Genomic DNA, 144,179 nt, shown 5'->3' with positions numbered 1-144,179 from the left:
TAGCTGTCACAAAACACAACATACTGTCTGTACAGCAGGGCTGCTGCTGCAAGGGAGGGAGAGGATTGAGAAGGAGATTTTATCAGGGGGCGGGTGAATCAAGTCTGGGAAGGTGACTCCCCCCCCCCTTCTTGGCCTCTGTCCATCTTCCCAGGTTCACTCAGATTTGTGCCAGCTTTCTGTGCCAGTACATGCATTCAGGCTGTGAAGGCCTACCCAGAGGTGACCTTTGGGCTTGCTCCTCTGCAGAATAGAGTGCGCACTTCAGTGGCATGCCTGTGTTTGCTGGGCGGGGCATTTGATAGGATTGGGTGGTCAGTCTCATAATTTTCCCTATGGTATCAAGCTTCCCCCTTCCTTTTAGAATACAAAAGACAATGGGTATACTTCAGATCATACTTACAAGAGCTTGAAGACTGCTTCCAGTAACACCTGGATCCAGTGGTAACTTGAAACTATGGCTTATGCCACAATGAAGAACCTAGACCATGGTTTGAGTTTCCAGATGTACAGTAGGCCAACCATCATTTAAAGCTCCTTCTCTGCTTTTGCTTCTCACCTGGTCAGGACTCAGCATCCTAAGTTCAGAAGTTCACACTTCTTGAGGAAGAACAATGGCCCAGTGTGTTGAAACATAGCTAAAGCCACAGTTAGCAGAAACTGTTGTTTGAAAACAGCTTTGAACCATGCTTTCAGATACTGGTAAATGAACCCAAAACATGTCGCATGACTCAGAAAGCAGGTGAAATGTGTGCGCAGTCACAGGAGAGGCTGCAGCTATTTTCTGTGGAACATGATAGGACTGTTCTGTCTCACCTGCCCCCACACTGCACATAACATGTAGCCATGTTTTAACTAAACAAACGATAGTTTTACATTATGGCTGAATCCAGTCAATAATATCTAATTCCTCAAATCTTAAAAGATCCATAGAGGCTGGATTGTATCTAATGACTGCTTTCCTACAATACAAGCAAAAGCAGCAAACTTGGGACTTGAACATACTGATTTTTTTGTTTGTTTGGCAGTTAGGTAAGAAATTGTTATTGATGGCACAGAATTTACTAATTAGCCGGGGGTTAAGTACAGAGGCTTGGTGCTGTTGCATCACCTTCGCCAGTTTGCCTCTTTCTGTGACTTGCTTTGGCTGCTATCTAACTGCGTAAGAATGAGTAATTAGTACTGAAAGGTGTTTGTGACATCGGTGTGGAATTTTTTTTATTTGCGCCCAAACTATTATTAGGTACAGTGCATGCATTTCTTTGAAAGGCAATGGGAATGAGCATATGACTCTTCTGAAAATTACTGCCAGCAGGTGGCTTCCAGAGGTTCCACTCTGTACAGTAATTTACGTTATTGCTTTAATTGTTGTGTTGTAATTAATTATCAGTCATCTGAACAATGTATACCAGGCACACACTAAGCCTTTCGTAACATGTGAGGTTGCCAAATCTTTAAACCCTGACAAACTGCAAGAGAGTCATACACTTCCTTGGTGACACTTGACGTACTTAGGAAATCATACACAGATGTAAGAATTTAGACTAAGAAATGGCACAGTTGGATGTTTTCAGGCACTTCTGATAAATGGCAATATTTTTAACATTTGGTAGAAAATTTTATGCTGCATATCATAGAACATCAGCAAAATGAAGTTTTGGCTTCCTTAGATAATATGGATGTCTCTTGTGTTAATGTAAGTTTATGATAGTAAGAAACAGATTACCATTAGGTCAAGGCTGTCCCCAATGGTATAGAGCACATGCTTTTCATGTAGAAGGCTCCAGATTCCATCCGTGGCACCTCCTATAGTCTGTCACAGTTTATTGTTCAGGTGGAGGAGATGCGAGGCAGTTCATAAAACTATGTTCTCAGGTTCTGGGCAATGTGGTCAAAATATGATATTTTTCTTTGTTTTTATGTGGTAAAATGGTCTTCTGAGCGCCTGTACAGTATGACTGAAGATGACCAAGCTTTTAAAACTGCTGCTTTGACACCAAAACAATGGCTATATGAGAGACACCGTATCAGCCATTATAGCTTTGGGCCAGTGGTGTCGCTAGGATGGTGCGGGGGGGGGGCGGGCTGCACCGGGTGATGCGCCAGGGGGTGATGCACTAAAATCGCGGCTTTAGGAGCTACTGTGTCATGCCATACACTGTTGGATGTGGAATTCCCAGCAGAATGCAATGCCAAAAACAGAATTGAAATAGCTCCTTTCCTTCAAAAGTTATAGCCAAAAAGCCAGAAAGAAAAAATGAATGGATCTCTATGGAAAGTGAAAGTGAGCTGTATCGCATGTTTACTCATGAGTAGGCATACTTGCCACAGTCCGTCAGAAAGGGCATACTGAGAGGACTCCAAGGACATCTGAATGGTCCTGATCCAATGAATGCAGCCCCCCAAAACACCCGAGAAGTAGGTCCCCCCTCCCAGCTGCAGTCTTTTGAGCCCTATGAAAAGTGAAGCAGCCTCACGGTCATGTTTACTCACGAGTAGGAATACATGCCTTGGCTGGTGGTCAGGCCAGGCAAAGGGGAATGTGAGGAAACCAGAATGGTCCCAATCCGATGGAGCTGGAGTGCAACAAATGCTCCAGAAGGCAGCCTCTCCCCCCACTAAAAAGGACAAAAAAAGAGGCTTGAGCTGGTAAGGAGAAGTTTTCTATTTTGCACTTGCAAAGCCAGGTGGGTCTTTATCTGGATGTGCCTGAAATAGAAGAACTTGAAACTGGGCACTGGGGAGGGCTGGAAATCTCACTGATTCTTTTTTTTGGGGGGGGGGGGGTGTTATTGCAGGCAGACTACAGAGTAAGTCCATTTACCACTATGGGACTTACTTCAGAGTAGACATGTATAGGATTGGGCTCACAGGCTGCAATCCTACCCACGCTTTCCTGAGAGTAAGCTCCATTGACCACAATAGGACTTACTTCAGATTCACTTAATGGAACAGGACTGGTTCCCCCTTATTTAATTATTTCTTTTATTTTAATTTAATTATTTATAATTATTTTAATTTGCTTGATGATGTCACTTATGGCCATGAAATCACTTCCAATGGGTCCTGGACAGATTGTCATTCTAAAGAGTGGGTCCCAGTGCTAAAAGTTTGAGAACTGCTGCAATAATGTGCTAGTAAGTTGACACGGGTGTGTGTGTGTGTGTGTGAAACTCTACAAGTTTTCAAAATCACTAAAATTAGAATTTGGAGGAATAAGACCATCATGTTATATATCAATCAATGCGTAATTTCATGCAGAATGCAATGAAACAAACCACATTGAAATATCTGTGTTCTAACAAAAGATGCAACAAAAAAAACAGTGGGGGTGGGGCGATGGTACATCACCACACCCACCACCTGGGGTGTTGCCCCACCCACTGCATGGGGGGATGTGCAGGCCTCCCCCCACCGGGTGACACGAATCCTAGTGATGTCACTGCTTTGGGCTCCCACCAACAGGTCTGCAACATCTTGACTTCATAACAACCATCTTTATTCAGCCTTCTAGTGCCTTCTTACACCACCTCAGCAACATGCCTGAGAACACTGCATCGTCACATCCCTAAACTTTTTCAGCCAGGCATATCCACTGCCCTCACACCATATAGTTTTAAGGGATGCCTCCCTTTGTCTGTTCATTTTTCATCCCCATCTGCTAACTTTTAAAATTAATTTAGAAGCAAACAAACAGGCCTTTCCAGTTCCCTAACAGCACTATGAAAGCAGGGAAGCAGACAAAATTTACACTTCCCTGAGACAAACTGAGAGGAAAGGAAGATGCCCTCATACTCTGCTGCTGCTGTTCCTCATTGAGCAGGGTTTGTGTGACTGCAGTTCTCCTTTACACAGTAAACCACTCCTGAGGGGAAAACAATCACACAGAAAAACAGAAAAAGCTCGCCCCCTCTCCAGCCACCTGTGGGTTGTGCATCCAGAAGTGCTCTACATCTACAGAAAATGCTGATTTCCCCTCATGTACTTGGGCCCAGAACAAATGCGCAAAAACCAAATTGGAAAGCAGTATTTTTCATAGACGTAGAGCACTTTTGGACTTTGGACTTTGCTCTCAGTCTGGAGAGGTTGAAGAGCTTTCCATCTGATCTGGTCCGGAGATAGATGCCTTCTGTTGTAGTTCCAAAGGCCTGCTTCAGCAGGACAGCGAAGAAGATCCCAAACAAGGTTGGCGCAAGAACACAGCCCTGCTTCACGCCGCTTCGGATGTCAAAGGGGTCTCATGTGGAGCCATCAAAGACAACAGTGCCCTTCATGTCCTTGTGGAAGGATCTGATAATGCTGAGGAGCCTGGGTGGACATCCGATCTTGGGGAGAATCTTGAAGAGGCCGTCTCTGCTGACCAGGTCGAAAGCCTTTGTGAGATCTATGAAGGCTATAAAGAGTGGCTGTCGTTGTTCCCTGCATTTCTCCTGCAGTTGTCTAAGAGAGAATACCATATCAGTGGTGGACCTGTTGGCTCGGACGCCACACAAAGTTCCTAACAACACAGTCCTGGAACGAGCTGAAATCCCTAGCATGTATGCACTGCTGAAACAGAGACGCCTGCATTGGCTCGGTCATGTTGTGAGAATGGATGATGGCCGGATCCCAAAGGAACTCCTCTATGGAGAACTCGTGCAAGGAAAGCGCCCTACAGGTAGACCACAGCTGCGATACAAGGACATCTGCAAGAGGGATCTGAAGGCCTTAGGAGTGGACCTCAACAGGTGGGAAACCCTGGCCTCTGAGCGGCCCGCTTGGAGGCAGGCTGTGCAGCATGGCCTTTCCCAGTTTGAAGAGACATTTGGCCAACAGTCTGAGGCAAAGAGGCAAAGAAGGAAGGCCCATAGCCAGGGAGACAGACCAGGGACAGACTGCACTTGCTCCCGGTGTGGAAGGCACTCCCGAATCGGCCTTTTCAGCCACACTAGATGCTGTTCCAGAACCACCATTCAGAGCGCGATACCATAGTCTTTCGAGACTGAAGGTTGCCAACACATAGAGCACTTCTGGATGCAAAACCCACAAGGGTTTCCTTATCCTTGACTTTCCCACCACAAAATAAGCCAAGCACCCTTTTCACTTCTAAATCCATGAATTCAGAATTGTCCATATGGGTTCTGAACATATGGTGGAAATCTGATGTGGTTGTCTGATATTTGTGGGTTTTGAGTCCTCAGGGGAGAGATAGCCAGAGGATGCTATTGAGAATGAGAGTCGAGAGTCAGGAAGTCAGCATCATGCGGTAGTTGTCAAAGCTGATTCCTGAAACAGTTTCGTGAACATAGCCTTTTCAAATTCTACTGAGGGAGCTACTTTGGATGCTGGGTGGGATGCATGGGTCATGCCTACAGGCTAGTTTTAAGCTAAATTACAAATTGCACTAAATGTAAAACAAACAAACAAAAACAAATTGTGCTAAATGTGCAATGCTTATTTATTTCAAAAAATTATGCCCCACTCCTCTGCCCCCACAGCGAGTGGCTTAGAACCATTATAAAACAAGTAAATCAAATTGTTAAAAGCATATTAAAAATATGAAACAATTACAGATAAAAATCAAAGGATAGAAAACATAACAGATTAGCAAAAGGAAAAAAGCCAGTGGCCAGCTGTAATAAGTGGGTTTTCACCAGGCATTTAAAAGTGCCTAGTCTGAGTTTGGGCCTCCGGAGGTGGGGAGTTCCAAAGCTTGAGGCTGCTGTTAAGAATGACATGCTCCTCATTCCTAAAAACTGAACTTCACCAAGAAGCAGGCTCTGGAGCAAGTCAGCTGATGAAGAACAAAATGCATGGACAAATACTAGTGAGAATAGACCCAGTGGCTACTTTCTGTAACCTATCTGAGAGGTATGAGCAGAACTCTATGACACCATGTCTTTTAAGCCCACTTCTACCAGGTGATCCAGAAGGATATGGTGGTCAGTGGTGTCAGAAGCTGCTGTGAGGTCCAACAGGACCAACTGGATGTACTCTCAAGATGTCTCAGAGTTGTGCCATGCTGTGCCTGCCTCAATGATTCAATGATGCAATTGCAGTCACTTCAGAAAATTTCTACATGGCTTCTCCAATCAAAGAAGAAAAGGGCAGGGAATAGTGCAAAGGAAAAAATATACAGGTTAAGTCTTATTGTTCACAAGGGTTCCATTCCCAGAACTCACAAGGATGGCAAAAATTGCATTAAAGCAAATCCATTTTAAAAAATGTCCCTTTGCTAGGTGATTTCAAAACGGCCTTGTTTGACTTTGTGATGTAAGACAGAGTCATTAGGCAGACAATCCATCAATCAGTCTCTCTCCAGGTGCTTAGAGAGACTTCACTTCCAGCAGAGTGCAGTGCTTCAGAGTGCAGTGCCTCCCTTCATCCAGAGTGCAGTGCTGGGAAAGAATGCAAAGTGATTATCATTCTTTCACATGTTCAGTGGGAAGGGAGGGGTCACTTGGAGTGAAGTTGGAGTGCCTGGAGAGATAATGAATGATGGATTGTCAGCCTGCTGAGCTCTCTTGCATTAATTGGGCTATTGTTAAATGACTTTTTAAACTTTAATTTAAAGGGCCCTTCTCATTGTGTTGAGATAAAACCGCAGGTTAAAAATTTGTGGATAATTAGGTTATACCTGCATGTTCTTTTAAATCTGGATTAGATCTGAGGCATTTCTTGCATTGCCCTTGGACATAAATGTGGTACATAAATATGGTTTGGGTTAGCAGTGACTGTTGACCAAGGGCACATGTCTGGGACACCTCAATGCAGAAGTGCTGGGTAACATTACTGTGTTTGTAGAGATTGTTGATAACCTAATGCCAGGTAGAATTTATAGAATCTGTACTCCAAGATGAGACGAAAGTGCACGTGCCACGAACACCTAACATGGCACTCTTGTTTGTATCCATTAAGGGCTCATCTTTACCTGGGAGTAAGCCCACTGAAATAAATGGGACTTACTTCTGAGTAAACACGCATAGGCTTGCACTGTGAATAATACTAATTGTTGCAGTGTTGGAAGACTGCAAATTATAATTTGTCTTCTTATTCTACAGTTACTGAGTCCGATTGCTATGTGAGGGTATCCCTCCCAACTGCTTCAAGTGAAACAGTCCGGACCAAAACTGTTCCCAACTCTAAAGATCCAGTGTGGAATGAAGCCTTCTGTTACAGGATTGACAGCCGTGTAAAGGTGAGACCGTAGATAACTTCTTGTGGCAAGAAGTATGAGACATTCCTGTCTGGTTCTGTCAACAAATGGAACACATGAATAAAATGAATATATAAATAAATGAAATAGAAATTTATGTTGCATTAGAATGATTAGTCCCAAACCATCAGAGAATATTTTTTTTCATTTGGTGCTTAATAAAATATATATTGAAGGAAGAATCAACAAACTGGTTCATCTTTTTGTGGGGTCTGGGTTCAATTACAAGGCCAAGATCCCTAGTTATTTATGTGGATCACATGCAGCCCAATCCTAATGAAGGAATATGCTGGTGGAATGTGTGTTCTGCTGGCATAACTTCCTTTACACCCACTGCAGATACAACTAGGCCAATGTGTGTGGGCTGGCCACTGCCGCAAGCAATGACCAGCCAGCTCCGTGCAAGAACACCGGGCACCTCCTGGAGGAGGTGAGTCAACGCAGGGGGTTAGAGGGAGCTGGGAAGGGGTTTGAATGGGGCAGGGGATGGGCAGAATAGAACAGTGACAGGGATGGGGAGGAGGGAGAATCAGGCCCGGAAAGAGGGCGAGATAGGTGGAAATGCATAATGGATCCTAACTCCCTTCATGGGCTTGATCTACCTTCATGAATCAACGCGGACTTGCGCCAGCAATTGAGAGGGTACAGGTCCAAATTCATTCATTCATTCACCTTTATTGGCATATGAGGTCCAAATTCAACCATAGCGGCTGCCAGGGCTTACCCCAGGGCAAGGACACAAATATCCCCCAGGAGACTTCCAGCAACCACAAATCCCCCACTGGCTGTAGCAGAAGCCGGACTGCCGCTGTTGCATTGCCACATGGGGAGTTAGGTAGGATTGCCCATGGTCTTGGACACATACCATTCTCAACCTGAGCTTTCTGAGAGGACTTCTGTGAAGCTTTCTGTGATGATAAATTAGATACTTTGTTCACTGTGAAATGCCATGGAAAGGTGTCAAGCGCAACAAATGTGGTGTGGTGGTTAGAGCGATGAACTGAAAGCAACGTTCAAATCCCTACTTGGCTGCAGCTCTGTGGGGCCAAGAACACAGCTGGAGGTCTTCTTGGGGTAAGGGAACATTAGTTCCCTTACCTCTTTTTAGGCCTCAGCAGACCCAATGGTCTCCTTGGATCTGCACCAGTTATTTAGCATGTGTAGAACTGAGGAGTTCCATTTAGGAACCTGAAGCCCAGGAGGGGAGATAGGATGTAGTGGCAGCCTTGTCCCCTCCCAGATTGCTCTCCCCCTGCTGCCCTCCCACTGCCCAGAACCCCCCCTTCCACTTCCCCAACACCCTCCCCACGCTGTGGAATGCTCCCCAGCCGTTCAGTGGGAAATGTACCAGGGCTGGTTCCCAGCAAACACCCGACCGGTGCACAGGCCCAGTGCGAACTGGTGCTGGCCTCCCTACTGGCACTTGCCACAATGTGCCTTATGGCGCATTTGCGACAGCTGTTGCCAGGGCAATGCACAGGAGACTGGTGCTACCCAGCAATAAGATCAGGTCCCTCATGAACTTAAGTTTTTCCATTCATGTGAAAGTGGTTTGTCTGACCCAGCAGGGAAAATCCATATTCTGCATAGTCAAAGAAAACTCTTGGGGCCTCTGAACCTTAAAGTATATACTATCAAATAATGCTGTTACTGGATTATGGTTTTGTTACTAGAATGTTGTACACCTGGGAGTCTACGATGAAGACACACTTACCAAAGATGATGAGCTTTACACAGTTCTCTTTGATACTGCTAAACTGCATGTTGGACACACTAGTCGTGTGAGCTTCAAGTTGAATCCAGAAGTAAGTGATAAAAGTTAATCTGGGAACTATAAAGTGAAATAAATATGTGTCCGTATTTGCCATTTATTGTATTACACGAGCAATTTTCAACCACTGTCCCACGGCACGTGGTGTGCCACTAATGGTTCACAGGTGTGCTTTGGCACTCTGCTCAGTAGTATTTTGTCCACTGTGGGCTGAATTGCAGCCTGTTCTCACTGATGAAAACATACCCATGCTCAGGAGGCAGAGAACATGCTCAGGAGGCAGACCTCTTGCTTTAAACAAGAAAACTCAGCAACCTGGAAGTTTTGGTAGCTCTGAGCAGCATTCTGTGAGCCACCAGAAATCAAGTTGCAACCCACAGTTTGAGAAATGCTGGTATACTGTTTAGTCAAACATACAATTTTAGAAGTGAAGGCAGTACTAAGCAAAGTGTATTTTAATGCACAATTCTGCATCCCAAATGATTTCCTCCCTGCATTACAATCTCTGCACATGAACTGGAGGTTGTCCATGACTTTGTGTACCTTGGCTCAACGATCTCCGACACTCTTTCTCTCGATACCGAGCTAAACAAGCGCATCGGTAAAGCAGCTACCACGTTTTCCAGACTCACAAAGAGAGTCTGGTCCAACAAGAAGCTGATGGAACATACCAAGATCCAGGTCTACAGAGCTTGCGTCCTGAGTACACTTCTGTACTGCAGCGAGTCATTGACTCTTCACTCACAACAGGAGAGGAAACTGAATGCTTTCCACATGCGCTGCCTCCGACGCATCCTCGGCATCACCTGGCAGGACAAAGTTCCAAACAACACAGTCCTGGAACGTGCTGAAATCCCTAGCATGTATGCACTGCTGAAACAGAGACGCCTGCGTTGGCTCAGTCATGTCGTGAGAATGGATGATGACCGGATCCCAAAGGATCTCCTCTATGGAGAAAAAGGAAATGCAAGGAAAGCGCCCTACAGGTAGACCACAGCTGCGATACAAGGACATCTGCAAGTGGGATCTGAAGGCCTTAGGGATGGACCTCAACAAGTGGGAAACCCTGGCCTCTGAGCGGTCCGCTTGGAGGCAGGCTGTGCAGCATGGCCTGTCTGTCTGAAACCTTTATTGGCATATCAACACAACACAATTAAGACATATTTTACAATTGTCACAACAACTTGCATACCGACCCAACAACTTAAAAACAAGATACCAGAATTATTTAAATTCTGACAACGTTATTTTAAGAATCTCAGATAAATAACCAGCAACAGCTGTGGTTAAAGAGTCACAAACATCACTCATGAACCTAGAGAGGGTAATATCAGAAGGGGTTAGGTCAGGAGAAATCCAAGAATTTAAATAATGATTACGAATGTCAAGATGAACTGGACAAAAAAAGAGTATATGAAACAAAAAATCAGGTGACTCATGACAAAAGAGACAGAGCCTTTTCTCCCGTGGAATGTTAAAAAAACGGCCAGAATGAACTGCCGAGGGGAAGATGTTAAAACGAGCTAACATAAAGGCTCGCCTATGTAATGGATTGATTAATGTATAAAAATAATTTGATACATGATTAAAGGATGGGGCCAAGCCAAAAGAAAGAGGAGAACAAATAGGGTTAAGATTAATACTTAAATAATTAAATTCAAATGCTAAAAGCTTGTCTTTTATCAATGAGTATGCTCTTGTAAGACTCAAATCTGCCAAGGATTCTAAAGAGAGATCAAGAGAAACAAGTTTATTTTCAATCAACCGAAACCAAGGAGAAGAATAAGAATCGCTTAACAAATCATATAAAAAAGAACCTGAATGAGAATTTAAAAACAATTTAAGCCAATATTTAAAGGTAAGTAACCAGGCTGTAGTTGATGGTAAATGAATACCTAATTCTAGGATAATTGTGGATACCCGAATTAAATTTGGGATCCCTAGAATTCTGCGAAAAAAAGATGTTGCAATCTGGTCAATATCCTTGTTAATTGCTTTAATCCAAATTGGAACACCATAAAACAAATGGGAGAGAATTTTGGACTGAAAGATCTGGATAGCAGCTGGAACATATTGATTACCTTCATTGTAAAAAAATTTTAATATTGCTTTAAGTTGAGGGGAAAGGTGCAGCATGGCCTTTCCCAGTTTGAAGAGACACTTGGCCAACAGTCCGAGGCTAAGAGGCAAAGAAGGAAGGCCCATAGCCAGGGGGACAGACCAGGGACAGACTGCACTTGCTCCCGGTGTGGAAGGGATTGTCACTCCCGGATTGGCCTTTTCAGCCACACTAGACGCTGTTCCAGAACCACCTCTCAGAGCGCGATACCATAGTCTTTCGAGACTGAAGGTTGCCAAGGTAAGGGTATACATGTAATAAAAAGCAAAAAGTGGGTAGTTTCCATAATAAGCTTTCCATGCATTATGGATGGAGATTTGCAAAATGAAGGACACATAACAATGATGTTATCTTTGCATCTAAGCAGTGGTGTTCGGCACTGATACAAAAATGGAAAACTGTAGCTGTAAACATTAAAATTACTCTTATGCATCCAGTGGTAGCAATGGTAAAAAAATGGAGGATTTGGTGCCATGTTGCCCATCTTATACACTGGGAGGTGGGAAGCAGGTAAATGTGAAGAAATAAAATATTATTAATGCATATATGGGATGGGAAAGTGGGTTTGCATGGGCATGGGGATAATTCTTTATCCCACTTGTATTTCCAGGCATTTGAAGAGCTGGATGTTGAGTTCACGTTACAGAGCATGTGAGTACAACTCTTGATTATACAGAGAATCTAGAATTATGGAAAAAGTAATGGGTACACACATCAGTGTTTAATTAACTTTTGTATGGATGCAACTGTAGCATTTGTGGAACCTAGTGCAAGACAGAGGGAGAATAAATTGCGTAGTTTGAGATTTAAATGGGAGGTTGTGGAATGCTTGGTGTCTTCTACTGAGCTCTTGGCTGGTGTGTGTGGAATACAGTCTACTTATCAGTAGACTGATGCTGCTGCTGATTGATGCTTATCAGTAGACTGATTGATGATCAGTAGACTGATCAGTAGTTTGATGCTGATTGATGCTTATCAGTAGACTGATGCTGCTGCTGATTGATGGGTCTGCTCAAAATTCTGTTCTTGTTGAATTGCTGGAGGATCTTGCAACTGCAGTTGAATTGTTGAACAAGCATAAACAGCCAGGATATGCAAGTTTACTCTTGCATAATGAGTTCTTTAGCTAAATAATGGGTGCATGATGGATTGGAGAAGGAGTGAGGCCTATTATCATATCTGGAAAAAAGTCCACATGCAAAACCGAGCAATGATTATACTCCCCATAATTGGAGGGCAAGCAATGTGAGTGTAGAGTTGCAGCAAGGCTCTGTGCCAGTTGTGGCTGGTACACAACTATACACAGCTGTGTGTTTGTATAGCTGTAACTAGAATATGTACTGTATTCACTATGGGGCTTCGTCCTGTTGAATAAGAAGGTGGTGGGTAAACCAACTGCATAGTATAGCCCTTGCAATGATTTCGGATTGTGATGAAAACGGGAGTTTAGGAGAATGTAAGTCTGAAGTTTGGTAAGCAAATGCAAATTAGAAGTATTTGTATGAAAGCTTTCCCACAAATGTATTTTATCTGTACCTAGAATTAGAAGAAACACTGGAATTCATTTTATAATGTAATATTGTATTGGGGAAGGGAAAATTGTTCTTCAGCATTTTTATGTGTGAAGATTTGCCATTTCCATTTCCTGTTCTACATGCCTCTCTCTCTCTCTCTCTCTCTCTCTCTCTCTCTCTCTGCACGCATGCATCTTTCACATTCATTATATAGCTAACTTTGGAAATTATGTGAATTTTCTGTAGCTACGTATAAAATGACAACACAAAGTCTCACAAATGAAATAGTTAAAGTTAAGTTTGGTTTAATAGGCTTTGGCATTATCATAAAGGCTTTTTTTGTTCTTCGTAATGCGATTCATCAGTACTGCTGCATTGTTTCTACACTGGGTGCTTAAGATTTAATGAGCTGCTGTATCTAGGATGATGCAATGTTTCATTTACTTTGATGCAAATATATGTTAAAAAGGAAAACAACTTGGGTTTAACAGCAAGAACATTCTCACTCTGGCAGTTTGGTTGTCCATTCTGTATGTGTACTGACATGCATCAGAATCTTCTCCAGAATTCTTTCTGTGAATATCAAACCTGAGTCTTTGCTGTCACAAATACGTCCGCACGGTCTACAATCCAGCTTAGTGATGGGTGAATTTCATTCACCCAATTTCAAAATTGATCTTGTCTGACTGAGCCATTTTCCACTAAACTGGAAAACAGAATTTTTTTCCTTAGGCCAGTTCCATAATATAGAAATGTTTTTGCATTCCCAATAAAACCATTGGGAGTTGAATGGGGACCAAATGTCTCCAGTGAGCCTCCTCAATGTTGCTATGAACTTGATAACTCCCCCACAGCTCCTGAGTCCTGCTCCTTCCCTTTAATCAAACATTATTTGGTGGCAACAGGTATAATGACCTCTCTGTAAGGCCTCCATCCTTCCATGGTGTCTGGAACACTGAAAACTCTGCATGCGAAAGAACCCTGGGACATGTATCCCTGGGACTAGGAACCCTGGAACATGTATTTCCTAGCTGAATACCAAAGGAAGGATGTCATGTACCATGGAAACTATATTCTCAAGGCTCATTGCACCAGAAATATTGCTGCAATTTTGTTCAACAGCATCTCAGGTGCAAGACCCCTGCAGCTGGTCATTTCTGGGGTATCCAATGCTCCTATTGAGTGCCTCATGCTTATCTGTGCATGCTCAGAAGCTTGATTTATTTCTGAGCTGGAGAAGAACTGGGTTGAGACATTCTGCTTGATTCATAATGCAGCCAGTTGTTTAGACACTGGAGAAGTTCGTATTCCAAACCAGGTAAATACGAACTTTGACAGCACCACTGAGCCAGACACATTGGTCCTGATCAGGTGAAGCATTTGTACCCAGACTGGTCCGCAGAAAGCTTTTGCAACATCAACACACATAGGCCAATTCTGCCTAAGGGCGACAACCGATGCCCCAGCAGGCAGTGGTTAAGGAGGTGAGTTCCATTTTTTATTTAGGTAGTCAATTGGCATTTTTGTGTTTTCAAGTGTTACCTTGTTGCGTTTCATGGATAACAATGTTTTTTCTCTGTATCTCTGTTCTCATAGGGTCCAAAGATATACAGCGGCTCCTGTACGTGGTCGTGGTCGTGCTCGCGGTCGTGCTTCAGCTCCTTCTCCTGGTATCATTGCAACGGGATCTAGATGGATCGGATGGCTTCGCAGTATCCATATCCCCAAACCTCCTGGCTTCTAATGGAATGCAAACTCTAATATTAAAAGTTTCTTGTGGATCAAGTGAAATGGTACTTCACCTTTCTAGATAATCTGAATATGAAGTAAGGATATCAGGAGCCATGGATTCTACATTCCTAGGGCTCCTTGCACCAGAAATGATATTGTAACCCTGTTCAGCAACATCTCATGTGCAAGAACCCCTCAGACGTGTAGTTCCCTGGGTATCCGATTTCCTTACTGAGTGCTTCTTGCTTATCTGCACATGCTCAGAAACTTGGTTTATTTGCTGAGCTGGAGAAGAACTTCATGGAAACATTTTGCTTGATTTATAATGCAGCCAGTCATTATAAGTTGGATTTATTTTTATTACATCAATGGCCTTGTGTGATGGTGCGCAAGAAGCTGTCTGCCCACCGTTTGGAGCCTTTGAATCAAAGAATTTCATTGGAAAATGCAGAGAACGAAGCATGGAAGATTGATGTCTCATTTTGTGAGCATTATAGCCCCTCCTGTGCTCTCTTTGTGCAGATGGATGGGTACCCAGTATGGATCTAACTGGTGTTAGAAAATGGATAAGGCAAGACACCATTTGGGTTCAGGCACTAGTGGAGATTGGATGTTGCCTTCTACTAAATGCGATCATTGGTTCGTCCAGGTCCATATTGTCTATATATGCCATATAGACTGGCAGCATCTTTGGGTTTCAGGGATTATCTTTCCTGGTCTTACCTGGAGAGGCCAGCATAGAATCTGTGAATGCTGACATACAAAGCATATGCTCTATCAGTAAGTGCTAAGCTTCTCCCCTTAAAGTTCCCAAAGAAAGCCCCATATGTATACTATGTCCAATGTACAATGTACAATGAAAGTTAACAATAAAGAAAAAAATACAGAAACATGTAAATAAATGTAAAAAAGATGTATAAAATATTTATTAAAACACGGCTATAAAGAAAAGTTAAAATATTGTTATATGTGATTTTGTTTTTATTGAATAAATGGTCTATAGTTTTTTAAATTCTGTTTTAATGCAGGCATTATTTTCCTTTCAAGTCTACAATCCTATACACATTTTTCTGTGAGTAAGTCCTGCCAAACACAGTGGGACTTACTTCTGAGTACACATGGACAAGATTGTGCTGTAAATGCCCATTCTCATTGTCAGATGTTGGTAAATTATTTAGTGAATTCCTCAAAGGAGGCTTTCTAGCAGGATCAGGCTAAGCTTCCCCCCTTCATGCCTTAGGCTTTGAGGTATCACTGTCATACCAGCTCTTCTTTCCCTCCTATATTCCATGGTGCACATAGCATACTGCTCTTCCTTCTTCCCACCCCATTTTCTAGTGGTTCCCAGGAAGGCCCTCTTCCTTCCTTCCTTCCTTCCTTCCTTCCTTCTGATTCCTATGAAGAAAAGCCTGGATGAAGTACAGGCAGGAAGAGTAGAAACACTTTTAAGCACTGTTTTGAGAAGCTGTAGACATGCCTCAAACTCAGCGGCGGACCTCCGCAGCCCCATGCCTGGGGCAAAGGACCACGATGGTGCCCCCTGTGACCTATTGCTGCCCCCCCCACAAAAATTCATCCCCCCTACTAACCTGAGGCTCATGGAGCATCGTGCAACCCGGGACTATACTGGGGAAGCCTCTTTAAGGTTCCCTGACACAATAAACTGTGCTTCTGGGAAACCGGAACCCATTGGGAGTCTCAGAGAGGCTTCCACGGGGTCCTAGTGAATCACGCCCTGGGCTTTTGCCCTGTAGAAGTCTATGGCAGGTCTGCAACTGCTCAAACTGCTCTGGGCAAATTCACAGTGGGCGTAAAGAGAACATCTTGTTACTTTATTGCTCACCATTGACCAAGCCTTGCTTATCAATACCTTGATGCAAGAGATTCAGTACCATCCCTATAACATGAATGTGGAACATTCCCACTGAAATGAATCCATTCACATTTATACAATCATGTTCATGTCAGGCTAAGGCTTGGGACTCTCTTTTCTCCTTTTTTTTGGTTATCCTAGCATTGATTGAGAAAATATTCATTTTAATTGCCCTCAGTTCAATTGCTCTCAAATGCCTTCAATTGTCCTCTGTGATGTCATATACTCTGATTGGATACACATATAACCTTCTCCGACTTAGCCAGGGTAAATGTTAAAAGAGCAATAGCAAAGTAGCCTTAGAATCAAACACTTCACAAACAAGCTGCACACATGTTTACATGGACAACAATTACAAAAACAAAAAGCAAAACAGAAAACAAGACATCTTGACTAGATGCCTTTAAGAGGGGATTGGACAAATTTCTGGAGGAAAAGTTCATTACAGGTTACAAATCATAGTAGGTATGTGCAAGCTCTTGGTTTTAGAGGCAGGCTACCTCTGATTGCCAGATGCAGGGAAGGGCACCGGGACGCAGGTTGTGTCTTGTGTGCTCCCTGGGACATCTGGAGGGCCACTGTGAGATATAGGAAGCTGGACTAGATGGGCCTTTGGCCTGATCCAGCAGGGCTCTTCTTATGTTCTTACAAGTGATCTTTTGAGTAAACTGTCTCCTGATAATCTTGCTGGCATCTTCAAAATCTCAATATTTGATCCATCCTCTTTTTTTTGGCACCAGTACAAGGTCTCCTTACAGCCATCTGGAAAGACATCAGTCCTTGGCAGTATCTCTCAAAGTCTCAGAAACACAGCCACCCTCACACATCCTCTGTGTGTGGGCAGTAGTCCAAGAAAATAGAAAGCAGGACAAAACATAAGGTGGAAAAAAAACACTGCAAAAGTAACAAAACATTATTGGACAGCATGTGCCTGCTCAAACAGCCAGTGGCAGACCTCCCCAGCCCCGTACCCTCGGGCAAAGCTCCGCAATGGCGCCTCCTGCAGGATGCCACCACTCCCACGTGCAAATCCACCCCACCCCCAGTGCCTTGTGTGACTCCAGGACTTGTCAGGGAAGCCTCCTGAAGGTTCTCTGACGCTTCAAACTGTGCTTCTGGAAAACTGGAAGCACAGTTTCTGACTCCGTCAGGAGACTCAGAGAAGCTTCTGCAGGGTCCTAAATGCACACAGGGGTCTATGCCCTGGGCATTTGCCCCATCAACTGAATGGCAGGTCCACCACTGAAAACAGCCAAACTATAGTAATGCCTCTGGCTTTTATTTCAAAATCTTTATCCTACCCAATCCAATTTGTTCAAAACTAATTAGACAAAAACCAGGCCTGCAGCATCACTGCAATGTATGCAGACATGAAAGCAAGAAAACATGAAATGAAAACTGCATGAAGTGCAGCCCTTTCTTTCTTTAAATTAAGAAACCATACACCAAAGTTACACATAGCATTGTGTTGCTTTGTTCAGTGCATGATTTTTGTTTGGGCAGGCTCATCCATGTGACTAACCCAGGAAACATCAACCCAAATCACAAGTACCTTAATTTGTCTGTAACGTCATCATCCTGAAACCAACAAGTTGCTCCAGGCAGTGGATAGGAATGTGTATTCTCACCCCCAATGTGAAAGGGCACCATCCATGTGATGGTTGTGTAGAGGCAGATCATATTGGATGATCTCAGAAACCAATTACAATGCTCAAGCATATGTTGTTCAGGATTCTTTCCTATGGCAACGTTGTGTGTGTGCGCGTGTGGTAGTTTCCTGTTCACTTTTGGAATCTGTGTATGGAATGATCATCATATGTGTATGGAAACTTACTTTTGTGTGCATTAGGGACAAACTTTTCAAGGTACATTCTCACTGATCTGTGATTTTTTAATAGAAACTCAATGATACTCCAGATCATAACACTTTAGGCAGATTAACTCTAACCCATGACAAAATATTTGAGGCTAGGATGAAACTATGTTACCGCCAGCACCCTGGATTCCATAATGTAACATCCAAAGCTATAGAATTCATGTGTCCTCTCAAATCGCCCTCTGGTGTTTAATGTTGCAGAAATGGAATTTCTCTCCAGGTTTCTCTCCATCTTAGTTTCTCATCTGCTAAATAGGACAGTTGACTATAATGACCTATCACACGAAGCTAGAAAAGATTATGATGTTTTAATTTTTTTTGTTTTGCTTTTCAGTCCACACCGTCCAGAACACATTGTTACAAATGGCGTACTAGTGGTAATTATTCATTTTCAGACTTCTTTCCTGAAATGATTCTCATTTTCAAGTCATCTTGTCCTGTGGTTACTAAGGGAACCTATCTGCTACTGCTGTATTGTGGGACTAGGTGAAAGGTGCATGACTGACTGAACTAATGCTACTATGCTACTATTATTCTTGCAAAAGTGGCAAAAAGTTCAATCAAGCTGTTATTTCTTCCAATCAGTGGCGTCACTAGGGTTTGTGTCACCTGGTACTGGTGGCCAGCATGTCATCCCTTATGATGGACCTCCTCCCATGCAGTGGGTGAGGCATCGGTCAGGGCAGTGGGCATGGTGATGTACAATTATCCCACCCCTACTGGTTTTTTGGCTATAACGTTTGCTAGAATAAAGATATTTCACCGTGTTTTATTTCATTGCATTCTGCATGAAATTATACATCGCTTGATATATAACATGATGGTATTACTTGAAAATACCAAGATTTTAAAATTTTTGGTGAGTAGTGGTGTCACCCCTACATGTGTGTCACCAGGTGTAGCCTGCAGCCCTCTAACGATGCCACTGTTTCCAGTGTCGACTTTGACTATTCATCCCCATCCCCAACCTGAACCAATATGTTATTCCTCTGCAGTATTCCTCTACTGTAAGCATCTTTTAGATGGAGCTCTTGATATGCTCCCTTTTGCCTTCTGTTACCCAACTGTGGTAGGAATCTCTGATACATAAGAAGGTCACTGTTACAAGTAATTCTCTTTGTGGTGTTGATTAGAAATAAACAGACTCACCAGAGAAGTGACTTTTAGAATGGTGCAGATCACTTAACCACATCTGGATCACACTTTAGTATGCTTTGGAGATTTATAGTCATGTGAAAAGTAGAAAAAGAGTTATTATTAATCAACTGAATTAATCTAAACTGGTCAGCGAGCTGAATGCGAACAACAGGCTGGAAGCCTCTGCAATCATCGTCCCATGGCTTGTCCTGAAACTTTTAGCATTAGCCATGGTCAAAGACATTTTATATAAGCTAAATGAATGGATATCATTATGGGTCTATTCATATATGAGGCAACCCTGTATGATTACTTTGGAAGTTTGAAAGAGGTCACAGCTGGGCTGGGGTTCTGTGGAGATTCCATTTGTGGTGCTGAGTGAATACTGTGAGTGCAGTCAGCCTGGGTCCATGATGGGTCAGCACTTCTTCTGAGAGGTGTCAGCACATCATTTGAGAAGTTAGTTGAACATTAAAGTTCAATAAAGATGTTTATATATGCCAGTCATGAGGAGGAAAGTTTCATGTAAGCAAAATCTCCACACAGACATGGTTGGTTGGCAACCTTCAGTCTCGAAAGACTATGGTATAAGCCTACAGCACCCAGTATTCCCAGGCGGTCTCCCATCCAAGTACTAACCAGGCCTGACCTTGCTTAGCTTCTGAGATCAGACAAGATTGGGCATGTGCAGGGTAACAGTTGCTGGCGGAGGAAAAAATGTGGCAAAAGAAATGTAAGAAGGTGATACGGGAGGCTAAGTGAGACTATGAGGAATGCATGGCCGGCAACATTAAGGGGAATAATAAAAGCTTCTTCAAATATGTTAGAAGCAGGAAACCCACCAGAGAAGCAGTTGGTCCTCTGGATGGTGAGGGAGGGAAAGGGGAGATAAAAGGAAATTTAGAGATGGCAGAGAAATTAAATGAGTTCTTTGCATCTGTCTTCACGGCAGAAGACCTTGGACAGATACCGCTGCTTGAACGGCCCCTCCTGACCAAGGAATTATGTCAGATGGAGGTTGAAAGAGGTTGTTTCAGACCTCATTAATAAACTAAAGATCAATAAGTCACCGGGCCCAGATGGCATCAACCCAAGAGTTATTAAGGAATTGAAGAATGAAGTTGCTGATCTCTTGACTAAAATATGCAACTTGTCCCTCAAAACGGCCATGGTGCCAGAGTATTGGAGGACAGCAAATGTCATACCAATCTTTAAAAAGGGAAAGAGTGGGAACCCGGGAAACTATAGGCCGGTCAGCCTAACATCTATACCGGGTAAGATGGTGGAATGCCTCATCAAAGAATCTCAAAACACATAGACGAACAGGCCTTGCTGAGGGAGAATCAGCATGGCTTCTGTAAGGGTGAGTCTTGCCTCACAAACCTTATAGAATTCTTTGAAAAGGTCAACAGGCATGTGGATGTGGGAGAACCCGTAGACATTATATATCTGGACTTTCCGAAGGTGTTCGACACGGTCCCTCACCAAAGACTACTGAAAAACTCCACAGTCAGGGAATTAGAGGGCAGGTCCTCTCCTGATTTGAGACCTGGTTGAAGACCAGGAAACAGAGAGTGGGTGTCAATGGACAATTTTCACAATGGAGAGAGTTGAAAAGCGGTGTGCCCCAAGGATCTTTCCTGGGACCGGTGCTTTTCAACCTCTTCATAAATGATCTGGAGACAGGTGAGCAGTGAGGTGGCTAAGTTTGCAGATGACACCAAACTTTACCGAGTGGTGAAGACCAGATGTGAGTGTGAGGAGCTCCAGAAGGATATCTCCAGACTGGCAGAATGGGCAGCAAAATGGCAGATGCGTTTCAGTGTAAGTAAGTGTATAGTCATGTACATTGGGGCAAAAAATCAAAACTTCACATATAGGCTAATGGATTCTGAGCTGTCTGTGACAGATCAGGAGAGGGATCTTGGGGTGGTGGTGGACAGTTCGATGAAAGTGTCGACCCAACGTGTGGCGGCAGTGAAGAAGTCCAATTCTCTGCTTGGGATCATTAGAAAAGGTATTGAGAACAAAACGGCTAATATTATAATGCCGTTGTACAAATCGATTGTAAGGCCACACCTGGAGTATTGTGTCCAGTTCTGATTGCCCCATCTCAAAAAGGACATGGAAAAGGTGCAAAATGTGGAAATGGAAAAGGTGCAAAAGAGAGCGACTAAGATGATTACTGGGCTGGGGCACCTTCCTTATGAGGAAAGGCTACAGCGTTTAGGCCTCTTCAGCCTAGAAAAGAGACATGAGCGGGGACTTGCCTGAGGGGGGACATGACTGAGACACAAAATTATGCATGGGAAGGATAAAGTGGATAGAGAGATGCTCTTTACACTCTCACATAACACCAGAACCAGGGGACATCCACTAAAATTGAATGTTGGGAGGGTTAGGACAGACGAAAGAAAATATTTCTTTATTCAGCGTGTGGTCAGTCTGTGGAACTCCTTGCCGCAGGATGTGGTGACGGCATCTGACCTGGATGTCTTTAAGTGGGGATTGGACAAGTTTCTGGAGGAAAAATCCATTTTGGGTTACAAGCCATGATGAGTATGTGCAACCTCCTGATTTTAGAAATGGGCTATGTCAGAATGCCAATGCAAGGGAGGGTACCAGGATGCAGGTCTCTTACTGTCTTGCGTGCTCCCTGGGGCATTTGGTGGGCTGCTGTGAGATACAGGAAGCTGGACTAGATGGGCCTATGGCCTGATCCAGTGGGGCTGTTCAACCGAAGAGGAGACAGCTAATCTGCCCAGACCCCCTTGGGTGAAACCCCTTGGGTGATTCCAACCCAGGATTGCCTCTTGGTGACCACAGCTTTTCACTGGAAAGGGGGTCAAGGAAGGTAAATTGTTCTGCCTACCAAACCAGACAGTTTTTAAGGTAGACATTGTAAATCAAGCCCAAGGGATCATCAGCCTTCATTGATGAACCCAATAGCTTCTTGAGATTGGTTCTGGTTTTCCTTCAGATTTTCACTTAGACACAGGATAGAGAGTAGACAAGGGTAGATACCAGATCCCTACTCCTGCTTCCTATCCCAAGTATTTCTATCAGTTGTGACCATCCTAGCTAGCACCCACCTTAAGGACAGCCCAGGGTAGGAAAAAACAAAACAAAACCATTTCAAGGCAAATAAAGAGTGGAGCAAAAATTCCTTCCTGACCCCTGAAAGACAACCAACTAATCTTGGATTATGCTAATGAACAGGTGGGTTGGGTCAAGTGCTCCCCCCCCCAGGCTCAAGTGATGATGGAGATGGCTGCACACTGAAACAAGTGCTCCCAACCTCTCCCTCTGTCAACCAGCCAATTGGTTGAAGGCCAATCCCTGTCTTGTGCAGGGGAGAACCAGGGACAAATATTCCCACTCATTGTTGGGAGGAGGACAACAGCATCTTAATTTATGTCTCACTCTTCTTACAGGCACGTGAAACTTCAGTTCTGGAGATCAAAGTGGATATTGAGAAGCTGAAGCAACAATACACAGGTGAGGTCATTTCATTAGTTGGCTGTGTGAATGTAACTCTGAACAGGTATCTCAGCAACACATAATGGACCCAGTGCTCTAGTCCCTTGCTGGTTTTTGCTTTTTTGTATTGTAATGGGTTACGCATTTGCTTTTCACACTTGAAAACACTTTTCACACTTATCCCCTGGGGGCTGGGGATAAGAATAGGCCCTCAGTTTGGCTGTACTTGTCGTAAGAGGTGACTAAACAGCCACTGGGTCGATGGGACTCGTCAGCCTGGGAAGGCAGCTCATCTGAGAGAAGGAAAACTCTGATCCCAAACCTCCACTGCCTTGTGGCTACATCCAGTTATGGAAAAGGCTTCAGGAGTCAACCTCGAGGCAAAATCCGGAGCCGGAGTCCCTGAGGCAGTTCATGGCTGAACACAGTCACGTTCTGGCAACTCCTGCGACGCCGCTGGAACCAACCGTATTGGCTTCTGCCTTTCCATTGGACCATTTCAGCGACGTGGAGAGGGGGGATTTGCTGCATGGGTATCAGCCTAGCGTCCATACCTACTTTACCCAGGCTTTGCATACTGGAGAGGACACTCTGTTCCAGAACCACCGTTCAGAGCGTGACACCATAGTCTTCCGAGACTGAAGGATGCCAACACACATTTCACACTTGAAAGGACATGCATTTATTCTGTAGCTGAAACAAAAACAACAAAGAATCTTGTAGCTCCTGAAAGACTAAAGAAATGGATTCCTCTTTAAATTCTTCAAGATTCTTTGCTGCTTTTGCTGCAAAGACTGACATGGCTACCCGTCTGGAAACTGCATTTGGGCATCCCTGCCCGAGTACAAACTGTAGATCCTGAAGCTGCTCTGAAGAGTGTATTTTTGTGCTACAATAAAATCAACTCACATTCTTTGTTGAATTAAATGGTTTCAAACAGCACCAACAAGACGATCAACATCTTTACGTTAAAGTAATTAGAATTAATTTGGGTGTGAGGTGTGTCTTCATGGCAGTTTTTAAGGCGATTCACTCCCGAAATGGCCTTTTCAGCCACACTAGACGATGTTCCAAAACCACCTTTCAGAGCGCGATACCAGAGTCTCTCGAGACTGAAGGTTGCCAACAACAATTAAGGCGATGAATGAGAAAACATCTAGAGCAGTATTTCTCAAACTGTGGGTTGGGACCCACTAGGTGGGTTGTGAGCCCATTTTGAGTGGGTCCCCATTCATTTCCATATTTTATTTTTAATATATTAGACTTGATGCTCCCGTGGTATGTGACTGCATTTGGGTAAATGTTAAGATCTGTACTTTTAACAAGTTACTATGTATATTCCTTTAACAATGATAGTCAATGGGATTTACTCCTGGGTAAGTGTGGGTAGGATTGCAGCCTAGGATTGTTAAAATTTTTTCCTGCTTTATGATGTTATTTCCAGACATGACATCACTTCTGGTGGGCCCTGACAGATTCTCATTCTAAAAAGTGGGTCCCAATGCTAGATGTGTGAGAACCACTCATCTAGAGAATGTACTACTTTTATTGACCAAATGCAACTTCTGTTTCACGTGGTGACTCCTTTTTATAACTCCATCCATCCATACTGTATGTGGTGGTTTTTGAAGACCTATGCAAGGCCGTGCAGTCAGTTTTGTAGGATTGGTGCCTGGTTGTCACACAAATTGTCTAGTTTTTCGTGTCTCCTTTCCCCCTGCTTCCCTTACCTCTGACCTAATATGCAAGCAACAGACTGAGAGTGGGGGAAGCTGCCACCAGGGTGTGCCGTATCCTAGAGAAACTTCTGAAACTTCCTCCCTCCATTTTAATTTTTCCCTGAATTTTGGTGACCTGGATTACTTTTTACTTGATCAGAAATGTCACCAACACGATGGTTATCTTTCATTTTTGGGGCTTAGTTTTGTGAATTTTACAAAGCGTATGAATGCAGTTTGCCAATGCATGGCAATTTTGATGGGAATCTATGATGGGAAGTGAAAGGTGAACCCCCCTGGGATCAATTTGGGCTTGGGTTTGGTTAACTGACCTATTGGAACAATTAACTTGTAGTTCTTGAGTTCATTTCTGTATTTGCAAATCCTATTGTACTTCTGATAACATAATCAGGAGTGCAACAGTCTTTCTGAATGCTCTCAACAAGCTTTAGATCTTCATGAGCCCCTGAACACTACTTCTTTCCCCCTTCATTCACCGGACTGGCAGCTGCTACAACAAAAAGAATGCTGGGAAGAGCCCTCCTTCCTTTCACCTAGAGTGTTGACAAGCACCACAAGCAGCGGAGAACCTGAGATGTGTAAGAGGGGAAGGACGTAGGGATACCAGATAGGGTGCCTATACCTTTAACCATTGTATAGAAGTGGGAATTTTGGCAGGTGCAGCTCAACATGGAAGGGTTTAAAAAGCAGTACCTGAAAAAAATTCCCTCTTCTATACAATGTTTAAAGGTATAGGCACCCTGTCCCAGTTTGTGTGTGGTAATCCTAGGAAGGAGGGCCTTTCAGGACTTCCAATTTCCTATTCTGCTGTCACTACCAGAACTGGCCACGTCAGTGAGAAAGAGGTGCTTTGCTAAGCCAAGGAATTCTTTTCCAGCTCAGGTTATGCTCCAAAATAGAAGGGTAATAATATATGAGTGCTGTTTTCAACATCCCCACTCACATGCGTAGTTCTACTCTGTGTAATTGGATTGCAGAGTAGGTTCCCCATTGAATAAATTGCCCATTGCTTTTTTTGAAGCAGGGGTTAATGTTCCTTTGGTGCTTTATTTTCTGTATTTAGGTGGTGATCTGATTCTTACAATCAAGGGTTCCTATGAGGAGACACAAAAGATTCCGTTGGCTCCTGATTCCAACCTGAGTAATAGCGGTGTCGAGTTTCACTGTATCAAGAATTATGAATCAAATCTGGAGATCACACTGCCAAAGAATATGGAATGGTCAAATGTATGTTACTTTCAACCACTTTGCAACAGTGGTTTATTTGGGGAAACAGAAACAAATTTGGGGGAAAATTCTCAAGCAAATTCTTCCATCTCAGACTTGCTTGTACTGTATTAGCTTTTTCTTCATTTGATTTTACTGACATATCTAGCAATTAGATATGCTTTGGGTTGAATTATGACAGCATTTTTGCCAAATCGTTTTTTTAAAAAATCTGCTTCAAAGTTCCACATTCCAATATGGAATATTTCAGAATTCACAATTATTTTCACTATCCTGCTTTTGCTAAATTTCACATTCTCACAAACTGTCATTTCAGGTTTCTTTTACTGAAATGTACTGCAGATTACTGAATATTCCGTAATATTACTGAATCTTTGCATAATGTAGGAAAAGTTGTTCTGGAATAAATCTGGGTTACCTTTTTTTTTCTTTTATAAAAATATTTAGCTCTCAGAAAGTCCTGTGTCTGTGACTGTACCTTTGACTCAGCTTCCTCTGCAACGAAAAATACCAATAGGGGAGGTGAGACTTTGAAAATTTTTTTTTATTTTGGAAGTTCCTTCATCCCTTAGCCTAGATGATGTGGAGCTACTGCTATTGTACTCACAGAACCACCCATCTTGAGTTTTGGAATTGTTCCTTTCCATCCTTGTAGAAGAGTCTACTGCCCTTGCGTGGAGAGCTTTCCCTCTTACTTCTGTGCTGCTTTGAGAGGGGAGTGAGTTCTACAGCATCTGCTTCCCTCCGCAGTAGTTTCCTTGGGTTGCAGTCTCTTCAGTGGCTGTATAAACACAGACCTCAGCCTTGCACCCTGTCATTACAGCCTTATCACTGACTGAAGCTGTTGTATTGGAGCCTGACTTATAGGCATGTGTGACGCGGTCCCCTTTCCAACCCAGAACCTGCATTCTGACGCTTTTGTTTCCAAAGCAACAAGTATCCTGCATTAGAAGCTTTGGAGGGGTGTAGGTAGTTGCAGGATCTGGTTGCAGTGTTGGCCATGGGGTTAGAGAGAGGCTTGGTGATCAAGGTTGTAGTTGAGTAGGTTTGTAAGGATGTTGTATGGGTGTTGATTCCCCATCATGTCATGACACCTTTGCAGCCCCACTCACTCATTGTGCAGAGAAGGACCTAAATCCTACCAGGTCCACTGGTGGGATCAGTTGGCTTCAGGAGACCATAAACTGGCAAAACTTAGCCCAATTGTAGTCTGCCACCTCGTTACTGCCAGTTCTTAAACCTGGGGAAGATTAAAGGCCACTAGGAATTCAAAGCACTTAGTGGAACAGAAGAACTCAAGTCTCAGAACTCCACCTTCTCTTGAGTATTGGCAAAAGTTTCAGCTGTGTGACTTCATGATCAGTACTGGATTTAGTTGAACCAAGATTTGCCCATCAAGAATCACACACTGCTGTAAAGATGAAGAATTTATTAAAGAATGAGACATAAAACAACATTAAGACTTTTGAAATATAGATATTGGAATTATACAAAAGCAGAACAGGAAACAGTAAAGCTAAGGTCCTAACCTAACACAGGGTAACCTCACTTGGGAACATAGCTTCTGAGCATGTTCAGAAAGCTGAGACCATCTCACAGCAAGGTAGAATAGAACTGAGCTACTTGTAAAGTAGAAGGCATGGAATAGTTAATGATATGTCCGAAGTTTTGCTTATTCTCATGATTTTCAGGATGAAACATTTGATTTGCAAGTGAACGCAAGAGACTGGTAAAGTATTATTTTCCTCTTCACTGTGTGACCTATGGCTAGCTGGGATAATCTAATCTGATTGATATAGAAAGTCTATGCCAAATGAACTCTCTTTCACCTCAGTAATGTCTTCACCTAGCCAAGTTTGACTGGCTCCATCATCTTGTTCACTAATGACTTGTTGATGGGGATTGCTTGTGTGACTAATCTGGGAAAAAGAAAGAAGCAATAATTTTAAAATACAATTGTGCCAGAGTAGTGGTAGATAAAGACAACAAGCAGGTCTGAAAAATGGTGAGAATTGTGCTAATTCAAGGGGCTTTTTGAGAAATAGTCCCACACCCTCTAAAAAGCACTATTTTTTCCACACAAATTAAAACAGGAGGTTATTTAGTGAGGCCTTCTCATGACTGACTTGTCTTATTCATTTCATGAGAACTTAAGTGCGGTTAATTTTCTCTAGATTGGGGCCACACAGTTGCATGCCTGCCATAGACCTCCCTGGGGCAAATGCCCCAGGTGCTGGTTGCTAGGACCTTGAGGAAGCCTCTCTGAGCCTTCTGGCGGGGGTGGAAACTGTGCTTCCAGTTTGCCAGAAGCACCGTTTATAGTGCTTATGAACCTCGCAGAGGTTTCCCCGGTGTGGGAGGAGGTTGCACGAGGCTTAGTGAGCCTCTGGTGAGTGGGAGGGGGTGGATTTCTGTGCAGGGAGGCGGCGGCGATAGCTGGCGGGAGGGGTGCCATCACAGAGTTTTGCCCCAGGCGCGGGGCTGTGGAGGTCCACGGCTGGGGCCACAGACTTTGCATGAAAAAACCTAAAAGCCCAGAGTTATACCCTGAAATACTTCATAAGATAGCTAATATAATTATTATGAAATATGTCCACCCGCAGCCTCAGTGAGGCTCTGAATGGCTGTTTTTGGCCGAAAAACATCACTTCCAATTTTTGGCTGAGAAATGATATTTTTTTTAACCAAAAACAGCCATTGTGAAGCTCACCAAGGCCTGGGGCATTTGGTGGGCAGCTGTGGATACAGGAAGCTGGACTAGATGGGCCTATGGCCTGATCCAGTGGGGCTGTTCTTAAGTTCTTATGTACTTAAGGCTGCAGGTGGACGTTTGCGGCCTCGGTGCGGCTCAGAAGCCCCTCTGGAGGGGAGGTGAGCCAAGCTCCTCTTGCCTCCAGTGGGTTCAGTCCACGGGGATGGGTATTTGCCCTTATTCGCAGTTTAGCCTATCCACAGGGGGTTTTGGAATAGAACCTGCCTGTTTTTGTAAATTTGAGTAAAATTAGCATGACACAAATAATTGCGGCAATCAATCATGCAATATTGATGCTCCTGTGATAGTGGGTCTTTGGAAAATGAGCATATCAGGAAAACTACCAGCAGAAGATAATCAGTTCACCAGGAAATTGTGACATTAGGATAAAGCAGTAATCACAAAGGTTTATACATGTGTTTCTTGTTGGCCTTTGTAAGGATCTTGATCCCACTGAGGTTGACGGTTGGAATTGGTTCTTTTACATGAATAGTATATTACTCACAGATGGACATTCACAGCTTAGCTGCATTATGCTGACAGCTAATACAACTCTTTCAAGTGCCAGCAGTTGACACCAGCAGTTAGACACCAGCAAACACCAGAAGTCTTGGTATGTCATATGTCATGCCACCGTCGCTGGTTCTGTTGGTGAGTAATTCAGAGATCCTACAAAAACTGGGTACCACAACCTTGTAAGTCCTGGATGAAAGTGGTTGAAAGTTGGCAGATCAAATCAAAGGCTGTTGTTGGATGTTTCAAACCATGTGAAACATGCAGTGTCTCCATCTTGAAAACTCCTGAAGTTTGCTCTCAAGAGCTAAGTGGGTTAAGTGACAGCACAGTACATTGAAGGTTCAGCCACTGGGTAGATCACCCTAACTGCAGGGAAGAATTGAAGGCATTATAAGACTCTTCTCAAACAGGCAATGTTGTCCCCCAAAGATAGGCTCAAGGCATTTCTATGTCCATTTCCCTCTAATGGGAGATTATCAAAGACTTATGATTTATTTCATCAGTGTATTTACACATTTACAGATTGTGAAGCAATGGCTTGTTGTCAGCATTCAGCCAAAGTAGTGCTATTCTCAAGCCGGTTCAGGACGAAACAGTTCAAAGAACCAAGAAATCACCAGCCTCTTCCTCTCCAGCCTCTGTATGCAAGCCAGTTTACAACTGCTCTCCCATCACAGGTCCACACCTGTTTTTACTGTGTTTCACTGTACATTCTACACAGTATGATTGGCCAATAAGCAACAAGGAGGATTCCTTGCTTTCATAAAGGTGCCACTTAATTTGCTCGTTACTTCCAATCCCGTTTAACTTGGGTGTCTAATTAGGACTGCCTTGCCATCAAGTAACATGAAGCGCTTGTTTGGGAAGCAGTCAGTGGTGTAGCATTTCCCTATCTCTAGCCTCTTTTTGGTAATTGTAATTATAGCTGTAAAATTTGTAATTTTTTCCTGAAAAAACCCTGCACCAGTTCAAAGTGTGGACTGCCGTTTTGATTTTTTGTTGCAGGTGCAAAAATGATTAAGGCCAAGACTGAATCCAAATAGAATGTAGAAGGCATAATCATCAGTTTTTTTTAATCTCTGGGCAAATGCCTGACATTAGCACACAGGAAGTTATAGAGCTTAGATCTGGTTGGGTGAATTTTTGGTAGACAATAAACTGCACTACTGTACATGGGCCAGGCTAGGTTTTGGAACACTCAGGAAAGACCAATTTTAGTAGATACATAATAGAAAAAAGGTTTTCTCTCTTTTTAAAATCAGGTAACTGGCAGTTCCAGTTTACCTGCAAACCCTTCAGTGCTATAATCTGGGCAAAAGCCAGTGCTTCCTAGCCATTGTGAAATGCTACTCAGTTAAGCTGGCTAGAAAAATGATGTTGCTGCAAAATCTGAAGCACACTAAAGTACTGTCTTGCAGGAAAAAAGAACTAGATGTACGCTTGGCATATGACCTGTGTGCAGAAGAACAGAATTTCCTAAGAAAGAGAAGAAAATATGTTGCTGCTGCTCTCAAGAAGATCCTCCAGCTTGATGAGGATCTGCAGGATGATGAGGTAGGTGAAACAAGATCCTTTTTGACCCTTCCCTCTTTCCACTGTAAGTCTAGAAGGGTCTGATAGTTGCATTTGATGCACCAGTGTAATATGTTAAATCCCTCTTACTCAAGAGAAGTCAGACAACTGACGGGCAGCCCAATCCTATACTCACCAAAGTGCCAAAATGGCAATTGCTGTATCCTATGGATGCTGGGCTAGCACTGGGAGGATAAGGGAGCATTTGCTGCCACAGTGCCAATGGGTCTCCTTGGATCTGCACCTACTTTTGAGAGGTGTGCAGGAGGCCTGTGTCCTTGGCCTTGGCCAGGAGGGAGCAAAGGATATGGAGGTAGAGCCCAGAGGTAGGGCCTCTTGGGCCCAATCCTGCCCTTTTCTCCCCATATCTGCTCTCCCAGACCCTCCCCTACCCAAAAAACTGCACTGCTGCCCAGCAGCGTAACTTACCAGCGGTGGCTGCATGGAGTCCTCTTCCAGGCAATGAGGCCCAGAGCTGACACTCCTTACACACATCATCTCATGGGCTGATGTTTCTAGGTTACTTTTCCACCTACAAGTTGAAATTGTTTAATGTACTTATCAGTACCAGTAATGCAGAGCATCAATCATTTCCTTTCATAACATTGTTTTCTTGAGATAATTTCTATCAGATAATGCCCATCAGGTAGTTTAGCTTTCTGCCTTTGTGTGCTAAACAGCTACCTGTGGTGGCAATCATGACAACAGGTGGTGGAACCAGATCCTTCACAGCAATGTATGGTAGCCTATTGGGACTACAGAAGATGAATCTATTAGACTGCATCACCTACATCTCAGGTTTATCTGGAACAACATGGTAAGGAGAGAGAGAGAGAGAGAGAGAGAGAGAGAGAGTGTATGCAGTGCATGCATGTGTAAGTGCATATATATATTTATATTTATGTATATATTTATATAAATAAAGTGGTTATATATATAGTATATCGTATATGATATATTATCATATATCATAGTATATCATAAAGTATATCATATATCATATACTATATCATATCATAGCATATGGTAATACCATATCAGTAGTGTGTATATGTGTGTGTGTGTGTGTGTGTGTGTGTGTGTGTGTGTATAAGTGGTTATATATAGTATATATCAGTGATTATACTATATTAGTAGTGTGTGTGTGTGTGTGTATCTATGTCTATATCTATCTATATATAACGGTTTTGTAAACCACCAAAAATTGGGTCCCAACCCACTGATAGGTCCCAAACTCACAGTTTGGGAACTGCTGGTATATATTACCCATCAAAATAACATGTAAGACTTCCCAGGATGTCAGGACTTCTTCTATAGTGAGGTATAAATCTCATTTTAATAAATAAGATGTGACTGCTATTCACTCTCACTTTTGTGTTTTCTAGAAAAAGTTATATCATGACTTTCATGGAATTCAAAGGGTTTTTTTTGTTGCTTGAGATATGGCACTTGTCACATATCACTTTTATCACCCCCCCTCCGCCCCCCCTCCCAGGACTATGGCAAAATTGTATAAAGATGCTGACTGGTCACATAAGTACCTGGAGGAAGCCATTGATATAGCCCGGAAGGAAGTGACCAAATGCAAGTTAAACTGTTTTTCCATGGACTATCTGAAGTATTATCATAATGAACTGAAAGCAAGAACCGAAGAAGGACATGACACTTCATTTATAGACCTGTGGGGGCTTGTCATAGAAGCCATGATACATGATGAGGTAATGCGTCATTTGAAACAAGATGATGACTGAGCTTATCAAGAGATAGAAATACCTAGCACAGCCAAGTGGTGGTTTGAACAGAGATGGATTGACACAGCATGTAATTATTGCATTGCGTTTATGGAATTGGCAGCCACAAGATTTGGTAATGGCCACTAGCTTGTATGATTTAAAGAAGGCTTGGGCAAAGTCATGAAGGATGAATCTAGAAATGGAGATTAGGCATGATGGCTGTATGGATTTTCAGAGGCAGTATGTCATTTGTTGGGGAGTAACACTGGGAGAGGGCTAGTGCCTTCAAGTTCTATTCGTTAGTTTCCCAGATGCATCCAGTTGGTCACTGTGAGAAGCAGGATGTTGGAACAAGATGAACCTTTGATCTGATATACCTCAGTGAACACACACAAGTAACTCTGCCCTCTTCTGCCTGTTCCCATCCCATGAGCACAGGACAGGCCTGGTTCTTGTAACTCATACACTTAATGTTCACCTAAAGCAAAATTCATCATGAATTTGAGGGCCCTTTCTAATAACACTTCAGCCTAGATAGCCATTCACGCAGATGTGGCTGCCACTGTATCCACAGGCAGACACAACACGCAAATATACCCAGATCAGACCGTAAATGCGTGAACCTGTAATACTGACCATAATTGTTCTTGTCTCAACTTGGCAGAAAGATAATCATACAGTCTCAGATCAGCAAATGGCTGTGAATGAGGGCCAGAACCCCTTGCCCATTTATGTGGCAATCAGCCTCAAAGAAGACTACAGTGCTCAAGATTTTAAAGGTAAAGTTGCTATTATTAATGTGGCTGTTGTGTATCTACTGGGACATCTATATCTGTTAATAATAATTTTGAGTTTTTATCTTTTACTAATGAAAGGTTCCAAACATGTTTGAAAATTCAAACCATGCAGTTTCAAACATGTATTTTGAATATCTCTAAATCATCTGAGATAGAAGGAGAAGGCTGTGCAATAACATTATCTGATGATAAGTTGCAAACAACCACCAGTAGCCTCATTTTGGAAATTCAGGATTCTAGACCAAGTACTTTTTTTTTTTCTCCAGTGTATGGCAACCTTTATTAACCTTTAGTGAGATTTATTTTACTATGTAAACTGCTTTGTGAACTATTCCTGTTGAAAAGCAGTATGTAAATATTCATAACAATGCCAACAATATCAACAACCTGGGTCCCTTTAGCTTTGTAGCTGTTAAAAGTTGTACACAAGTCCAGGGCTGGACTTTCCAACCTCAGAGTAGCCTGCCCAGCAAGCTCAGGGTGAGGTACGTGTGGGAGGGGCTGGAAAAACCTCAGCTGCCCAAACTCAAGTATCCACAGGAGCCATCCCATCCTGTGGCAAGTACCAGCAGAAGCCTTCCTGTTCCTGACAAGTTAATGTAATAGAAATGATGTCAGACAGACATTAAGCAGGTGTCCATGACCAGTATCCGAGGCTGAAGATCCTAGACACTTATCAGGGAATAAGTCAGTGGGATTTATGTCAGAATAGACTTGCCTAGGATTGTGTAAAGGAGTGTCAGACCTCAAATCAGTCATGGGCCAGGATTTAAGCTAATTAATTACAATGTTGGGTTCAGTTCCATTTCAGGTTCATCATGATTTTTCAACTCTGGTTTGTTCCAGTTGCAAACTGTAAGTGTGGTTTAATAGCAGGTCAGAAGACACTTTGAACTGGAGTAGATGTCTTTCATGCAGAATAATATCAAACTTAGGCTACAATCCTATACACCTGGGTATCCAATGGGTATAAGTCCCACTGAGATAAATGCAACTTACTTCGGAATAGGGTTGCGCTCTTAGTTTCTCTCAGTGTAACTAGAAAATGAATATAATATTAAATATTTAATTTAAGAAAGGTCCCTTATTTTTCAAAGTACTTTTGATTTTTTAAAAAGATTTTTACAAACCAAATATAAACAACAGGGTACATAAAGGATACATAAAACATTAACCATTCAACTGAAACACGAGTGCCTGATTATTGGACCAGGTATTTTGAACTGGTCACCACATTTGGTGACCACTATGTCTCAAAAAAGACATAGTGGAAATGGAAAAGGTGCAAAAGAGAGCGACTAAGATGATTACGGGGCTGGGGCACCTTCCTTATGAGGAAAGGCTACGGCGTTTGGGCCTCTTCAGCCTAGAAAAGAGACGCCTGAGGGGGGACATGATTGAGACATACAAAATTATGCAAGGGATGGACAGAGTGGATAGGGAGATGCTCTTTACACTCTCACATAATACCAGAACCAGGGGACATCCACTAAAATTGAGTGTTGGGCGGGTTAGGACAGACAAAAGAAAATATTTCTTTACTCAGTGTGTGGTCGGTCTGTGGAACTCCTTGCCACAGGATGTGGTGATGGCGTCTAGCCTAGACGCCTTTAAAAGGGGATTGGACAAGTTTCTGGAGGAAAAATCTATTATGGGGTACAAGCCATGATGTGTATGCGCAACCTCCTGATTTTAGAAATGGGTTAAGTCAGAATGCCAGATGCAAGGGAGGGCACCAGGATGAGGTCTCTTGTTATCTGGTGTGCTCCCTGGGGCATTTGGTGGGCCACTGTGAGATACAGGAAGCTGGACTAGATGGGCCTATGGCCTGATCCAGTGGGGCTGTTCTTATGTTGTGTTTAGAGGTTTGGTTCCGGGTCAAGGCAACCAAGAGGGTTTTGCTTTCATTTCAGATCTAGTTCACAGACCAAAAATCCTCTCCAAAGGAATCGTTGGGTTTGACTTTACCTTGAGTTTCACTTTGTCTCCCTAGGCTAAACAGCAATATTTTTAAATAGTAGGCACAAGTCTAAGAGGTCCCGTGTAATGCTGGCAGGCCCAGGAAGGGGGATAGGTTACAGCGGAGGCCTGCTCTACTGATCCCACCCCCTCCCAGGCCTGATTCACCCGCTGTTCTGCCCTCCCCTCTCCTGGAACACGCCCTCCTTGCCTCTGAACCCCCTATGTCCACCTACTGGCCTGACCATACCTGCACCTTCTAGCAGAAGGGCTGGATGCAGCTTCGATGGGGTAGCACAGGCCTCCCCACTGCACTGCGTACTCTCTGCTGGTGCAGAAACCACTGTGCTGGTGAATTTGCTCCTTTGGCTTGCACCTTCAGTGTGTTCATAGCTCAGTTCATAATGAAAGAATGTGTGCATGGAAAGATATGTGTAAAATTCTGAGGAAGGGATGCTGGTCTGTTCCGCTGGATATCAGAACAGTCAGCAGGTGAAGGAGAGACATGAGCAACCAGCTTAACATCACCTCTCTGAATGGAAATGTGTATATCACTGTTGCCTCAGACCAGCCCATCTTCCTCAGCAGCTATGGTCATGTATTTAAAAGCAACAGTTCTTATCTACCCATTTAAAGGAGCAGCTGATCTCCTTTAACTCGTAGGTAAAGAAGACTACAGTATAGCCAGGGCCAATAAAGAAGCTGCGTTCTGCATGTTTTAGTCAGTTTCAAAATTAAGAATTTAAATTGTAAACTCCATTGTGTTGCACTGATTTACAGAATGGCTGGAGTTCACGCCTTACGAGGTAGGAAACTTCAGATACGGAGCATATGTTCGTGCAGAAGATTTTGGTAGTAAGTATTTCATGGGACGACTGGTGCAGAAGCTTCCAGAAACTCGGATCACCTTCTTGATAGGTAAATTTATATCTATTGTTTAACAAAATAAACTAGTACAATTGTAGTTGGAACAAAGTAGGATTATGTGTCAGAATCCCCATTACAAAATAACTGATTGTTCTCTAATTGTCTAAATACTTTTATTTATTTATTTATTTATTTATTTATTTATTTATTTATTTATTTATTTATTTATTTTAAAAACAGTGATTTTCATTTCACCAGCATAATTATTACAGGGATAGTTAGTTCATTCACAGCCCAACCCTAATTAAATTCCCCTACACTGATGCAGAATTTCAACTGCTGGAGGTCTCCTCGAAGTAAGGGGACATTTCTCCCCTTGCCCCAGGGTAAACCCCAGCAGCTGCAGTGGGTCAACTTGGATGAAGTCCAAGTTGACCTGTGTTGGCAGTTCATACCTGGAAAAGGGGATAGGATACAGCGCATTCCAGCCCCACTGATCCCGCCCCCCTCCCAGTCCCAATACACCCATCTAACTAGGAAGAATGTTTATTAAATCCACATGTACATCTAGCTGGTGGATAATTGAGTTTTAAACAAAGGAATAATGCTGCTGTAGAAGGATGTTCTACCCAATTTTAGCTGCTGAACCTGCAGGATCTTGTGGAGAGTTAAAAGTGTCCAAAAATAAGGAAAAAAAATCGGCAAACAAAATAGGGATAAAACAGGGCATCCATCACATTAGTGGTGGAAAAACTAAGAGCCCAATCCTGAACTCAGCGCTCCAGCTTTGCGCTGGAGCGCACTGTCGCAAACATGCCGTAAGGCATGTCTGTGAGGCTTACCGCCAGGCCAGCACCTGTGATAGCCCAGTGCTGACTGGTGCTGGGCTAGCACTGGGCGGGCACCCATCCTCCGCTGCTTGGCGGTCTCACGGACCGCCGAGCCACGGCATGGTAAGCGGGGGTGGGGGGCAGGGAGGAGGTGTTCCGGGGAGGGGGGAGGCAGTTGGAGGGCGGAGAGAGAGCAGGGAGGAGGCATGATGGGGAGGCAGGAGATGGAGAAAGGGCGGCGGGAGGTGTGCCAGGGGTGGGAGGGAAGCGGGTCCTGTTAAGCTCTGGTCTGCCAGAACCAAAGTGTTCGTGTGGGACTCGGCACCCTACATGAACGCCTTTACCTTACCACCAACCTTTTGATCGGCAGTAAAGTGAATAGCCCCATTGCGGGGCTACTCCCCTTATCTGGGAGAAGGACAAAAGTTCCCTTCTTCTGATTTGCCGTCTGCGGCAGGCTGAGGCACACAGAATGCGGCGAGAGCCGTTCTCGGCGCCACTGCAGCCGTGCGCCCCGGGCAGCTCAGGATTGGGTTGCCCATCATCAATTCAAATTTAGCTTGAAAATTGCAAACTTTTCTGAGGATTCTCTCATGGTTCTTTATGCTTCTAGCCATATGCAGGTAAGTGCTGCATGCATGTACTATATTGTATTGTAACCGGGGAATTGTATTTCCAGCACTAGCTATTGTGAAGAGTCACTTGGAAACTCAATAACCTTCCCCGAACAATACAGCTATGAAGAAAGTAATGGCTTTTGAGTTAACAAAGCATACTGTAACTACAGAAGACATTTGCAAGATCTGGCTGATACCATTGATCCCGAGAAATAAGGGCTAAAGAAATTCTGTGCTGCATCTACAGAGCAGTTATCTTTGTCACCGATACAGTTCCATAGCAGTTGATTAATTTCAGCTGGATTAAAGCTGGAGCCAGGATGGTGTAGTGGCTTGAGAGCTGAACTTATACCTGGAAGGTTCAGGTTCAGATTGCTGCTCTGCCATGAAGCTTCCTGACCTTGGGCCAGTTACTCTCTCTCAGCCTCACCTACCTCACAGGGTTGTTGTGAGGACAAAATATAGGGAAGAACTATGTACAACACTCTGAGCTCCTAGGAGGAATGGTGGTAGAAAAATGCGACAGACAGATATTTGTGCATTTCCAAAAAAAACAGATAGCTTAGCTTTCAGTGTCCTACCTGCCGAATTAGCAGGTATACAGTCCCAGAAATTGTCAATCAGTTTTCATTACAAGCTGGAAACATTCATATTCAAAATCAGGTAGCTATGAACTTTGGTGGCATCACTAACACTCATTAAAACTACAGGACTTGTATCCACCTTTACATCTGTCCATCCTAGTTATGCCTTCCTACCAGAATTGGGGCAGAAATAAATATTATAGAGATGAGATTTTTTCAGGAATAACAAAATAAAAACACATAACACTGCTTTTCTGCACTTCCTATTTTTGTACAAAAACAAAAAAGCATCCTGAAATCTGCAAAAAAATAGAACTGATCTCTAACACTGCTACATATTCTGTAACACCTCTACACGTATGTGGCTGCATCTGCTGACACTATACCACTGTTTTCACCTACCTAGTACACTTTTAAAGCAATTATAATTTATATAAATGCACCCGTGGAATAAAAACACATAACGGCACTTTCTGCATTTCTCATTTTTGTCAAAAAAACCAAAATTTGCAAAAACATAAAACTGAAAAAGCACACCTACACAAATAAAGGTTGTGCTGCAACATCCCATAGTTTAGGGAAAATGGGACCATAATGCAAAAATTATGCATTCTTAAGACCATAAGACTGGCAAAGTCTGTATTTTACATAACTAGATGTTTCAGTGTACTTTTAATATTTTAAAAGATGCAGTGAGTTCCAGCAGAATGAGAAAAAAACTGTTTCCTTCTAAGATCTCACTTGTTTTATACTTTTACATTTCTGATATTTCATAGGGATGTGGAGCAGTATCTTTTCAATGGATTTCATGTTTTTCTGGAACATGGCCAAGGACTCAGAAGATTTCTGGCACAGGTGGACAAGAGACAAAATATGTGACATTGGTAAAGCAATTCTCCCCTGCCTTACTTCTCTTTTAAAGAACTATTTATTGTCGTCTTGCCCCTGTTGCGTAGATAAACTTGCTCCAGTAGGAAGAGACAGCATGTAATCTAGTATTGACTGTATGGATATTTCTTTCCCTTATTTCAGTGGTTCCCAAACTCTCAGGAAGAGAGAGTTTGGAAACCCAGGAAGAGTTTGGGAACCAGTTAAGTATTTGCAAGGGAGGGGAGCAGAGGAATGTGATCGGTATAATCGTGCTGCAGCCATTGAGGGAAGGGTTTTTAAAACATACCCCGGAGACACTATGGCTCTCTGGGGTGCAGGGAGTCTTTGACCCCCTCTGTAGTCCTCCCGCAGCTCCAAACTGCTGTGAAAAGGAAAAGAAAAAAAAACCCACTTCCTGTTTTTGTTGTGAAACCAGAAATGGGTTTTTTTCTTTCCCTTTTCACAGCAGGCTTTGGAGCTCCTTGGAGGACTGCAGAGGGAGTTGCAGGCTCCCTGAACCCTCCAGAGAGCCATAGTGACCCCCAGGTAAGTTTAAAAAACTCTTCCCTTCCTGGCAGCAGTGCGATCGCCCCAACTGCATTATTGCCATCGTGGTCACCCTGCCCCTTAAGGGGCAGTGACAGAACTTTTCCTAAATAGTACATTGTGATATCCCAGTTTGGGAACCTTGGCCCTATTCAGTAAGTTATCAGATGTAGGATTGGACAGTGACACAAGATATTGCAAGTCATGAAAGAAAAAAATCCTTCATTGATTACACAAGAGACAAAATCCTCTTCATGCCAAGTTCATGACAATGCACAGTTCACTGTGTATTCTGATTACTTGTGAGAAAGTCACAATTGCTTGTGAAAACAAACTTTAGATGCTTTTGTTTGATATCTGTTGTTATATATTTGTAGCAGCGGTTGTAGTAAAAAGCTGGCTTTTTTATTCCCTCTGTGATTAAACTTCAGGTATGTGTTTTTTGACTGAAATGCGATTTTGGTTGGCAACCTTCAGTCTCGAAAGACTATGGTATAAGCCTACAGCACCCGGTATTCCCAGGCGGTCTCCCATCCAAGTACTAACCAGGTCCATGTGAATAAAGGAAGGCATAGAGTTAACAGCTCAATATGTTTATTCCATCTTCAGAACAGAACCTGGCAATGAATCTGAATGAATCTGACACAAGGCAAACACCCCTGGCTTTTATACCCTTTAGCTCCACCCAGACTCCCCATGACTGTTGCAACTGAAACATTAACTAGAGGGCCAATTGGATGGTAGGATTTCGATCTGTCACCCGATTGGCCAACCATAAGTCTGGGCCAATCAGTTATGCAGGATTTCGATCACTTTTGAAGCTGCCTTTTATCACTTTTGAAGCTGCCTTTTATTGAATCAGACTATTAGTCCATCTAACTCAGTATTTTCTCTGATTTGCTGTGGGTTTCCAAAGCCTTGGACAAGCCTCTCCAAACCTTGCTTCCTCAGATCCTTTAACTGGAGATACCAGAGAGAGGAACAGGAACTTTCTGCATGCAAAGCAAATGTTCAAGCATCATTTCTGAGATTCTGTAAATTTACTCTCAGCAGACAATACCAGCTATGGGTTCCCAAAGTGTGTGTTATGATGCCTTAGGGCAGCAATTTTCAACCTTTTTCATCTCATGGCGCACTGACAAGTTGCTAAAATTGTCAAGGCACACCATCAACTTTTTGATAATTGACAAGGCATACCATGCTGCTGGTGGAAGCTAACATCCCCCAATGGCCCTAATAATAAATTACCCTCCCCCAAATTCACATGGCACACCTGCGGACCATTTGCCGCACACCAGTGTTGAGAATTGCTGCCTTAGGGCATTGAGGCACACTCACAGGGGTGTTGTGGGTTGTCCCTGGTGACTCCTCCTACCTGTTCCCATTTGCTGCCATCATGGAGCTCGTGAAATCTTGCAAGATCCAAGATGGCAGCATCCAAATCTTACAAATTTTAGGAGCTGCCTTCTTGGGTCTCATGAAATCGTGTGAGATTTGGGTGCCATCATCTTGGATCTTTCAAGATCTTGCAAGATCCGAGATAGCAGCACCTGACTGAGCAGGGAAGAAGAGGCTGTGAGGGAGTCATGATCCAGGTAAGTTTGGGAACCAATGATATCAGCTTCCAATGAGACTAACCTGTTCTGGTACTCATGAGCATATGAACAGAAAAGGGCCCTTAACCATTCTCCTTTTCTTATGCAGATGACTCTCTTCCACCTACAAGGCCACATGAGCTAGAAACTCAGCTGATCACTCCCCAGGGCCCGCTTTCTTTTGCTATCCGAGATGTCTTAACAGGACGCCCAACAATAACAGAAAGTCCGAATTTCATGAAAGGCTTCCAGCTGAATGACAAATACTTGGAGAACGAACAATTTTCTACGTGGAAAGGCACAGTAAAATAACTAGATTTGTGGTGGTGGTGGTGGTGGTGGTGGTGGTATCTTGTCAGATGTACAAGATACTGTCGTCCTTCCCTCAACACACCCTGGTCTAACCAGTCCGGCTAACAACCTCACAGGGATCTACCTCATCAACATTTGACAGAGCAAAATAGTGAGTCTTTATGATTGGTGAACTCCGAATTCATTGTGTGGCATGAGTAGGTCTGAGAGACAATTACTTTCTTCCAATTAGATCTGAAAACTTTCTCCATCAAAGTAGAAGCAGATGGACAACCAAGCAATCCCTGGCTATGTGCAAAAAAAAACTTTGGGCTGCTTGACACCTACTTTCGCTGAATTTATCTGCATGGATTCCATGCTATTGGTTGGTTGTACAACTGCTTTGTTCCCGCTTTTTAAATGTAGATTTGTTTCCCCACAGATTGTCCAAAATTATCAAAACCGGAAAATAGTGTGTACTAGTGAATGTATCACGGTGGTTTCATTTTGAATGCCCTTTTCTTTTGATAGTCAATACAGTTAGATGGCAAACATCAGTTACAAATGCAGAATAATCTGGTAAAATGTGCCTGTTTAATGGGTATGATGGATAGTAAGGAACCACTGGGATGGGCAGGTGAACACAATGCTACTTCAGAGTATTATTCTATACATTTTTTGCATGTATATGCCTTTCCCCAGGGAGGTCAGGGTTGTATATATGGTGTTTTCCCTTCCTTTTAAATTCACAACAACCCTGTGAGGTAGCTTATGCTGAGTGAGAATGACTGGTCCAAGGACACCCAGGAAATGTCAAGTCTGAACATTGGCTTGATGTTAGACCTTCCTGGTCCAGCTCTTTAAAAAGGTTAAATTTTATTGCACTGGTTATCTTTAGATCATCTAATGATTAGTTAATTGATCATATGAGTTTTCACTGGTTAACTCATTCATTAATCAATGGAAATTCCATGGAATTACATATGATTAAACTGCTTTCGGGTGTGAAAAGCATGCTGCTTTTTTTTTTTTTTGAGTGGGTAGGTAGGAGGTCTAAACTAAGAAGAAGTGTTACTACCTGCTTGTTTTAAATTGGTGTCTACCTCAATAATTTTGTACCCATTACTCTATGCTTGGAGTGGCCTCTGACTCTTGTAGTAAGTAGTAGCTGACTAGGCTAAATTCCAGTCTTGACCCAGTACATTCCAATAGAAGCTGGGCCTAACTTATATGTCAGAGTACAAACCAATAACAGCCTTCTAGCAGAAAGATCCTTTAATAATGAATAAACCCTAGCTTACCCACATCCCCAGCAGGGCAGGAGAATGCTTAAGTTACCACAGGTTTCTGATTCAACTTTACAGCAACTAACTGTAGGCTGCCCATAAATGAATAGAAGGGACAATTGCCTCTAAATGTATGGAACATTCCCCTGTTCTGAATGTAAAACAGTAATACAAGAAGTCTGAGGAGAAGAAGAAGAGGTTACTCCTTTATTTTCTTGGAGGGACTTTTTTTCTTTTAAAGAAAGTTGACTGGAAATATATGCATTTCAGATACCATACTGGATTCTCAGCCAACCAAACTTATGGAAACAGCCGGGTGTCCTCTATCTCTGGTTGACACTGGGTTTTTCATCAACACCAGCAATCCACCCCTTCTGAGACCTGAGAGGAAAGTTGATATTATACTACACTTAAATTACAGTGGGGGACCACAGACTTTGGTGAGAAGCATCAAATTTTACCTATTGTTCTATCACTTCCAAAACAGGTTTCTGATTTTTGAGTTGTCAACAGCTTTCAGAAGACATTCCTTTGCTCAGTTTGCATCACTTAAATTTGTATACGTTATATAAGTTGCAAATTTTAGCTTTTCTTCAGAAATTGGCTGATCTTTGCATAGATTTGTTTTTTAAAGTGCAGAGTCTGAATATATCATTGGGGTAAGATCATAGTTCTTTCTCTAGATGGTGGGGCTGTTGAGATCTGGAGAATTGTTGAGCCATGTGAATGTCATGGGCACTGATTCAATAGTGTCCTTGATATGGCTGATGAATTGCACTGCAGCATTTTTTTAATTGTCCATTTCTCTCGCCCATGCGGTGATGCAATGATGTGACCTCAACATCTTCCTTTCTGTTATTAGCTATCACACAACTGCTTCTGAATGCTTGCAGGACCATGCTGCAAAAGCTAAAATGCAGCAAGTGCTGTGGAGTATATTTTTTAAGTTTCCCAAAAATATGCAAGCTTAATCTGTGCAAAAATATTAGGAAAAGGAGTTCCAGAACTGATATCATGGACTGAATTTGTAATATGGCAGGGTTACTAGATTTCAGGATGCAAAACATTTATTTGCTTTTGAGATTGGTATGCAAAGTCTATTCATCATTATTTCTTTCCTTACCAGCATAATGCTGTGCCTACTGGAAATAACGATATCATGACATTAATTAAACCATTAATTGTTTATGATTTGACTCTAATGGTTCATTTTCTTGTGCTTTGTTTATCCAGAATCTGGACAAATTTGCAAAGTATGTGTCTGAGCAGGGAATTCCCTTTCCCAAAACAGAACTCAGTGCGGAAGAGAAGAAAAACCTGAAGGAGTGCTATGTGTTTGAAGATCAAGATAATGCAGCAGCTCCAGTAGTGCTCTTTTTCCCATTGGTCAATGATACCTTCCGAAAATACAAAGCACCTGGTAAGTTGTCAAAAATAATTGAATTTCCCAATGACCGAATGACTATATCCACCCAAATAATTATCTTCATTGGCTATCTCTTGTTCAATAAACTCAGGTGCTTCATCAGTTAAATTACTATTCTTTTTGTGTCTGCCAGACCCTAGAATTGCTCTGCTAATGGTATATAGCAGTGGTTCTCAAACTCTCAGGGAGAGTTTGAGAGCGTGTAAGTCCTTGTGAGGGTAGAGGGGAGGCAGTGGATTGCCTTAGCGACAGGATCCAGGGAATTGTGTCGCTAAGGGGGCTGCAGGGGCTTGGCTGGACTTATCAGAGCCTCCTGCAGCCTCCCTGGGGTGCAAGAAGCCATGTGCGAGCATCTGCAGGGCTCTCCAGGCTTCTAAAAGTGAAAGTGGAGCGATCGCACTCCACCTCCGCAAAACCGGAAGTGGAGCACGATCACTGCGCTTTCACTTTTGAAGACCTGGGGAGCCCTGCAGATGCTCACGCAGGGCTCCCTGAACCCCTGGGGGGCTGCAGGAGGCTCTGGTAAGTCCAGCCAAGCCCCTGCAGCCCCTTTAGTGATGCGATCCTGGGGATCACGTCTCTGCCTCCTCCCTGCCTACTCGCTGCCCCCACCCCTTAAGGGGGCAGAGGCCAGAGTCCTCAGGCCAGGACCCTCAGAGGCCAGGGTCTTCATTCCCAGGTTATGCTGTTATGCCTAGATTAAAGCTTTCTTGCTGGAACTCACTGTGATATATTCTCCATAGGTGTGGAACGCAGCCCCACAGAAATGAAAGAAGGCGACATAGATGTCTCTACTTTTTTCTCCCCGTTTACTACAAGAGAAATCACCTTCTCAGAGGACAATTTCAACAGCTTGACGACACTGATGGAGTATAACGTCCTGAACAATGAAGACACGATTGTGGAAGCCTTGCGGGCAGCAGTGCAAAGGAAGAAACAACAGAAGCTATAAGCGGTGCAAGTTTTAACCAAGATCATTGGTAGAGCAATAAATAAATGTTTGGATTGCAATTTAAAATTAGTCATTGTCCCCAGTAATTATTGGGGCTGATGTTGAAGGACACTCTGCTGTGTGGGTGGCAGCTCTTTCTTCCTTAGGCCAAATTTGCTGAAAAAGAAAAGGAGCAACAAAGACCATCTCTTTGCTCTTACTCTACATTCTTACTTACTTGGTTCTTACTCTACATTACTCATGATGTAATGGATAGAAAATTTGTCTTGAACTTGGCTCATTGACCATTTTCTTAGTGTCTTCTTTTTCTACATCACATGAATAAAGAGCGGTAACCCCCCATGTACACCAGTCTCAGCCTCTTGAAGGAAAAACACAATACAGGGTAATCAGGTTAGATAAATAAGGATGCAGATTTCCCCTTCATCAAGACTGAGTGTGAAATTTCATATCCCTTTAACATGGAGAAGCTAAGGGACACATTGCATGCAATATGAACATGAACACTTTGCACATATGACTCAATATAAGTGCACCTGCATCTTCTTATCTTGATCTGTTTACCTTGATCTGTTTACCTTTGTGGTGGATGATGACCTAAATACACATGGAAGTGGATCTTCGCATCTGTCCTTGTCTATGGATTGAAGCATATATTTGAGTTTATCCACACAGAAAGGCTTTTCCATGTGCACTCATTTCTTACTGTACTTACTGCTACATCAGGGAACATAATGTTCCTTCTGACAAATACAACCACAGGCACTGCACAGTTGAGATCAATTCCAATATATCCTTTAAATAGGGATATTCAGGTGAATCCCTGCAACAGGAAATATTCAGTTTTCCAGATTCCTTAACTGACAAATATATACTAAGGATGGCATAAATACTTTTTTCTTCTGTAAAAATGAGTGCCAGTGATTTCACAAATGAGGGAAAATTGTAGCCTCACCTATATTTATGCTCTGAGTAATATGCATTGCAATGTAACCGATTAATTGATATAGGTATATAGGAGATCGCATTATACACGGACCAAGTGGTAAATATTGTTCAGGAGCTTGTCATGATATCTCCCATATCCAAACCTCCAGGGCTACATGTTCAGTAGGACTCTTACTCCCAGGTAAATGTGCACAGGATTGCAGCCTTATAGGAGCTATGTACTGTGTCTCAGGCAACCCTTGTGAAAGTGATGGCCCAGACATTAACATATGTGCCTAAACAAATATCTCACAGCCCAGTCCTATGCTGCCCTGAGTGTGAGGCTACCGTGGCACAGAAAATGGCTGCCACGGCATCCTGAGTGCTAAACAGGCAGCACCTTGGGAGAAGGGGACTTTCTTCCTCTTCCCCCGGGTAAGGTGAATAGCCCTGCAGTGGGGCTACTTGATTCTACAGCAATCCTTGGGTCACTGTAGAATCAAGAGCCTCCGTGTCAGGTGGCAGACCCAACATGGAGGCTCAGAATCCGGTGGAGTGGAGCTCCACTGGTCCCACCTCCCTTGCGCCCTGATCTCTCCCCCTGACATGCCTCCTCCCTGCCCTCTTCCTACCCTCTGCCTGCCTCCCCCCCTGGAATGCCTCTGCCTCACGCCCCTGTCTACCTCTCTGCCACCTGGCGGTCCACACAACTGCCAAGCGGTGAGCACCAGTGATCCACCGGCGCTAGCCCAGCACCGGTTAGTAATGGCCGGTATGCCGGCTCGCACTGTTTAGGATTGGGCTCTCAGTTTGCCTCCTGTAGAGCCTGATGCTTTTTCATTACTAAGCTCTTTTGAAAAAGGTTTTAGAGACAACGTCTGAATGTTCCACCTGATGACATTACCACTCCTGCTGTAGAAGTTCCAAAACATGCTCCCACTAGCTCCCCCTCAACTCAACTTCTTTGCAGACCATTAGTCCATCTTAGCTCTGTACTGACTGCACTGATTAACAGCAGCTTGATCAGCTCTCCAGGGTTTGAGAAAGAAGTCTTTCCCAACCTGACCTTGAAGTGCCAGGGATTGAATGTGGGACCTCTGGCAGGCAGAGCACGCTCTCTTACCACTGAGCAACAGCCTTGGGTTCATTCCCTAACAATCAGCCAGATGAATGGTCAACTAAATTATCTTCTATCAGCTGACAGAGCTTAACAGCTGTGTCAGCTCTCTCTGATGTATTTTGTAGGTGTTTTGCTAAACAGAACAAGAGATTTTAAGCAACTTCTTCAATTAAAAAAATAATAAATCACATGACTATCAGGACCAGGTAGATAGGTTTTTCCCTGACAAATGAATAAACATCTTATCTGAAACCTCTGGGGGAGGCAATTGAGGGGTTGGAGTAAGCTGTCATCAGGATCTGGATGGCACCCAGAGGAATAACTTTTTCCCAGCTTGTACTAGGGAGGCTGTGGAAGTTCTGGATGGCTATCTGAGACAGTACCTGGTTGTCTGAGGATGAAATTGTTGAAATTCAGTTGAAATTAAATCTGGACAAGACAGAGATGCCATTAGGAGATCTGTGACCCATGTTGTGAATTGTCAGCCTGTTCTGGATGGAGTTGCACTCCACTTGAAGGAGCAGATTTGCATTTTGGGAGTGTTCCTAGATGGATTGGTGTCAGCCGTGGCCCAGGATCCTTTTGACAGCCAAGTTAAAGTGTGCCACTGCATCCAGTCTTGAGCCAATTAGATGTGATCCTGGTTGTTCAGACGCTGGTTGCATTGCATTTGATTACTGAAATGCACTCTAGATGGAGCTGCTGTGAAAACTGTTTGGAAACTAGTGTGAAATGCTGCTGCGTGGCTGTTGACTGGCATAAGGGGTAGTGAGCCTTTGTCAACTGCATTGGTTGCCAGATGCAATTCAAGGGACAGGTTTTGATCTTTAAAGCCCAGAACAGCTTGAGTTCAGAGAACTTGAGGGACCAACCCTTGTATGAAACGTGTCTACCCTCTGAGATCAACAAAGGCCTTTTTGCATGTCCGTAATTAGCAGAGGTATGTTTGGTGATGACGTGCAGGAGGGCCTTCTTCTCAGTGGCACCCAGGTTATAGAATTCCTTGCTCCTGAATGCATGGCTGACCCCATTACTTTCACTGTTCCAATGGCAACTGCAAATGTTTCTGTTCTGTTCAGACTTTGGCATTTAATTTTATGTTGATTGTTCTGTCTCCTCTTAGTTATGCTGTTTGGTTTTATTATTTCTGGTGCTGTATACCGTTTAATCTGTGTTTTGTTACTCTTATTTGCTTTGTTTGTATTCTATTTTATTGTGTATTTTGCAGGAGGTGAAAGGCAGGATACAGATAATTTAAATAAATAATAAATACATCATTTGTCACATCCTTTGACTGATTGATTTAATCTGTTTTTACCCCCGTTTCCCCAACAGGTGACTAATAGTATTAATATCAACAAATACAACAAGTACAACATACAAAACTAATCAATAACACAACTATAAAATATATATAGATATATAATAATGTAGTAAAATTGACAAAGCAGTCAATATACAACCCATCACAGAAATGGCCTTCAACACATGTAAACTCACAAGCCCACAGCATATAAGATATGTTGTTGGCATCCTTCAGTCTCGGAAGACTATGGTATCGCGCTCTGAATGGTGGTTCTGGAACAGAGTGTCCTCTCCAGAGCGCGAAGCCTGGGTAAAGTAGGTATGGAGGATAGGCTGTTTCCCGTGCAGCAAATCCCCCCCTCTCCACGTCGCTGAAATGGTCCAATGGAAAGGCAGAGGCCAATACGGTTGGTTCCAGTGACGTCGCAGGAGTTGCCAGAACATGACTGTGTTCAGCCATGAACTGCCTCAGGGACTCCGGCTCCGGATTTTATATATATATATATATATATATATATATATATATATATATATTTAAATGTTATAAATTGTACAATGAAGAGTTTATGAATGACAGTCCAATCTTGAGCTGCCTGGTGCTGAAAATGGCTGCCGCTGCATCCTGCATGCTTTGGGCAGCCCCCGGTGGCTCCTCAGGAGAAGGGGACTTTCAAGCCCAATCCTGGGTTTTGTGTGCCAGCGGCCATAAGGCACATTTGCAGGTCCTACCGCTGGGTGGCGACCACCGAGTGATGGAGGTTGGGTACCCACCCAGTGGTAGCCCTGCACTGGACAGCTCTGGGCTACCACTAGCGCTCGCCCGGTGGTAGGGCCTGCAAATTGCCTTATGGCACGTTTGCGACAATGTGCACAGGTGGTGAGCTGGTGCGCCGAGCCCAGGATTGGGCTCTGGGACAGCAATTTACCCCGTGTTCTCATCTTCGTGTAAAGTGAAGTCCATTTCTACAGCTAGCCAGTCAATTATACAATTAGTATATTAATTAGTTACGTCTGTTAGTACCTGCAATCAGTTTCCCAATTGTGTTCTAAGTCAGACATAAAAGTTGCGTGATACAGGAATCATTTCCTGTTGGGCACACGCACTTATGTTTTATCTGCTCTCATCTCTTGTCAAACCATAATAATAATGGGTGATAATGGGATGAATGTGAACACCATGGCAGCAGCACAAAGTCTTCTGTTCCACCTTCAAATATCTGATAAATGAAACCTAATGTTCATCCTCAATCAACAAAGCACATGATGGGTACACCTCAGTCTTTGCTTCCTGTATTCCTTGACAACTCTTTATGCACTTCTTTAGCCTTTCAGGCCAAATTCCTGAACGAAACTGAAGTTGAAGGCAATGCTTCACTAAAGTTCTAGGTTCCTTGGCTATTATCCACAATTATATGTTCCTTTCACACCTTGATCACAATATTCCCACAACCTTCAAGGATAAAAATATGGGACTTTAAAAAAATGTAGTATAGCACTCTGCTTTGATAACTTTGACCAGAATTCTCTGTAGTCCAATTCCCACATTACAGGAGTGGCAACATTCTCATGGCTCCCTTTCGTCATTCTGGAATGTGTAAACCACACAGGAAGGATTATATTCCTGTGACCAACTCCACACCAGTACCTCATCCAGCCTTTGATACTTGCATGATTCTCTTCATGTACAGAAAACCTGTCCCATGTGATTTATCATTTCTACATTATAGGAATGGTGTGAGATGGAGCCGGGGGAATCCTCAACTACATTGTACCTATAGTGTAAGAAGTGAGTCAGGGGTCCTAAGATATTATCACTGGAAACCAACAAGTCAAATGTTTAAATGCCCCTAACACAAGAGACCAGCATTGGCATGGTGTTGGATTAATTGCTTTGGCATTCTTCAGGATTACAGAACATTTTCAAACTTCATGGCAAATAAAATTCTTCCTACAGGCTTTAGGACCACATTCCCCAAGTTTACCTGCATCTGGGCAAAATTAATCAGATGCCCTGTATGGAGCTGTATCAGCTTTAGTTGAACATCCAATTATTTTGCCCAGTCACAGGTACTAGTTAAACAGCACTACAAGGCATGGATTTATAGAGAGGCTATAGAGATCCAAAAGCATCACAGGAACATGAATCGTAAGGAGGAAACCCTTAGCCTAAGCTGCGCTTGGACTGCTGTATGCGAAAACACTAAAATCTTAAGGTTCAGCGGAGAGCAGGGAGGAACTGTAGGTGCCTTTAAGAAGAACGGAGCTGGACATCGAGCAGATGAAACAAGTGATTGATTATTCAATTGGGAGTTTGAGGAAAGCAATCAGGGAGCTGATTAGCGGGACTTCCTGATTTAGGAAAGTCTGTGGTTATAAATACCCTCCTTTCCCCCCTCTGTATTCAGATGGGAGTGAGTGTTTGTAGAGGGTAGAGTTTAATTTGAATTACCCAGGACTGAGGTCTTAGCAAACTTTTGTCTTGGAAAATTTGTTTTAGTCTTTCTGTTGATATTTTAGTAGAGCTTCTACATCCTGCGCCTGGTGGTTTTGACATTTTAGGTGCTATTTCAGTCCTTTGACAATGCCTTTCAGAGTTAAGGGCAAAATGTTAGGAAGAGCTCAACTTGGGGAATGTGGTCCTAGAGCCCAATGGAACAGTTTTGTTTTCTATGAGAATGCCAACCACAAAAGCCTTAGTTGTTATATTGTCAAACCTTGCTTTATTTAAGCACTCTACCTTGTCACAGGGATGCTCCTGGAAATGGCATACCCATGGCATGTCTACATGCATGCACATGTATGCTTACACCCCCTCCCCCCATACACATACACAGAGCTGAAAGGGCTAGCTATTGTTATTGTGTCACAAGCAGTAGTGATGTGCCGACAACCCAATCCTATGGGCCCATAGTAATGGCAGAACAAGTGTTCTGCCAACGCTACCTTTTGATGACTGCTGTAAAAGTGCTTCTGGCCATGTGCGAAGTTGGTGAATGGTGGCGAGAAGTCTGGTTCCTTTCTGTGCATGTCGAGGGTTTGCTGGCCACTCTCGAAGGCAGGTAAGACAGTGAGGGAGTCAGGTCAGGGTTGGGGGAGGATGGAATGGGGTCAGGGGTCAGAATGAGCCAGTTGTGGGGATGGGGGAGGGTGGGACGGCGTGATGACGGGTGCGGGAGATGGATATATTGGATCCAGGAAGCAGGTGGGTTTGGCAGCAGCTGCCAAATCCTAGTCCCCTTCTTGGACTTGATCCTGTGGTGTGGGTTCATGCGGACCTATACCATCAAATCTGTGAGCACAGGTCCAAATAGACCCCTCCCCCCATGTGGAAGAGGCTTACCCTCAGTTAAGGGAATAAATATTCTCTTACCTAGAGGAGACCTCTGCAACTGCTCCCCTGTGACATACAGTGGTAGCCATTTTGGAATTTTTCTGTGGACCCCCCTGCCTTTTTGCCCCTCTTCTGGACCTGATCCACACTACTTCCAGAGAGGGAGAGGGCAAAGCAAGTTGGAGATTCTTCCTTCTCCTCACTGCTTGCATGTTTGGAGAAATCAGGTGAGCAGGCAGCAGCAGGAGAGAAACAGCAGGATCAGGGGCTCCAGGGATTGACCGAGGGCTACCTCCTGGGTGTGAACCTCAGTGATACCCAGCAATGCCAAGCCAACTCCTGCTGCTGGCCTTCTTGGTGACATACCCTGTGTGATATGAACCTCAGAGCATTCACACTTTGGTATAGGATTTGCCATTGGCATGTCATTTCATGCAGTATTTCGGAGACTGGTACAAGATGTGATCCAGTGCTGAAAGTTCTGAGTGCATTGATTGCTTGTGACTTCTTGTGCCCTTGTTCAGTGCTTTGCCATAGTAGTCTGATGAAAGGGATTACTTCATTTTTGGAAATTAGGCAGGGGTGGAGCTGTGAGTCAGCGTGTAAAACACCTGCTCATCAACTCCAGAGTTTAAGGACTGTAAACTGGCTTCAGCCATCACTGCCTGCTCCAAACTGCCTTGGGATCTACCACAGGAGTGCCACAATGGGGCTGTTTGGAAGTAAGCAACAACAACAGGTAAGGAACAGAAGAACTGAAAACTCTGATCTATCGTATGTGAGAAGCTCCTGAGGCATTGTAAGGAAGGTTCTGTCCTCACTAATGTTCCTTCAGGACAGAAGGAGGCTGGCTATTTCTCAGATATTCGCAACCTTGTGGAATATTTCTTCTTAAGGTTTTAGTTGGCCAAAGCTTTTGATTCCACTTCATCAAGAAGTCTGGATTTCCCAAAGAGATGATTGCACTGAATATGAATGGAAGAATTCATAATGACAGTCAACTGAGATCATGGCAATGGGAGGAGTGAGAAGGGAAGAGTTAAAACCCTTGGGACAGTGATGATCTTTCAAATTGTCCTAGACAATAGGATAAGTGGAAACAATGAGGCAGCCTTTCGATTCTCCTTTGAGGAATCTGGTGTGTTGTCTCCCAAGACAGAGCTGCAGAGGACCGCAGCCCAGGCTGTTTGCTTGTTGATTCATGTCGCTAGACTGGGCTGGTTGTGGGGGCCAAACAGACCAAACAGACCCTCGGCTTCTTGCTCTGAGTGCAAAAGGCGTGCATGGCAAAAGTCACCTGCAGTCTGTGGTGTGTGGCTAATGTTAACACAAGCAGCCCAATTTTATCCTCCCCCCGCCCACTGTTTTAGCAACATCAAGCTGCATCCCATAAGAAGGGAGTCTTCAGCAGGGAAAGGGGATTTTACATCCCCTTACCCCTGCGTACGTTTCCTGAACTGCAATGACAATGTGCTGGCAAGTGGGCAGGGGGAAAAAAGAAAGTGGGCAGGGAGGCTGCTGCCAGAGAGGACAGCATCTGGCGTGGGCCTTCCACAATAGATTTTTGCCTTCCCGTGGCCTCTCTGCCTCATTAGGCCCCCTCCCCACCTTCCTGCCACCCCTCCCTCCTCTCCTGTCATCTTACCTGCTCCAGTGAGTGGGAACCGGCAATGGTGAGGGTGGGAGGATGCAGGCCTTCTCACTGGCACTCCTGACAGTGCGCTGATTTGCACACTGTCAGAGCACCTATTGTGAATGGCGCTGGCTGCTTTATGGCAGTCAGTACTGTTGCAGGAGCCTTGCCGGCATAGGTGGCCAGGGAAAGATTGGGCTGTAAGGGGTTAAAAATGAATACGTTAGTGTTCTGGCATCACCGACCCTCCCTTGTACACCTGTTTAAGAACCATGCTCCCATCGAAATACAGTATTCCAGGAAAAGTAGCCACGAACACGCTGAATTTTCAGCAGATTAAATGGGTGAACGAAAATACATTTTTAAAATTGCAAGGGAAGTAATTACAAAAAGTTTTTTTTCCCCTTCATGGAAAGGAGGGTGGTGTCGATATTTTTAAGTATTAAAAAGTAACATAGTTAGAAATAATGCTCGGTTGCATGATGCTTTGCAGCCACCATAATTCATCCCCTTTTAATTGATTTCTGTTCTGTTTTGAAGTCTGTCTTTTGCAGTCACCACTTCAAAGTATAGGGCATGGATTTCTCTAATTGTTCCTGAAGCATGTAGCAGGCCTAAGAAATGTCATCTTAAGGGCTAAACCACATGTTATATTAAATGTGGTGTTCAGTTTTTTGTCTTAAAAAATGGCAACTCCGCATGTGTTGGGGCTGTTGATCTGGATTTGGAGCATACTGCATATGGAGGGGGTATTTAACTCTTTCCCTCTATGCGGTGGTCCTGATAGAAATCCCTCCCCCACAAAGCTGTTATTAGCCCCAGAAGAAAAGCTCCCATAGCTGTCTTTTGCTCACAGAGCAAGTTTTTTTTTTTCCCAGGCTCTTAGCTATATGGCATTGCACTCCCTGTACTGGCAAGATGGGGCAATCATTGTTGCAGCAGTGTTGATGATTTGTGCATGCGTCAATATTTCCCCCTGAGCACTTTTGGAGTCACAAGGATATCCAATGTGATTCTAACCTATGTGCATTTCATGAGAGGGCTGTACTGTATAGTTGGCTCATCCAAGCTCATCCAAGGGAAACTCCTGGCTGATGTGGAAGGGTCTTCAAAAGGTTAAACATCATGGGTTGCTAAGTGTGTTATTTTTTAATTTGAATTAAAGTAGCTGGGGGATGGGTGAGCAGAATCTTTATTACTCTATGGGTGCTGGATTTTTTTTTTTTTTAAGAAAACCTTTTCACCCATGCCACAGTTGATGAAAATCACTGCTTTTTCCCAGGAAGGGAAACTGCTGTTGGAGCTAATTACAGCTTCCCTTCTATGGCAAATAGTAGCTTCAAGGGAATCTCTTTTGGGACCACAGCATGAGTGGGAAGGATGAACTCATGTCATGGTCCCAATCCAGATGGGGGGCCCCTCTTCTGCTTTTTAACAAATGGAGCACAAGGAAACTTTTCAAGTCTCTTGTGGTCTGATAAGACAATATTGTACAGATTTTAGAGGAAGTTCAAATTCTAGGGTTAGGGAGGGTTCACATGTTTAACAGCCCAATATTTTGGTTTGGGGGTGGGAGGGAGTGGATCTTGGTAGCGTTTGCACACACTGAAATCCTATTCCCCTTTTCCTGGCCCACCCCAAGGCCCCTCAGACTTATGCCAGCTAAATAGCTGGTGTAGGTCTGAGAAAACTCATTGGCGGCCAGGCACCTTACAGGGAGATAAGTCACAAATATTTTTATCTGTCTGTCTTCCCTCCTAGGCCTGGAAGTCCTATACGTGGTTCTCAGACTTGCACCAGCAAAATACCTGGTGCAGATCTGAGTACCCCAATTGAGCAGACTGGGGCCTTACTCACCGTAAGGGGGAAAATTACCCTTACCCCAAGGAGACCACCAGCCTGCTCCTAAGCTGTGCTGGATACAGCGGAGTTGACACAGCCCCACTGTGTCAGCACAGGTTAGGATTGGGCTCTATTACATTCAGTGCAGACTATATGTTAATCCATCCCAGCAATTTTCAACCACTGTGCCACCACGCATTGGTGTGCCCAGGGCCTAGGAGAGGGGGGTAAAGGGGGTAATTTGTACCCGGGCCCAGAGTCAAAAAGGAGGTCCATAGCCGAAGGAGGGGGCCCAAAAATTTCCTAAAATTCCTCCCAGAGGCCCTGGGTGTGCCACAAATGGTCTGCAGATGTGCCACAGAAGTTTGGGGGACGTTCATTTGTTAGTAGGGCCATTGGGGTTGTGTGTGAGTCCCTTGCTAGTACCATCTCAATTGTCCAAAAAATGGGTGGTGTTCCTTGACCATGTTAGAACCGTGTCAGTGTGCCATGAGATGAAAAACGCTTGAAAATCACTAATCCATCCTATGTATTTGCTCTTGTTCAGCAGACAGAAACTGCTCATTGCAGCTTGCTCACAGTGAAGGTCATACAAATGAAAAACCTCCGGAAGGCAGACCTGTGTGAGTATTTCACCTGATCCTAGCATTTCCTTGCGGGGTAAAAACCCTAGAACTATAATGAACACAATACAAACATTACCAAAGGTATTTACTCAAATCTCAGAAGACAGCATGAATGTCCAGAGCAAGTCAGGAATCCTGCTTGTATACCATTCAGTCTAAGGCTTGTTGTAGAACCACATGTTGCTATGTAACGCATTGCATAAACTGCCCAGAAAGAAGCACGTGAAAGTATCTTCATATACCTTTGAGTCATCCATGATTACAGTGGGAGGAAGAAGGGATTGCTCATCCTTAGAGTAACTGGAACAGAGGGTCAATGCTACCTAATATCAAATGTCAATACACCCCACTGGTAATCTTGGCCCCTGTGGCCGCCCTGACTCTCCGAAAGCCTCCTGAAGGCTGAAAATCACTACTTCCAGTTTTCAACCAAAAACTGAAAGTAGCAATTTTTGACCTACCAGAGGTCTCAGAAAGCCCTCGGTCAGGGCTCTATGGCTGGGGCATCAGAATGCCCCATTTTGAAAAGCCCTGCTTTAAAACCTACTTCCATTTTTCAGCTGAAATCCAGAAGTTTAAGGCCTTTTGAAGGCCTCCAGACAGGGGTAGAGGGTGGTGGCGAGGGGGAGGAAGGTGGCGCCACTCTAGAGGCATGGTGCCCTAAGGCATTCGCCCCTTGCCCCTCCCGGAACACCACTGATACATCATAATATTATCTGTGGCATTTGCATGCACAAGTGGTACTTTCTTGACTAAGGAATCTAATACGGCACTCCAGTTTCTACTGCATCATGACTTCTGATAAGGCACAGTCAAGAAGACAAGAAGTGAATGTTTATGTAGGGGAAAGAGGCACCCCTCCCCAAGCTACCAAGGCATAAGGGGCTTGGAAAGTAGGAAAGCAAGTTTAAGCTGGATTTCAAGGACAGCTCCTAATTATAAGACTGGGCACTGGGACAATTAAACAGGGAGGCAACTCAGGATCTGCCAAATGTAGCTTGAACATATGGAATCATATTGAAAGAGGAACTTGGAGAATCTTTCCAGCTCCAAAGTAAATGGACAGTAGTTAGAGTTTATCTCATGGCAAATTTGTCTTTTAGAAAATGTTCTTTTTTTGACTGCTTCCCTTGTGATATGCCAGCCTCTGATACTGCCTCTTCCTAGATTGGAAAAGGAAGAGAGGAACGTAGCATAAGAAAAGATGTAGAGCAGCGGAGAGCAGCGGGTAGAGCAAGACACTCTAGTCTAGCCAACTACTCTCCTCTCCTCCTCCACCCCCTCTTTGTTTTCCAAAACAGGGAGTGGGTGAAGCAGTGGAAGTGAGTGGACAAAAGTGGGCACCCCTGTTAATCTGTTTTTCAAGCCGGCCTGGGTCCCTTTGGGGAGAAGGGCGGGATAAAAATAAAGTTTATTAGTTTATTATTATTATTTCAAGGTGATCACATCAGCCTGCTTCATGGATGGGCCAGCCCATGTGGAGTAGTCAGATGCAGGACAGTACCACATGCCCATCAGAATGTTTAAATCAGTACTTGCTGAGTGGCCTTGGATAACTCAGCCATTTATTGGATAATTTACTTGATAGTTGGACAAATTAACTCTCCAAGTGCTGCAACACTATCAACAAGCACTCCAAGATTTCCTGAGTTTAGCTAAGTTTAACTTAACTCTCAGCACTTGGAAAATGCATAAAAATGCCACTCTATGGGTATATTCCAAACTGAAAAGCTTATACTAAATCCATTAAAGAGATATAGCGCTAAAGAGATGTCACCTTTCTTTGTGATATTTCAGCTGCTATGCACAAACCATTTATTTCCAAAATAAAACAAGAACAAGCACCAAGTACAAAATCTGCAAGAAGAAATGAATAAGGAAAAAAACAAAACACTAGACTGTGGGAAGTTATTATTGTAAACCTGTTTGACCAGACAAAGCAAAATCTAATGCAGAAAGTTTTGAGATGATAATTTTTGGCAGGACGGCCACATCACCTCTCTGACACTGTGTCAGGGGCCAGGAGAAAAGAGAATTAATTTACATTTCAAATTTGAATAAATTTACATAAATGAATATATTAGAGATGGAACTTATATGAATGAATGAAGGTCTTGTAATAGCTCAAGGCCTACAAAAGACCTTGCACAAAGCAAGGCCAGCCTTTCCTTTGCTGCCACTGCTGCATCACAGATGTGAAACAGCTAGCAGTGGAGGGAGCCCTCATCGCACAGCTCATGCAACAGTTCGAACAGTTGGCCGTCACGCTGAGAGCAGTTGCATCAGGCCAGCATGGGCTCCAGCAAGTCTCTGGAGAGTCAGAGGCTCATTGGAGACTTGAGTCTCCCTGAGGGCCAGATTGGGAGTCCTAGAGGGCTGCAAGTGGCCCCAGGGCCAGGGCCAGGGTTTGGGCACCCCTGATTTAAAATGAAGAAGCAGATGTTATGTTGTATTTAAGCATTGGGGGCTGTTTGGCATTATGGCTATGTGGAGGACATTTTCACAGCTTTTTATTTTCAATCTATTTTTAAAAAAAGATTTTCATAGCATTGGTAACATTAATAAACTACTTAATCCATTCCTCACCCCCCCCCCCAATGCTGGTGTTTCAATGGAACACGCCCTGCACTGTAGGGTGAAGGGGGCAGTTGCAGGCAGTGGCATCATTAGGATTCGCGTCACCCGGTGCGGGAGGCCTGCGTGTCACCCCATGCAGTGGGTGGGGCAACACCCCAGGTGGTGGGTGTGGTGATGTGCCATCGCCCCGCCCCCACTGGTTTTTTGGCTGTATCTTTTGTTAGAACACAGATATTTCAATGTGGTTTGTTTCATTGCATTCTGCATGAAATTACGCATTGATATATAACATGGTGGTCTTATTCCTCCAAATTCTGATTTTAGTGATTTTGAAAACTTGTAGTTTCTCTCTCTCTCTCTCTCTCTCTCTCTCTCACACACACACACACACACACACACACCCCTGTGTCAACTTACTAACAACTTATTGCAGCAGTTCTCAAACTTTTAACACTGGGACCCACTTTTTAGAATGACGGTCTGTCCAGGACCCATTGGAAGTGATGTCATGGCCAGCAGTGACATCATCAAGTAAATTAAAATAAATAATTATAAATAATTAAATTAAAAGAAAAGAAATAATTAAATAAGGGGGAGCCAGTCCTGTTCCACCAAGTGAATCTACTCTGAAGTAAGTCCTATTGGGGTCGATGGGGCTTACTCTCAGGAAAGTGTGGGTAGAATTGCAGCCTGTAAGTCCAATCCTATGCATGTCTACTCTGAAGTAAGTCCCACAGTGGTCAATGGGGCTTACTCTCAGGAAAGTGTGGGTAGAATTGCAGCCTGTGAGCCCAATCCTATGCACGTCTACTCTGAAGTAAGTCCCATAGTGATCAATGGAGCTTACTCTGTAGTCTGCCTGCAATAACAACCCCCCAAAAAGAATCAGTGAGATTTCCAGCCCTCCCCAGTGCCCAGTTTCAAGTTCTTCTATTTCAGGCATATCAAGATAAAGACCCACCTGGCTTTGCAAGTGCAAAATAGAAAACTTCTCCTTACCAGCTCAAGCCTCTTTTTTTGTCCTTTTTAGTGGGGGGGAGAGGCTACCTTCTGGAGCATTTGTTGCACTCCAGCTCCATCGGATCGAGACCATTCTGGTGTCCTCACATTCCCCTTTGCCTGGCCTGACCACCAGCCAAGGCACGTCTGCCTACTTGCGAGTAAACGCAACCGTGAGGCTGCTTCGCTTTCCATAGGGCTCAATAGACTGCAGCTGGGAGGGAGGAAGGGAGCTTTTTTTTTGTTTTTGGGGACTGCATTCATTGAATCAGAACCATTCTGACCTCCTTGGAGTCCTCTCAGTCCTTGCCTGGACTAAGGCAAGTTCGCCTATTCCTGAGTAAACGCGGCCATAGGGCTTCATTTTGGGCTCAATAGATGCAACTGGCAGGGAGGCAGGGACCTCCTTCTTGTGTTTTTGGGGGCTGCAGTCATTGGATCGGGACCATTCTGGTGTCCTTGGATTTCTCTCAGCCTGCCCTTTCCGACGGACTATGGCAAATGCGCCTACTCACGAGTAAACCAGCTAAATCCAGGAGAGTGCCCGCATGGCTAACCAGCCAAGTTAGAGAGGCTGTGAAGGGCAAGGAAGCTTCCTTCCGTAAATGGAAGTCTTGCCCTAATGAAGAGAATAAAAAGGAACATAAACTGTGGCAAAAGAAATGTAAGAAGGTGATAGGGGAGGCCAAGCGAGACTATGAGGAACGCATGGCCAGCAACATTAAGGGGAATAATAAAAGCTTCTTCAAATATGTTAGAAGCAGGAAACCCGCCAGAGAAGCGGTTGGCCCTCTGGATGGTGAGGGAGGGAAAGGGGAGATAAAAGGAGACTTAGAGATGGCAGAGAAATTAAATGAGTTCTTTGCATCTGTCTTCACGGCAGAAGACCTCGGGCAGATACCGCTGCCCGAACGGCCCCTCCTAACCGAGGAGTTAAGTCAGATAGAGGTTAAAAGAGAAGATGTTTCAGACCTCATTGATAAATTAAAGATCAATAAGTCACCGGGCCCTGATGGCATACACCCAAGGGTTATTAAGGAATTGAAGAATGAAGTTGCAGATCTCTTGACTAAGGTATGCAACTTGTCCCTCAAAACGGCCACGGTGCCAGAAGATTGGAGGATAGCAAATGTCACGCCTATTTTTAAAAAGGGAAAGAGGGGGGACCCGGGAAACTATAGGCCGGTCAGCCTAACATCCATACCGGGTAAGATGGTGGAATGCCTCATCAAAGATAGGATCTCAAAACACATAGACGAACAGGCCTTGCTGAGGGAGAGTCAGCATGGCTTCTGTAAGGGTAAGTCTTGCCTCACAAACCTTATAGAATTCTTTGAAAAGGTCAACAGGCATGTGGATGCGGGAGAACCCGTGGACATTATATATCTGGACTTTCAGAAGGCGTTTGATACGGTCCCTCACCAAAGGCTACTGAAAAAACTCCACAGTCAGGGAATTAGAGGACAGGTCCTCTCCTGGATTGAGAACTGATTGGAGGCCAGGAAGCAGAGAATGGGTGTCAATGGGCAATTTTCACAATGGAGAGAGGTGAAAAGCTGTGTGCCCCAAGGATCTGTCCTGGGACCGGTGCTTTTCAACCTCTTCATAAATGACCTGGAGACAGGGTTGAGCAGTGAAGTGGCTAAGTTTGCAGACGACACCAAACTTTTCCGAGTGGTAAAGACCAGAAGTGATTGTGAGGAGCTCCAGAAGGATCTCTCCAGACTGGCAGAATGGGCAGCAAAATGGCAGATGCGCTTCAATGTCAGTAAGTGTAAAGTCATGCACATTGGGGCAAAAAATCAAAACTTTAGATATAGGCTGATGGGTTGTGAGCTGTCTGTGACAGATCAGGAGAGAGATCTTGGGGTGGTGGTGGACAGGTCGATGAAAGTGTCGACCCAATGTGCGGTGGCAGTGAAGAAGGCCAGTTCTATGCTTGGGATCATTAGGAAGGGTATTGAGAACAAAACGGTTAGTATTATAATGCCATTGTACAAATCTATGGTAAGGCGACACCTGGAGTATTGTGTCCAGTTCTGGTCGCCGCATCTCAAAAAAGACATAGTGGAAATGGAAAAGGTGCAAAAGAGAGCGACTAAGATGATTACGGGGCTGGGGCACCTTCCTTATGAGGAAAGGCTATGGCGTTTGGGCCTCTTCAGCCTAGAAAAGAGACGCTTGAGGGGGGACATGATTGAGACATACAAAATTATGCAGGGGATGGACAGAGTGGAGATGCTCTTTACACTCTCACATAATACCAGAACCAGGGGACATCCACTAAAATTGAGTGTTGGGTGGGTTAGGACAGGCAAAAGAAAATATTTCTTTACTCAGCGCGTGGTCGGTCTGTGGAACTCCTTGCCACAGGATGTGGTGCTGGCGTCTAGCCTAGACGCCTTTAAAAGGGGATTGGACGAGTTTCTGGAGGAAAAATCCATTATGGGGTACAAGCCATGATGTGTATGCGCAACCTCCTGATTTTAGGAATGGGTTAAGTCAGAATGCCAGATGTAGGGGAGAGCACCAGGATGAGGTCTCTTGTTATCTGGTGTGCTCCCTGGGGCATTTGGTGGGCCGCTGTGAGATACAGGAAGCTGGACTAGATGGGCCTATGGCCTGATCCAGTGGGGCTGTTCTTATGTTCTTATGTTCTTATGGCTCACTTTCACTTTTCATAGGACTCCATGCATTTTTTCTTTCTGGTTTTTTGGCCATAACTTTTGAACCAAAGGAGCTATTTCAATTCTGTTTTTTGCATTTCACTCCGCTGGCCATTCCACATCCAACGGTGTATGGCATGACGGAGTGGCTCCGAAAGCCGCAAGGTTAGCACGTCCTCTCCCAGGGCACGTCACACACACACCCCCGGCACGTCACCCGGTGCGGCCCACACACCCCTAGCGACGCCAGTGGTTGCAGGTGTCTCCTCAGGGTAAGGGAGCTTTTGTTCCCTTGTCCTAGGGAAAACCTCTGCTTTCCCTATGGGTCTCATCAGTCCTGCACCAGCTGTTTTGCTGGTGCAGAAAAGGGGAACACAAGTGCAATGAAGAGGGATAGGATCGGGCTGCACCGGTGTTGCCAATCCTACTCACTTCCTCCCCTCTGAAACTCCCCTGTTCCTCCCCCTCCCAGTCCCCCAAGAAGGAAATGAATTTCAATTTCACTAATAATGCCAGTAACTTATAGCGCAAATGTTCAGGTTGTTCCCCCAAACCAGTGATGCATCCAGATTCTGTTATATTTCATTTATCTAGTGAAATGAACCTAAGCTGAGGTGGACAGTCACATGAGGGTTATGTAAAGAAGGGAAACTATCCCTGCCAAAAGATTTCAGATAAAATCCGGTCCATTATTAAGAATTCCCACGTCTGATTGCATCATTATAGATCATTCTTCATAGTGGTTGTCACATCATAGTAAGCCATTCGTGTGCTTTGGGTCGCCATGTGAACATGGGACCCATTTTCTCAGTGCTCAAGCTGTTCATTTGGTTTTTCTCAACATTAGTGGTGATCTATTGTAAGCTGCCTTGGGTCCGTTAAGGGAGAAAGGTGGGATATAAATGTGCTAAATAAATAAATAAATAAAAATGTGGCAAGAAAGCCACACACAAGGATGACCATGCAGTAACAGTTGTATCAAATAATTTGTAATAGCCTCCATAGTCTAGATCAGGGATCTCTAAACTTATTGGCCGAAGGGCTGCATCAAATAACAGGTACAGTGTTGAGGGCCAGAAAAAAAAATTAAATAATAACATTTAAATAAACACATTAGAGATGAAACTTAGATGAATTAATAAATGAATGAGCTGAAATGCCCAGGATTTCTCCAAGCACCAACACAGCCCAAGAAATAAAGCACACACTTAAATGGCCCCCATTCCCCCACCCCAGAAGCACAACTACAGTTGTGTTTGGTCAACTGGGCCAGAAGCTCTCAGGGGATCCGAGGCTGGCTGCGGGTCAGATAGAGGCTGGCCACGGGCCTCATCTGACCCCTGGTCTAGATGGTAGAATTAGCGGCCCACACAAGGGTTGGATTTAATCCAAGGGAGACACTGAATACATTCAGAATTCTTATTTGGCTCTTTATATACCTTGTTGGACTTTGGATTTTGCTCTCTAAAAATTCTGTTGAACTGTATACATATTTTTAAAACTTTCATACAATGTACATTTTAACACAATATAGTTAACAGAAGATGAAAGTTGTCTGAAGAAAGCCCCCCCCGCCCCCGTAATCAGACCATTAGGGAATTCAAAAGAATTCAAAATCATGGATTATAGAAACACACAATTTCAGAACATTTTGCTCAACATCTAGAAATAGAAATAATTATTGCAAATTATTAGTGCATCATTAAATGATTATTTCTCCAAATATAAAGATGGTAGCACAGCATAGAATAACTACATTATTCATGCATTTATTGAATTAATAGTTATTGGATGAAAGGGATGATATCTATGGACTCTATTGCAAGTCAACATTTCAGGAGGTGGGGCGTTAACAACATGCAAGTGTTCTAAGAGATCCACTGCATTGTTTTGAACACCGTAAAGTGATTATAGAATTAAACTGGAAAGAATAGTCAATACTCATGATTATCCAAGCATGATATCGCATGAAATGCAACTGCAAAAAAAAAAAAAATACAGAATGCAATTTTATTACACAAGCTAATATACTTGGGAAGTGTTTCTATTTTTTGCCGACGTTGATTTTACAGCTCAAACTGAAACTGTAGCCAAAGAACTGTGTATTTTGATCAGTCACAAGGTGTCAGATCTTGCCTCACACTCTACCTCCTGCAGCTGGAAGGATGACTCCCTTTTTGGCTTTATGGGCTCTGGTTACTTTATGGCCTCATTGCTGCTGTGCTGGCATCTTGATGTTCCTCAGCTCAGTCACATGCATTTGATTGCCTTCCAGGCAGTTCTGTCTCTTTGCATCTCCCTGCCTTTCCCTGGATCCCTGCCTATTTCCTTGCCAAGCAAAAATATTTCATTCAGAGTCACGCCTAACCTTTTCGTTGTTTCTCAGAAACACACGTGTGATAGACACATATTTCCGGTTTTGGAATTCGATATCATTAGGGTTGAGGTGGAAGGGTGATATTGGGGATTAGCAAAGCTTTTAGCAGGCTATAAAGTGTGTCCCTGTGTGTGTGTGTCCTTCTGTGATTTTTTTTTTCCCCAGTGAAAGTGAACAGGGTCAAAGCAATAGACTCATACAGAGTGAGGGAGGGAAGTGTTAGCTTTGCTGAAATGGTTTTGTGAAATTGACTTGCAACTGAAAATGAACTCCATAGTGCATCATTGTAGGAACACAACTTCTTCCTGCTGCCTATATGATCCCCAATTAACTTGCACCATAGACTCATCCTGAAGAAGCCCCTGGTTTGTTTGTTTTTAATGGCACTTTAGGAGCTTTCATTCAAGCAGTGAACCATTGTTGAACAAGGGCAAAAGAGGTGAACTGGGACTGCAGGAACTGGGGAGACATTTCCATATCCTCAACAGTGCTAATTTTGCTCTGAAAATGTTTGCACGTAAATATCCAGTGTGGCCCTGTATTGCCATGAGATGTAGTAGATAGGTAACCTTGGCTGTATACAGAAATGATACTTCCAATTCCCTGCAGTTATCTTGTTGTGACATTGCAAGGACTACAGAAGCCGAAATCCGACAATTGCTAGATAAACTGCTTCATTTCCTTCTTAAGCACAATTAATAGTTTCCTTTGACCTTTTAAGTATCCGTCAGTATGGTCAGAATCACAGCCTCAACCACAGGGCCCTGAGTCAGAGCTTGAACCACAGTTTCCTGTAAGGGTAGAAGCATTTCTGGAATGAACCTAGTACCTGCTGACATTCCAATGGGTATCAGATCCACTTCTGAAATCAATGAAGACCTCTGGTGGGGGAACAGGAGGTGTTTTGGCTCCCCTGCCCGGCCTCAGAACCTTGGGATGGCGAGGCAGGGAACTAGTGGCCTAGGTGATACAGGGAGAGACCGTAGCGCAGTACATGCTTTGCATGCAGGTTCATTCCCTGCATGCATGAGAAATGCATGAGGTTCATTCCCTGCATGCCATGAGAAAAAGACTGAAACTGTGAAGCTGCTGTCATTCACTGAAGACAATATGGAGCTGGGTGGCTCAATCAGTATAAAACAGCAGTTTAATATATCTGGGCCAGACCAGCGATTTTCAACCCTTTTCATCTCACAGCACACTGAAGAGATGCTAAAATTGTCAAGACAAACCATCAGTTTTTGGACAATTGACAAGGCACACCGCACTGCTGGTGGGGACTCGCAATGGCCCAACTAGTAAATGACCCTTCTACGAACTCTTGCAGCAACCCTGTGGATCATTTGCGGCACATCAATGAGTTGTGGCACAGTAACTGAAAATCTGTAGCTTCCAGCATGGAAAAAGAGTGGAAATGGGTGGATGTACCTGTGCTTACTTTTGAATGCCAAGCCATTCGGCTGCTAGTTGATGGACACTTCCATTGAAGGATTTCCTAAAGTCTCCCTTTGCAATCCCAGTGTTTAGATTCAGACTGAGCATGCCTCTGCCAAAAGGTAGGGTAGGGTAGGAGCCTCAGAACATTGACCTGAAACTGACAGGCACACCAAGGTTAGTCTAGAAAGGCCCCATGTGAGTCCCCCAGCCATGTGAGACTTTTACCACATTTAGGAAGCAGTTGGGGTGCATTCTCTCTCTCTCTCTCTCTCTCTCTCTCTCTCTCTCTTGTTGTTCTGGCATCTGGCTGGCTGGAGAGGATGTTGGAAAGACTCCTTGTCCTGTGCAATCACTGTGCTAGGTTGCCTAACTATGGTCCTGCAACTGTGAATACCTTGTATGCTTGCTCATTCCTTCTCTTCACTCCTCCCCTCTCCACGCAGGCATTTCAGTTTCAGACTTCCCATGATTTGTGTCGTCTGCACAAATGGTAAACACCAGGTGAATAGCAGGCGGAAGCCTACCCGTTGGCAGCCCTGCCAGATCATAGATACGACTGATCTTCCCTGCTCTAACTATACACACTATCCTATGCGCACATTTCTGTAAGCCCCACTGGACACAATTAGACTTACTTCTGAGTAGGCACGTATCAGCTTGTGCTGTAAGCTAAGTGCATGTAGCTGAAACACTCCCTCATGCTTCTCCTGTTTATCCCTGTCTTCATGCCCTCTTCCCTCCATTTTCTTCTGTGTTATCAATGTAGATTGTAGACTCCTTGGGGTAGGCATTTGTCTTTTCATTCTGTGTGAAACATGTTGCACGTTGATGGTGCTAAAGCAATAAAAAATGATAATGACATGATGTTCATGTCTGAGAGCAAGAAATAATTGTGAAATAATTTCACTTCCTTTGCCAAACCCTGACTGCTCCTGCTTCTTAACATTCTGCCCGTCATCATGTTGGCATCCTTCAGTCTTGGAAGATGATGGTATCGCGCTATAAATAGTGGTTGTGGAACAGTGTCCTCTCCAGTGCGCGAAGCCTGGGTAAATTAGGTATGGAGGATAGACTGTTTCCCATGCAGCAAATCCCCCCTCTCCACGTCGCTGAAATGGTCCAATGGAAAGGCAGAGGCCAATATGGTTGGTTCCAGTGGCGTCGCAGGAGTTGCCAGAACGTGACTGTGTTCAGCCATGAACTGCCTCAGGGACTCTGGCTCTGGATTTTGCCTCGAGGTTGACTCCTGAAGCCTTTTCCATAACTGGATGTAGTCACAGGGCAGTGGAGGTTTGGGAGCAGAGTTTTCCTTCTCTCAGATGAGCTGTTTTCCCAGGCTAACGAGTCCCATCTGCCCGGTGGCTATTTAGTCGCCTCTTACGACAAGTACAGCCAAACTGAGGGCCTATTCTTATCCCCCAGCCCCCAGGGGTAATTCTGCCCATGATGACAGCAATTGCCATGATTATAACTTCAGAGCTCTGGTTGAAAGGACCCTTGCTGGCAGTGGAACCCCCTAATTAGGGTCTGATTGAAACCTGGTGTCTCCTAACTGTTGGGCTTTGCACTTTTAGCTCAGTACCCCAAAATCTGGGTAGAAAAAAAGACAATTCTACTTGATCAGCCTTGGCTGATGTACACATCACAGACTGAGGAATCAACAGGAGGATGGTGTACTTTGATGAACAGCCAGGACTGGATGAATGACAGACAGGTCTTGCTTGCATGACCACAACTTGATTGCCTGTCATCATACTTGGAAGCTGGGAAGAAATTTTGTTCCAAACCATTTGAGATGATAACTCAGTCTTCTTTCCTCCCACCTTCCTGTACAGCGTGTGACAAAACTTGTTTGCTTCAGGCACATGTGAATAGTTTTTAAATCTATTCCTTATCTCACAGACCCCAGAGGTGATATGGCACTGTTTTTCCTCTGGAGGGGCTATAGTAAATTAAGGGTTAATCTCCTGCCCTGCAGGAGATATGGGTAAATTGTTGGGGGGGGGGGTGTTAATAAGAATATAAGAACATAAGAACAGCCCCACTGGATCAGGCCATAGGCCCATCTAGTCCAGCTTCCTGTATCACACAGCGGCCCACCAGATGCCCCAGGGAGCACACCAGATAACAAGAGACCTCATCCTGGTGCCCTCCCTTGCATCTGGCATTCTGACATAGCCCATTTCTAAAATCAGGAGGTTGCACATATATATATATATCATGGCTTGTAACCCGTAATGGATTTTTCCTCCAGAAACTTGTCCAATCCCCTTTTAAAGGCATCCAGGCCAGATGCCATCACCACATCCAGTGGCAAGGAGTTCCACAGACCAACCAGTACAGTAGTTGGCAACCTTCAGTCTTGAAAGACTATGGTATCGCGCTCTGAAAGGTGGTTCTGGAACAGCGTCTAGTGTGGCTGAAAAGACCAATTCGGGAGTGACAATCCCTTCCACACTGGGAGCAAGTGCAGTCTGTCTCTGGCCTGTCTCCCTGGCTGTGGGCCTTCCTTCGTTGTCTCTTAGCCTCAGACTGTTGGCCAAGTGTCTCTTCAAACTGGGAAAGGCCATGTTGCACAGCCTGCCTCCAAGCGGGCCGCTCAGTAAAGAAATATTTTCTTTTGCCTGTCCTAACTCTCCCAACACTCAATTTTAGTGGATGTCCCCTGGTTCTGGTGTTATGTGAGAGTGTAAAGAGCATCTCTCTATCCACTTTATCCTTCCCATGCATAATTTTGTATGTCTCAATCATGCCCCCCTCAGGCGTCTCTTTTCTAGGCTGAAGAGGCCCAAATGCTGTAGCCTTTCCTCATAAGGAAGGTGCCCCAGCCCAGTAATCATCTTAGTCGCTCTCTTTTGCACCTTTTCCATTTCCACTATGTCTTTTTTGAGATGCGGCGACCAGAACTGGACACAATACTCCAGGTGTGGCCTTACCATAGATTTGTACAACGGCATTATAATATTAGCTGTTTTGTTCTCAATGCCTTTTCTAATGATCCCAAGCATAGAATTGGCCTTCTTCACTGCCGTCGCACATTGGGTCCACACTTTCATCGACTTGTCCACCCCCCCAATATCTCTCTCCTGATCTGTCACAGACAGCTCAGAACCCATTAGCCTATATGTGAAGTTTTGATTTTTTGCCCCAATGTGCATGACTTTACACTTACTGACATTGAAGCGCATCTGCCATTTTGCTGCCAATTCTGCCAGTTTGGAGAGATCCTTCTGGAGCTCCTCACAATCACTTCTGGTCTTCACCACTCGGAAAAGTTTGGTGTTGTTTACAAACTTAGCCACCTCACTGCTCAACCCTGTCTCCAGATCATTTATGAAGAGGTTGAAGAGCACCGGTTCCAGGACAGATCCTTGGGGCACACTGCTTTTCACCCCTCTCCATTGTGAAAATTGCTCATTGTCACCCACTGTCTGTTTCCTGTTCTTCAACCAGGTCTCAATCCATGAGAGGACCTGCCCTCTAATTCCCTGACTGTGGAGTTTTTTCAGTAGCCTTTGGTGAGGGACTGTGTTGAACGCCTTCTGAAAGTCCAGATATATAATGTCCACGGGTTCTCCCACATCCACATGCCTGTTGATCTTTTCAAAGAATTCTAAAAGGTTCATGAGGCAAGACTTACCCTAACAGAAGACATGCTGATTCTCTCTCAGCAGGGCCTGTTCGTCTATGCGTTTTGAGATTCTATCTTTGATGAGGCATTCCACCATCTTACCCGGTATAGATGTTAGGCTGACCAGCCTATAGTTTCCCGGGTCCCCCCTCTTTCCCTTTTTAAAGACAGGCGTGACATTTGCTATCCTCCAATCTTCTGGCACTGTGGCCGTTTTGAGGGACAAGTTGCATATCTTAGTGAAGAGATCTGCAACTTCATTCTTCAATTCCTTAATAACTCTTGGGTGGATGCCATCAGGGTCCAGTGACTTATCGATCTTTATCAATGAGGTCTGAAACATCTTCTCTTTTAACCTCTATCTGACTTAATTCCTTGGTCAGGAGGGGCCGTTCGGGCAGTGGTATCTGCCATGAAGACAGATGCAAAGAATTCATTTAATTTCTCTGCCATCTCTAAGTCTCCTTTTATCTCCCCTTTCCCTCCCTCACCATCCAGAGGGCCAACCGCTTCTCTGGCGGGTTTCCTGCTTCTAACATATTTGAAGAAGCTTTTATTATTCCCCTTAATATTGCTGGCCATGTGTTCCTCATAGGCTCTCTTGGCCTCCCGTATCACCTTCTTACATTTCTTTTGCCACAGTTTATGTTCCTCTTTGTTCTCCTCATTAGGGCAAGACTTCCATTTACAGAAGAAAGCTTCCTTGCCCTTTACGGCCTCTCTAACTTGGCTCGTTAGCCATGCGGACACCCTCCTGGATTTAGTGGAGCCCTTCTTTCTTTGCGGTATACACTTCCGCTGGGCATCCATTACTGTTGCTTTAAGCAGCCTCCATGCACTCTGGGGAGATTGGACTCTTTTTACCTTCCCTTTCAACCTCCTTCTAACGTATGCCTTCTAATGTAGCCTTCTAACCAGCCTTCTAATGTAGTTCATTTGAGGGAAGTCCACTCGTTGGAAGTCAAGGGTTTTGTGAGAGCTTTGCCCAGTATTCTTCCCCCAACTTGTATGTCAACATGGATCGCAGCATGATCACTGTTCCCCAACGGCTCAGTAACATTTACATCTCTAACCAGGTCCTGGTTGAATTGTATGTGCATATGCCTTCATCAAACATTACATTTATCTACATATAGATGTTTAGCAGAGCAGAAACACCCAGTGGGGCCAGGGTAGAGGATGATAGATCTTGCTCCTTTGACACATATAAGAGAGAATTCAGGGAAGGATACTGTCTGAACCAGACCATACCAGCTTCAGCAAGCACTGATGGTTATTTGTGATTATTTGTTATGTATTTATTTATTTTATTGCACTGTTCCTGTAATGAGCCTCAGAGTGGTGTTCATGGTTCCTTCCCTCTTTTTTGTTTTCACAATGACCCTGTGAGGTAGGTTAGGCTGAGAGACAATGACTGGCCTGGGGTCACCCAGGCAGTGTCATGGCTGAGCAGGCATTTGAACCTGAATCTTCTAGATCTAAGTCCAACATCACAACCACTACACCATCCAGGTTGTCCAGGATTATGTGGGTTAATCTAGGAGTAATTTAGGGTCAAGCCAGAGGTTGTGCTCAATGCATCATTAGAGCTTCCTTCCCCACCTAAAGTTAAATAGCAGCTGTGTGGAAAGAGCCAGTCTAATTTGACCCTAAGTACCACGTAGTTCATTCTTGACTCGCTTCTGTTGTGGATTGGACTAACCAGTCCTCATATTCCTTTGGTCATTATATTATTGTGGGAGAGTGCTGGGCTTGGCTGAGCTAAAAACCTAGATTCAGACCTCTGCTCAGCTGTGCATGTAGTTGGTGGCCCTGGGCTGACTTTGCAGGGTCATTGTGAGGCTAACACACTTGTCTCAAAAAAAGTGTGGGATATGTCAAACATGGCTGTGGGACATTATTGCTGTGGCTGTTGTTGTCAGTTGGTGCTGGTGCTCTAGGTTTAAAGTGGATATTTTGTCTTCTGTAGTACATCAAGTGCTGTCAATTCAGACAAAACTCTGGCAACCTTGCAAGGTTGGGTTGGAGTATCGCAACGTGTGCTGTTACTCTGCAGAGTCAGTATGAAGATTCTTGCTGCTAAAGACCGTAGTTCAGTGCTTCTCAAATTGTGGGTTGTGACCCAGTGGGTTGTGGCCTGATGCCAAGGTGGGTTATAGGTTGGGTCCACCTGCCCTTCCCTGGGTCTGTTTGGTTCCAAATTGCAGCCGCTCTGACATCGCAGTGGCCCGGGATAGCTCTAGAAGCCACTGTGCGTCTCAGAACTGGCTCTGGAAGTGATTCTGAGTCATTTCCAGTTTTGTGAATGCAACCAGAAATGACTCAGAAGTAACTTTTAGAGCAATTTCTGAGGACTGCAGAGGCCTCTGGAGGTTGCCTTGGGCTGGCGCAACATCGGGGCAGCTGCTAGTAGTGAGTCACAATGCCACCCTCCTGTTCCCCAAGGATGAGGTGGGTCACAGCCCCAGTAAACTTGAAAACTGCTGCCATAGTTTAATTGCCATGGCTAAATTCAGATAACACTCTGTGCCATTGTCTCTGCATATTTATTTGGAAATAAGCCTCATTGTTGTCAATGGAGCTGACTCCCAGGGGAATGTGCTCAGGTTCACAGCCTTGAACAAATAATTTTCTTTAATAATTTTTTTTTCCCAGGGTTCCCTGTGAGAGGAACAGCTATACCCAATTCTGGGTGAGAGGCACAGCTATTATTATCACATGGGATTCTGCGTCATTAACCAGAAGGAGGCAAAGACATTCTTTCTAATTACACGTTTCTCTTCATAGAACCTGTTTGGCCTTATTACTTAGACATTTATGTGTTACATGTTACTCAACAATTTGCACTGACCACACATGCTATCTAGCTGATGGTTCTTTGTAAACAATGTCAGATTTGGTCGCCACCTCTCAAAAAGGATATAGTGAAACTGGAAAAGGTGTAGAAGAGAGCGAACAAAATGATTCACTGGGGATACCTCCCATATGAGGAGAAGCTACAGCATTTGGGGTTTTTCAGTTGAGAAAGGAGGTGTCTGAGTGGGGTCCTTTAAAATTATGCTTGGTAGAATAGAGTGGATAGATGTGAACAGGGGACATTCACTAAAATTGAGTGTTGGGAGAGTTAGAGCAGACAAAAGAAAACATTTTTTTTACTTAGCATGTGATTGATCTGTGGAACTCCTTGCCACAGGATGTGGTGGTGGCACCTGGCCTTGATGCCTTTCAAAGGGAATCAGCCAGATTTATATAGGAAAGGTCCATCACAGGTTGCAAGCCATGATGCAAATATCAGGTATATACCAGGAGGCGAAATAGGCTAGAACTAGGCTATATCTGAATTTCAAATATAAGGAAGTACAGGATACAGGAATCTTGCTTTTTTGTGTGCTTCCAGAGACATCCAGTGGGCCACTGTAAGATACAAAAGCTGGACTAGATGGCCTGATTGAGCAGGGCTTATGTCCTTAGATTTATGCAAAAATATGGAGTTCAAATTATTTACATTTAGATTTAATTTTAAAATGCAAGCAGAAGTGGCGAAATTAGCTTTTATGAAAGAATCAAAAGATACTCAACTTTCAGCAGTTGATCTCGGCCATCTCTGCAAATCTGACTGCTTTTTATAGGTGGGTTTCCTTATGAGGAAAGGCTTCAGCGTTTGGGCCTTTTCAGCCTAGAAAAGAGACGCCTGATGGGGGACATGTTTGAGACATACAAAATTATGCATGGGAAGGATAAAGTGGATAGAGAGATGCGCTTTACACTCTCACAAAACACCAGAACCAGGGGACATGCACTAAAATTGAGTGTTGGGAGAGTTAGGACAGACAAAAGAAAATATTTCTTTACTCAGCGTGTGGTTGGTGTGTGGAACTCCTTGCCGCAGGATGTGGTGACGGCATCTGGCCTGGATGCCTTTAAAAGGGGATTGGACAAGTTTCTGAAGGAAAAATCCATTATGGGTTACAAACCATGATGTGTATGCGCAACCTCCTGATTTTAGAAATGGGCTATGTCAGAATGCCAATGCAAGGGAGGGCACCAGGATGAGGTATCTTGTTATCTGGTGTGCTCCCTGGGGCATTTGGTGGGCCGCTGTGAGATACAGGAAGCTGGACTAGATGGGCCTATGGCCTGATCCAGTGGAGCTGTTCTTATGTGGTACTGGTTTATGCCACTGTGTAGTTCTGACCATTCTTTCTCCATATGCTTATGAGCATAGAAGCGCATGATGGAATTTAGCAGTGTGAACTGCCAACACATAATTGTGGTTAAGAAAGAGGAAATTAATAGATGCAGGGTCAATGACCTATGGCAGATGGATGCATAAGAATCAATTACCACTGGTCATGATTATAATGAATACAGTGACTGATGTATTCAAAGTTGCCAAGACTGTTTCCTAACACATAATGGAAACATGCTCGTTTCTAAATATGTACATTACATGACAGATGGTCAGATGATAGTTTTCATACCTCTGATATCTTAGATGTTATAATCGAATGCGTTTATTGATTAACCATGGACTATTCCTATTGATAAATGCAGTTGGTTTGGCATAGTAAAAACATGTAGGCAATTAAATTCCACTTGAAATTCCAACTGAAAAGGCATTCTGGTGGAAAACCTTTGAAGAAATATAAAACAGGCAGCCCAATCCTGACGAAATTCCCCCAATTTTGCCATTGACGTAATGGCACCAGTGTGGCTTGTACTGCATTCTACTGGGGAAACCTGCAGTCTGGAGGTCTCCTCGAGGCAAAGGGACATTTACCCTTGCCTTGGGGAAAGCCTCAGCCGCAGCAAAGAGTCGACTTGGACCTGCTAACAAGTTTGAGTGGACCTGTGTCAGCAGATCTTGTCAGGGAAGGAGGAGAGAATATGGTGCTGCTGATCCCACACCCTCCCAGATCTATTCCACCTCTATTACTGCCCCCCCTGCCCTGAAACACCCCCTCCCCACCCTCTTCCCACCTTCTGCTGCCCATCGTGGGCCTTACTTGTTCCATAGTGCAGTGTTCCTAGCACAGAAATTGTTTTCACAGATGCAAAGCTCAATCCTATTCTCCTTTCCTGCCAATGTAGTTCTACCAAAAGTGCTACTGTTGCATCGGGGGGGGGGGGGAGAGTTGCAGAGGAGGAACCATTGTTCCCTTACTTGGGGGTAAGTCTCTGTGATGTGGGGTGGTCTACTCAGACAATGGGAATGGGTCTGGGAAGGAGGTTAGGATTTAGTGGCCACAGACAAATCTGCCAAATCAATTCCTTCCTGAACCCAATCTGCCCATCCATTGCCCCCATCACCATCCTATTCTATCCTCCCATTGCCCCATCATTGCATCATTCCTGCCTTCCCCCACCTCCTCTCACCTCCTGCCACATTACTTTCAGCTATGGCTGGATCCGAATTCACTGGCTTTGGTGGGAGGGCTTTGGTTGGAGCACCTTTTATGACTGGTGTGCTAGCGGAAGAATCTCTCTGCCATCTCCTGGCTCCTGTAAATTGATATTTTTATTAATCCAATCACCATAATGTCAAAAGTCAGGGCCCATCCACAGGGCCTAGGAGAGGGGTTAATTTGTACCTGGGCCCAGGGTCAGAAAGGGGGCCCAGGAGCCAAAGGAGGGGGCCCAGAAATTTCCTGGGATCTTACATTTTCCTATCTCACCCAAACTCACTGACTGCATGGGATGCTGGGCGTGCAGTGACAGCTGCTGCCACAAGCCATATCTGCTGGGCCGAGGAATGCTTACGTGACATTCCTTAATACAGTGTCAAATCTGGGAAGAAACTGCCCTGCCACAGTAGCTCTTTGGCTAACCATGAAGGAGTGTATTGGAGCTCAGGGAACACAGCTGTGGGATCACAGCTGCTGCAGAAGAAAGTTTTGGTACACACAGGACACTTTCCATTCTAGTGTGAACCTAAATATGATGATGCTAATTTTTCTGCAAGATTTTCTATATGTAAAAGATTTTAGAGAGACTTAGGAGTGTTTGGTTTTTCATATTACTGTACCTAGCTGACAATGCTACATGGAAGGCTAGACCTGGGCTCCAAAGATTTTTCTAGCTATCTCCCCCCAACCTGTTTTGTCCCTTCCTGCCCCCACTCTGCTTGCCTGTCACCGCCCTCCCCTACTCTATTACACCCATCTCCTTTTGCAAAGGGGCCCAAAAGATACTTTGTACCCCCTGATAAAATTCCTCTCAGAGGCCCTGCCATCCATGAGGTCAACTGAAGCAGTTGGCTCAGGCAGCAGATCTGTGCCATTTCTGTCTGCCATTATATATAAAATATATAAAAAAAACTTTCAAGCATTCTAAACCATCCTCTGATCTCAAAGATAGATGGATGATCAGAGGAAGGTTCAGAATGCTTGACAGTTCTATGAAAAACAATTCTATGTAAAGTTCTATGTAAAACAGCAAGAACTTGTTTTTGTTTGGCATGATCAGTGACAGAACGATGACTAGACAGCCCTCTCGTCTATTCCAATTAACATAAGTTAAGTCAATTGGTAAGTTTTGCCATTTATTTCAATACAATATGAATTGCACCCATTATTTTTTTTATTGTTATACAGAACATAAGAATATAAGAACAGCCCCACTGGATCAGGCCATAGGCCCATCTAGTCCAGCTTCCTGTATCTCACAGCAGCCCATCAAATGCCCCAAGGAGCACACCAGATAACAAAAGACCTGCATCCTTGTGCCCTCCCTTGCATTGGCATTCTGACATAGCCCATTTCTAAAATCAGGAGGTTGCACATACACATTGTGGCTTGTACCCCGTAATGGATTTTTCCTCCAGAAACTTGTCCAATCCCCTTTTAAAGGCGTCCAGGCCAGATGCCATCACCACATCCTGTGGCAAGGAGTTCCACAGACCAACCACAAGGTGTGAAACTAGGCAATTCTGACATGTGATTCTTTGTAATCAGACCTCACTACGTCGCTTAGTCTTTCCTCAACTTGGCCTTACATGTTTTTGCTTTCATGTTTTCTGGTTGTGCACCACAATTAGGTCCTTGCCCTGCAGGTATGAATGATAATTAATGCCGTGTTTACTAACCTAGTTAAAGTGACTGTGATGCTGTACAGTGTAAGCTGCTCAGCCAAGCTCACTGTATTGCCAAGAGTAATACTCAGGTAGCTGCTTCAGATGTTGACAGTGGCGGGTCTTTCTCTTGGTGGTGTTAGCTGGTGTAGCATCGGCTCTCATGGCAATCTTTGAACAATGCTAGAAAATTGACTGGAAGCTACTGTAGTTGTTTCAGAACTAGCATCTTGTGTTCCATATATCCAGATCCCTTTAGCAATTGTGCGGCTGCATTTCACAGCTTTGAAAACACAACAGCCCTGTGGGAAAGTTTGCAAAATTGTCCATTTTGAGGATATACAAAGTGGTACACTTTTGTTATGTCAGAAAGTTCAAATGTGAATATAGACCCACATCTTGCAAATTTTTCGATACCTCCTTTGAAGGTCTTGTTTCTCATGCTATGATCTGACTTTCCAACAATACCAAAATAGACTTTGTGGCCATTTCCCACTCACTTTTCCACATGCATTTTCTAACTGCACATATAGAAATGCAACACTGGAAGATATCCTCAATAGTAGGGCTTGAAAATCTCAGGGTACTGGAATAAACATTTTTGTTTAAACAAATATACCCATCACCAGTAGTTCCATACTGTGAGCCGTGGCTCCCCGGGGAATCCTTGCAAAAAAACCCACCACTCTATACAATGAATAGGGTTGTAGCCCTGATGGGGTGCAGCGGCCAATGGCCAAGTTGGTCAAGGGAACCACCAGTTGCAAATGTTTGGGAACCACTGCCCATCACATATTTTGGGGGGAATTCCTTATTGCTAGGTCCCTTACTTTAGATGTACTCAGTCTCCTGGAAATATTATCCTATATTACTCAGGCAGAGAAATGCCTGTCTTGTTAATAGCAGCCAAAGTGATAATATTGCATTAAAATGAAAGCCATCACAATTACCAGCCCTGGTAGATTGAAACAAACAGATATGGTCAGTTGCAAAACTAGCAGCCCAATCCTACCCCCCACACACGCCATGCCATAGCATGCAGCTGTGCCAACAGAGGCTGTGCTGAATGCTATGGGGAGGCATATCCTTTGTGCCTGCTTTGTAAACTTTTTTTTTTTTGCGTATCTATCGTGTTTTGTCTTTTGAAACCATCTTGTATATCTGTGTATATGAGATGACATCAGAGATCAGACAACTCAGGCATTGGCTGCACGTGCATTTAAAATAACACAAACAAAACCAAGCTTAATGATAAATGCGCAGTGCTCAGGATAGCCCATTGCACTGGCTCTAGTCGAGTCACATTGATATATTTACTGTCAATAACCAATTTTGTCTTTTGGAACAGTAACCCAGTCTGATTGTTACGTGACTCTACGGTTGCCAACTGCCTCAGTGAAACGGACCAAAACCTGCACTGTGAACGACAACAAAGACCCCGTGTGGAATGAAACTTTTCACTACAGGATTCAGAATCAAGTCAAGGTAAGGAGCTCAGCTAACATCACCAGCAGGAACTGCTAGGTGCCAAACAATGCAGAAGGCCTGTGATTTGGCCTTCTGTGCTAATTTCTTCCACTCCCCTTAACAGCTGGGACATCCTGATTGGGACCATGACATGGGCGGGAAGGAGGCTTCAGTCCTTTGCCCTCACTACGGTCCCAATCCAGTTCACAGTCCTGTGCTTGCTGTTTGCCTTGGGAGGGAAAGTCCCACTGCCACCTTGGGGAAAGAGATTATCTAGCTCTTTGCTCCTACCATGGTCCTGATCTAGACTAAATAGACCTTTCCAGGTATTGACATCAAGCCGACTGGTCTGTAGTTTCCCAGATCCCCCTTTTTGTCTTTTTTTTTTAAAGATGAGAACAACATTTGCTCAGCTCCAGTCCATCTGCACCTCACCCGTCCTGCAGGAGTTATTTTTTTTTTAATTATTATTATTTTATTAATTTGTACCCCGCCTTTTTGCCCAACAGGCACACAAGGCGGCTAACAAACAATTTAAAAATACAACATGAAAAACAGTTAAAAACAATTTACAATGATTAAAAAACAAAACAAACCCCCGTGGATTTTCATATAAAAAGCAAGAACGCCAGCCAGCCTGTCAACAATTAAAAGCTTTTTGAAATAAAAAGGTCTTCAGTCCACGCCGAAACATTAGCAACGAGGGAGCAGTTCTCAGTTCTAAGGGGAGGGTATTCCACAGTTCGGGGGCCACCACTGAGGAGGCCCTCTTCCTGGCCGCCACCCCTCTCACATCTCTTAGTGGCGGCACAGTCAAAAGGGCCCCCCCAGAAGATCTAAGAGCACGGGCCGGATTGTAGGGAAGGAGGCGGTCCCTCAAATACCCCGGACCCGAGCCGTAAAGGGCTTTAAAAGTCAAAACTAGCACCTTGAATTGGGCCCGGAACAGAACCGGCAACCAGTGTAGCCGCCGGAGCAACGGCTCGACAGAGTCAAACCGACGTGCCCCGGCAACCACACGAGCAGCCGCGTTCTGTACTAGTTGTAATTTCCGGACCGTCTTCAAAGGCAGCCCCATGTAGAGTGCATTGCAATAATCTAATCTAGATGTCACTAGGGCATGGGTTACTGTGGCCAGGTCCGCGCAGCTCAGGTACGGTCGCAGCTGGCGAATCAGCCGAAGCTGAGCAAAGGCTCCCCTGGCCACCGCCGCCACCTGGGACTCCAGGAGCAGCTGTGGATCCAGGAGAACCCCCAAGCTGCGGACCTGCTCCTTCAGAGGGAGTGCAACCCCATTCAGAGCAGGACGATAGTCCAGCACCCGAGCTGTGGATTTCCGAACCAAGAGCACCTCTGTCTTATCCGGATTTAATTTCAGCTTGTTCGCCCACATCCAGTCCCTAACTGCCTCCAGACAGCGATCTAGGACCCCAACCGCCTCCTCAGAATCAGGGGGAAAGGAGAGATAAAGCTGGGAGTCATCAGCGTACTGGTGGCAACCCACTCCAAACCCCTGGATGGCCTCTCCCAGCAGCTTCATGTAGATGTTAAAAAGCATGGGGTATAAGATGGAACCCTGTGGCACCCCAAACCTCAGGGGTCGGGGTGCCGAACAGGCATCCCCCAGCACCACCTTCTGGGATCTGTCAGCCAGGAAGGAGTGGAACCACTTCAAAACAGTGCCTCCAAGCCCCAACCCGGCCAGCCGGTCCAGAAGGACACCATGGTCGATGGTGTCGAATGCCGCCAAGAGGTCCAGCAGGACTAACAGAGTTGCACTCTCCCTGTCCATCCCCCGGCGAAGGTCATCCACCAAGGCGACCAAGGCAGTCTCCGTCCTGAACCCTGGCCTGAAGCCAGATTGGAATGGGTCCAGATAATCAGTTTCCTCCAGTACCCTCTGAAGCTGGGACGCCACCACCCGCTCAATCACTCAGATTGTTCTCAGAGTTCTCAGATTACAGGCAGTGGCTACAATATCACATCTGCAAGCTCCTTCAGTACTCTGGGATGTAGTTTATCTTGTCCTGGTGACTTGAATTCAGTAGCATAGCTGGGGGTGGAATCATTAAATGCTGCAGGTGCCACAACACGCCATGTAAGCTTCCCCTAGGAGCTGACTTACCATCTAAGCCATTCTGGGAAGTGATGGGAATGTGCAGGCACTTGGTGAACCAAACAACATCTTCTGCACATCGCCGTCGCTGCCCGGAATGGCTCCAATGGCGAGTGGGAGAGGCTACTTACATGGTGCATTGTGACACCTGCAGTACTTAGTGTTTTGCCCCCCATAGCTACACTACAGCTTGAATTCATTTAAAGTACCTGTAACTAGGAATTCCCTTCCCAACTCTTTCTTTACCGTGAGCTGTGATGCCCTCAATGCTTCCACTGACGCATAGTGCAACTGTTTGTTTGGGCCACCTTCCCTTGTAGGAGAAGGAAGATGCAAAATAAGAACTGGGCCGCTCTCCCATTTTGTTGTCTTCTATCATCACTTCTTCATCTTTTCTGTACCTAACCTTCCTCTTCTTTAAGGCATAACCAAGAACACCTTTTCATTATTTTTAGCTTCCCACACCAGCCTCAGCTCATTCTGTACTTTGACATCTGTGCCTTCCTGACAGCATTCCTGCAGGTGTTGTTCCTTGTGTATGTTGCTTTGTGAACTGTCTCACCTTCCACTCCTTGCACATGTTCCTCTTGTGTCACAACTTTTCAGAAAGCTCTTTGTGCAGCCACGTTGGTTTTCTTATCTACTCCCAGCTTTTCATCTCATGGGAACTGCTTGCAATTTTGCTTTCAGTTTCTTGCTTTTCAAAAAATCTCATTGCTCTTGGACCATTTTCTCCTTTCTCAATTCTAGTCACAGGATATGGTTTAATTGTTCTCCGGGCCTACTGAGGTCTACTATCCTGAAATCAGACTATTCCTAGCTTATCTTTCCTTTGATATCAAGAATTCCAAGAGGGCATGGTTGCTTTTGCCCAAAGTCCCTGCCGCTTTATTCCTCAACCAATTCTTTCTGGTTGGTAAGGATTATGTCCAAGATAGTAGACCCCCTCCTTTTTCCTTCCTCCGCCTTCTGAATGATGAAGTAGTCTGCAAGGCAAGTCAAGAATCAGGGATGGGAACTCAAGTCAGGTGACTCAAGTCCAAGTCATGAAAATGTGTGTTTTTCACTGACTCATGTACATTCTAGTCATGTGTGTGTAAGACTTGGGAAAACACTCAAGTCAAGGGCCCCTTGACTTGGCACTCATCCCCACACACACAGAACTGAGCCTGCTTGTGTCTGGGTGTGCTTGCTTACTGTTTTCATGGTGTGAAAAACCTCATAGGGTCATCATTCAGACTGGGCGAGCAGCAGGGAAGTTCCAGCCAGGAGGCAGGGAAGGGTTAATGTTTGTTTCTGCAACAAATAGGAGGCGGGAGTGAGCTCTCTTACCCATCTCTGAAAGAACTGATAAACAGGACAAAGCATTGGAGTTCTGGTATTTTCTTTGGCTAAGGTAGGGCAGGAGGAGCTGGAGATTAGCTGGAGAAGCCCAGGGAGGGGGAGGAGGTAGTTTGTAGCGATCACACTTTCCTCCTCATGGCTCCATTTTTACCTGGGAGCCTCATTGAACAACTGGCGCAAATGGAACTACTTCTGACTAGAGCTGCAAAGGATTGGGTTGTCCTGGTAAGCCTTGCAGCTGCTACGTGTGACCCTCCTCCCTCTTGCCGCTTATGTGCCTGCCCTCTTGCAGTATGTCCCACCCCCTCCCACCTTGTTTACAGATGGACAGAGACAGCAGGGGAGTGTTTAAAGAGAACTCCCACACACGCACGCACACCCGCAGCCACCCCTTTTTTCCATAGCTGACTTTTTAAACGGCATGACTTGTGACTCAAGTCTTTTTGAGTCGTGAAAAAGTGACTTGCCAACTCAGCAAGTGCCCCCGTTATGACTCGTTTTTTAGTCGAGTCATGGGGGGGTGGAGCCTTGTGACTCGACTCAAGTTAAGCCATGCCTGACTTGCCCATCCATATCAAGAATGTATTGGATCGCCCATTCTTAGATGAGTATTCCAGCAGATGTCAGGACTGTTGGAAGTCCCCTACTACCACTATGGCCTGCCTCTTGGATGCCTGGTCATCTGGTTGAGGAAAGCATTGTCCGTGACTTCTGCTTGGTCAGGGGGGCACTAGTAGACTCCCAAGAAGATATTACTCTTTCTCTTCTCTCCTTAAATTCTTACCCAGACACTTTTTGTCACGCTTCCATTGTCAAATTCCTGGGCTTCTGTGCAGGTGAATAAATTCTTTATGGATAATGCAACTTCTCCAACCTTTGTGTTGGGTCAGTTCCTTTTGCCTTTTCCACCCTGAATTTCACTCATGGATCTCATCCCACCAAATTTCCATGATGCCTGTCAAATTGTATTTCTCTTTCCATATTTTGACTTCAAGTTTTTCTTGTTTGTTTGCCATACTCTGTGCATATTGGTATATAGACACTGGAAATTGAGTATCATCTACCATCCTCCCTGGTGCAGTTTATTGCAGTATTTGCTTCACAAGCTTGCTTCTTCTTTTGCTTCTTGTCTCCAGTGCCTCTCTTTCTATCTGGTTTTGTGCTTTTCTTATCCCACCCAATTTGTATTTTATATAAAGCTCTCCTGAAGAGGTTTGCAAGATTCTGCTGAATACTTTCCTTCTGGTCCTCATGAAAAGCAACCCATCACTTGTCAGGAGTCTTTCATCGCATAGGCCTCGACCCAAAAAATGAATGGGAGCAGTGTTTGTTGGGAGCCCAGAATGCACTGGGCAGTACGCAGGACCTGGTTAGAGATGTAAACGTTAGTGAGCCATTGGGGAACAGTGATCATGCTGCGATCCGTTTTGACGTGCACGTTGGGGGAAGAATACCAGGCAAATCTCTAACAAAAACCCTTGACTTCCGACGGGCGGACTTCCCTCAAATGAGGAGGCTGGTTAGAAGGAGGTTGAAAGGGAGGGTAAAAAGAGTCCAATCTCTCCAGAGTGCAGGGAGGCTGCTTAAAACAACAGTAATAGAGGCCCAGCAGAGGTGTATACCGCAAAGAAAGAAGGATTCCACTAAATCCAGGAGGGTGCCCGCATGGCTAACCAGCCAAGTTAGAGAGGCTGTGAAGGGCAAGGAAGCTTCCTTCCGTAAATGGAAGTCTTGCCCTAATGAGGAGAATAAAAAGGAACATAAACTGTGGCAAAAGAAATGTAAGAAGGTGATACTGGAGGCCAAGTGAGACTATGAGGAACGCATGGCCAGCAACATTAAGGGGAATAATAAAAGCTTCTTCAAATATGTTAGAAGCAGGAAACCCGCCAGAGAAGTGGTTGGCCCTCTGGATGGTGAGGGAGGGAAAGGGGAGATAAAAGGAGACTTAGAGATGGCAGAGAAATTAAATAAGTTCTTTGCATCTGTCTTCATGGCAGAAGACCTCGGGCAGATACCGCTGCCCGAACGGCCCCACCTGACCGAGGAGTTAAGTCAGATAGAGGTTAAAAGAGAAGATGTTTCAGATCTCATTGATAAATTAAAGATCAATAAGTCACCGGGCCCTGATGGCATCCACCCAAGAGTTATTAAGGAATTGAAGAATGAAGTTGCAGATCTCTTGACTAATGTATGCAACTTGTCCCTCAAAACGGCCACGGTGCCAGAAGATTGGAGAATAGCAAATGTCACGCCTATTTTTAAAAAGGGAAAGAGGGGGGACCCGGGAAACTATAGGCCGGTCAGCCTAACATCCATACCGGGTAAGATGGTGGAATGCCTCATCAAAGATAGGATCTCAAAACACATAGACAAACAGGCCTTGCTGAGGGAGAGTCAGCATGGCTTCTGTAAGGGTAAGTCTTGCCTCACGAACCTTATAGAATTCTTTGAAAAGGTCAACAGGCATGTGGATGCGGGAGAACCCGTGGACATTATATATCTGGACTTTCAGAAGGTGTTTGACACGGTCCCTCACCAAAGGTTACTGAAAAAACTCCACAGTCAGGGAATTAGAGGACAGGTCCTCTCCTGGATTGAGAACTGGTTGGAGGCCAGGAAGCAGAGAGTGGGTGTCAATGGGCAATTTTCACAATGGAGAGAGGTGAAAAGTGGTGTGCCCCAAGGATCTGTCCTGGGACCGGTGCTTTTCAACCTCTTCATAAATGACCTGGAGACAGGTTTGACCAGTGAAGTGGCTAAGTTTGCAGATAACACCAAACTTTTCCGAGTGGTGAAGACCAGAAGTGATTGTGAAGAGCTCCAGAAGGATCTCTCCAGACTGGCAAAATGGGCAGCAAAATGGCAGATGCGCTTCAATGTCAGTAAGTGTAAAGTCATGCACATTGGGGCAAAAAATCAAAACTTTAGATATAGGCTGATGGGTTCTGAGCTGTCTGTGACAGATCAGGAGAGAGATCTTGGGGTGGTGGTGGACAGGTCGATGAAAGTGTCGACCCAATGTGCGGCGGCAGTGAAGAAGGCCAATTCTCTGCTTGGGATCATTAGGAAGGGTATTGAGAACAAAACGGCTAGTATTATAATGCTGTTGTACAAATCTATGCTAAGGCCACACCTGGAGTATTGTGTCCAGTTCTGGTCGCCGCATCTCAACAAAGACATAGTGGAAATGGAAAAGGTGCAAAAGAGAGCGACTAAGTTGATTACGGGGCTGGGGCACCTTCCTTATGAGGAAAGGCTATGGCGTTTGGGCCTCTTCAGCCTAGAAAAGAGACGCCTGAGGGGGGACATGATTGAGACATACAAAATTATGCAGGGGATGGACAGAGTGGATAGGGAGATGCTCTTTACACTCTCACATAATACCAGAACCAGGGGACATCCACTAAAATTGAGTGTTGGGCGGGTTAGGACAGACAAAAGAAAATATTTCTTTACTCAGCGTGTGGTCGGTCTGTGGAACTCCTTGCCACAGGATGTGGTGATGGCGTCTAGCCTAGACGCCTTTAAAAGGGAATTGGACAAGTTTCTGGAGGAAAAATCCATTATGTGGTACAAGCCATGATGTGTATGCGCAACCTCCTGATTTTAGAAATGGGTTATGTCAGAATGCCAGAGGCAAGGGAGGGCACCAGGATGGAGGTCTCTTGTTATCTGGTGTGCTCCCTGGGGCATTTGGTGGGCCGCTGTGAGATACAGGAAGCTGGACTAGATGGGCCTATGGCCTGATCCAGTGGGGCTGTTCTTATGTTCTTATGTTCTTATGCACTGCTCCTGTTCATTGCAAACAGAAGTGATGTGGGACAGTGAGGTTTCATGCTGTGCTCTTAGTAAGTAAAGGGAAGGGGGGAAAGAATGGGGCTGGGCTGTAAATCACCTCTCTGTGCCCCCTTGGTGCTTTGTAAACACCAAGAGGGTGAAGAGAAGTGGTTCAGAACTGCTGCAGCTTCTCCCCCCTCCAACAGTGCTGAATGAAGCAGGGGACTTCCTCAATCCTCTTCTCCCAACAAGTTGGAAGAAAATTGGAGTCCCCAATAGAGTGGCAGGCTGGAAAGAGCAGCTGATGAATGGACTGGGTGCTTATCTATTTGCCACCCTTCCAAGGGTGCCACTCCTGGTAACTGTTTCAAGTGGGTTCATGGCAAGGCCAGCCCTGCTTCCCAGAGCCACACATCATATCCTCCTTGGAATGAAATTCGGATTCCTCCCATCTTTGGGTAACTTGACAGTCCTCCTCCCTGACCCCTGGAGCTTAGGGTGTCAATTCTTGTCCAGGTGGGTATGAATCTTCCTCCACAGTGAGAGTCTGGTGTTGGTTGCTTTTGGCCATTGGCTGAAGATTGAATGTTTTTGAATGGGGGATTTTTTTTTTTTAAAAACAACTTCAATAATTCAGAATAGAAGTTATCCTTGAACTGACCCTAGTGGAGAGTGTTTGGTTAATTAATGGACAAGATATGTTTGATAGTGTGTACTCTTTACGTGAAGCAATCTTTTGCTTCCTATCCAAATTCTGCTTGCTGCTGTATATGTATACATGCCTATTTTGCATGTCTGCTCAGACTGTGCCAGCATGAGGGAACAGGACATTCTACACTAATTAAACTATTGCATACATACTTACAACACGGAGTGCATTGTTATCCTGAGTGCACTAAGTGCAACAATGAGTACATTGTTGTATGATGGCTGTTTGGGTGGAGAGGTGTCATTAGCATCTGACTGGAAAGCTGATTGTTACCCCATTCTAAGATAATGCAATCTTTCCTCCCAGGGCAAATAGTCATGAAGAGGGGGAAGGAAGAGACTTGGATTGGAACCATGTCAAGAGAGGGTTAAAGTTCTCTGTGGAGGTTCCAGTTCAGATAAAAGCCCTGCATAGCTGCTAATTATATTAAAAACAAAACAAATGTGCTCATTCCCTTCACACAAGAGGGTACTGTCTGGTTTGACCTTTAAGAATAGTTCATAAATTCATACTTATTCAGCTTGAAACCGGGGTACATGAAGGAATGTCTGGTTGGCAACCTTCAGTCTCGAAAGACTATGGTATAAGCCTACAGCACCCGGTATTCCCAGGCGGTCTCCCATCCAAGTACTAACCAGGCCTGACCCTGCTTAGCTTCCAAGATCAGACGAGATCGGGCTCCTTCATATATTGTATGATGATACAAACTAGAACAGGGATGTCTTGTTTGAAAAACTTGTTTCATACAGAGGCTGAATTAATTAGCATTCAAAGTTAGTGTTTATGGTGCCTGCTGAGGGCTGGAAATGACACCATTAAGCTGAAAGTGACATCGTTAAGCAGATGATGGCCAGAAAAAGGCACATTGTTCTCACATAGAAACTCATTAGCTGCAAATGACAGAAGAGAAAATGTGCAAATCATGTTCATATTTTGAAGATATGAAAAAGCCCAATTATAAAGGGGGCCGCATTTGGTCAGCGGGCCTCGTGTTTAACATCCCTGAGCTAGAGCCTTGGACCTTCCTGCATTTAAAGCATCCCATGCTGGCACCCACTAAACCACGGGTGGGCAAATCCCCACCTGGGTGCCATTTGCAGCCCTTGAGGACTGGCCCACAGGGAACCCAATGAGCTTTTGTCTTTTTGGAGACTGTTGGAGCCCACACTGACCCATGACTGTGCTTTATAAGAACTTAAGAACAGCCCCACTGGATCAGGCCATAGGCCCATCTAGTCCAGCTTCCTGTATCTCACAGCGGCCCACCAAATGCCCCAGGGAGCACACCAGATAACAAGAGACCTGCATCCTGGTGCCCTCCCTTGCATCTAGCATTCTGACATAGCCCATTTCTAAAATCAGGAGGTTGCGCATACACATCATGGCTTGTAACCCCTAATGGATTTTTCCTCCAGAAACTTGTCCAATCCCCTTTTAAAGGCATCCAGGCCAGATGCCATCACCACATCCTGCGGCAAGGAGTTCCACAGACCAACCACATGCTGAGTAAAGAAATATTTTCTTTTGTCTGTCCTAACTCTCCCAACACTCAATTTTAGTGGATGTCCCCTGGTTCTGGTGTTATGTGAGAGTGTAAAGAGCATCTCTCTATCCACTTTATCCTTCCCGTGCATAATTTTGTATGTCTCAATCATGTCTCCCCTCAGGCGTCTCTTTTCTAGGCTGAAGAGGCCCAAACGCCGTAGCCTTTCCTCATAAGGATGGTGCCCCAGCCCCGTAATCATCTTAGTCACTCTCTTTTGCACCTTTTCCATTTCCACTATGTCCTTTTTTGAGATGTGGTGACCAGAACTGGACACAATACTCCAGGTGTGGCCTTACCATCGATTTGTACAATGGCATTATAATATTAGCCATTTTGTTCTCAGTACCTTTTCTAATGATCCCAAGCAGAGAATTGGCCTTCTTCACTGCCTCCACATTGGATTGACACTTTCATCGACCTGTCCACCACCACCCCAAGATCTCTCTCCTGATCTGTCACAGACAGGTCAGAACCCATCAGCCTATATGTGAAGTTTTGATTTTTTGTCCCAATGTGCATGACTTTACACTTACTGACATTGAAGGGCATCTGCCATTTTGCTGCCCATTCTGCCAGTCTGGAGAGATCTTTCTGGAGCTCCTCACAATCACTTCTGGTCTTCACAACTCAAAAAAGTTTGGTGTCGTCTGCAAACTTAGCCACTTCACTGGTCAAACCTGTCTCCAGGTCATTTATGAAGAGGTTGAAAAGCACCGGTCCCAGGACAGATCCTTGGGGCACACCGCTTTTCACCTCTCTCCATTGTGAAAATTGCCCATTGACACCCACTCTCTGTTTCCTGGTCTTTAACAGGGTTTCAATCCAGGAGAGGACCTGCCCTCTAATTCCCTGACTATGGAGTTTTTTCAGTAGCCTTTGGTGAGGGACCGTGTCGAACACCTTCTGAAAGTCCAGATATATAATGTCCACGGGTTCTCCCACATCCACATGCCTGTTGACCTTTTCAAAGAATTCTAAAATTCTAAAATTTATTTTGGGTGTGTGTGCTCAGGAGTTGTGTGCTCAGGCTGAAAGTGTGTGCTCAGGAGTTATTTATACGGCCCCCCCTTTCAGTTTTCTGACTTGGTCTTAATGTCTGGCAAAAGCACATCCATAATTGTCCCAAGTGCATCAAATCATGTCTCCATGTGTTTTCTGCTTTCCCCGGGCATTATTTTAACACCACCACCCCCATTCCCTCTGAACAACTTATGTCTCCATGTGTTTCTGGCTTGGTTTGTATGTTTTCACTGTGTAAGAGGTCTGTGGCAAACAGTTCATAGTTCTCCTGTGGTTCTACATGCCTGTATTATAGTTCTCATGTGTATTATAAATAAGCTCAGTGAAATCCATTCATTCATATAAATTCCATCTCCAATATATTTATTTTTGTAAATTTATTCAAATTTGAAATGTAAATTAATTCTTTTTTTCCCCCGGCCCCCAACACAGTGTCAGAGAGATGATGTGGCCCTTCTGCCAAAATGTTTGCCCACCACTGTACTAAGCCATAGCCCTTTCTGAGCAAGATGTTTCCATATTTGTTTCTGATTCAATTGATTTAGGAAGAACTGGCTGGGATTATGCTGGAGTATGCAAATTAAAGTGTTGTGGTTAAGCTTTGTGTGACACAAATTATAGTAACCTACTCCTTATTACTGCCCTTTTGTTGGCAAATATTGCGTAGTGGAAGCACAATTAATAATACAAAGTGCTTAGTGGGTCTAGCACCAATAAATATTCATTTCTTTGCTTATTGACTTGGTGAGTATAATTAGGGCTGACATAAAATACTTCCATAATTAATGTTTGCTCTTCTGAATAGTGGGGCATGGAGTGGGGAAAATGAAAAAGAATGCCTAAAGGCCATGAGCCTAAAACCCTTCTCTTACTTTCCCCAGAACATTCTAGAGCTTCAAGTCTGTGATGAAGATCGATATACTGAAGACGACCATCTCCTCACGGTTTTCTTTGATGTATCTAAAATTCAACTTGGAGAAACAGCTCGCCTGAAATTTCAGCTGAATCCAAAGGTGAGGATGAAATGTTGTATTTCTGTGCAAAGGACACGGAAAGGAGGAAACCAGTAACAGGAGAGCAACCTTACTCACTAGCCCAGGCAGGCCACCTGGCTGTGACTATTTTGCTTGCCCTGAGAACTCTAGAAATGTTTCTTCTGAGCATACCCAGAAGTTTTATTCCTAGCCAGGTTCAAAAGATGTGTATCTTTTTTTCTCCAGGTAGGAAATGTTGCTCATGAACATGTTCAGTAACTGGGTAATTTCTGGAGCTGGTTAGTTGGGTAGGGTGGCTTCCTCTTCCTTGTTTTCATCGTCCAGGGAGTGTATGGAGGAAAGGCAGTGGTCTAGAGGAGGAAGAAAAAGAGAAGGCAGCCACTTCGAGGCCAGACATCTTTCTCTGTCTTTCTGTTTGTCTTGCACAGGCCAGGCCCAGCCAGGGGGAGAGGGGCTGCGAGACTGCTCACTTCTTCTTTTGCCTGGGCCATACCCAGCTAAAAAAAGAGGGCAAGATGAGCACCCAACCTAGAGAAGGCAGCAGCTGCTCTCTTGCCTGCTCTTTCAGCTGGACCAGGCCCAACCAACTAGAGTTGCCAACCCTCTAGGACTGACCTGGAGTCTCCAGATATCAGCATCAATCTCTGGTGACTACTGAGAGCAATCCTAGAGATTTTGACAGGGCCTCCAGGAATCTCCAACAGGACTATGTTGGAGAGGAAAAAAACCCAAACATCTCCATTAAGAATTGCAGAGAGTTGGCGACTCTACAGCTAACAGAAAAGGCTAGTTCCTGGTGCATTGGTGGCTTGTGCTGCTTGTATTGGACCACTCTCTCTCTTGACCAGTACTGACCAAAAGAAAGGGTGAGCACCTGACCAAGAGGTTAGCTCTTTCTTTTGATGTTCCAAGTTAGCTAGCTATGGATGGGCATAGTGAAAGGCTGGCAAGCAGATGCAAAGTGCACATGGGGTGTTCCCCCAGTTCACCACCCTCTCCTGCCCACAGGAGATGGCCATTTCATCTTGCCTTGTATGGGATGGAGGGGGCACTCTGCACCCAAGCATGATCCATATTTTGCTTCCTAAAATCATATTTTTAAATTCTCAGGGCAAAGAGGAACTAGAAGTTGAATTCACCATGGAAAGCAGGTAAGCCGAATTGCCAAGCCAAACCACATTGTTTAGAATAGATCAAGAACCTGCTTTGTATGTCTGGCAACTCCTAACACCTTATCTGCACCTGTGGTCCACTGGTGATATGTTTTCATGTCAAGTTTAGGCAAGAATGCCATCTGGCAGGCAGCCCAATCCTGAGCTGCCTGGAGCATAGGGCTGCTGCTGTGCCAAAAAGGCTACTGCAGTGTCCAGTGCGCCCAGGGAAACTGCCTCCTTCTCTCAGGAGAAGGAGACGAAAGTAAGGAAAGTAGTCCCGCAATGGCGTACTTTCCTGCATAAGGAAAGTAGTCCCGTAATGGGGCTACATGATTCTGCACCTGCTATCGAGAGTCACAGAGTTCTGTGCTCAACCAAGAGGCTTGATGCAGGACTCTGGATCCAGTGGAGCTGAGCTCCACCTGCCGCACCCCACTCCCTCATCCACCACACTTCCTCTCCGCCCACACTCTGCCCACCTCCCCTCGCCCTGGAATGCCGCCTCCTCACCTCCCCCCACACCCTCACTCACCTCTCTGCTGCCAGGTAACCACTGAGCAGCGGACCGCCAGCCTCCCACTGGCATTGGGCCAGCACAAGCTCATCCTGGGCTAACTCAGGCGCTGGGCCAGCACCAAGCCCCACAAATGTGCCTTATGGCACATTTGCAACACTGCACACCAGTGGTAAACCGATGCACACACCTCAAGATTGGACTGTGATTCTGTGTATCATTAGCACATTATTGGAGAATAGTAGTTACATAGCCTTTGGGGAAGAGTTATTGTTAGCCACTTTGGGGCTTTGCCAGCATAGCTACCTACTTGCCCCTAAGGGCCCGATCATATCCTTCCTCCTGCCCTCCTCCCCCACAGGTGCAACTGAGCTGAAAAGAACTCGCTGTATTCAGTGGGAAGGGGGATGGATTAGGAGACTTCAGAGGGAAAAGCAGATTTAAATCCCCTTACCCCCTTATAAGCCTCCTGCTCCACAGTGGCTCAGCCAGTGTTTTTCTTGTTCCAACTCCTGGTCTATTAGCTGTAATGTTGTTCCCTGTTGTCATGTTCAAGGCTGCCTGTTAGTTGCTCCTCTGACTCTCCTTCTTGTGGGTCCCATGCAGGAGGGGGGCAGTCATAGGAAGGACCTCCTTGGAGTGGCTGCTCTTTCCTGGCTTCTGCCTCCGTAATATTCCTAGTCTGGTGCCATCTCCTAGGCTGAGTGCTGCCCCCCTAGCCTGCTCTCTCAGATCCTCTGTCTCCTCCATCACTGGGGGTGAGGGGGACGCTTTTAAAATCTTTCTCAGCTGAGTCTAGGTGTCCACAGATTGGTACCAGTGGTGCCACATCACATCTCTGGCCCTACTTGTTGGCATCCTTCAGTCTCGGAAGACTATGGTGTCACGCTCTGAATGGTGGTTCTGGAACAGAGTGTCCTCTCCAGTGCGCGAAGCCTGGGTAAAGTAGGTATGGAGGATAGGCTGTTTCCCATGCAGCAAATCCCCCCTCTCCACGTCTCTGAAATGGTCCAATGGAAAGGCAGAGGCCAATACGGTTGGTTCCAGCAGCGTCACAGGAGTTGCCAGAACATGACTGTGTTCAGCCATGAACTGCCTCAGGGACTCCGGCTCTGGATTTTGCCTCGAGGTTGACTCCTGAAGCCTTTTCCATAACTGGATGTAGCCACAAGGCAGTGGAGGTTTGGGATCAGAGTTTTCCTTCTCTCAGATGAGCTGCCTTCCCAGGCTGACGAGTCCCATCTACCCGGTGGCTGTTTAGTCGCCTCTTATTCTCTGGCCCACTGGTGTAAATATCAGGCCAGGCCAGCTAAGCTTCAGAGCCAATGGGAAGGCGCAAGTGGTGAGATTCCTGACACATGAAAAAGCAAGCAAAATGCAAACAGTGCCATCCTTTCTTGCCAAGTGGTTTCTTAAATAGTGTGATTTTATTTCCTTTTTTTCTTTTTCTTTTAGCCCTGATGTTCCAGAAAAGATTTTTACGAATGGCGTCTTAGTGGTAATCTTGCTGCTCAGTTATCTTTCCTTTACTGCAGTGGGGCTAGTCCCCAAAGTGAACATGTTCAGAATTTGCACACCCACAAATTCTTGCAAATGACTAGTTGGAACTAGATCCTATACTCCCTGTTTCCAGGCTCGCCCACACAATTCCCTGAAATGACTAATGGTGCAGGAAGCTCTGTTTGGAGCAGGAATTCTTGATTTCAGCTTCTGTAAGCCATCAGCTCTTCCACAATCTGAGTGCCGCCAAGTGGCCAAAAGTGTACTGGATTTGTTATATTCCTAGCCTGGCTTCCTAAACCATTGATACTGGGAAATTGCTTCTCCTTGGCCAACCTTTGTTCCCAATTAACTACACTGATTCCTTTGTGTATTGACACATAAATATGAATCTTCTTCACATAATGGTGGATCTCCTCCCTCCTCCCCAGTTAAAACAGCTTTCCTATTATTTGCTTTCTTTTACAATTGCTCTGTTGGTGCAACAGTGGAAAAGTCGTTCTCCCAATAGTGATAACCCAAGTGGAGCTATATGTAGATTGCCACCAAAAAATCCTTCAGATTGTACTTTCCCAACACTCAATTTTAGTGGATGCCCCCTGGTTCTGGTGTTGTGAGAGATGCTCTTTTGCCTCTCACACAACACCAGAACCAGGGGACATCCACTAAAATTGAGTGTTGGGAAAGTTAGGACAGACAAAAGAAAATATTTCTTTACTCAGCGTGTAGTTGGTCTGTGGAACTCCTTGCCACAGGATGTGGTGATGGCACTTAGCCTAAATGCCTTTAAAAAGGGATTGGACAAATTTCTGGAGAAAAAGTCCATCACGGGTTACAAGCCCGTGCAACCTCCTGATTTTAGAAATGGGTTATGTCAGAATGCCAGATGCAAGGGAGGGCACTAGGATGCGGATCTCTTGTTGTCTTGTGTGCTCTCTGGGGCATTTGGTTGACCGCTATGAGATACAGGAAGCTGGACTAGATGGGCCTATGGCCTGATCCAGCGAGGCTGTTCTTAGGTTTTTGCAACCAAATGAATCTATTCTAGAGGCTTTCTCTTTCGCTCCTTATGTAGCAAAATGCTTGTCATTGTGATGGGCTAGTTGGGCATCTATCTTGGTCCCTGAAACCATCACTACAGGGAAATTACAATTCTATTTGATGGTGAGGAGATGGCCCATGTATTGCAGAGGACCCTGTAGGATTCTGTTCTGTGGCAACCAAGCTACCTCATCTGGGACAGCAGATAGTATTTACTTCCACCAGGTGTCAATAGAGTTCCCCAATTGCAGTACAGTACTTAATTTTTTTCTCTAGAGGTCAGGAAAAAAGACCTTGTGAACTGGGTTCAGATTCAGTCCTGCCATGTTTCTTTTGTCCTGCTGTTGTCACCCATCAGGTTGCAGAATTCAGCCAGACCAAAGCAAAACTGTATACTTGTCCTACCTACTCTCTATTCTCACTGTATGTTTTTGTCTTAATATAGTCTCGTGAAGTTGCCTGCTTGGAAGTTCAAGTGGAGGGGGGTAAAAAGAAGGAGAATTCAACAGGTAGGGCTTCATTTAATTATTATATAAAGTAATGACTGTCTAGTCTGCTTCTCCGTGAGTCACTCCTCTGCAATCTCTTTGCTGAAGGTTCTATGAAAAGTAGTCAAACCTCGTTTTCATGGCTGTTGTGAAAAGGAGTGGAGGTGGGATAAGAACCAGGCATGCAGCCCTGAGCTCTTGGATTAAAATGCAAATAATTTGCAATATACTCATAATTCTATGTAGCCATTCTTTTACAAATGGAATTTTTGGTGGTCTCCAATACTTTTCATAGGCAATTCTTGCCATTGTTACTATGTGCAATATCAATTACTGTATAAACCCCTGCTAATTGGGTAAGAGGTACTTTTTCAAGTGGGTGCTCCTTTTTTTAGCAGGGGGAGAGTAACTGGCCCATCTCACCCCAGCAGTGTCTGTTCTAGTGGCTGTCTGCTGGTATTCATTTGCATCTTTTTAGATTGTGAGCCCTTTTGGGACAGGGAGCCATTTAGTTACTGGATTTTTCTCTGTAAACCGCTTTGTGAACTTTAAGTTGAAAAGCGGTATATAAATACTGTTGATTGATTGATTGATAATTCCCCCCCCCCATCACAAAAAAAAAAAAAGCTCTTGAACTAGTCTACCACATATAGTAAAAAGCACCATTCAGTTTGGCATTTCCAACACTTTCAGCAATCTTTTTTGTTAACTTTATCAATAAGAGACAACCCCACCCCCTTCTGATAGCTTTATGGGAAAAATTTTGTCTAAAGACCAATACTTAGGGAAAAGTGTGTTCCATTGTCCAAAGATCTTCTCACATTTGCATGGGTATGTTGTTTCCTGGGTACTGAGTCTATTTCACCCGTCAGGTGCTCCCCACTCATTTGATAGGCTAGGGACTGGAGCAATGGTGAAAAGCAGATCATCAACCTTTTTTAAGTTTACAAATGTTGCTTCCAGTGCTATTTTACATAGCAAATTGCAAATGCCATTTTTGTCTTGCAAATTCCTGCTGTCACACAAAGTTTTCTGCAAATGGACTCTCAGTAACATCTTTGGAAATGGGAATAGAGCTGGAGCTAAAGTTGGCCTTCTCTCGCTCTCTCTCTCTCTCTCTCTCTCTCTCTCTCTCACACACACACACACACACACACACACACACACACACACCGCAAAACAGTTGAATCACCATGCAAATCAATATGGGGAGGGCAATTTTAGCCTTTAGAACAGCAGAAAGAGGTTGAAAGAGTGAAGCAGGCATTGAATGAATGACTTTCGGGTATAACTGAAATGTGTTAAAAGAGTGGATTGTCGAAAAACGAACTGTCAGAGAGCTGGGTATACCTGTATGTTCTTCAACTGTGTCTAACTCACATTCATGCTCCAGCAAAGTTTTATAGATTTGTGACAGGATTGGTTTCTCATTTTTATCATAGTTCTCTCCGCTAATGCTTGTCAATTTGTTCTGACAAGCCCACTCAAATAATTTGGAGAAACTCAATCCAAGCAGAATTTGCATTGTCTATTTTAATTTTTCATAACTTTCTCCTAACCTATTGATTTCTAGCCACTAGTAAGATTCCATTGTCCTAAACTACTATCTGATCTATTTTTCAGGCTCTACAAAATTTTTGGGATGGATTGATTTAGAGTAGTATTTTTGCAGGGATTAAGGGCCCAATCCTATCCAATTTTCCAGTGCTGGTGCAGCTGTGCCAGTGGGGCTTGCACTGCATCCTATGGTGGGGAGGTAGTCACAGAGACCTTCTCAAGGTATGGGAACATTTGTTCCCTTACCTCGGGGCTGCACTGCAGCTGCACCAGTGCTGGAAAGTTGGACAGGATTGGGTCCTAAGGTTGCAGTCCTAGCCATACTTACCTGAGAGTAAGCACCATTGATTATAATGGGACTTACTTCTAAGTAGGCATGTATAGGATTGGGCTCTAATTATCATACTGATCACCGTCTACCTTTTTGTCTTTCTTTAGAGAACCGATTTACCTTTTCTGTGGGTGGATCCCATGAAGAATCTCAGAACCTCACATTGGGGACCTGGTGGTGCCCTGCAGCTCCTGCTAAATTTCACTATATAAAATTCAACCAATCGGAATTAGAGATTGAACTGCGAAGGAGACAGCTCTTTGCAGTATGTAGTTCCTTGCTGTGTTGGGGAAATTGTAACTCCCAGTCAGGTTCATCCAACGACTCCCTAACGTGACAGGTCAAATGCAGCCTCCCTTTATCCGATGATGTGCCAGCCTCTGCTCTCAAACTCCAATGTTCTAGCTAGCTTAATACTCTCCTACCAACCACATGATCTCTTTCTCTTTGCCCCACTCTTCCTTTTCCAATCCAAGAAGCAATAGGAGGAGAAGGAGCAATGGAGGGAAGTAAGCAGAAAGAGATGGGTGCCCCCTTCCATTCTACTGCCTGAGATGACTCCTTCAGTTGTCCTCATGGATGGGCTCCCAGTGAAGTGAACTGATGGAAAGGAAGAGCTTTTGTGATGCAATGAGAGCAGGCTAGGAGTGATGAGACCCAAGTTGAAATCTCTGCTCAGTCGTTGGGAACCCTGGGCCACTCACTATCTCTCAGCATAATTTCTGGATTGTTGTGTGGATAAAGTAGATCTATGAGGAAGAATCTTGTCTGCTGCCCTGAGCTCCTGGGATGAAGGGTGGGGTACACATGTAAAGAATATGAATGCGACTTGTTTAATACTGTTTTCTCCTTGTGATAATTTCATTTCATTTTCAGGATCCTAGAGACAATGAGTCAACAACTGTTCCCCTGACTTTACTGCCACTGCGGGAGCAAGTGACAATAGCACTGGTAAGAGTCAGCTGTTAAATGAATAGAAATAGTGGGTTGTTTTTTTTCAGTTCATGGGGTAATATTGAGTTCATTTGTAAATTATCATTTATGCCAGGGAAAGCAAGGCACTTTCTTCTCATGTATGTGTGGTAAAATTTTCTAGTCAATATGGTAGCATCACATCAAATGTATATGTTACCATGGTGAAAAGTTCAACAACTGTAACAACCAGTATTTATATACCAGCTTTCTTGGTCATTGGATTGCTGCTTTGACTTTAATATAAGGCTGTTCACATAGGCAGGCTTTCTCTAACCCCCCCCCCCCCCCCATGTTTTTTTTTGGTTTTTTTGTTTGTTTTTGCAATAACAAAGAGTTCTAACTTCTTTCAAGAACAACAGTCCAGACCTGTCCTTCTTAGAGTACCCTTTGAAAGGAGGGCTTTTACATTAGCCCGATGCAATGTGCTGCCTTCTAATGACCTACTTGGTAGGTTTAGAAATGCCCCGAAGGAAGAACGATTTTGCCATTGTGGCCTCAGAGAGGTAGACTCTCTTCCACACATTGTTCTGCATTGTGCTTTTAATCAGGTGCTCAGAGACCAGTATCTCCCCTCATTGTCAGGAAACAAAAAAGGTCTCTCTGAGATCACCTCTTTACAACTTTTGCTGGCAGGTGAATTTGAATTTGTGACCCTTCCAGTTGCTAAATTTCTACATTTGAGCAACCTGAAGTGGGCTAAGTTGCTGGTTCTAAGCAACTTGAAGTAACTGTGTAAGCAAACTGGTATGTTTTAACCCTTATTTCTTATCTATTTTTTAATATATACCTTCATACATGACTGTTTGGAGATATTAGTTGTAAAACCATATGCCTAATAAAGGTTTGTTGTATGTAACAACAGTCCAGATGGATCTTTCAACAGTTGGGTAACCATTCAGGCCATGGTTGCCTCCCATGCTGAAAAACAACTTCTTCCCTCTCATGCAGAAGGGCAGCCGACGGCAGCTTCTTTGCTCTCACCAGAGAGCAGGTGGAAAAACTCAGCTCAGCTTCTCAGTCGCTTCTCAAGGTTTTGCTGCTCACAGAGGCTTCCAGTGATCTCGAACTGGCAACCTTCAGATGCTATCTTTGGGCTTAACAGCGACTCTACCTTCCAGACCAGATCAGACCTCCTGCCCTTCTCCATTAGCATTTCTAACAGTGCAATCCTGTGCATGTCTCTTCAGAAGCACATCCCATTGAGTCCCAGTGGGACTTACTCTCAGATAAGTGTGTACAGGATTGCAACCTAATTCTTGCAGCCTTCCATGAATTATTGTCTCAGCTCAATTCAAGTGTATTTGCATTATGACTCACATCAGGCAGGGCAATCTTATTAAGTCTTTATAAAAAGGAGGTGATTGTTTCATTCATTGGCCTATTATTTTGTTGCTGATTATTTAAATATACTTTAATTAATCCAATTAATTAACCCAATCCTATTTCCCACCACCAGCACCAATGCAGCCATGCCAAAAAGGCACACAAAGTGTCCTTTGTGGGCCTTTTAGGGTGGGGAAGTGCTGGGACAACCTTAAGGAGATAGGTAAAAACATTTTGTACTTACCTCCTGGTAGGCCCCAATTATCAATGGATCTCCTTGGATATACACCACCTGTTTCAATGGTGCATGTCTGAGAAGAAAGGGGCAAGGAGATTTGAAAAGGAGAGGATAAGTTCTGGCATGCACCGTTGCCACCAGATCCACCACCACCTGCCTCTTTCTTGCCCCTGGTTCTGTCCTCTCCCTGCCCAGAAACGTCCCCATTCCTCCTATTCTGTCCCCAGCCCCTCCCACTGCTTGCCCTCAAGGCCTGCCACACTGGATGGTGGTCTTGCTGCTGGCTATAGTCATGGCTGCTGGCTGTGTTCATGGCTGCCAGCGACTACGCTGGCCGTCTCAATTCACTTGCCAGTGGTGTCAATGACCACAACCATATTGCGTGATGTGCACCACAATCCAGGCACTTTCTGTATTCTGGTGCTCCCACTGGTGGAACCCACGTTCTGCCAACAGGGCCCAGGTGATAAGATTGGATTGTTTGAGATTTAAATTCATTTCAATATACTTCGATCTTACCTGATTTTGAAATGCAATTCCATTTTGTAAGGATTAGGGAAGATGACAATTGCTGTCCCTTAAGCATTGGCATGTGGGAACAATTATATACATGCATATATGCATATGTATTTCTGCTTATTTTGGGAAGAGGAATACAATAATGAAACTGAAAGGAATGAAAGCTCAAAGGCCCATGGTACTTAATGATATACGTATTTTAATTTTTTTCAGAACAAGACATTTGATCTGAATGTGAAATCCAAAGATTGGTAAGACAGCACTTTTGAAACCTGAACTACAAAATCACACATTTTTCTTGCTCTCTTTTCTTCTGCCCTTTCCGGTTTTTCTGTAGAAATTCATAGAAATAACTGAAGTTCTTGGTGGAATATGGTTCAAAGTAGACATTGATTGCATTGCACAGTACATTTCCAAAGTGTATACATTAAAAAAAAAAATTAAGTTTCGATGTGACAAACATTTGCAGTGAACTGGTCACTTGTTGGGGGACTTCCTGTTAAGAGTACATTCTGTGGCAAACATGAGTTTGCCTGTAGAATTATGCAGTCTTCCTCCAGTAGTCAACTGACAGATGCACAAATCTAACTTATTTTCCTTGTCTGGGAAGAAGAGTACGGCCTTAGTCATTTGTTAGGGTGTTTAGAATCCTTGAGATGGACTTAGTAGGGATTTGTATGGAAACAGCCCATACACTGGGGAGAGCACCACAGCCCCCTCATGCCAGCATGCACTTTAAACCCTGGCACCACCAAATGATTGTCATTTGTTAATAATTTAATAATAATTTAATCAACTAGGTTTTATCAGTTAATCAGTTAAATTAGTTAATCAGCAAATAATTGTAGCTGCAGACAAGTGCTGATCACAGGGAAGACAGGGGGCAGGGCTTTAGGAGAACATTCTCCCCCCCCCCCCAATATGTGGACCTTGTCTGATGGACATGGACTGCAGTGAATGTGTGGTCACAAATTCCATGTGAGTTGAATCTCACAGATGTGACTGACGGATGTATTTTCCCATGGAACAGCTGCACATTTGGCTTAAGCCCAAGCAGGGCCAATATGTAATCACTTCCTAGAAATATTTACAGAACTGAAAATATTAACTTGCAATTGATTTACAGTGCAATTCTAACAATGAGTTAGGCAGGCGCAAGTCCCTTGCGCCAGTGTAGGAGTGTTGCAAACGTGCCGTAAAGGAAAGTTCCTCAGGAGCAAGCTGCACCAGCACATGGAGGTGGACTGGCACACAGAGGCTGCATCTAGCCTCCATGGTGGCTTGTGGGGTGAGCCTTGCGTTGGCCAAGCTCAGCCAACGCAAGGCTCTGGGGTGGGTGGGGAGGAGGCAGGGAGGAGGTGGGAGGGATGCATTCCGGGGCAGGGGGAGGGTGGCCTTGGACTTGGGTGGGCAGGGAGTGGGAGGCAGGGCTAGGATCCGGCTGTTATGCCAGATCCCAACCCCCATTACTGAGCAGTGTGGAGTGGCTTCGTAAGAACGTAAGAACAGTCCCACTGGATCAGGCCATAGGCCCATCTAGTCCAGCTTCCTGTATCTCACAGCGACCCACCAAATGCCCCAGGGAGCACACCAGATAACAAGAGACCTCATCCTGGTGCCCTCCCTTGCATCTGGCATTCTGACATAACCCATTTCTAAAATCAGGAGGTTGCGCATACACATCATGGCTTGTACCCCGTAATGGACTTTTCCTCCAGAAATTTGTCCAATCCCCTTTTAAAGGCATCCAGGCCAGATGCCATCACCACATCCTGTGGCAAGGAGTTCCACAAACTGACCACACGCTGAGTAAAGAAATATTTTCTTTTGCCTTTCCTAACCCTCCCAACACTCAATTTTAGTGGATGTCCCCTGGTTCTGGTGTTATGTGAGAGTGTAAAGAGCATCTCCCTATCCACTCTGTCCATCCCCTGCATAATTTTGTATGTCTCAATCATGTCCCCCCTCAAGCGTCTCTTTTCTAGGCTGAAGAGGCCCAAACGCCGTAGCCTTTCCTCATAAGGAAGGTGCCCCAGCCCCGTAATCAGCTTAGTCGCTCTCTTTTGCACCTTTTCCATTTCCACTATGTCCTTTTTGAGATGTGGTAACCAGAACTGGACACAATACTCTAGGTGTGGCCTTACCATCGATTTGTACAATGGCATTATAATATTAGCTGTTTTGTTCTCAATACCTTTTCTAATGATCCCAAGCATAGAATTGGCCTTCTTCACTGCCGCCGCACATTGGGTCGACACTTTTATCGACCTGTCCACCCCCCCCCAAGATGTGTCTCCTGATCTCGCACAGACAGCTCAGAACCCATCAGCCTATACGTGAAGTTTTGATTTTTTTTATTTTTTTCAAGCCACTCCGCTCTCCTCAGACTTGCACCACCAGCGCAAGATAGGATTGCACCCTTAATTATCCAACTTTATTCTAAAGTCAATTGCATGACATACCTAAGCTTCAATCAGCATGCATAAGGCTGTTGCTAAAATCAGACACCCCAGATTACCATGTGGGACAGAAAGTGGAGTGCTGCTATCAAAAAGAAAAGAATAGGGTACACGTGTCCAGTCCTTGGAAACATGCAAATGTGTTTTGCTCGATTGCAGCCAACACATGTGTAAAATTGACTGCTTATGTTCTTCCTGCCCCAGGACTCAGGGCTGGCTGTTCAAAAGGCCAAAAGATATTGAAGTGCGTCTAGGATATGATCTCTGTTCAGAAGAAAAGAGTTTCCTGCAGAAACGGAAGAATGTGGTTTCCGCTGCTCTGAATGGTATTCTTCATTTAGGACAAAACCTGCCAGAATCTGAAGTAAGTGGTACAGAGGAACCATAAAGTGAGTGCAGTTTTTCTGCTGATGACTTGTACGTCCATTTGGGTACTGTACAGTGCAATTGTGCATCCAACTGGGTACTGTGCAACACCTTCACAAATAATACTAACAACCTGTTTTTGCCTTTCCTGCTTTTGTAATACAAATGTAAATCCAGTGGCATAGCTAGAGGGGGTGCAGGGGTGGCAATTGCACCAGGCTGCAGGCTGCCTGGCGGCAATAACCTGGCCACCGGCCTGCCCCCCCGCCTGCGCAATTGCTCCCCCCCCCCCGCGATCACCTCTTGCAACAAGTGCCAGAAAAAAGACACTCTTTGAAAGAGGGGCAGTGGTGAATGCAGTCTGGCTGCTTGCTCCCCTTGCTCTGGGGGTTTGGGGGGCAAGCAGGAGGAGGTGTCAGATTTTTTTATTTTTCAATTTAAAAAAAAATTGTGGGTGTGATGTGATGTAGGGGGGCATCATTTTTAACTTTGCCTTGGGCTCCAGGATGCCTAGCTATGCCACTGTGTACATCTACATAGGCTCAAATGACCATTCAGTTAGAAAGGACTGGTTTCCATATCTGTCCCACATTAACTATGTGCAGTGGTATAACTAGGCGGGGTGCAAAGCACTGAGTTTTGCAGGGAGCCTCCCTGCGATGTGCAAGCAGCCCCTCTCCCTCCCTTTCAGAGCCATTCCAGTCGGGGGGAGCAAAACAGATGTGTATACCTGAAATGGCTCCAAAGGGGAGGGGCTGCATGCACAGTGTGTTTAGGCACCTGCAAAACTGAGTGCTTTGCACCCCCTCTAGCTACAGCACTGACTGACTATGTGTACATAAATAGCCCAGAACAGTGGTTCTCATACATTTAGCACCGGCAGGGCCTAGGAGAGGGGGATAAGGGGGTAATTTGACCCAGGAGCCAAAGGAGGGGGCCTAGAAATTTCCTGGGATCTTTCCATTTCCTATCTACTCAGACTCGTCACCCACACAGGATGCTGGGGACACTACTGATAATAATAATAATAATAATAATAATAATAATAATAATAATAATAATAATAATAATAACAACAACAGGTATTTATATACCGCCTTTCTTGGTCTTTATTCAAGGCTTTATTCAAGGCAGTTTACATAGGCAGGCTTTATCTAAATCCCTTATTAAATTGGGATTTTTACAATTTGAAAGAAGGTTCTTTCTTTCAAGAACCACTACATTCAGATGTTTCATTCCGATCTGGCTTCACATTCTGGCCTCCATCCTCCCACGCTCAGAGCAGATGGAATCGCTCGGCTTCAGTTTGTCAGCTGCTTCAAGGTCGCACAGTGCCGGTGGCCTCGAACTGGCAACCTTGTGGATGTTATCTTCAGGCAGACGGAGGCTCTACCCTCTAGACCAGACCTCCTGCCAGATGGGTTGGTAGGCCTGGGCTCCAAAGACTTTTCCAGCTGTCTCTACCATCCCCCATCCTGTTTTGCCCCTCCCTGTCCCCATTTTGCTTGCCCATCATCACCCTCCCCCACTCTGTTTCACCCCTTCCCCTTTGCAAATTTGCCCCAAAGAAAATTTGTACCCCCTGATAAAATTCCTCTCAGAGGCCCTGAGCACCGGGACCCACTTTTCAGAATGAGAATCTGTCAGGACCCACCAGAAGTGATGTCATGACCGGAAGTGACATCATCAAGCAGGAAAATTTTTAACAATAATAGGCTGCAATCCTACCCACACTTACCCAGGAGTAAGTTCCTTTGACTATCATTGTTAAAAGAATATACATAGTAGCTTGTTAAAAGTACAGGTCTGTAACATTTCCCCAAATGCAGTCACCTACCATGGGAGCATCAAGTCTAGTATATTAAAAGTAAAATATTGAAATGAATGGGAACCCACCTGAAATTGGCTCGCGACCCACCGTTTGAGAAACACTGGCCCAGTTGTGTTTGTTATTGCCAAGTATAGTTCCCCCATAATGCTGCAACCAGATTATGATCTTACAAAGAACTGAATTTAAATGCTTGTTCTGTTCTTTCAGAGTTTTCAGCTGTTAGTCTGAGCTACGAGTCCCATCAAATAGTGGAAGAAAAATGTCTAGCCTTGCCCTGATTCTTTTTCTGGTCCTTGTCTCCTCTCCCCTTTTTTGGTCTACAAGTTTTTCTAGACACTTTCCCTTCCTTATAAAAATATCCTGAATTCCTGCTAGCTCTTAATATAAAGATAAAACCCTAAGTGCTCTTTCAGAGTGACTTGCCCAACCTATTGCCTGTTCACATCTCTCAAAGGTGTACAAATGGTCCAAATTATAGAAAATTTAAATCTTGCCAGAGCTTCATAGTTAGTACCTCAGTCATTCCCATCAGAGAGGAGAAAAGATAGCTTCATTGTAGTTGGAAAGGACAGTTCCCATCTTATCTAATTCAGATGGTTTTCTGGATTCCTGGTTAAGCTGCTCTTCAAATGGACTAGTTAATGTTACTCTCTCCCAGTGTTTTCCCATATATTTTAATTCAGGTTCTTTATACAGCTTTACTTTTATCTGATGAAGTTTACTCCTATCTATAAAAGCTCTTGCCACAATATATTGGTAGTTTTTAAGGTGCTACAGGACTCTCTGTAGTGCCTTATGTCTTAATAATTGTTCTTGATAATTTTTTTGTTGTAATGTGACATATAAATATTTGTAGTAATAATAATAATAATAGATCATTTCCCTTTCTTGAATAGGTCCCTGTTGTCGCTGTGACAACTACAGGGGGTGGTATGAGAGCATTAACAGCTATGTATGGCACCCTTTGGGGTCTCCAGAGGTTGAAACTTTTGGACTGTGTTTCATATATCGCAGGTTCGTCAGGCACAACATGGTAAGAGAGTATATTGTGTGTAGGTGTGTCTTGTGTAAGCCACTTAGATGTAAAGAAAAATGCTCAGCGCCTGGAAATCTGACAGAGCTTTTCATGGAGTAAGAATTCCCTCAAAGCTAGCATTTCCTCCATTTGTGACCAATTGCAAATAATTGGATTGTCAAAGTCTGATCTCTCTTGACCTTAACAGAAAGATGACAGTTATTGTTATGCTGCCTCTTTAAGCAATAAGGTGACAGCCTAATAATATAAATTAGCTTTAAATGGCATCTGAGGCCATGATGTAACTGGGGGGAGGTCCAGAGGGTCACTTGACCCTGAGTAGTATATCTGGGGGGGCACCGCCCCCATTCCACCGGTCGCACACGCTGCCTCTCTTCCGCAGGCCTTTGGAGGGCCAGAGAAGCCGCATGCAGCCTCCCTGACCTTCCAAAGGCCTTTTAAGGTCCTCAGAGGGTTGAAAAGCATCACTTCTGGTTTCCTTGGAGAAACTGGAAATGATGTTTTTATGCTATTAGAAGGCCTTCTGAGGGTTGGGGAGAACAAGGGCATAAAACATCAATTTTGGTTTAAATATTTTAATTCAGCATTCGGGAGTTTTTCTCCCTCCACCTGGAATGGCTTTGAAGGGGATGGGGAGGGGCTGCTTGCACACTGCGGTGAGGCTCCCCACAAAAACTTAATGCTTTGCACCCCCTCTAGCTATGCCACTGCATAAAACACAGCACTGCAGCCTTGCTACTTAAGGCAAAATATGAACGCATATACCATGAGTCCTCTCTTTTCTTTTCTCAGGACTATGTCACATTTGTATGAAGATGGGAATTGGTCAAATAAAGATCTTGGGGAGTTAATCAAGCAAGCTCGGATTCAAGCAGCCAAATCTAAAACAAGTGCCTTTTCTCTGGAAAGTCTCAAGAAGTATCATAAGGAGCTGTGTCAACGGACCGCAGCAGGATATATGACATCATTTATAGACCTTTGGGGACTGATGGTCGAAGCCATGCTGAATGATGGGGTATTCTATATGCAATTCTTTTCAGAAACACTATCTATGGCTATGCAGGCTGTCATACTAAATCAAATGACTGGTCCATCTAGTCCAGGGGTGTCAAATATAAGGCCCAGGGGCCAAACGCAGCCCCCAGAAGCAATTTTTCCAGCCCCCATTATAACCGGGCTCTCACAGTGTGATCATTGGGATCGCTCATAACTTGAAAATATGAACAAGATTTGTACATTTCCTCTCCTGCCATTTGCAGCCTATGAGAGAACGAAGTGCTCATTTCTGGCCATAATCCATTTACTGATGCCACGTTCTGCTTAATGATGTCGCTTCCGGCCCTCAGCAAGCACCATGAATGCTAACTTGGGCCCTCTGTAGGAAACGAGTTTGACATCCCTGATCTAGGCTGACATCTCTCTTTAATAACAGGTTGTGCTGGGTGCTTCTGGCAGATGAACTAGATATTTGACAGCCCATCTGAGAGGAGGGCATGGTTTGGAGGGAAGGTGGTTTGCCAAGGCATGCATGCTCAATCCTTTCCCTGCCCACTGTGTCTCTCTGACTTGCCTAGCTGTTTTGCTTCCACTTGTGGCAGACGTATGACTCAGCACACTGTTCTGCACTGTCTCCTTCCTTCAAGTCATTCCCTGCTCTTGAGCTTTGGGGTGCTGCTGCTGAATATTGAATTAGGCCAGTGGTTCCCAAAGTCCTACTTCAACTTTAGGACCACAGTAAGTTTTGCAAGGGTGCTGGGGATGGCAGCAATGTGATCTCCAGGATTGCGTTGCTGCTGGGTAAAGGAGGGGGGGTTTGTACTCAATAAAGGGTGTGCTGGCTCTGGGGGGTGTGGGGAGAAACCTCCGCAGGGCTCCCCAAGCCTCTGATTAACTAAAAATAGCAATCATAAAACCAGAAGTGGTTTCTGATCACTATTTTCCATTAATGAGAAGCTTGGGGAGCCTTGTGGAGGCTTCTCCATGCACCCCCCCAGAAGCCAGCACTCACTTTGAGTACAAACCCCCTTCTTTCCCCAGCAGCATCACGATTCTGGGAACTGCATCGCATCCATCCCCCCGCCCTGCCCCTTAAGGGGTCAGTGTGGAGTGCTTCCCTGGCTGGTGTGTTGTGACCACCGGTTTGGGAACTACAGAATTAGGAAATGGGCAAAACAAAGATACTTTTTTTGAATTTTTCACTTGAGTATCTTACAATTTGTACTCACCTTTGGAAACCACATTTAGTCCAACATTTAGTTCAGTAGTAAACTGCTTCACTGTGCATGAAATGACTTCCTTTCTTCCTTGCCCTCATGCCAAGAAACCGACAACCCAAGCCTATGCATGTCTACTCAGAAATAAGTCCCATTGTATTCAGTGGGATGATTTATGAATAGGGATACTTCCTGGTATTGCTTCCAAGAGAGACAGTAATTCCAGATTGGAAGGAAGTAAGCTAGCACTGTTTTCCCATCAAGATCCCTGTGCCATCCATGATGATATTGCCTCATCTTGAACAGAATCAGTGTATGTATTGACACCCCCAGTGATATTCAGGCATCTCCAATCATCCAGAGAACCTTTCATCTGGAAGTACCTTCAGCATATATTTCCTGATCAGATTGGCTAATAATTTACTATACTGCTCTCATTTTTGTTCTTAACCAGCCACCTTGGTCTTTATAGAAAGGATCAATGTGGAAACAAGATTGTCCAATGAAGATATCAGGAACTCTGTACTAAGGAATTTGCGTCCTGGATAATTGTGTCCTGGTCATTGGCATCCCTGGACATTCGCATCTGGGTTTTCTTGCGCCCTGGTTATTTGTGTCCCACAACATAACTGGGCAACAAACAAACTGTAACGGGGCAACAAACTCCCTATTATAAAGGCTAAGCCTCTTATCCCAGCCCTAACCCTTCCTTTGAGTTTTAAAAATAAAAAAGTAAATCTAATAGAAATCTACATATATTGGGACACAAATGTCTGGGACGCAAAAAAACTGGGCGTAAATGTCAATGACTGGAATGCGTTTGCCCTGGACACAGTTGTCCAGGACACAATGGTTTTGTCACTTAAGGGCCCATCTTTTAGCACAGGAGTGAACTGTCTTGTATGACAGTAGCTCTTAGTTAATCTGAATTTGAGTTTGAAGCTTATGGTGCCAATTCAGATGCAGCTGGTAGGCGTTCCTGTTGTCCCTGTTCTTTCAGTGTATAAGATTATATCTTTTTCCTCTCCAAACTGCAGAACAACAACCATAAACTCTCAGATCAGCGAAAGGCAGTCAACCGGGGCCAGAACCCACTTCCTATCTACCTGGCTCTCAATGTGAAGGACCATCTTACCACAAGAGATTTTAGAGGTAACATCTTTCTACATCTTAGGGCACAATCCAAATTGTGCCCTATGCCGGCCCAAGTTCCTTGGGCTGGCCTAGGAGGGTGGCAAACGTGCCGTAAAGCACATTTGCGCCTTCTTGAGGGGAAGCCAGGTCAGCCTCCTCGCTGCCTTCCCCTCAGCTGCTTGTGTCGGCCCGCCTGCACCGACACAAGCGGAAAAGGTAGGTGTGGAGGGGAGTGGGGAGGAGGAGGGTGGGAGGCGTTCCTGGGTTGGGGGAGGGCGGGCGATGGGCAGCCCTGGGGGTAGGTAGGTGGGTGAGGAAAGGGAGGCAGGGCTGGGATCTGGCAGTCATGCCGGATCCCAACCCCCGTTCCCGGGGAGAACAGAGTGACTTCAAGCTGCTCCACTCACCTCGGACTTGCGCCACCTCCAAAGGTGGCGCAAGTCCAAAGAGACCCATTGTGGCCAGCAGCCCCTACCCAGAGGTAAGGGAAACGTTTCCCCTTACCTCTGGCTGAGCCGCTTCTGGCCACAATCCTGTTCTGGATACAGTGCAAGCCTCCTGGCTTGCCTGTTCCAGCGCAGGTTAGTATTGCGCCCTTATTCTCATTTCCCATTTTCTGGCTTGAAAGCCTGGCAGTGTTTCCAGCCAGGCATGCATACCTCAGCACAAATAAAGTGGAATAACTCATCTCCTTGTGCTTGTGCAGAAGTTCCAACCATAACCCAAGCAAAAGGGCCAGCAATATCAACGGTACACTATTGTGCCCCCCTTTTCCTCCTGAAATCTCAGGATGGAGATATATAATCCTTTCTGATGTATACATGTTACAAAGTCATTATAAGGCCAATCAAAATACAATAGTAGAATCCCCAAAGGTAATATTTTCAGTCTTTTCACCTTAGAATGTATCTGTCTGTATAATGGATACATGTATTGTTTGTGGGTCTTCCTTGCAGAATGGGTGGAGTTTACACCTTATGAGGTAGGATTCCTAAAATATGGAGCTTTTATTCGTCCTGAAGATTTTGGAAGCCAGTTTTTTATGGGGCACCTGATGAAGAAACTCCCAGAATCGAGGATCTGCTTTATGCAAGGTGATTTTTTTTTTTAATATCTGGGTGGAAAGTCACATTGATACGAATACAGGTAACGACGCACCCGGTAGTTCAGACAGAATCTAAAGTGCTTGAAAACATCTGCTTTGTTGAAATAATGATGAATATTCTGTTTCCAAAATGTTTCCACTAGCTGTGTCTTTTGGATTCATTGTGGTCTGATGCCATAAGAATATAAGAAGAGCCCCGCTGGATCAGGCCAAAGGCCCATCTAGTCCAGCTTCCTGTATCTCACAGTGGCCCACCAAATGCCCCAGGGAGCACATGAGACAACCGACACAATCTGCGCCCCCGTGCCCACCCCTGCATATGGCAATCAAAGGCAGCCTGCCTCTAAAACCAAGAGCTTGCACATACCTACTATGACTTGTAACCCGTAATGAACTTCTCCTTCAGATATTTGTCCAATCCCCTCTTAAAGGCATCTAGGAAAGATGCCATAACTACTTCTTGTGGCAAAGAGTTCCACAAACTGGGTAAAGAAATATTTTCTTCTATCTGTCCTAACTCTCCCAACACTCAACTTTCGTGGATGTCCGCTGGTTCTGGTGTTATGTGAGAGGGAAGAGAGTGTCTCTCTATCTACTCTGTCCATCCCCTGCATGATTTGGTATGTCTCAGTCATGTCCCCCCTCAGGCGCCTCTTTTCTAGACTGAAGAGGCCCAAACACTGTAGCCTCATAGGGAAGGTTTTCCTTCATAGGGAAAGGTGTTCCTCATAGGGAAGGTGCCCCAACCCAGTAATCATTTTGGTTGCTCTCTTTTGCACCTTTTCCATCTCCACTATATCCTTTTTGAGATGTGGCGACCAGAACTGGACACAATACTCCAGGGGTGGCCTTACCATTGATTTGTACAATGGCATTACAATATTAGCTGTCTTATTCTCAATGCCTTTCCTAATGATCCTAAACATGGAATTAGCCCTCTTCACTACCACTGCACATTGGGTCGACACTTTCATTGAGCTGTCCACAAGCATCCCAAGATTTCTCTGTCACAGACAGCTCAGAACCCATTAGCCTATATGTAAAGTTTTGATTCTTTGCCCCAATGTGCATGACTTTACACTTATTTTCACTGAAACTCATCTGCCATTTTGCTGCCCATCCTGCCAGTTTGGAGAGATCCTTCTGGAGCTCTTCACAATCTCTTCTGGTCTTCACCACTCAGAAAAGTTTGGTGTCATCTGCAAACAAAGCCACCTCACTGCTTAGCCCTGTTTCCGGGTCATTTATGAAGAGGTTGAAAAGCACTGGTCCCAGGATAGATCCTTGGGGCATTCCGCTTTCCACCTTTCTCCATTGTGAAAACTGCCCATTGACACCCACTCTCTGATTCCTGGACCTCAACCAGTTCCTAATTCAGGCGAGGACCTGCCCTCTAATTCCAGGACCTGCTCTCTAATTTAGGTGAAAGCACCAAAGGGTCAGCTGCTAAATTTATGATAACTTGTAGCTTATTTTGATTTTATTTTGATTCATGTACATCAAAACAGCCCAGATTTTGAAGGATATCTAATTAATTATTTTAAATACAATGATATAATAACAAGTTTAGAATGGCTGGCCAGCAAAGAAGGAATCAGAGGAGCAGATGTACTGAAAGATGAAAAGGAGTTTGAAATAGGGTACATTTGCCACATCATAGTATCAAATGTCACCATTTAATCCAAAAATAAGACTGTCAAGGTAAATAAAATACTCTTCAGGTTCTGTTGATGAGAGTGAACTAGGTTTTTAACTTTGCAGGACAATTCTTTAGAATTAAATTAGCTAAGGGTGAGATCCTATCCACACTTATATGGGAGTAAGGCCTACTAAAACAGTGGGACTTAGTTCTGAGCAGTATGCTTTGGATTCTGCTACAAGAAAATGAAAACTCAAGCTCGAAACAATAATGCTAAGTAGCTTCAGCTGCCTTTGTGTAGAGTTTAACAGCCATTTCATGGCGTGATACGAGAACATATTGTGAAACAGCTTTCTTGATGTGCATCTTATTTGTTTATGTTGATGTGATGTTGATAAGTTGATGTGCAACTTACTGAAAAGCTGATGGATTGATTGGCACAGAAACAAAATTTCAAGAGAACACAAACAGTTTCTTCCTGGAACAGATGGTTCTGCACAGGGCAAGCCCATGACCTTGAGGCACTTGAAGGGACGAATGCCAGATGCAGGGGAGGGCACCAGGATGCAAGTTGTGGTGCTTGTTGAAGCACTTGGTGGGCCACTGTGAGATACAGGAACCTCACCCCAGCACTGTCTGTTCTAGTGGCTGTCTGCTGGTATTCCTTTGCATATTTTTAGATTGTGAGCCCTTTTGGGACAGGGAGCCATTTGGTTATTTGATTTTTCTCTGTAAACCGCTTTGTGAACTTTTAGTTGAAAAGCGGTATATAAATACTGTTAATAATAATTAATAACAGGAAGCTGGACTAGATGGGCCTTTGGCCTGATCCAGTGAGAACATAAGTGAGAGAGGAAGTATCCAATATTCTACCCCACCATTGTCATCTCCTCCACTTTCTCTTCTGCTCTGCCCCTCCTTTCTTTCCCAATGCACGGAATGGCAGGAGCAATGGAGTTGAGTTGGCAGGCAGAGGTGGGTATCCTCTGCCAAGCTGTTGCCTGAGCCAATGACTTGAGTTAGCTTCATAGGGGGGGGCCAGTCCTGGTTCTGCCTCACAGATTGGGAAAGGCAGTTCTTCACTGAGTTGTAAATAGAACACTGAAAGTTGTCCAAGAAGCAACTGGTAGGTCTCTGAGGAAACATCAACCATAAATCAGGATGTTGATGGTTGGGAGAGGTGAGCTCAAGAAATAAGCTCCAAAACTGCTGGCTTGAGGTCTGAGAGTACCCAGTCTTGAAGCAGGTGGTGGCAAAGGCTAATGTAGCTCACCAGCCACAGCTTTGCCAAATTTCATTGTCACAGGACTCCTTGGGAGGATGGTACAACATAGTTTTACAGCAGTGGTTTCAACCTTTTGGAGCTCATGGACCACCGAGGCAAAAATTGGAATCATCATGGACCACATGCAACTCCCCACTTTCTGTACACAAAAAATGCAATTAAATGTGGAAGTCCATGAGGGAGTGCTCTGCAAGATGCTGGAAGTGGTCAAAGGCAATTTGTTTTTTTCTGAGAACTTGCAGACCAGCTATGGTTGCAGGCTATTTGTTGGGAACCACAGTTTAACAGGATTTGCTGGAGCAAATACTACTTGTCCTTTCAAACTCGAGGACAAGAATAAAAGGGTAAATGTTTCCATTTCATTCATCTCTTCCTTTCATAGGGATGTGGAGTAGCGTGCTTTCCAAGAATCTGCTGGATGCTTGGCATGCAACTGACAATTCAGAAGACTTCTGGAACAGATGGACCCAAGATGCTGTCACTGAAATTGGTAACTCACATTACACTTTTTAGATGCTTTCAGGTGGAATCAAATTCAGTCTGTATTTGGCTGACCTCTCATCTCCTGGGAAGGTTTAATGGTGCACTTTGAAGTGCATGCACTTATTTGAATTGAAACTGTTGAGTACGCAGAAGCGCCGCTGCTCCAGTGACCCAAGGTCAGGCAGTTACTCCCGGAAAATAATGAGGCGCAGACATGGCAGTGCTCCACCACCAGATGTCCTTTTACTTGAAGTATGTACAATATGTACAGTGCTAAGACAGCACAGCTAAGCAAACAGCAAAGATAGAACTTTCCACAATCTCCAATTGCCAACTCCACTGACGTGGCTTCCCACAGACACTCCACTTAACATCTCCCACACAGCAGCACATACAGGCTCAAATATATACTGGCACTAGCCAATGGGAAGCAGGCTACGATCTGGTGACAGTATGACTCACAGTCTTGTGACTTGGTATTGCTGGCTATTGCATCATCTCTGCTATGCCCTGTTGCATCAGCCAATCCCATGATGCAACAGGGCCACTTTGCATGTATTCAGCCAAGACATCAGGGCCTGGCCTTGCCCTATCCAGCCTGTAAATTTCTATAGGCCTGGGGCATATATCGCAACAGAAACTGTAGAACACGTATTGATTTTATTTGCAAGACTACCTGGATCTTTGCCACAAGGGTCTAACCTGGATGATACTTCACATATCGAAGGGTGTGAGAATGTACCTTTCCTCTAACAGACTTGTCCTGCCTCTGAGGCCACCAGACATCCACGCATGGACAGCATATGTACACATGTATGTATAATATGTGTAGGCCTGTATAGCATGTGCCAAAATGTTTAGGTCTGGAATGCCCCAATTAAAATCCAGGAATCATCTCTGTGATCTAAGTCTGTGCATGTTGGATTTTATGTCCATACATTGTTGAAACCTTGCATCCATGTAGATATCCAGATAGGGCTGGCATTAAAATTTTAGAGAAGTGAAATGTGAAAAAAAATTAATGTGTTAAGCTCCTCCAAAGGAGAAACATGAGAATTTACAAGGGAACCCAAATGAGTGTCTTTAAAACAGTGAAATTGCACATCCTGAGAACTTTAAAGATAGAAGAAGTCTAAATTCCCCCCTACTATTAAAATATTTCCACTAATTCGTTGTTGATGATGTTGTCGTGCTACTTCTCAACAACAACAACAAAAATTCACAAAGTTTTCTGCAAAGTTTTAATGAATATTTAGCCCTTTATGGGTGCAATCCTAAAGTGGACTTCGGCCGGCCCAAGTCCCTTGGGCTGGGCCAGGAGGGTCGCAAACATGCTGTAAAGCACGTTTGCGCCTCCATGGGAGGAAGCCGTGTTGGCACATCTAGATACGCCGATGTGCGGAGGCTGGCAGAAGCTGCCATGGCGGCTTCCTCACAGCCGTTTGTGTTGGCGCACCCACACTGACACATGCATTTAAAGGTAGGCATGGGGGGAGGCGTTTCTGGGCGGGGGAGGGCAGGTGATGGGTGGCCCAAGGGGTCAATTAAACTTTAGATTAATTGCTTTTGTGTTTCTTCAGAAGAAGTACCTGAATTGCCAGAAAGATCCTATGAGATACCAACCCAAATGTTCACTCCTTCTGGAAACCTCTCCAACGCTTTACGGGATATTTTAACCGACCGTCCAGCTGTATCAAAGTACTACAACTTCTTAAAAGGCTTGCAAATGAACAACGAATATGGACAAAATGAACGGTTTTTGAAATGGAAAGGTATATTAGTAGCATTGGTTCTCTTCAATTCAGGAATTCTATCACCTTTTCCTTTTGTCCTGTTGTCCCAATGAAAATGCCCTGGGCCTGAAGTAGTTGTCAAGTACCAGGAGGGAAATCCTCGTTGATACCATGGGGAGTTTCTCTCCAGGACTAATAGAAACTTTGCTGTTTGCCATTTTTGTTGGGAATATGGTACAAAAATAAATGGCTAAATAGATGGGCCAATCATGTTCCCCCTTCCCAAAACATTCCACTTAAGCTTTAGAACAGGGGTGTGAAAGATAAGGCCTGTGGGCCAGATGTGGCCCCTGGAAGCTCCTTTTCTGGCCCTCAGGTTCTCTCAGCGCCACCATCAGCTGTTCTCAGCTTCTGAGCCTGTGTTGAGGTACCACTATTGAAAGAGCGACCTGCATGATAATTGGGCTCCTCTATACCTTGAAAATCTAATCAAGATTTGCATATTTTCTCTTCTGTCATTTGCAACTGAGTTCCTAAGTGAGAAAAAAGTGCTTGTTTCTGGTAATGACCTGCTTAATGACATTCACTTCTGACTTAATGACATCACTTTTAGCAGGAATTGTGAATGCAGTTTGACCCCCTGTGTGAAACAAGATTGTCAGCCCTGCTTTAGACACATACTGTATTCAAGGCCTATTTAACATAACATGCTGTTCAGTTCTAACAAACTCTGGTTTTGATAGATCATATTATTCTGCTGCCCAGCTGCCAAAGCTATTACTTCTGCATCTTGTGAGTCTCCTGCAGTCCTGACAGTGATTCTTCTTCTTCTTCTTTTTTAATCCGTGCATTATTTTTTCAGACACTACTCTTGATGATTCCCCTAACCGACTGAGAGAGACTGCAGACCACCTGGAACTTGTGGATTCAGCATTTTTCTTTGATACCAGTTGCCCACCACTTATGAGACCAGAGAGGAAAGTAGATGTCATTCTTCACTTCAATTATACTGGAGGATCACAAACCAAGGTTGGGAAGGTGTTCTTTAAAAAATATATATTAATTTTCGAAATATAAGTCATATACAAACTATAATAATGATGGTGTGTGTGCCCTTGCTCTTTCTCCATATTTTACATCCATCCTTCCAGTCATCTTACAGGAGTAGGCATTGCAGAAATTCTTGCAACCTACATTTTTGTACAAGAGTTAAAATATCCTCAGCAAAATTGCTTTCATCATTTCCAGTCATGGATGCGATTGGATTGTTTTAAAGATGTAAAAGTATTGAATAAGGCAAGCTGATTTTAGTGCATTTAAATTAAAAAATCAGTCTTTAGGTGTAAAGGGGTTTTTAATTGAGTATACTTCATTTGAATTGAAAACAAAATCAAGATTTCGAAAGTCAGATTTGAAAGTATGTTTTAATTTCAGCGCTAGAAATCAGTGTGCTTAGGACAAATTAGTATGCTGGTTTGCATCCTGCTACAGTTGCTTGACTTAGGTCGCAGTCCTAACCAACTTTCCAGCATTGACATAAGGGCAATGCAACTCCAAGGTAAGGGAACAAATGTTGTCTTACCTTGAGGAGGCTTCCATGACTACCCCCTAACTGCAGGATACAGCACATGCCCCACTGGCACAGCTATGCCAGTGCTGGAAAGTTGGTTAGGTTTGCGCCCAAAGGTGCTTAATGCAATTTAAAATTAATCACTGCTTGTGAGGAAATTAATACACTGTCTTGTGTATTTTCTGTTTCTGCTAACACTGTTTCATCTTACCACCCCTAGCCTCTGGAGCAGGCTTCCAGATACTTCTCAGAGCAAGGAATTCCTTATCCCAAGACTATACTAAGTGATGATGAAAAGAAATGTCTGAAAGAGTGCTATGTATTTGAAGATGAGCACAACCCAGAAGCTCCTATTGTGATCTATTTTCCCCTAGTAAATGACACCTTCCAAAGATACCTTGCACCCGGTGAGTTAATGGCAGCCAATATAGAATACAACTCAGTACGTTGATGGCAGGGGTTTGACCCTAAACATGTTTGGAACCTCTAGGTGCCTGTTCCTGCTTTCGGTGGTGTCCCTTCTCCTCCTAGACCCCCTTTTGCCACATGCCATCTTGTTATCTAAGGTGGAATATGAATAAATAAATTGAAGCTAACATGCTACAGAGGGCAATGCAGAACCCATCCATTCAGATGCACATGATTTTGAAGTGATCCGATCTTCTGAATCTGTGCCTTGAAAATATAGAATAATTTGTTTATACATTTGGTATGTGTGTCACTTGGAGATCAGAATGGAGTTTTAAGAATCCTTGCAAGAATCCTAAAGTTTTTAGTCAAGTTGTAATCTGAGAGGGAGTGAGCGGTCCAAGGCCACCAAATGTGCTTTGTACCTGGCGGCCAACTACTTAGGACTGAAATGGTGCTGCTTCCATTTCCAATGTGCCATTCAATGCACACAGTTATCCTGGGCTTGAATATGACGTTGTCCATCACTTCCTTTCTTTCTGCAGGCATTGAACGCAGTGCGTCTGAAATGTCAATGGGCAATGTCGATATCTCTGGTGTCTTTTCACCATATTCCACCAGACAAGTCTCACTGCCGGAGGAGGATTTCAACAAGCTGTTGAACCTAACCAACTACAATGTCCAGAATAACGCTAGCACAATTGTTCGTGTTTTGCACAAGGCAGTAGAATTGAAAAGACGTGCTCAGGCATCTCAGGCTTCCTCCTGAACTTTGTTTCCTAAAAGGAGAAAAATATGTATGTAGGGAAGAGGGGCTAAAAGAATTCTAATTACCTGCTCAAATGATAAATGGATTAAGGAACCAAATCTATTTGAACTCGAGCTAACAAAGGTCACTCCTGATTCTCTATATTCACTGTAGCCCCGGCATCGAGAATGCATTCTAGAAGGAGGAGCGTCTGTACATTGGAACCAATAACACTTTTGGATCAAAACATCTCTCTCTCCTCCCATGACTGTCATTTGTTCAGTGTCTGATGATCTGATTCTGAATGTTGGATTCAGAGTCATTTATATGTGGAGTTCTAATGCGCTTGCTCTTGTACTTCAGGTTATGTTATTTAAACATAATATTCAATAAAATGGAATATGTTCTGGCCAAGTTATTATTCTTGCAATTTTTTTCTCTCTGGTTTCATCTTTAAAATGTTCTCAGACTTTCACTTGGGTATTAATAAAATTGAAGTGTGATTCTCAATGTATTACAGTGGGTCCTCATTATCCATGGATTCAGGATCCAAGGATTCAACCCACCATGGGTTCTGATCCCGCAATGGGAGGACTCATAGAGGACCTCCTAGACTCGACTGGACATGGCCTCCCCGCATCTCAGAATGCCCTCCTGAGACTTTTAAGAGGGACTTTTGGTTTTCATGCACCGCTTTCCTGCAACTCAGAAGACTTCCCAGACATGACTTTTGGACGCATCCAGGAAGTCCTATTTGGATCAGCAGCCCCGCACGCCAGGGAGCTCTGGATTGGGCTGTCAGGCTCTAACTGGTTTCTAGGGCTTTGCATGAAACAAGTGTTATTTCTGCTACTGAAAGTGGAGTCAGGCTTCTGGATTACATTAGCCTTCAGAACATTGTTGCTGAGTAAATGAGGGCCTTCTGTCCAATCAGGAAGCACCTAAATTGTCCAGAGGAATGCTGCGTGAAATGTCATGTTGCAGAATTCCCTACAGGGGTGCTACTCATGCATCTTTTGAGCAAGCATTAATACTAAGAGAGCACAAAGCTCAGGCATCATTAAAAAGCCATTTCCCTCCTTTTTTTCCTTCTTACTCTTCCCCAGGTAGAATAGAATTTTCCAAAGGTAGCTGCAGGTGAGGCTGATGTCCACTGAACATCTTGCCATTGAATCTAAATAAGCCTGCTTGGACAAACTCCCTGAAGCCTAGAGGTGCCTCTGCCATGTGAGACTTCATGTAGCCACACCCTTGTGTTTGCTGTAGCAGCTGCAGGAAGTAACACTCTCACCGTGCCCTAGGCATCTACCATCCCACCCTCTTTTTCACAGGCAAAAGTAGTATAAGAGGGATGGGAGAATCCACTTAGGGACATTAGCCAGGCAGAGATGCTTACACCAGAATGGAAAAAAGCCTTGGTTAATCCAATTAGAGACGCAGAGGTTTATCTAATTCTAGGATCTGCTTTTAGAATTATACATCTGTGAAGCATTATGTGATCACACCTTTGCTTCATGGAAAAATAGCTATTCAGTCTGGATATTGGCAGGAAGAAGGCAAGGCCATTCCCAGAATCTAATCAGCATCTGTTAAACTAGCAGCATAACAATGGAAGAAAAGGTGAAGATATTGAGGGCTTCTGCCTGAGGCGTTCTTCTTTTACATGTCCACATTCTTGCAAATGCTTCTAACAGACAAGGACAAGGGAGAAAATCAATTTTAGGCCTTTGAAAACAGAGTCACGGACCAATTATATTGAGTTGTGCTGGCGCAGTGGCAGCTACGCCAGCACTGGGCGTTGTAAAAGCACTCCCCCCCCCGGAAGTAAGCAGCACTGGAAGGAAGGCCTATGCCATCCCTCTGATGCGGAATCCTGAGCTACGACTGGTGGAGCAGATAAGAGCTGCTCTGTGCAGTGCAGGGGTGGAGAGGAGGTGTAGCATTGAGGGAGGGCAAAACAGGGGGTGAATCAGGCCCAGGGTGGCAGTGGAGGCTTCCACCATTTTCTAACCCCCATCAACACCCTACATGGGGCTTCTTGGACCTGCGCCAGCAATTTTACTGGCGTAGATCCTCATAGCCCCATTGGGCAGGCTGGAGCTCAACACTTGGATCCACGCTAGTGATATTTCTCGCACCTTGTGTTGGGCTTTCAGGATGCAGCAGTAGCTGTGGTGGCTGTTGTCCCCACCTCGGGTCTCAACCACCACCCCCACCCCTTTTCTACCCTCTCCCACTCCCTGCTGCCCAGGAAAGATCCTATCTGCTCTGGTAAGCTCTGTGCGCCTTACAGCACATTTGCAACACCACACATGTCCATTCTGCTGGTATTAGGCAGCATAGGATTGCACCGTAACGTAAACGAGAAAAATGTTTCTGAAAGTATTTAGATACACCAGAAGAAGCAAGTCTGCCAGGGAGGCAGTTAACAGCCCAATCCTACCCGCACTTTCTTGGGAGTAAGTCCCAGTGACTCTAAGGGGACTTACTTCTGAGTAGACATGCCTAGGATTGGGCTGTCAGTCATTAGATGACAAAGAATAAAAGGGAAGCTTAAAGAAGACGTGGAGACTGGAGACAAGCTGAACAAATTTGTTGCATCTCTTTTCACCACTGAAGATGTAGGGCAGATAATACTGGTAATTGAACCAACTTCTCAAGGATGGGTCTGTTAAACAGAAGTGTTGATGAACAAGGAACTAGATTGTTCCGTGAGTGAGGTACTCGAGTGTTACCATGCTCTAAAAATTACCAGATCACTGGGCCAGAAGGCATCCACCTCAGAGTTTTCAAGGAATTCAGATGTGATCTTGCTGTTCTTCCAACAAAAATAATGTAGTTAGTCCTTTAAATCAACCTTCATGCCAGAGGACTGAAAGGTAACACTGAAATTTTAAAAAGGATCCAGGGTGAATCTGGGAAATTACAGGCCAGGCAGCTCAATGTCTGTTGTAGGTAAGCTGGGGGGAAATTTAATTAAAGATACAGTTATTAAGCACCTTGAAGAAATGTGCTTTCCCCGGGGCAAGCCCGGCTATGGGGCTTCTCAAGTCTGCCCAGCTATTTTGCCGGCACAGACTTGAGAGGGCCTTCCAGCAATGTTGGTCTCCTGCACTGTTCCTCCCCCTCCAATGCACCCCCCACCCCAAGGCCCTCACCACTGCCTGGAGCTCTTACCTAGCTTCAGGTGGCATCGACCAGCGCTGGACTCATGCGCCAACTGGTGCTGGGCCGGAGCTGACTCCTCAATGGGTGTCAAGGACGTGCCTTATGGCATGTTTGCACCGGCGCTGACCCTGTTAGGATTGAGCCTTCTTGGTAGCAGTGCAAGTACTGTGGAATTCCCTTCCCTTTGAGTTGAGAACAGCTCCTTCATTGCTAACCTTCTGGCAAGGTTAGAAGAATTTTTTATTTCAGAAAGCCTTTGATGACTGGTAGAGGGTATGATGGCTGCTTTTATAGTAATTAATTGTTTTTTAACTGATGGTTTTTATCGCTGCTGCTGTTTCGTTTTTATTCTCTGTTTTATAGTTCTATTTGTATTTTACATTTTTAATGTATATCTTATTTATTTTAATTGCTCTTAGCCTTACTGGGTGCCCTCCACACCTCCTGCTTCCTCCTAGTGATCCCATCAACTATGCCACTGAATACCAATTGCTGGAAAGCAACAGGAGAAGAAGGCTAGTGTTGTCAATCCACCATGGTTGGCAACCTTCAGTCTCGAAAGACTATGGTATAAGCCTACAGCACCCGGTATTCCCAGGCGGTCTCCCATCCAAGTGCTAACCAGGCCTGACCCTGCTTAGCTTCCAAGATCAGACGAGATCAGGCATGTGCAGGGTAACAGTTGTCAATCCTTGCTTCTTGTTTCCACTGAATCATCAGGTTAGCTGCTACTGGAGAAGAGGAACTCTTGGTCTGATCCAGGAAGGACCTTCCTATGTTGTCAATACCAAAGAGAAAGGCTGATGTAGAAGTACCCATACAACTGCTGTAGTCAACTGGTACAGTCCAGCAAGATATGCACCATTTTATCCTGCTTTGCACATAGTTCAGTTCTCAGATGTGAACGTGATTCCAAATGGCAAAATTAAAACCTTGTTCAGTTATAATTATCAGCAAAAGATAGCTGTTGCAATAGGCAGCACCCACACAAACCAGTCCAAGATAACCAATTGCCACAAGAAACTAATTTGAACTTTTAATTACTTGGGATTCTGATTATAAATAGTAAACAAGTGAAAAAATAATTTACTATTTGTGGGAGACAATTTCTTATTTCAAGGGATTACTCAAATATACAAAGGTCAGGATATTGTCGTAGTATTTTAAGCGTCTGGTCTGAACTAGACAGGATGCTACACGTTTCAACATCTCTTTTTTACCCCTCTAAAAGCGCCAGCTGAATCAGGACCATAGTGCAGGTGGAGGAGATCTTGACTCCTTGGAATGTCATTTTTTTCCTGCCAAAAATTCCCCCTGAAGAGGCTGTTTAGCCCCAAAGGTACAGCAAATGGCACCCTAGTAGGTAAAAAGCCAATAGAAAAATTGCTAAAGTGAAAATTCAAGTTCCCCTCCACCGTCTTCACGGTCTGGATCCAGCCTGCTGTTTTGAATGGAGAAAGAAAACTGCAGGAGTGAATTATGTGTCTAATTTCTTGTCTAGGTTGGTCACCTGAAATAATTCAGAAGACTGCTTTGCTTCAACAGTGCCCCTGAGGAAGTGTCCACTCTGAAGATGCTGGAACTACAAGAAGTTTCAGTAAACCCTGGATGTGTTCTTTTTTTTTTTTTTTCCAGGCTCTGCAATGAAGAAAAAGAAAAAAAATATTTCCTTACCCAGCATGTAATTAGTCTGTTAAACTTCTTGCCACGGGATGTTGTGATAGCACCTGGCCTGGATTTAAAAAGGGATCTGGGCAGATTTATGGAGGAAAAATCCATCACAGGTTACAAGCCATTATGGGTATACACAACCTCCTGGTTTTAGAAGTAGGCAACCTCAGAACGCCAGATGCAAGGAAGGGCACCAGGATGCAGATCTCTTGTTGTCTTGTGAGCTCCCTGAGGCATCTGGTGGGCCATTGTGAGATACAAGAAGCTGGACTAGATGGGCCTTTGGCCTGATCCAGCAGGGCTTTTATGTTTATATGAAGCACCAGGTGTCCTCCCTTCATTCCTTTTTGTCTACAGCCACCACCCAAGAAAACAAGTCCTTTCTCTTCCTCCAGGGCTCAGTGAAACTTTACTTCAAGCTGTGGCTCCACTCCTGTGAGATATTGTGGCCCAACAGGTTGATGCATGCTGGATTGGTGTTCAGGTTTTGGAGATTTCCTTGACACCTCCCAGGCAGTTGTTTCCCCTTGTATTTTGCCTCAGTTTCAGTAGTGGGAGGACTCTGCTAGGTGTTTGCCTGCCTTCCCTTTAGGGCTTTTTTGCTGGTGCTATTTCCTTACCACTGCCTTACCAGATACACAGATGGGATCCAGATGCCTTCTTTCCAGCACAAACATTCACTCTGCCTCCCTAGAGTTCCATCTCCCCCTTCTTTTATTAAATTTCTTTCCCTGTCTATTTGCTTATCGTTGGGGATACATAAAGGACTGATCATGAATCTTCTGGGAGTTATTCAACAAATAGCAGAGTGTACGAGAGAGAGGCTACCTCTGACTAGGATCCTGATTTCTGCCAAAAATCTCTGGGGAATGTAGTCTAAAACCGACGCTTCCCTTGCCTCTGGGGATACTTCTGACACAATCCTATACTGGTTGTGTGTTTACTGTGCTGTAAAACACATTGTGACTGTGTGCCTTCAGGAAGTACCAGCAGGAAGGCCAGAGACTTCCCACTGGTGCCAGCATAAGGAGCGGCACCCATCAGATTCGGTATGTTCTGTGCTGTACATTACACCCGAAATTATATTTCGGGTGGGGAAAGGGCGAGGGAGGGAGGGGTGTTATGTGGCAAGGGGAGGGAAGTGACAGGGGGTTGGCTGATTGGGCCTGGGAGGGGATGGAATCAGCTGTGTCAGTGTGTACTGTATCCTATCCCCCTTTCTGGGCCTGATCCACCAACACGGATCAACTCAGGTGTGCACCAGTGTTATTGCTGGTGCAAATCTGAGCTGAGCCATTGCACAGGCTGGAGCTTACCCCGTGGGAAGGAGACAAATGTCTCCTTACCCCGAGGAGATGTTCCATGTGCTAAACCACCTACAGGATGCAAAATAGTCTGTGTTGACACTGCTGCATTGAAGCAGGGAAATTTAGGTAGGATTGGGCTGCTCTTCTCCATTCCTGTTGACTCAGCTAGCTGTTCTCCCACTGAACTGCATAGAAATGACACAGTCTATTTTATGTGCTGTTTGAAAACAAATCTTGCCTCCGTTGATGTCTTATCAAAAGACCACTGAAAGGCAGGGTTGCCTTGTCCATTGTTCTTAAAGATGGGTGAAGTCGAGGAAGCTCTGTTCAGAATGGGGACAGAATATTTAATGGACTATTTGTCCATAAGCTGAGGATGAAGACACAATTGTGTGCACTGACAAATTTTAAGCAGTGCTGTTGTCAGTTCTAAAAATGCATTTCTGGATGCAGCAAAATAGAATCATGACATTTTTTTTTTTTAAGAATATAGATTACAGATTCAACTGTTTTGTGGATACATAATCAAGACCGTTGCTATTTCAGTTGCTTTCATTAATCCAAAAACTGAAATTACTAGTAAGATAATGAGGATGATGATAATCAATCTCTGGCTTATTCTGCAAATGCCATATATGTAAACATATATTTCCATATATTTAATAATCAATCAATGTGACTACGTATCCATGATCATTCCATGGTTACAGTAAACTCCTCCATGTCACCACTGATGTGATGAGTTTGAACAGCTGGATTGTCCATAATTTGTAAGACTAAGGGCACAATCCAAACTGTGCCCTATGCTGGCCCAAGTCCCTTGGGTCCCCTGGTCCCTTGGGCCAGCCCGGGAGGGTTGCAAACGTGCTGTAAAGCACAATTGCACCTCCTGGGGAGGAAGCCAGGCTGGCGCTCTGAGAAGCACTGGCCTGCAGAGGCTGACGAAAGCCTTCACACCAGCTTCCCCCCAGCTCCTTGCACTGGCTCAGATGAGCCGACGCAAGGACGAAAGGTAGGCATGGGGGGTGGGGAGGAAGAGGGAGGGAGGTGTTTCTGGGCGGGGGAGGGAGGGAGATGGGTGGCCCCGGGGGCAGGCAGGCGCAGAGCCGGAGGTGGAGCTGGGATCTGGTAGTTATACCAGATCCCAACCCCCGTTCCCGGGAGAATGGAGCAGCTTCAAGCCATTCCGCTCTCCTTGGACTTGTGCCACCTAAGGAGGTGGCGCAAGTCCGAGGAGGCCCAAAGTTTCCCCCTGCCTCTGGCTAAGCTGCTTCTGGCCACAATCCTGCACTGGATACAGCGCAAGCCTCCTTGTTTGCCTGTTCCAGAGTAAGTTAGGATTGCGCCCCAAAAGATGGAATCCCATTGGCTGAAACCCCTCCGTTTCCCGTTTCCTAACTGCACTAATTCCAAATTTCTTATTTGCTCCTTACTGCTTGGTTTTCTCTGCCTTTATCCCTAGAATTAGTAGGCATTGGCTCCATTTACAGAGCTCATGCTGGACAAAAAACAAAAACCCAATGCAAGAAGAGACATCTTATGTCACATAAGGTATGTTGCATCAGGTATTTCATTCATGGAGTTGCTTCAGAGTGAGCACAGGATCCTTGCTAGTTACTTGCCTGCTCAAAATCATCCCTTCTCTTGCTGGTTTTTCTCTTCTGCAGAAGTTCCTGTACCTGGAAAAAAAAATCTCACATTTCCTAACTGAAGTGTCAAAAAGGGTGGGGTTATGATGACAGTATTCATAAAACACAGCCTCAAACACAGCCTGTCAATTTCCAGTCTGCAAGCGTGTTTCAAGACTCATTGTTGTAGTACCAAAGATCAGCTACTTTATATGTGACAGAGACCACACTGACTTCATTTTGCACCGCAAGGGAGGTAAGGAACTGTGGGTAAAAGATGAAAATTAAAATTCTATTCCATATGTTTTCCAGCCTCATCAGTTATTTAGGGAAAAATGCAGGTATTGCTGGCTTGGAGTCTGTAAGAAATTATTCAAGTTTATACAGTACTATTTTAATGTGCACAGTTCGGGAAAGACTTTATTCCTTTATATTTTTATGACTTTATTTTTATTGGGTATAATGGAAGTAAATATCACTTGTGTGAGAAACAATCCTTGTTTCTATTTGATCTACCTATTCTTTGTTCTCCTTTTGTCGGGACTTAAGATGGAAGTACAATTAGGCTTCCATGAGCAATGGTCAAACTTTCAGCATTGCTCATAGCTTGGCTTTAGTCATAAGGTTAAAATTTAGTTATGATCTGTACTTGGCCATTGCTATTTAACTTGTTCATAAGCAATCTGAAGGCAGGCTGGGCAGTTAGGTTCTCAAGCAGTACTTTTTTTTGTAAAAAAAAAAAAAAAAAGTATTAATCTTTTATTTATTTGTTTGTTTAAAAAAGGTGTTAATCTTTTATTTATTTATTTGTTTGTTTATTTATTTTTAAACCATTTTTTATTGGAGAAATAAAATATTTTTTATGTGCTTTCCCCCTAAAGACGTACTTACTTCTGAGTAGACATGCATAGGATTGGGCTGTCAATCTCCATATCTCCTTCCCCTAGCTACTTTTTCTACACAATTTCTAAAAATATTGTACAGGTGCACTTGCAGCGTGTAGTATGTAGTGTGGCACTACTTCGAGGAGAGGAAGCAGTGAATGGATTCTGGAAAATGACTTACATGAGTTTCATGTAGTAAAATTACTCTAAGCAACTGTGGGAGTAAGAACAAAAAAGGAATTCTTACACGAGAGGGGTCCCTAGGTGCACATAGAAACAGCTACGTTTGCAAACAAGCGATTAAATATGATTTAATTCAGGTATCAGAATACTCTGTGTCTTTGGGAAGGCGCTTGGCATGCAATTGTATCTTCTCTGCTGCCCTGAGTAGCTGCTGTGCATTGCTGGAGAGGAGCTGCAAATGCTGGCTGGCGGAGGGCATGCTTGTGGGGAAGGATGAGGAGGATCTCTGGCAAGGCTGGACAGTATGTTGTACACACGTAGAATCCCTTTTCACCTGCCCTTAGCATGTGAAAATGGGTGCAGATATATATCTCTGCCAGGATTAAGAGCCCAATCCTAGGTATGTCTACTCTGAAGTAAGTCTCGTTCTAGTCAATGGAGCTTACTGCCAGGAAAGTGCCTAGGATTGCAGCCTAAGAGCCCAATCCTATGCATGTCTACTCAGAAGTCCACTTTAGTGAATGGGGCTTACTGTGGATAGGATGGCAGCCTCAGGGCCCAATCCTGTGCCTGTCTACTCAGAAGTCAGTCCCATTAGAGGCAGTGGGGCTTCCTCCCAGGAAAGTGTGGAGAGGACTGCAGCCTCAGAGCCCTTCCTCTGCCTGTCTACTAAGGCTGCAAGGCTATGACACTTTCCTGGGAGTAAGCCCCATTGAACACAATGGAACTTACTTCTGAGTAGACATTCATAGGCTAGGGCTCTCAGGCTGCAAGGCTATGACACTTTCCACAATTGAACACAATGGAACTTACTTCTGAGTAGACATGCATAGGCTTGGGCTCTCAGGCTGCAAGGCTATGCTCCCTTTCCCAGGAGCAAGCCCCATTGAGCACAATGAGACTTACTTCTGAGTAGACACGCCTAGGCTCGTGCTGCAGATTGGCGGAGGGGGCTGCACCAGCCAGCTTCCTTCCCCTCCTCCTCCGCCAAGCCATTACCTGGGTGTTCCGTGGGTGCCACAGCCCATCTCCCTGGCTGGCTGGCTGGCTGTCCGTCCTCCTGCTTGGCATCGGCGCATGTCCCCCGCGCCCTCCACCAGCTTGGAAGCTGCAGGGGCAGGGGAGGCAGGCTGGGCTCAGGCGAGAGCTTGGAGATGGGGGCAGGAGGGGGTCGTTGTGTGGTCAGACAGGGGCCAGGCGCCTGCCCACCCTGCACCCCCCAGCACCCACCCAGCGAATGCCTCTGTTTTGCTCCCCCCCCTCCTGGATTGCCTCCGAAGGGGAGGGGCCCGTGCAAAAAGGTGCCGGAACTCCGTGCCCCGCGTTCCATTAGAAAAAAAGCCCTGTTCTCAAGTATTCCAATGACTTCAGATTATTCAGGAAGATGAAAATCTAAGCAGAGTGTGCTTTGAAAGGTCCTCCTCAAACTGGATGAATGAGCAGCAAATCAGGTTCAGGGCAACAGTGTCACCATCAGGCTCTCAAAAGAGCTCAATTGTCCTTCTCCAGGACCATCCCTGGAACATAGACTTCGGGTCCAATCCTATCCAACTTTCCAGTGCTGATGCAGCCATGCCAACGGGGCATATGGCCAACGGGTCATTCCTAGAGGTGGGGCACCTCAACATGCCATGTAAGCGTCCCCTCTCCTTCAGAGCCATTCCAGGTGGTGAGTGCAACATGGGTGGAAAGAGCAATGTCTCTTCCGCTTTGTTCTTGCCACCCAGAACGGCTCTGAAGGCAAGGGGGAGAGGCTGCTTATACGGTGCATTGAGGCACCTACGAAACTTAGCACTGTGCCCTCCCCTGGGAACACTACTGCTGCATCTTGCGGTGTGGGGAGGCAGTCACAGAGACCTCCTAAAGGAAAGGGAATTTTGTCTAGGTAGCCCCAATTTGGGTTTATTACTTTCACTTTTCCATTTAGACCTCTTCCCATCCCCCTTTTTGTGGTCACTCTTAATATAAACTCTTGGTATTTTGTAAGAATTGCCTCTTCTTTTCTGACCAGAGCTAAGATCTATTGCCCCTCACTCCTTGACTGATCATTCAGGGTCTGACACTACATAGAGCAAGTGTGGACACAGAGAAGTGGGGTCAGCTAGGTTAGAAATGAATAAGGAAAGACATGATTGAGGTTTACAAAAATCAAAAATTGTTATAAATTGTTTCTGAACAAGATGGCTGCCTAGGAGAGGAACTCCCAATCTCCGTCTGCTAACAGCGGTCGCAAGCAAATGAAGCTACTAATATTTCCAAATGGGGCAACTGAACCTTAGAAAGGATTGGCCAAGAATGCAAAAGTACGTTTTGTACCTTAGAGCCCAATCCTAGGCATATCTACTTGGACATAAGTCCCATTATAGTCAGTGGAGCTTACTCCCAGTTAAGAGTGGATAGGATTGCAGCCTTAATCGTCTTTAGAAACTGCCTTCTACTGAATCAGATCATTGCTCCATTTAGGTCAGTATTTTAGCCACACAGACCGGCAGTGGCTCTCCATGGTTTCAGGCAGGAATTTTTCTCTGCCCTACCTGAAAATGCCAGAGAGTGAACCCCCAACCTCAAGGGAAATGCCCCCTTAGACACAACATGACACCACTGGAGTTGAGTAAACAGCCAAGCTGTCTTGTTAACCTCCCCAGCCTAACACGCGGTAGCCCTTGCCCCCCAAACTGTAACCCACATGTAAAGGCCACAGTAGTCACAAAAAGCAAAGAATCATAGGCTGCTCTAAAAGGAACCAAAAAGCTGCTTTGCTGTGTTAGAGAAAACCTTGGCTTTGCAAACTGGGCTCTACGGTGTTTATGTTAAGCAACAGATGTAAAGATAACAGGAGACCATGTATCAGGCTGCACTATCAAAATGGGCATGAAGTCTTGCCAAGAAATCTTATCGCTTATGAAGTCATGTTGTTCTCCACACCTGTCTTTGAGTATTTTGTATTATACTGCTCCCTGCTGACTTTTGGAAATTTTGTATTTTTTTTTTTTATGTTTTAAGAGTAAATCCTACCTATTTCCCACTTTTCGTAGATAATAACCAATCAATTATTTGCCCATCTCTGATGCAAATTTCAGCCAATGAGATATTTAGATTTGAAAACAAAGGACTAGAAATGGTATAAAAGTTGATATCACTATTGGTAATTGTGCTCAATTGCTTTGAGACGAGAGTCCCGTGATCACCCATTGCATGCAGTGAAATAAAAAGCCTGCAAACTTTCACTCCTGAGTACCAAGTCTTTTGAGTTTCTTTCTTTCAACCCTGCAACAAGCCTATGGAGGCAAAATTTTTATCTCAAATCCAAGCAATAAAGATCAGTGTAAAAATTGAGATAGAGACCCTACACTCTCCTGTCAATTCGTGTTTGGATGTTTGCACCCATACATATTGCAGACCTCATGTCAGTGTTAACTTCGGTGCAAGAGTTTAAGGCCCAACCCTTCTTTTCCTCATGGGTATCAAACCCAATATATCTTAAAAAACAGAATCAAAAACTGAACAGTGGAAAAGTAAAAGAAGAAGCAGATCTTCAATTTGAGTGAAATTCTTTTCCAGATATGTCATGTGCAGTAATCTGGAAGTTTGGGGGCTTTCATTTCAGTTTTCATTTGCAATGGGTGTTGGAAGAGTGGCAGCATGTGAACTGAGCCATCCAGCATGCAGTAGACCCTCCACATCCTTGGGTCCTGTATCTGTGGACTTAACCATTAGAGGTGCCTCCCACCTCTTTACTGTGTTACAGAAAACCTTGGCTTTGCAAACTGGGCTCCACGGTGTTATGTGCTCGCCGCAATGACTTATTTGGAGACCTCTTCAGGATTGCGCCAGGCCTGTGATCCACTCTGTTGTCCTGGCACCAACAGAGACCTCCACAGGCCTCAGAATGGTCTGCAGAAGCAACTGGAAGTAACTTCCGGTTTGTGAATGCAACTTGTGGTTTGACCACATTCCTGGTTGTCATTCTCAGAAATTCCACAGAAATCATTCCTGGCTGCCATTCTAAGGTTCACAGAGGCCAACCGAGTGTGTCATCAGCCTGGTGCAACCCAGAAGAGGCCTCCGAGACTCCAGGTAAGACTCTGCGGGAAGCATCAAGTGCTGGACTTCAGCATCCATAGAATTTGTTCTCAAGGGTTTCCAGAATAGTCACTGTATGAAAAATCAACAAAACAAATTTGTGTCTGTAATAAACAAGATGACTCATATTCTTTTTATTATGATAATGAGCTGTTAGTTAAATGGTTTTCCGAAAGGCATTTCAGTCTGTTGAGATTTAATTAAATGTAATACCCTTGACTTGAATGAATTTTAAATGATGTTCTCTTATATTACTATACTGATTTTGGAACTTTCCTACCATGCCATTATATTATAATTATAATAACTTGGTATTTATATACTGCCTCTTTGGTCATCGGATTACTCCTCTGACTTTATTCAAGGCGGTTTACACAGGCAGGCGTTTCTAAATCCCTCAAGGGAATTTTTACAATCATAGAGGTTCAAGAACCAACAACATTTCAGAATGGATCTTCCTGGTTTGGTCTCACTTCTGGCCTCCAGTGCTCCCACACAGGCTGACAAGCAGCTCCATCTTTCACATGGAAGGCAGCCAAGACGCTTCTTGCTCACACCAAGAGCAGGTGGAATCACTCAGCTGGGCTTGTCAGCTGCTTCAAGATCTCTCCATTCTCAGCGTTCAGGAAGCTGCCGGTGTCCTTGAACTGGCGACCTTCTGATGTTATCTTCGGGCTAACGGAGGCTCTACCCTCTAGACCAGGGGTGTCCAAACATTTTGACAGGAGGATCACATCATCTCTCTGACACTGTGTGGGGGGCAGAGAAAATAAAGAATTAATTTACTTTTACAATTTGAATAAATTTACATAAATGAATATATTAGAGATGGAACTTATATGAATGGATGAAGGTCTTGCAGTAGCTCAAGGCCTATAAAAAGCCTTGCACAAAGCAAGGCCAGCCTTTCCTTCACTGCCAGTGCTACATCACAGATGTGAAACAGCAAGTAGTGGAGTGAGCCCTTGTCCCACAGCTCACGTGAGGGGTCGAACAGTCATCCTCACACGGAGAGCAGTTGTGTTGGGCCAGCACAGGCTCCAGCAAGTCTCTGGAGGGCCAGAGGCTCATTGGAGACTGGGGCTCCCCGAGGGCCTGATCGGGAGCCTCTGAGGGCCGCGTGGCCCCTGGGCCCGGGTTTGGGCACCCCTGCTCTAGACCAGACCTCCTGCCCTATTATGTTGTTGTATTTTGTATATAGTTTATTTCTTTTCTTTCAAAAATTTGTGAAAATATTTTTTTCTTTTATGTAAAGCCTTCATATTAAAAATTCAAAAATTGTTTGGTGAGGATGGGTGCACAGAAAATTCAAAGAACTCATGACTGCTCAATGAAACTGATTAGCAATTGATCCAGGACATACAAAAGATACTCAGTGTGTAATTAATCTGTAGAACAGTGTTTTTCAGATGGTGGGTCAGGACCCACTAGGTGGGTCATGAGCCAATTTCAGGTGATTGCATAACACCTAGCTTAGCTGCCATTGAAAACATGGAGCAGAAAATACTGGGTACAGAGCTGCTGGGCAGGGTAGGTCCCTGGTGGGAGAAAGGCATGGTCCTTTGCCCTTAATAGGTGGGAAGATGGGGTGCTGGAAAGGGGGGGGGGCTGTGTGCATTCTGCTTTGACTTCTGAGTGGCAATGTTTGAATTCTGAGCTATGCAAAATAACAGCATGAGCGCACTGTGAAATGGGACCTATGGTTGACCATAGCTTAGGTTTGAAGCTTAAATTAATGATAATACAAGTACAATACAATAATAATACAGGTATTTATATACCGCCTTTCTTGGTCTTTATTCAAGACTTTATTCAAGGCGGTTTACATAGGCAGGCTATTTAAATCCCCGCAGGGATTTTTACAATTGAAAGAAGGTTCTATCTTCCAAGAACCACAACATTCAGATGTTTCTTTCTGATCTGGTTTCATATTCTGGCCTCCATCCTTCCACGCTCAGAGCAGATGGAATAACTCGGCTCAGCTTGTCAGCTGCTTCAAGGTCGCACGGTGCCAATGGCCTTGAACTGGCAACCTTGTGGATGTTATCTTCAGGCAAATGGAGGCTCTACCCTCTAGACCAGACCTCCTGCCCATGATGTCACTTCCAGCCATGACATCATTTCCAGGTTAATTACATCACTTCTGGTGGGCCCCGACAGATCGTCGTTCTAAAAAGTCCCAGTGCTAAAAATTTGGGAGCCACTGCTGTAGAATTTGCTTCCACAGGATGTGTTGAAAGATTTAAAAGGAGTTTACTGCCTCTGAGTGGAATCACTGAACTTAGGGCTCTTTTCCCACCCTTCCTCAGGTAAACAGAAAGAGCAGTGTTCTGTGTCCACTTTCATTCTCCTACAGCCCAAGCTTATCCCCAGCCAGCCCATAACATGCACTTCTACTGCTGGACTGTGTGATGCATAAAATGGGAGTTGTGACTAGATGGCTCCGGAGATGCAAGTAAAACGTTTTCTTACTTACCTCCCCATAGGGCACCTGGCCTCGTATGAGTTTCTTTGAACCTATACTAATTATTTTGCTGACATCATTCTGAAAAGAGTCAAAGGGCATTTTGGGGCAGGGAAAATGGAGATAGGATCTCAACATGCACCTCTGCTGTTGAAATCATCCCCCTCCTACCCATTGCCTAGTTCATACCCTGCCCCCAAACCAACCTTACTGCCATCTCACCTGCTCTAGTGAGGAGTCTGGGAGCCACTGTCATGTTCACAGAGCCTCAAGCCATGTATGCCAACAGCTCTGAAGTGCATGACGGCAGTGCAGCTTTCATGCCAGCATCCTGGGCTTTTTGGGGTGGATCATGAAATCCACTATTGTGATACCTCCACAGGATTGGGCCATTCATCTATCAGTGTACAAAGTGGACTTGCGGCTATGTCATATGTTTCATAAGACACGTGAGGTCTGTGCCTTCAACCACATTGTTAAACCTTGATGGCTCTAAAACGTTATTAGATAAAACTATGGAGGATAGGTCTATCCATGTCTACTAGCATTGCGGTAGCTCAATGAAATCTCCAGGTTCAGAGCAGTGATGACCAGTTGCTGGGGGCCAATTAGTATGGAATGACTGTTGCCTTTATCTCCCGTTTGCGGGTCCCTAGAAGAACCTGACTGGCCCCTGCTGGCAATAGGATGCTGGGCAAGAGGGGCCCTTAGTCCAGTTCAGCAGAACTCTTCTTGTGCTCACGGTCTTGTGTTCAACTGGCACATGGAGGAACTTTCTGCTGAGTAATCAACTTTGAGCAAGCTGGTTAGAAATTCAGTTGCCTTCTAACAGAGGCTGGTAGGGAGAGAAACAAAACACCACGTAAGCAGGAAGCTGAACCAAACCCAAACCTTAACCCATAAACCCATTCAAATTTTTTCCCCTTCTTCAGTGAACTGGAACTGAACCTGAACTTGAACTCTTTTGGTTACCTTAAACCTGACCCTGAACGGAACCCCTAAACACAAAAAACACTAAGTGGTTCGAGAACAAATAAAATCCAGCACTCAGGAGGTTCTTATGAGGGATGATGCAATCTCTTCTCTGCTCCAGCTGCATTTGGTAGAAGAGTGTTTTTGGCAAGCCGTATCAAAAGAAGGAGAGGAGGAGGGGGATGCACTGCTAGGACTCAGGGCTGGTAGCATCCCATGTGCTCAGGTAGGTATCGACCACCTAGTGTTGGCCACCCACTGGCTGTTGGCCAGTTTTTTCTTGCTACCATTCATCCTAAACAGGGCAACCTCTTTTCTGTTTTGCTAAGTTAATAGAACTTTGGGAAATAAAAGATAAACCTTGAGGAGTTAGGGGTCAAGGAGATGAGGAGAGCAGGCTGTGTAATTGGGTGGAAAAGAAGAAAGCCCAATTGAAAAGTGTCTGTCTGTCTGTTTCTGTATGTGTGTGTGTGTTTGTATGTGTGTGTGTGTGGGGGGGGGGTGTTTCACAGTTTTGAACTGATAAAATAATCACTTTTTATTTTGCCTGAGCAGCTGGTCCTCAAGTTTTTTAACGGCCATGAAAGGAGATTTTCCTCCTCTTCTATTCATTATACAATGAATAGACTCATTGTATGTTACTGCTGTTGTTGTTGTTGTTGATTACGCTTTTGAACTAAAACTTCTCAAAGCAGTTTGGTTGGCAACCTTCAGTCTCGAAAGACTATGGTATAAGCCTACAGCACCCGGTATTCCCAAGCGGTCTCCCATCCAAGTACTAACCAGGCCTGATCCTGCTTAGCTTCCAAGATCAGACAAGATCAGGCATGTGCAGGGTAACAGTTGAAAATGAGAACACAGGGCCACAGCAAGGCATGGCTGGTCCAACCAGGTCTGTGCCCCTTACTCACTGCTGCAGCCTTTGGAACAGCAAAGTTTCCCTTAAATTTAATGCAAGAATGGAGCATGGGGAGGGCAGAGCATTATCTGATTCCTGCGTGCTTTTAGCAACTGGAGGGAGGTGATGGCAGGATGAAGCACCCCAAATCCACTGTCCCACCTCACTCCCTGCCCATCTGCCACTGACATAAGCAGCATCAAGTTGCTTCAAGCCTGGTCTGGCCATGTGAAAAGCATGCCATATGTTGACTCTAGCCCTGAGTGTAAGCGGGAGGGATGGACCATAAAAATAGCCACCTTAATTTCATTCATTTTCTTAATGAACTGAGAGCCCAATTTTATGCATGTCTACTCGGAAGTCAGTCCAATTATAGTCCATGGGGCTTACTCCCAGGAAAGTGTGAATAGGATTGCAGCCTAAGGGCCCAGTCCTATCCAACTTTCCAGCACCAGTGCAATTGCAATGCAGCCCTGAAGTAAGGGAACAAATGTTCCCATACCTCAAGGAGGCCTCTGTGACTGCCTCCCCACCACAGGACATAGTGCATGCCCTACTGGCTGCACTGGCTCTGGAAAACTGGATAGGATTAAGCCCTCAGTCAGTTGTAGGTTGGATGTTATTCTGCATTAAATGTGCCTGAACCAGTTCAGAGTGTCTGAACCAGTGGCCAAACCACTTTTCAAAGTTAGTATCTAGAGAAGAACTGAACTGAAGACTTCTTTTCACAGGTAGAAGTGGAGAGTGGGCAAGCCCATTTTCAACCTCTGTAGCTAACAGTGCACTCAGGGGTGGCCATTCTCCTCTCCACATTTGGAACCTGTCATTTTGCAGAAATGGGTTGTTGCTACTTGTCCTGAAGGAGGAAGAGAGACAGAATGGAAAGAGTTTGAATTGAGGGCGCTGGCCACTAATTATAACTTTTCATTCCAGCTCCCTCCCTATCTTTTATTGTCTGGGACAGGAGTGCCCAAACCCTGGCCCTGGGGCCACTTGCAGCTCTCGGGGACTCCCAACCTGGCCCTCAGGGAGCCCCCAGTCTCCAATGAGCCTCTGGCCCTTTGGAGACTTGCTGGAGCCTGTGCTGGCCTGATGCAACTGCTCTCAGTGTGACGACCAACTGTTCAACCTCTCGTGTGAGCTGTGGGACGAGGGCTCCCTCCACTGCTTGCTGTTTCACATGTGTGATGCAGCAGCAGCACCAAAGGAAAGGCTTTGTGCAAGGCTTTTTATAGGCCTTGTGCCATTGCAAGATCTTCATTCATTCATATAAGTTCCATCTCAAATATATTCATTTGTGTAAATTTATTCAAATTTGAAATGTAAATTAATTCTTTTTTTTTTTCCTGGCCCCCGACATGGTGTCAGAGAGATGATATTTCCCTCCTACCAGAAAGTTTGGACACCCCTTGTCTGGGAGAATGCCAGTAAAGGGGCGGTGATAGGTCAGGAAGTTGAATGTGGGGGTGGCTTTTCCCTAGTAGATCAGACAATAGGCTACATATCCCATTACTTCTTATTTGCAAAGTTAAACTATTTTGTTACAGGTAGGTTATGGATATATGTTGTCTCCCATATTGCATTCAATCTTCCTATGTTATTCTCTCTCTCTCTCTCTCTCTCTCTCTCTCTCTCTCTCTCTCTCTCTCTCTGCACCACAATTGTTGTTGGGAACCCTGGAGCAAAGCCCTGCGCTGCCCCTCCAGTGCCTCCCCTTCATCTCCTGATGGCACATGAGTGCTACCCCTGCCACTGGTATTGAGGGTTCAGGCATTAGCTCAGGTAGGTGGCCCCTCTAATGGGTTAGCACCCTCAGTTCACGTTTGACTTGGCCAACTCCTGATGTATCTCTCTCATGCAATCAATGATTACACAGAAAATACATGTTCTACTGATTGGTATTTGCTATTCCTGCGTACATCAAAAGGTTCTCATCTTTCCAGCAGATTATATAATTTTCAGCTCCATATTTCTGGGTTTGTTTATTAATTAAAAGAAATCTAAAAGATCAGCAAGGTGACTTCAAAATAATAATTTGAAATCCATTCCGCAATTAGCACAGTTAAAGCAATAATAATAATAATAATAATAATAATACAGGTATTTATATACCGCCTTTCTTGGTCTTTATTCAATTATTATTTATTATTATTAACAGTATTTATATACCGCTTTTCAACTAAAGTTCACAAAGCGGTTTACAGAGAAAAATCAAATAACTAAATGGCTCCCTGTCCCAAAAGGGCTCACAATCTAAAAAGATGCCAAGGAATACCAGCAGACAGCCACTAGAACAGACACTGCTGGGGGGAGGTGGGCCAGTTACTCTCCCCCTGCTAAAAAAAAATTCAAGACTTTATTCAAGGCGGTTTACATAGGCAGGCTGATTAAATCCCCGCAGGGATTTTTACAATTGAAAGAAGGTTCTATCTTTCAAGAATCACAACATTTCAGATGGATCTTTCTGATCTGGTATCACATTCTGGCCTCCATCCTCCCACACTCATAGCAGATGGAATAGCTCAGCTTCAGCTTGTCAGCTGCTTTAACGTCGCACGGTGCCTGTGGCCTCGAACTGGCGACCTTGTGGATGTTATCTTCAGGCAAATGGAGGCTCTACCCTCTAGACCAGGGGTGCCCAAACCCCGGCCCTGGGGCCACTTGCGGCCCTCGAGGCCTCTCAATGCGGCCCTCAGAGAGCTCCCAGTCTCCAATGAGCCTCTGGCCCTCCGGTTATTTGTTGGAGCCTACACTGGCCGGATGCAACTGCAATCAGCGTGAGGGCAACTGTTTGACCTCTCGCATGAGCTGTGGGATGAGGGCTCCCTCCACTGCTTGCTGTTTCACATCTGTGATGCAGTAGTAGCAGAACAGGAAAGGCCAGCCTTGCTTTGTGCAAGGCCTTTTATAGGCCTTGAGCTATTGCAAGACCTTCATTCATCATATAAGTTCATCTTTAATATATTCATTTATGTAAACATATGTAAATTTATTCAAATTTTAAATGTTAATTAATTCCTTTTTTCCCCCCCGGCCCCCGACACAGTGTCAGAGAGAAGATGTGGCCCTCCTGCCAAAAACTTTGGACACCCCTGCTCTAGACCAGACCTCCTGCCCAACAGAAGACACAACAATCAAACAGCAGACACAACAGCAGTAGTCTAATGACTACTAATTCGGCAGTGGGAGAGCCAGCAGGAACAGCAGAGAAAAGACCCTCTCAAGTATTAGAAAATAGGGTGACCCCAGGACCCTCTGGAAAAGATTAGTGCTTGTCTGGCACCAACATAGTGAGCGTGGAACAAATCATCCCAGAAAGTGAGTTATTAACCTAGCCAATGAATTTGTTTCAACCGCAGTGCTTTATGACAGTGTTTATCAACACTGGTACCCACCAGTGGTACTTGATGTGGTGTCAAGTGGTACCCCTGGACACCCGCCACCCGGCAGCAAGACCAGGAACACCTTTGATAGAATAGAGATATTTCAGCATGGTTTGTTTCATCACATTCTGCATGAAATTACACATCAATTGTTCATGCTATCAAATATAACTTGATAGTATTATTCAAAAATGCAAAGATTTAAAAAATGTTGCCAGGTAATGGTGTCACCCCTGTACGCTCCATTAATGTCTCATAATAAAATAAATAAATGACCAAGATTTCTTGCCCATTGTATCATAAACTCCTTAACCTGTTCCTCTTTTGTCTCATATTTTAACAATATCTAGACTGATTATTAATTTGTCTTGGGAAAAAATATGCTTCAACTTTACTTGTAGAAGGTCCCAGGTTCAACTGTGGCATCTTCAAGTAGGGCAGACTGCCTGAAACCCTGCTGTTATCAGTGAGCTGTTATCAGTCAATATTAAAAATAATACTGAGCTAGATGGGCCAATGGTCTGACTCAACAGCAGGCATCTCCTATCTCCATCATCAGATTCCTCTTATCTGAACACTGAATTAACTAGCTCCCTTATTTATTTTTCTTCCCAGTATTAAATTGTGAAATAAAGTGTGGAGATGTTTTTGCTGCTCTGCTCTTGTCTGCTGTATGACCACAAACAGACCTTACTCCTCCTCTAACAGACAACACCATACTGAAACAGAAAAAGGTAAGCTGCTCCCCACCCAGTGGAATTCCTGGCCTTCGTGGAATATTTGATTATATTTAATGGGCTGTCAGGCAGAAGTTCAATTAAGAACATTTGACCAGTTTGTCAACCAGCAAGCCAACTAAAGGTCTAGTAATAGAAGCAAAGCTTGACAATAAGGGCCAGTGTCAGGAGTGGGGCCAAACTGGGCATGGGTCCACTCATGGTTGCTCATAGTTAAGCGACTATGAAGAGGAGAAGAAGGCAATGTCATTTGAAATTTGAAATGCACTGTTGCTTCCTTCTCACTCTCCCGCTAAGTAATCAGAGAATGGGTGGGGTGGGGGAGGAATAGGACAGAGATCGGATGGGGAGGAGGGCAGACTGAGATCAGGAAGGGGGTGGTATCAGTGGAAGTGGCACCGCTGATATCCTATCCCCGTTCCTGACCTTGTTCCACCTTCCCGAGTCCACTCAAACTTGCACCAGCTATATAGCTGGCACAGGTCTAAGTAGACCCATTCAGGCAGGGAGTTGGGTAGGATTACTCTGTTTGTTTTTAGTAGTTTGACGCATTGTTGTTTTAATTATGTTGTAAATTGTCTCAGAAAATTAAGACAGAGAAGATTTTTAATTAAATTTCTAATATAATTTTTGTTGGGTTTTTGGTATCCTCAGTCTTTACTATAACTCAGATGTTTTCAAAAAAAGCCTTCTGGCTTAGTGAAAAGGTTTTTTTTAGATATGGATAACTTCAACAAAATTTGCTTTATCCTTTATTTTTATTCTTTATTTAAGAGGGGGAAAAAAGAACATAAAGTGCAAAAAAAGAAAAAATATACCCAAGCTAAATGTTATGAAAAGAAAAAAGCATTGATATATATAAGCAATCAAAAGTTTTCTATTAAAGTATTCATCAAATACGAAATGTAACTCAAGGCGCAATCCTGAAACGATAATGGGCCAGTGCAAGTCCCTTGTGCCGGCCCAACAGTGTTGTGAAAGTGCCATAGAGTACTTTTGCATCACCGGGGGAGGAGGGAGGCTAGCACATGGAGATGTGCTGACCTCTGGACACTGCCCCAAGCCCCATTGGAATGGCGGATCAGGTAGCCCGCACCAGTCGAGTCAGACTGGCACGTGGGATGGGGGTCCATTGGGAGGGCGAGGAGGAGGTGATTTGGGGCAGGGGGAGGGTGGGCCCATGGGCAGGTGGCAGGTGAATGGGGGCAGGGCCCGGATCCGGCACTTGTGCCGAATCCTAACTCTAATCCTAACTCCCCCCTCTAATTAGCAGGGGGAGAGTAACTGGCCCACCTCACCCCAGCAGTGTCTTTTCTAGTGGCTGTCTGCTGGTGTTCTTTTTGCATCTTTTAGATTGTGAGCCCTTTTGGGACAGGGAGCCATTTAGTTATTTGATTTTTCTCTGTAAACCGCTTTGTGAACTTTTAGTTGAAAAGTGGTATATAAATAATAATAATAATAATAATAATAATAATAATAATAATTAATTGTGGGCAACCCGGGGCAGCTCTGGGCTGCTTGGATCTGGGCCACCTCTTGACGTGTTCCTTTAAAAAAAAAAAATCATTTTTGTGATGTAATATATTCAAACTCTGAAATCAAGAGAATGATGTAATGAAATCATTACAGTTTCTAGGCCTTTTCCAATAATGGAATCACTGAGTCTGAGCCCCTTTTATTTCTTTTATGTATCTTCTTTTAAAGTAAGATTTAAAAGTAAGATTTAAAGTAAAGTAAGATTTAAGTGACTTATATCAGTGTTTCTCAACATTTGTCCTCCACAGTATCACTTCACATAGTCCATCTATTCAAAATACCAACCGGAAGTAACTGGCAGTGACATCATCACCAGTTATGTCTTGGTTGAGAGGCCAGATGTGATGTGACAAACACCAATAAGAAGCTTGGGGTGGATGGGAAGGTTTTTCTGAGCACAGAGAAGCATTCTTTGGAGCTCTGCGCACCGAGCTGAGCCTCCTACCACTGCTTATTGTGTCACATTCCTGGTCTCACTGCTAGGCAACACGTTTCCAGAGGCCCCACAAGTACCAGCAGATACTACCTAAAGTACCACTGGTGGTACTCATACCACTGGTTGAGAAACACTGACTTATATAATAGTTCTCTACTCATATAGTTGTTTCACACAATGTTTCTGATACTCCATCTTCTCTTATTGGATATTCTGTTTGTTGTTTTTGCCTCCCCCCAAAATGTCAAAGTTGCAAGTATTGATTATTTATTTTATTTGTATTTATTCTTCACATTTTTTTGTACCACCCTTCAGTAGCAGCTCTCCCCAGCCCCGCATCCCGGGGCAAAGGTCCATGATGGCGCCCCCCCCCGTGCAATGCTGCCACCACCACCCCCTCCACACACAAATCTCCCCTCCCCACTTACCTGGAGAGCATGGAGTCTCATGCAACTCCAGGACATGTTGGGGAAGCCTCATGAAGGTTCCCCTATGCTTTAAACTGTGCTTCCGGCAAACCGGAACAAGTCGGGAACTTCAGGGAGACTTCTGCACGGTCCTAAAGGCGCGCGAGACTCCGCGCCCAGGGCATTTGCCCCATTCATTTAATAGCAAGTTAGCCACTGTCACCCTCCCTCCAAAGAGCTGCCTCCTTTTTGTCTTCCCAACAACCCTGTGAGGTAGGTTATGCTGAAGAGATAGTGACAGGTCCAAGGTCACCCAGGAAGCTTCATGCCTGAGTGGGGATTTGAACCTCAGCCTTCCAGGTCCAAGTCCAACTCCAGAACCACTACCATCCCAGCTCTCATTAAAAATCGATTAAAAATGATTAAAACAAATCTGATTAAAAATGAAGGGCCTGGCCCTGATTGGGCTGTAAGTTTTGCTGCCCTTCTGCTTGTGTTAAAAGAAGAAACCCTGCATATGAGTATGAAGCAATACTAGCATTTGTGTTACATAAAATTATCAAATTATCTTAACTTTCCATACAACAAAATTACCCCACCTGTTGTTTAAATTGAATCCAAATCCTGTATAAATGACGATGCCCACGGTAATTACAGTAGTATATCTGATAATATGGCTTTGCGAGATTGCAAAATCTACTACATACTAGTTTCTCAGCCATCAAACTGGCTGGTCTCCTCCTCTTGAGTAACCATACAAATCCTTTTAATGTGATAGTGACAAGTTCCTGCTCCAACCTATCTCGAACAGCAGCAGTTTCATGGCAGAACCACCTAACCATTTCAATGACCTCATGCTAAATTCTTTACTTTGGAAACTGCTGGCACACCTTCTTCCAGAGTGTTGGCACCAACATACACCCTCTTAGCTTCCCCTAAAGACGGGTAGCTTACAGGGACAAGTAAAGGAATATGACATATACATCGCATCGGACAAGCTGCGCCTGCTGAAATTCCCTCCACCACACAACTGTTAAAGGTTCAAGAGCTCAAAAGCTGAAAGGTTGGTCACTCTTGCTGTAGTAGAACATTGCCTTTTGCGATGCTGTCAGTCAGGCTGCACTGCCGGAATGTGAATTCCGTCTACACTGCCTGAACACAGAATTGGACTGTAAGTCACTTTAATCTGTACCATTAACATTTCAAAATTGATTTTGTACTCATCTTCATCTCTAAATATTTAACAGGTTTATTCATTCATTTCAATTCAGATTTCTTTTGCTCGCTGGATTTCCTGATTTTAGTACACAATAACTCTAATTTCTTTAATTTGTAACTTTAGAGATCTCACCAACGATTGTCAATGAAGCCATACCAGATTTTAGGAGATCCTATACAACCCCATCTGCATAAAAGGGAAGTTTCTTCTCTATGCCTTCAAGAGCAGAGATTGCTCTTATTGCAAGTGCCCGTTTATTTATTTAATCATATGGCAAAATGCAGCGTCATCATACAAAATTCACAATATACAAAATACATATATAAAACACAAACAACAAGCAACAAATTATTAAAACATGCTGAATAAAATCATGAATAAAATTACATTATAGGTTATATATGAGCAATTATTGACTAGACCTATGGTCGCAGTTTAACCATTGGGCAGCAGTTCCCTCAAGTTGATGTAGTTCCTGCAGGGAGCCAGAATACCTTCTAAAGGGGCATTCCACTGCAATGTGATGTAAAGTTTGCAGAACATTCCCGCAGTCACAGTTAGGATTATCAACCAACCTCCATTTGTATTTCCAATATTGGCACCTGCCATAGTTACACCTGCCATGGGCTGTAATACAGACTAGCACCCCGGCCAACATGACTTGTCACGGCCAAACAGTCTATACCAGGGGTGCCCAAGCCCCAGCCCAGGGCCCTCAGGGAGCCCCTAGTCTCCAATGAGCCTCTGGCCCTCCAAAGACTTGCTGGAGCCTGTGCTGGCATCTCAGCAAGAGAACGACTGTTCGACCTCTCACTTGAGCTGTGAGACGAGGGCTCCCTCCACTACTTGCTGTTTCATGTCTGTAATGCAGCAATGGCAGCGAAGGAAAGGCCTTTTATAGGCCTTGAGCTACTGCAAGACCTTCATTCATTCACACAAGTTCCATCTCTAATATATTCATTTATGTAAATTTATTCAAATTTTAAATTGTAAATTAATTTTTTTTCCCCGGCCCCCGACACAGTGTCAGAGAGACGATGTGGCCCTCCTGCCAAAATGTTTGGACACCCCTGGTCTATACACATTGGCTGCTGGACCTATGAGGACCTCCCAGCAAGAAGAAGCAGCATGAAAGCAAGTGCCAGTGATTCTGTCACCAACTGAAGAGACTGTGGGGGAATAGTTTTCCTTACTGCCCAAAACAAACCCCTTCATTAGTTCAAAGAGACTGAACTATTATTGTACGCCTTGGAGGCAGGCTGTGCAGCATGGCCTTTCCCAGTTTGAAGAGACACTTGGCCAACAGTCTGAGGCTAAGAGGCAAAGAAGGAAGGCCCATAGCCACGGAGACAGACCAGGGACAGACTGCACTTGCTCCTGGTGTGGAAGGGATTGTCACTCCCGAATCGGCCTTTTCAGCCACACTAGACGCTGTTCCAGAACCACCTTTCAGAGTGCGATACCATAGTCTTTCGAGACTGAAGGTTGCCAACAAGTAAGTGTGCAAACTGCACTGCTGTCTGGCGTGCCACCCCAGGCCATGCGGGTCAGCCTGCTGCCCTCTCAACGCATTCGCTCGGACTCTTCGAGTGATGCCACCCGCTTTGAAAGAAGTGGGCGGCATCGCTCTGAGTGACCCAGAAGTAACTGCAGTGATATCCTCATGTCACCACAATTACTTTCAGGAAGGAGGGGGCTCACCAGTGTGCCCTGGGGCAGCACTCTAGCCAGCTACATGGCTGGTACAAAGGTGTACAATAATCAGCAGCCTGTCTCGGTCCGATCGGGTGCCTTTCTCAGAGTGATGCTGCCTGCTTCTTTGAACAACTGTACTGAGCTGAACTCAGGACAACCACACCGAGACTGGCTGTGGTGGCCACAGCCAGTCTCAGAGTAGTCATGTGCCTCTCTTGGCTGCAAGCAAGGGAGCAGGACCACTGTGATCGGCTCCCCATGGAGTGCCGCCCAGGGATCTGTGACCCCTGTGACGCTCCCTCAGCTATACAATGGCTTTGTATGCTAGCGCAAAATCTTCTAATGCAGCCAGAACAAATAGAGTCATGGGGTGGCCTTAGGAAAAACTCTCAGCTTCGATCACAATATTGGGATAATAATACTGACAGGATTGTTGTAATCCATACGAAGTGCTTTGCACACTCAAAATATACTATACTATCCTTT

General features: G+C 44.5%; 1 protein-coding gene and 1 pseudogene across 1 annotated transcript; both read left to right on the top strand.

Moving 5' to 3' along the window:
- The first annotated feature begins 6,870 nt into the window (after positions 1–6,870).
- Positions 6,871–48,245, top strand: LOC136641635 (cytosolic phospholipase A2 epsilon-like; annotated as a pseudogene).
- Positions 48,246–51,367: 3,122 nt separating this feature from the next.
- Positions 51,368–117,043, top strand: LOC136641571 (cytosolic phospholipase A2 epsilon-like). Its single transcript, XM_066617517.1, has 19 exons — positions 51,368–51,374; positions 77,744–77,880; positions 89,259–89,390; positions 90,483–90,523; positions 92,496–92,538; positions 94,027–94,090; positions 96,065–96,222; positions 96,834–96,908; positions 99,226–99,263; positions 101,676–101,835; positions 104,565–104,701; positions 105,497–105,719; positions 107,955–108,069; positions 109,008–109,145; positions 112,463–112,570; positions 114,144–114,335; positions 115,159–115,325; positions 116,087–116,273; positions 116,820–117,043. Exons 1-19 carry the CDS (start codon positions 51,368–51,370, stop codon positions 117,041–117,043), a joined length of 2,346 nt encoding a protein of 781 aa, XP_066473614.1.
- The last annotated feature ends 27,136 nt before the right edge of the window (positions 117,044–144,179 follow it).

Source organism: Tiliqua scincoides, chromosome 1 (assembly GCF_035046505.1).
Source record: "Tiliqua scincoides isolate rTilSci1 chromosome 1, rTilSci1.hap2, whole genome shotgun sequence".
In the NCBI taxonomy this organism is placed as follows: Eukaryota; Metazoa; Chordata; class Lepidosauria; order Squamata; family Scincidae; genus Tiliqua; species Tiliqua scincoides.
This window is presented reverse-complemented; position numbering and strand designations above follow the sequence as displayed.

Coding starts and splice junctions, on each gene's coding strand:
- LOC136641571 (XM_066617517.1), top strand. Junction 101,836..104,564: donor AAAACCTGCCAGAATCTGAA/GTAAGTGGTACA, acceptor TTTCTTGAATAG/GTCCCTGTTGTCGCTGTGAC. Junction 108,070..109,007: donor TACCACAAGAGATTTTAGAG/GTAACATCTTTC, acceptor TCTTCCTTGCAG/AATGGGTGGAGTTTACACCT.